The 144179-nt window shown below is 38.7% G+C and overlaps 2 long non-coding RNA genes across 4 annotated transcripts; both read left to right on the forward strand.

Moving 5' to 3' along the window:
- The first annotated feature begins 25388 nt into the window (after positions 1-25388).
- LOC138849189 (uncharacterized) lies at positions 25389-39003 on the forward strand. 3 transcript variants are annotated; one of them, XR_011387621.2, is made up of 3 exons: positions 25389-25556; positions 25896-26041; positions 38434-39003. It is a non-coding gene; the product is annotated as an uncharacterized LOC138849189 (long non-coding RNA). The 3 variants fall into 3 exon arrangements; XR_016231250.1 differs by lacking the exon at positions 38434-39003 and adding an exon at positions 30449-30761; XR_016231251.1 differs by lacking the exon at positions 38434-39003 and adding an exon at positions 30449-30761 and having other exon boundaries at positions 25900-26041.
- Positions 39004-55766: 16763 nt separating this feature from the next.
- Positions 55767-87931, forward strand: LOC149127495 (uncharacterized). The gene is made up of 4 exons (XR_016231252.1): positions 55767-55930; positions 83739-83901; positions 85716-85861; positions 87378-87931. It is a non-coding gene; the product is annotated as an uncharacterized LOC149127495 (long non-coding RNA).
- Positions 87932-144179: the final 56248 nt, after the last annotated feature.

A 144179-nucleotide genomic window follows, 5' to 3' on the forward strand; every position in this document is an offset into this window, starting at 1 on the left:
AGCGCGATGCGGCCGGCGCACTGCACCGATCTGATGGCAGGAGCCAGGTACTTATCCTGGTCTCCCATGGGGTGCAGGGCCCAAGCACTTGGGCCATCCTCCACTGCACTCCTGGGTCACAGCAGAGAGCTGGCCTGGAAGAGGGGCAACCGGGACAGAATCCGGCGCCCCGACCAGGACTAGAACCCGGTGTGCCAGTGCCGCAAGGCGGAGGATTAGCCTAATGAGCAGCGGCGCGGGCCAATAAAAAGTTTTAAAAAGAGTGAAAAGTTAACCCATACAATTATGTTTTCAAATTATGCATATGAAAAATGATGACTTTTCAGAATATTTGAATAATTAAGACTCACTGACGACCAAAATAATAACAGAAAAACTCAATTAAAATGAGCAAAGTGCTTGATCAGGTATTTTTCAAAAGAAGCTATATCGCTCTCCAATAATAAACACATGCAAAGGTACTAAATATCATTATTTATTAAGTAGAGACATAGGAAAACTACAGTGAGATGCACTTCACACTCATTAGGATGGTTAGTGTAAAAGCAAATAGACAAAGCAAAAACTGAGGGTGTAGAGAAACCGAAATTCTCATGCACTGCTAACGAGATTATAAAATGATGTAACTGCCATACGCCTTTTCTTAACCAAAAGGCTGAGAATTGATGCAACTGTCATAAAATTGAAAAAAAGTGACTAAAACAGATAATCACGTACTAGTGTTCATAGCAGATTACAGTAGCCAAGAGGTGCAAATAATCAAGTGCCATTCAATATATAAGTCAATAAGCAAATGCAGTATGTACATTCAATGGAAACTTATGCAGCAGTGAAAATGAATGTGATTCCAATGTGTGCTTCAGCAGAGAGACCTTGAAAACAATATACCAAGGGAAATAAGTCAGATAGGAAAGGATACACAGTGCTCAAGTCCACATATATTTATTATAATGGGCAGACACACTTATAGAAATAGAGTACAGAGCCGGTGCCGTGGCTCAATAGGCTAATCCTCCACCTTGCGGCGCTGGCACACCGGGTTCTAGTCCCGGTCGGGGCGCCGGATTCTGTCCCGGTTGCCCCTCTTCCAGGCCAGCTCTCTGCTATGGCCAGGGAGTGCAGTGGAGGATGGCCCAGGTGCTTGGGCCCTGCACCCCATGGGAGACCAGGAAAAGCACCTGGATCCTGGCTCCTGCCATCGGATCAGCGCGGTGCGCCGGCTGCAGCGGCGGCCATTGGAGGGTGAACCAACGGCAAAGGAAGACCTTTCTCTCTGTCTCTCTCTCTCACTGTCCACTCTGCCTGTCAAAAAAAAAAAAAAAAGAAATAGAGTACAGAATAGAGGTGACTAGGGACCAGATGAGGGAAAATGATTCACTTGCTTAATGGGTAGAGTGTTGGTTCGGATGATGAAAAATTTTATTAATATATAGTGAGAATGATAACATAAAATTGTGAATATTCTTGATGCCACTAAACCATAAAAGAATTAAAATGATAAATTTTATGTAAATTTTTCCATCATTTAAGAAGAAACAGGAAAAAGTAGAATTGCTAAACTGATATGGAAGCCTTCTAGAATTTCTTGCAGAATGTATTAATAAAACGAAGGTCTACGTGTTTCAGCTCAGAGCCTTAATTGTAAACTGCTCAGACTGTCCCTCTGCATATGAGGCTCTTTCCCCTGTCTGCAGTGAAACCCTACTTCCCCCAGCCTCAAAGTTCAGCTAAATGTCATGACTTCCATTAATTCCTAACCAACCCTTCAAAGAAAAACTCAACTGATTTTCTTGTACAGATCCATAGGCATCTCAGTACATCTGAGTTATCCATTCATTTGTGTAATAAACAACAATATCACATGCCTGTTTTCTAAGCACTTAGTAACTTCAGGCACCTATTAAGTCTTCTCATTGAAGAAGCTAAGGCTATGCTAACTCTAAATATGTCTAATTGGTATATTGATTATTTCAAGTGGAAATAAATTTGAGGGACTATAACTGTAGAGAAAAACCATTTGGCCTGTCTTTTCCTACATTCACCAAGCTGTAAAGATTGTTTGGGAACGAAGTCTTCTTCAAACCAAGGCATGAAAATAGTCCCAGTCATCTGAGTGTGAACTGGGCTGTAATGAACTTGAAAAAAAAAAATTTGCGATATCTGTTATCTTGCAACTGGCTTTTGTACCCTTTATCTACATCTCTTTTGATGACAACTTTGGAATTTATTAAGGTGGTCCAGAGATTCATTTGTACTGTTTCCTTTACAAATGTATTGTTTTGTCTAAGAAGTAAAAAAGCATCATGGTTTTGCCATTTTTGTGGACTTCACTGTCTTGTGAAAATTCCCATGTACAGGTACATTTCATACATTGCATATGCTTTTGTTTAGTTTTGATTCTGTTCCTAGATCTTATTGAAGAGGACACATATCATTTAAACAATGGAGGGCAGGGAAGGAGGCACTGGGGCACAGCAACTTAAACCACAGCTTGGGACACGTGCATTTCGTACTGGTGTGCCTGGTTTGATTCCTGCTACTCTACATTTTCAATTCAGCTTCCTGCTACTGTGTCTGGGAGGCATCAGATGATAGCCCACGTATCTGGGTGCCTGCCACTCATGTGGGGGACCATGATGGTCTTCCAGGCTCTTGACTTCTGCCTGTCCTAGCCCTGGATCTAAGAGGCATTTGAAGAAATGAAATAGTTAATGGAAGGTCTCTTTCACTCTCAGTCTCTCCCTCACTTTATGTCACTCTGTCTTCAAATAAATAAATATACCTTAACAACAACACAACAGCAGCACTATAGGGGATATATCTGCTTACCCACAACAGAAGAATCTCTGTTCTTTAAAATTTGCATCCTTACTTGAGTAGGGATGTACTATTTCGCTTTTGTATTTTCATCAGCACTAGTATAATACCGGAACTTCTTGTGAATTGTGAAAGAGGGGAATGAAAAGCAAACAAAATCTATAAATTAGTAAGTCTTGGTTGGTCAAGATGCTGATAACAAAACACTAAAAAAAATCAGGTATAATTTTTTTTCTGGTTTTAGGAAACAGAAAAACCCCCAATGTTGAATTGCCAGATGCTCATATTACCTGAAGATATTTGAGTGTAAATATTTAAATTATTTATGAGTACTGGTAAAGACTAATTTGCAATGTAGAGCATTGAGGCCAATGTGCTGAGTCAATGGATCAATATATGTGTGCGAGCACGCGCGCACACACACACACACACACAGGAAGGTGAGTACAAAGATGAAATTCATCATGCTTTTAGATGAAAAGTCTGAGATAGTAGTACCAAGACCCAGAAATTGAGGTTAAAGCCCTTCTCTACAGAAGAGCTAAAAATCAAATTCAGGATTAAAGGTAATGAAAAGTAAGACCTGGGATTTTAATTAGAATGTCTTTTGTATGCAACCCACTAAAATGTGTGAGAGAAGGTCAAATTACAGACTCTAGTGGTGGCTAGAATAACGAACGTCCAAATACTCAAGAGAAAAAGTTGGATGCAGAGTCCCAGGTCTTTGAATATGCAAACCAAGTCATGGAGGCATGGTCATGCTCAGTCTACTCAATTATTTTGCTGAATTCTACCTGATTTTAAAGAAGTAGTAGAGCAGCTCAGAGGAGTGGTTCTGCATATTTGGAGCCAGAATAACTGAAATGACACCTGTCTCTCTTTTTATGTGTGTAATCTTGTTACATTACTTAGTTCCCCTGCCCTGAAATCCCCTGTGAATCTGGGTCTAACATTCCACTTTTATAGTAGGCTTTTTGTGAAGATTAGTTAAGAAAATAGAAGCGATGGGGGCCAGTGCTGTGGCACAGAGGGTTAACTCCCAGGCCTGAAGCGCCAGCATCCCATATGGGCACCAGTTAGAGACCCGGATGGTCCACTTCCTAATCAGCTCTCTGCTATGGCCTAGGAAAGCAGTGGAGGATGGCCCCAGTCCTTGGGCCCCTGCACCTGCATGGGAGACCTGTAAGAAGCTCCTGGCTTTGGATTGGGGCAGCTCCGGCCTTTGTGGCCAATTGAGGAGTGAACCATGGATGGAAGACCTCTCTCTCTCTGCCTCTCCTCTCTCTGTGTGACTCTTTCAAATAATTAAATAATAAAAAAAGATAATAGAAGAGAAATCTTCCCAATAGCACCTGAAAGTCTGTGAGATATAAACATTTGTGTGTATTTTTACAATTATTGCATAGCTATGCAAAATACAATATACAAAAACTAAGACTAAAATGCAGGGGTGAGAATACTAGAAACATTAAGAATAAATTTATGCATTGATATTGTGGCCAGCAGGTTAAGCTGCCATTTGGTATGCCCACATTCTGAGTGCCTGGTCCAAATGCCAGCTCTTTTGCACTTCCAATTCAAATTCCTGCTAATGTGCCTGGAGGATGCAGAATATGGCCAAAGTTCTTGGGGTTCTGCTAAACACGTGGGAGACCCAGATGGAGTTCCTTGCTCCTAGCTATAGCCTGGCCCAGCCCTGGTTGTCACAGGCATGTGGAGAGTAAACGAACAGATGGAAAATCTATGTTGCTCCTTCTCTCTAGCACTATGTCTTTCAAATCGATAAATAAATATTTTTAAAAAAAGAGAGAATGTATTTTAAACCACATACCTCTTTTGAGTACTATTATTATCATTATTATTATTATGAATGTCACAGTTTTAAAATTTCCAGACTCCACCTTAACTTTGGTCACATATTTTTTTTTAACTTTTATTTAATGAATATAAATTTCCAAAGTACGACTTATGGATTACAATGGCTTCCCCCCCATACCGTCCCTCCCACCCACAACCCTCCCCTTTCCCACTCCCTCTCCCCTTCCATTCACATCAAGATTCATTTTCAATTATCTTAATATACAAAAGATCAGCTTAGTATACATTAAGTAAGGATTTCAACAGTTTGCTCCCACACAGAAACATAAAGTGAAAAATAATAGATGATTTTTTTTAAATGATGATGAAATCAGATCAGACCTATTGTCATGTTTAATCCCAGTGAGAGTCAAGTTGGGAATTGATAATTTCACATATTTTATTGGAGAATTGAACAGAAATAATATATTCAGTTGGTGAATTGCCACTCGGTGCTTACGAATCACCCATTCACTGGTGAGACAGGCTGTTTCTTCCAAGTTTATTTGCAAAGAGAAGTATCCCTGTTCAATAAAACTGCCCTTAGTGATATCCCCACAAAAGACATAGCAGCCCACTGCAGAGCACAAATCTGAGCATTGGAGGAAAACCTTTTACTCATTTCACACTCAACCAGAGCCCACCTCCAGAGGAGCAAGATTCTCAAACTCACGACCAGTGCTGTAGAAAAGTATTTAAAACCACCACTGAGACTCTGGCATCCCATACGGTCACAAGTTTGAGTCCTCGTTGTTCCACTTCTGATTCAATTCCCTGCTAATGTACCTGAGAAAAGCATCAAAAGATGGCTCAAGTGCTTGAGCCCTAGCCACCCACGTGGTAGACCTGGATGAAGTTCCTGGCTCCTGGCTTTGGCCTTGTGCAGTGCTGGCCCTGTTTCCATCTTGGGAGTGAATCAGCAGATGGAAGATCTTTCTCTGTCCTTTTCTTGTTCTCTCTGTAACTCTGATTTCAAATAAATAAATAAATAAATAAAAATATCTTAAAAAAAGATTCTCAAACATAGCCTTCTGCTTACTCAGCATGATGTGGGCAGTTCAAGGAAAAAAAAATAATGCACTATAGAACTGACCTTGAAATGCCGAGTTTGAAGTGGGGTTTTCTAGCAAAGGAACTCAGTGTTTCACTAGAATTAACCTTTTATTGGAAGATAGTAGGTTTTACCTCAAAACCTATCTTAAACAGAGGGCTTATGTCTTGTATTCCTGAAATACTGATAAGCACCTTCAAGACACCATTGTTTTCACTAAACAGGCTAAATAGAAATCTCTTCATTGTTTCCCTGAGGGTGCCAAGTTGGATGGAGTGAATTGACTTGAAATATCAACATTTTCTTCAAGATAAACTAGATAAAAATCTTTTTATTCAACTATATTCTCTATTGGTATCAAAACATCAGTAGGATTGATAGGATGTTACAGGTTGAAGATTGAATATCTCTATATGTGTTTGAAAATACCAAGAATATTATGTTGAAGAATACAGTTCTTAATTTCACTGCTTCAACTCATACTTTAAGAGTGTCTATTGCACATGCAGAATATTAGAGGATTAGATGCAATTCACTGAATATTTACCCTTAAAGAATTTGCAGAGTCACAATTCAATTGTCATTTTGTACAATTTTTCCTGGATTCCTGTAGTAATGAGAAGTTGCAATTTGTTGATCATGTTTAAACTGCTGACAAAACAGTTTAAAGATACGGATACATTCAGTACAGGAAAACAATTTAAATTAATTACAAGATTTATTGGTTTATGCATTAGTAGAGGGAAATCTATGGCCAGAGGAAATTCTCTGCTTTAACTTATCAGATCCTTAGCATATTTGGACTCTGATGAATATTGATAAGAAGATTGGGGAAATCCTGGCCCCTGCCCAGAGGTATCCATAGCTGACCAGTTCAGAGCAGTGTCTACAGATGGCAGGATATAGAAAAGCTGATATTCAGGGCTAGTGCTGTGGCAGAAGAGGTTAAGCCCCTGCTTATAATACCAACCTCCCATATTGGAGTGTTGCTTTAAGTCCTGGCTGCTCCACTTCTGATCTGCCTAATGCACCTGGGAAGGCAGTCAAAGTTGACCCTAGTACTTGGACCTCTGCTAACCATGTGCAAGACCTGGATGGAGTTCCTGGTTCCTGGCTTTAGCCTGTCCCAGCCCTGACTGTTGAGACCATTTGAGAAGTGAAACAGAAGATGGAAGATCTCTCTCTCTCTCTCTCTCTCTCTCTCTCTCTCTCTTTGTGTGTGTGGTGTGTATGTGTGTGTGGATGGGTGTATTTCTGTCTATCTATATTTCTGTTTATTGCTCTGCCTTTAAAATACATGAATTCATTTTTTAAGAAGTTGACCTAAACTATCCACACATTCTGCATCTACAGGCCAAATCAATGGGAGATAGAAAATATTGGAATGCACACATGTATTGCACACATACAGAATTTTTCATGTCTTTACTCCAACTATACAGTTGACAATAATAGACATAGCATTTATATGTAAATGATTTAAAATGTACAAGAGAGTATGTGTAGCTTTTTCGCAAATATCGTGGCATTTTTCATGTGGGACTTGAATGTATTAGAATTTTGGTATCCATAGGGTGCTCAAATCAATCCCTTTCAAATATTGAAGGATGGCTGTGTTTAGAAATCGCTTAGTATTTCTTACAGAGCCTTCACGTGGTAACTGGCAGGAACATGCAGAACAAGCTTCAGTGACAGAGTAAGATGGAGAAAGCTAGCCCAATTTTCTCACCCACTATCACATTTCTGTCCTTACTGATTGAAAACTGTTTTTTGTGATTCTCTTACGCTCCCCTATCTCCATTCTGTCCTTATTGTCTCTGTCCAATTCTTTCCATGTCTGTCTCCTTTCTACTTTCATTCTACTTCACCTGCTCACTCACTTTCTCCACTAACTGGCATTTCTACAGAATCATATCATTTCATTTCACTTTTGGCAGTATGTTTTTGAAATATCTACCGCACCTAATTTTGTGTTTTCAGCTTATTACATAAGCCAGGAGACTTAAACCTCATTTTTTTTTCTATGTCTCTGAACAACTTACAGCATCTTCCTGATAAATTGAAATCCCAGAGACTTTGACCAGCATCATTCTGACAGTGCCTGTTCTGGGCATTGGGCCTCAGTTTTCCCAATGGCCATGGGAATGTCTGTGAAAATGGTCTCCAAGATTCTGGAAACTCCCAATCCGTTGTCCTGTTGAAATCATTTTAATTGCAAATGCTTTTCCATTTTGAATCTCAAGCTTAAGAGAGAAAAATTCATAATCTATTTTTCTTCATACTAGGTATACAGTGTTAACTCTTGCCATGATTTAGGCTAGAATTACTTAAAATGGGGTTAATGGATTTGTAGCACTGGGGTTTTAGTTGATTATTTTGTATCCCTAATACTCAAGTTGATTTGATGTTAGTGGACCAGCATGTATGTCTCTGAAAGTATAACTAGATTTGTTTAAAAATTTTTTTGAGAGAGGAGAAGGAGAGAGAGAGACTTCCATTTCATTCTGCAATTCCCCAAATGTCCACACTGGAAAGAGGTGGTCAAAGCTAAAATTAGGAGCCCAGAACTTGATCTGGGTCTCCCACGTGTGTGTCAAGGGCCTAAACACTTGAGCCATTAACTAAGTCTGCATTAACAGGAAGCTGGAATTAGGAACTGGAGCTGGTTTACAAACTCATGCACTCCCATTTGGTATGTGGATGTCTTTTTTTTAAGATTTTTTTATTTGACAGGTAGAGTTACAGACAGTGAGAGAAAGAGTCAGAGAGAAAGGTCTTCCTTCTGCTTGTTCACTCCCCAAATGGCTGCAATGGCTGGAGCTGTGCTGATTGGAAGCCAGGAGTCGGGAGCTTCCTCCTGGTCCCCCATGTGGGTGCAGGGGCCCAAGCACTTGGGCCATCTTCTACTGCTTTCCCAGGCCTTAGTAGAAAGCTGGATTGGAAGAGGAGCAACCAGGACTAGAACTAGTGCCCATATGGGATGCCAGCGCCGAAGGCGGAGGATTAACCTAGTGTGCCACAGCACCAGCCCCTGGATGTCTTAATTACTAAGGTGAACAACTGATCCTGGAGATTTTATTTAAACACCTCTGAAATAAAGTTAAGAACTCATAAGTCTGCTGTTTGGACTGAATTGCTCAAAGCACAACACTATTCATGAGGATGCATTATTTTAGATTATATCGTGTTCAAATTTGTAGCATGTTGGAACATTTTTGTATGTTTCTGGTTAATGAAAGACTGAAACTATCTTCTTTCATTTTGTCTTTTTATACATTCATTAAAATAAGATCAGCACCTATGTTATGTGTTTGAATGGACTACTATAAAAGTTAAGATTTCAGCCTTGAGCCACACTCAGCAAGTCATTCATTTCTCCGCATATGTGAATAAATTATCTTTGTTTTCAATTACAAGAAAACAGAGGAGACAAAATTATAGGAGAATGAGTTTTGGATGTACATTTCTATGAACTCCCCATACATATGTCATGGCAGACTATTAAGAAAGTTTGTTATCCAAGTTGTACTACCCTTGTGGGATCATAGACTCTGAAGAGTAGAGTGTTCAAAGAAAGTGCTATAGAATTCAGTACAAAGATAATAATAATGATTTGCTTACTAGAACCCACAATATATCTGCTGCTATTTGAGGAACAGGGACAAAGAGTTGTTGAATGGCCTCAAAAATAACAGTCATTTGCAGACAGAGTTGAGACGTTAATGATAGCACTTTGGGAACTTAATGTCACTAAGGTTAGGAAAATCATACATTTCATTTACTGAAATTTCCTTTCGTAAACTAAATGTGATTTTCCTTTAACTAATATTGGTCAGCCTATTTCGATGCTATTTTACTTGCCCTGATTGTCTGTGTATCTTCATACATACACAGTCATATCCTCATACCAACGTGTTACAAAGCATTTGTGAGAAAACACAGTTGAAAATATTTTTGCACTGGGGAAACAATTGAAATAAATGTGTAGTACTTTCACAATATGCATGTTTCATGAACTTTTTTTATGATCCCATGTGCACATAAACACAGTAAATACTTTGAATAGACCACTCCAATCTCCTCATTGCCAAAAATACAACAAAAAAAGGCCAATAGAGCACTAATAAAAGCCACAAGTATAGAAAGTCTTAGGAATAGTGTTGTGCTCCTGTTTTTAAAATATATTTATAAAAATAACTATATTTGTTGATAGTTCCACACGTAATTTGAAAGGCATTTGCTTTCCTGCATGCAGTAGTTGGCTAAACACTGATAAGTTAACCAAAGTGTATTTTTCACTTATAATAAGCATTAGTCATTAAGATTGACTTGGGGTGTATTCTTAAGAACGACATCTAGGAGCCAATGCTGCGGCATAGCATGTGAAACTGCATCTGCAGTGCCAGGATCCCATATGAGCACTGGTTCAAGTCCCAGCTGCTCCACTTTCAAGCTAGGTCCCTGCTAATGTGCCTGGAAAGCAGCAGAAGATGACACAGGTGTTTAGACCCCCGTGCCCCCATGAGGAACCTAGATGAGGTTCCCGTGTCTTGGCTTTGGCTGGGCCCAGCCCTGACCATTGTGGCCATTTGGGGAATGAACTAGCAGATGGAAGACCTTTCTCTCCCCCTCTCCCTATTCCTCTCTCTCACTATTCCCCTCCCTTTCCCTCTCCCTCTCTCCCTCACCTCTTTTCCCTCTCTTTCTGTAACTCTGCCTTACAAATAATTAACTAAAATCTTATTTTAAAAAATAAGATCAACATCCTACAAAACTTAATGAATATACCTGGGCAAAGAAATAAAATGAATAAGGGATTTGCAACTCAAGATGCTACAGAGACCTGAATACTAGTTGAGCTTTCTTTCTCTGAAGCACTTAGGACTAGAAGTGCTTCAGAATTCAGATTTTTTTAATGCTTTGGAAATATTTACATACACATAATGAGATGTCCTGGGGATGGACTGAAGCCTAAGCACAAAATTCATTTATATTTCATATACTCCTTAGACACATAGCCTGATGGTAATTTGATTCAACATTTTTAGTGCACCTGCACTTTGACTGCAACCTGTCACATGAGGCCAGGTGTGAAATTGTCCACTGGTGAAATTATATTATATCAGCTCTCAAAGTTTCAGGTTTTGGAAAATTTGGGATGTAGAATTTTCTGATAAGTCGTACTCAGCCTATCATATATTTAGAGTGTGTTAAGTAAAGAATAAGCATTTATTAAAAGATTGAAAATTATCCCTGGGAACTGACGCTGTGTCTAATCTACTGCTTGCAACATCAGCATCCCATATGGACTCTGGTTCAAGTCCTGGCTGCTCCTCTTCTTATCCAGCTCTCTGCTATGCTCTGGGAAAGCTGTAGAGGATAGCTCAAGTGCTTGGACCTCTGTACCCCCATGGAAGAAACTCCTTGCCCCTGGCTTCTGATCAGCCCAGCTCTACCTGTTGCATCCTTTTGGGGAGTGAACCAGTGGATGGAAGAGCTTTTTCTGTCTCTCTCATTCACTGTCTGTAACTCTACCTCTCGAATAAAAAAATAAAATCTTAAAAAAAGGAAATTATCCCAATGTCAATGGGCTGGAATTTGGAGTGGATTAGTCAAAAAGATGAAAAGATACAATTAATGTCGTGGCTATTGAGTCTCACATTACCTGCTGCACATATGTAGAGGCAATGAGCAATGTACTGCTTGAAATGTACACAGTCGCTTTTCCAGCAAGTTCCTGGAAAAACTGTGGTTTGCATAGTTTACATTATGGCTTTCACAAAATCTTTTTTTAACTGTAGTTAATTGAGAGTTAGGGAGAGGTGTGTGACTGAGTTGGAGTGGAACGGGAAGTAACTGCATGCACAGGATGGTAGATCCATTCCTTCCCATCCAGATTATTACTGCAGTGATTGGCTTTTACATAAACTCTTATATTATGACTTATTGGCATTGCATGAAAGCATTTCTTCTAACAGAACCTAAATTTACATCTATCTCAAGTAACCTGCATGGAGAAAATGTCCACTTACTGACCTATTCTATGATTATTCATTAATGTAATCATTCACCCACTCACCCACTCAGAGGAAATGCTTTGAGATGTGATTGTATGGATGATACTGAGTGACATTATAGATGAATCTGATGGTCTCTGCCCTCAATTGGTTCACAGTTCCAAAGATAGAGAAACACATGCTGATGAGTACAATGAAGTGTCAAGGACTCTTTCTCACTTATTTTTAAATGTTTATTTATTGATACATATATTTATCTGAAAAACAAAACAATAGAGAAGAACAAACCTCTTCCATACATCCATTCAGTTCCCACAAATGCCTGCAACAGCCTGGGCTGGGCCAGGCCAAAGCCAATATCCTGGAACTCAATAGGGATCTCCCACTGGGTGGGAGTACCTGGGCCACTGCTGCCTCCTACAAGGTCTATTTTCAGGAAGCTGGCATCAGAAGTAGAGTCATTGCTCAAGCCATGCCTCCAATATGGGATGCAGACACTCAAGCAATGTCTTAATCTCCGAGCCAAATGCCCACCTCGAGAAGTCTATGTTAGAAAGTCACACAGTGTAATGTGGAAAGGATAGCTATTTCCCAATGAAATTATACCAAAAGAAACTTCATGGAGATTTTTAGTGGTGATGCAAATCTTGAAGTTTCAGTAAAATTTTACAAAATGGGGAAAAGAATCAATGGTGTTTTGTACAGAAGCAGAATAAATGGCAGCATTCTGGAAACCACTTCTTGGCTCATAAAAGCTATAAATTATTCCATTCCATGGTTTATTATGTTAAAAATGATTCTTAAATGAAGCTCAGGCAATTGGCCCCAAGGGGCATTGCAATCCCTGGGATACCTTTTTGGTTGTCATATGGGTGCAGGTTTGCTTATAGGTTCAGGAATTGCTTGTAAGCAGTAGTTGGAAGTCTGTAATTCTGTCAAGCATCCATCAATGCTTAGTGGTCTTTCCCAAAACCAAGGATTATATGTTACAAATGTTAGTGTTGTGGTGAAGCAATTCTGTTCTAAAGTGCAAAATGTGAGTAAATAATACAGATACAAAATCAGAGATATTGTGGAGGTTGTCATGCAGACAGACTTCACAGATGACTATTTTACAGTGATAAAGAGAGGGGGCAAAAGAGGCAAGGAAGAGCACCAAAAGGTTTTATACCAGTTGCTGTTTATTCTGGTTGAAACATTATCCTTTTTAAAAATAAATACATATTTATTTATTTGAAAGACAGAGTTATGGAGAAGGAGATATAGAGAGAAAGAGATCCATAGTCCATCTGCTGGTTCTCTCTCCAAATGGCTGGAAAAGCTGGCACTGTGTCTGGCCAAATCCTGGAGCCCAGAACTCCATCAACCTCTCCCACATGGGTGACAGGGCCATATTCTACTGCTTTCCTAGATGCTCCAGCAGGGAGCTGAATTGAAAGTGGAACAAGCGTGACTTGAATTTGTGCTCAAATGGGAATGTTGGCAACACAGGTGGAGACTTAACCTGCTGTGCTATAACTGTGGCCCCAACATGTCATTCTGATCTGTAGCAGCCACTTTTAGATTAAAAGACCAAAATCTGGCCGACACCATGGCTCACTTGGCTAATCCTCCACATGCGGCACTGGCACCCCGGGGTTCTAGTCTCGGTTGGGTCTCCAGGTACTAGTCAGTTGCTCCTCTTCCAGTCTAACTCTCTGCTGTGGCCATGGAGGGCAGTGGAGGATGGCCCAAATGCTTGGGTTCCTGCACCCGCATTGGAGACTGGGTCCTGGCTTTGGATCGGCGTAGCACCAGCCATGGTGGCCATTAGGGGAGTGAACCAATGGAAGAAAAGATCTTTGTCTCTGTCTCTCTCTCACTGTCTTTAAGTGTCTCTCTATCTCTCTCTCACTGTCTAACTCTGCTTAGCAAAAAAAAAAAAAAAAAAAAAGGACCTAAATGAAAGATCTCTGCGAGTGATATCCCAGTAAAAAGAACATGCCATCAAAGAAGGAGGTACCTTTCTCTGAAGGGAGGAGAGAACTTCCACTTTGACTATGACCTTGTCTAAATAAGATCGAAGTTGGCAAACCCAAAAGGCTTCCATAGCCTTGGCAACTCATGACTAGAGCCTAGGGAGACTGCTGACTCCATAAACAAGAGTGTCCAATTGTTAAGTCAACAACAGGAGTCACTGTGTACATACTCCTCAAGTAGGATCTCTGTCCTTAATGTGTTGTCCGATGTGAAGTAATGCTATAACTAGTACTGAAACAGTATTTTACACTTTATGTTCTGTGTGGGTGCAAACTGATGAAATCTTTACTTAATATATACTAAATAGACCTTCTGTATATATAGATAATTGAAAATGAATCTTGATGTGAAGATGGAAGAGGGAGCAGGAGATGGGAGGGGTACGGGTAGGAGGGAAGTTATGCGGGGGGAAAGCCGTTGTAATCTATAAACTGTACTTTGGAAATTTATATTTACTAAATAAAAGTTTTTAAAAAAAGGACAAAATCCAGGTAGTCAATGAATATCAACTGAATTCTTATTTCTGTTTTGAAGAGGTTGTGTGACTTTAGTGATACAATTGATGCAGTTTGGGTCCCAATGCCTTTATTTGCAAAGGGGAATATTTGCAATAGATAATCTATTATCCTCCTAAAATTCTAGAACATATACAGGGAAATATGTAGTGTGATGCAGGATTTTTCCATTCTTATACAGATGGCTCCTTGATTATGACAGCTCAGCTCATGATGTTTTGATTTTATGATGCTGCAAAACCAGACAAATTCAGTATAAGCCTTACTTTTCATTCTGATCTTTTTCAGACTTTTACTGTGTAGTCCAATTGTCTCTCACTATGCTAGTCAGCAGCAACAAGTGTGAATGGAGGGAAAACACCCTATACTGTATAATGTCTTTAGGTTTCTGAGCAATGGGATTTGGTGGATTAAGTGTATTAAATGCATTATCCTCTTATGGTATTGATTTAGAACAATCCCAAAATGTGTTAGAGGAGTTTCTATAGAACCACAAACAGAGTCTGCTCACCTGATAGGCAGAAAGCCAATCACTGACATCAAGGTGGAGGAAGAAAGGAAGCTAATATTGCAAGGAGACCAAGGGGCCAGGCAACTATTGCTTAATTCCCAGGCTCCTAAAGGGGCTAGTGATGAAGGCTCTTATGGGCTGAAGTTGGCATGAGAGGTGCACGTTTAGCACGTGTCCAGGTTTCTGGTTAGTTGGTGGTGCTCTTGGCATTTCTTTGATTGGTTAATGATGATGAGAATTTTTATGATACCAAAGTGGCCTTCTGTCAGTATGGGAGCTAAGTGAGGCTGCTAGCTATTTTCTGCTCCAGAACTGGAATCCTCCAAAGGATATTCCTAGAAAGAGAATATTGACCATCATGATGTTATCTATTGGAGAAGCAAATGATCTCACAGGTCTGTCTAGGAATAACTTCACTACTCCCTCAATTAATTGAGTTAGTTTTAGTAAATTATTGGTTTGCTTTCAGTAGGCAGGACAAGAACACTGTAAGCTAAAAGAATGAGGCTAGGAGACTGGGCCTGATAGTATGTACATCTGCATGCAAAGCACTTTTTCAGGGCATGGCTTGAATATCGTCAGTTTATCATGGATTTATTGGGATGCCATCCCTTTGTAACTCAAGGAGCATCTTAGTTAATCTTAGTCATGCCCATGTGCACACACGCACACACATACACACACATGCATAGTCATGTGTCATTTGCCTCTCAACCTCCCTGATAACAAAGGCACAGATTATAATAAAACCTTGCTGTATGTAGGCTGGTGAGGGCTGATGAACACTGATACATTTCCCTTATGAAGTGTTCTCTAACTCATTCATTGGCAGAATTTTCAATTGTCTTACTTAAAATCAATATATAAGAAAATTTATCATCACACATAGAAACTGAAAGAATTTGTGACATTTATTACACTCTCATTCCCTGTGATTAGGATAATTATTTTATAAAATTTTAATGGGTTTTATCATGCTGTTGATGAGTGCCAAATGTTGTACATCACTGAAAGAAGTAACCCTATGTTCTACCGGGGAAAAAAGTTTACTTCTAAGATACTGTAAAATACCTTTTTTAAAGAATTGTGCCAACAGCATGTTATCAAAAGTAGCATATGATAAACAAAATGTTTGTGTGATAAAGATAGGCATGGAATCAAGACTCAGAATGAGCAATAAGACTTCCACATGGTGCTCTACTTCCAGGGAACAATTTCAAATACTCTTTGTCTACAGAAGCAACAGAAGACTAACTCTCATCAGGTTTTTCTGGGGAAGGTGTTCTCGGGTTGCTGAGTTACATAACCTGAGTGTAAGAAGGTACACATAGTTCTAGCAATGCTGCCAGCCACAAGGATCAAAGGATATTTGTGTAAACATTTCTCTCATGAGGGAAGAATTATGAGAACCAAACCTTATCATTGATATTCTTATGACATTGAGAGATTTGCAGAGTGAAGAGTATTAGAAGAAATCATCTTGCATTAAATGTGTGTTGGAGAGAAGAATTAGAAGTACATTATGTAAGTTCTGCAAACTAAGGCTCTAGACAACTTCTTCACATTTTCCAACTGCAGCTACCTATGATTATATCATGAAATTCATGCAGCTTTGTTGTCATCTTCCTTAGCCAACCTGGGGAATGTTGATTTTATGTATGACTTTGAAGGTGGAAATGAAACGCTGAGTTTGGAGGAAATAGCAAAGGAGTTTCAATTACGCTCAGGATGAGCAAGGATGACAGCTGTGGCCTTGGGCACTTTTGAAATTCTTACAAACTCCATCTAATACATTCTTTGGTTAACCCCTAACCACATCCACTCAGTGGCAGCTTTAGTGCAACAACATAGCAAGGGAAAAATCTACCAAAATTTATATAGCCTAGTGACAGAAAAAGCTAGTGAAAGGGCCAATCACTTCATGAAAGACTGAGATCTCAGAGGTAACAAAGGAGGATGGAACAGACACACGGCTCAGTAGTGAGAAAATCATGGGGCTACTGAGTGCATACACTTTCCCAGTCTGAGATGGCTTTATTTTCCAGTTTTCACGGGGAAGATAACTGCTAAGCTAAGCCTGAAGGTACAATGAAAGGAAAAGGGACTACTTGGCTGGTCTAGAGCTGTGGGCGTAGGGGCAGAGATGATTCTACAGTCATCTTTTACTTTTGAAAGTTTTATTTCATTTATTATAAAGAGTTACAGAGAGAGGTAGAGAGAGAGAGAGAGAGAGAGAGAGACAGAGAGGTCTCCCATCCGCTGATTGACTCCCCAGATGGCCACAATGGCTGGAGCTTCGCTGATCTGAAGCCCGGAGCCAGGAGCTTCTTCTGGGTCTACTGCGTGGGTGCAGGGGCCCAAGCACTTGGACCATCTTCTACTGCTTTCCTAGGCCATAGCAGAGAGCTGGATTGGAACTGGAGCAGCCAGGATTAGAACCGGCAACCATATGGGATGCTGGCACTTCAGGCCAGGGCTTTAACTCGCTGTGCCACAGCGCTGGCCCCTACAGTCATTTTTTAACTCAAAATGGCATTAGAGCATCAGAGAAAAACAGACTTGTGTTGGTGGTGCCACTCAGTGGTAACCATATTTCTATAAATCTGTGGACTCACTTCATCACAAGCAAAAAGAAATGAATACAGACCTTCTAAATTTTGGAGGGAAATATATAACAAGCTACAAATATATCAACCTTTGGCATGAATTGAGAAGGGTTGTGACTCACTGTTCTTTCTCATAAGCACTTCACCTTTGGGGGATGGTAAATATATTCTACAGAGGTCAGAATCAATAGGGAATCATTTTCATCTCTATTCAGAAAGCACAGGATGAATTCTGCTCTACACATGATGAAACAGATTCACCTCAACCTCCTCATCTTGCTAACAATAATACACCCTCAAAACAATGAAAGTGGCAACAAAAGGGGCATTCAAAAAGGTAGAAGAGACAAAAATAAAACAAAACAAAACCTGAGAAATCTGGCCTGAGACCAAATGATTAGAGGAACAACATAACAAAGTTGTTTATGACTCTTTGAATAAATGATGTTGATCCAGATATGTTATTTCTCAATCCTCAACCACTTAAATGATGGTGAGCTTGTTTTGCCCCTAGATTAAAGCAACCAATCACATTTCAGTATGGGAGAATACTTCAAAGAACTCATGGAAATGTAATAAATAAATAAGTTTAATTTGGTGCAATTTTTTTCAAATACATTTTTTCAAAATACAAGCTTTTCAAATACTAAAGTATCATTCAAAATTTTCATGAAAAAAATCTATTTTTTGTAAAGCAAGCAGGTGGCACAAGAGTTAAGTCACTGCTCAGGACAGCACATCCCATGTAAGAGGGCCTGGGTTAGAAACTCATCTCCACTTTGTACTCCAGATTCTTCTTAATATACACCCTATGAGGAAGCAGGTAATGACTCAAGTAACTGGGTCTTTGCTACTCATGTTGGATAACTGGACTGAGTATCATGTTACTGACTTCAACTTGGCTGTTGCAGGTATTTGGGGATTCTGTCAGCAGACAGCAGATACAATGGATTCCCCCCACCCATAACCTCCCTCCCACCCACAACCCTCATCTCCCGCTCCCTCTCCCATCCCATTCACATCAAGATTCATTTTCAATTATCTTTATATACAGAAGATAAATTTAGTATAAACTAAGTAAAGATTTCAACAGTTTGCACCCACACAGAAACACAAAGTGTAAAGTACTGTTTGAGTACTAGTTATTCCACTTATTCACATAGCACAACACATTAAGGACAGAGATCTTACGTTGGGAGTAAGTACACAGTGGCTCCTGTTGCTGTAGGAATAAGAGAGGGAGGAGATGTAGAGTTCTTCACATGCTCAATCGGACTTTCCCCAAACGGCAGAGTTAAAAACATGCCAGGGGATTCCAATTCAATTCCATCAAGTTGGCATGTACCAATACCATCTCACTAGTCACAGTGATCAGTTTCAGTTCATAATTGATCATAATGATAGGATTAAGAGACAAAGGGATCACACAAACAAGACTAGACTGGTGTCTGCTAATACTGATAGAATAAAAAGGGGAGAGAATGAGCCAACATGGGAAGCGGGATGCACAGCAGACTCATAGAATGGCAGATGTCCTAAACAGCACTCTGGCCTCAGAACCAGCCCTTAAGACATTTGGATCTGGCTGAAAAGCCCATGAGAGTATTTTAGGCATGGAAAGCCAAGACACTGTGGGGAAAAAAAACCTAAATGAAAGATCTCTGTGAAGTAAGATCCCAGTGGAAAGAACAGTTCATCAAAGGAGGTACCTTTCTCTGAAGGGAGGAGAGAACTTCCACTTTGACTATGACCTTGTCTAAATAAGATCGAAGTCGGCAAACCCAAAAGGCTTCCATAGCCTTGGCAACTCATGACAAGAGCCTCAAGTGTTTACTGACTCCATAAACTAGAGTGTCAATTATTAAATCAACAACAGGGGTCAATGTGCACTTACTCCCCATGTAGGATCTCTGTCTTTAATGTGTTGTACTATGTGAAAACACACTTAATATCCTAATCAACCCAACAGCTTAGATCAGGAACATAACACACTGGGGTCAATTCTGCTATTGGCCATGGTTTTGAAAGAGGATCAAGCCACACATCGACTACCAGAAGAGAAAAGATGAAAATTCAAAATTTGCCAGTTTCTACTGAATGATCATCTCCTTCATACCATTTTAAGACTGCAAATGGTTAAGTGAAACCATTATAATTCATGTACCACCTGAACAAAAAAGAACTCAGATTTGATCACAACTCAAATGTAAAATCAGAAACTATAAAACTCTTAGGAAAAACTTGGAGAGAATCTTAAGAATTGATGACTAGAAACATGTTTAGATTTGACAGGAAAAAATAGTGATCATAAAATCGATAAATTGGGCCTCATCAAAATTAAAAAAAAATTCGCTCTGTGAAAGACCTTGTTAGGAGGATGGAAACTTCAGTTTTATGTTCAGATAAAAATGAAAGCTCATAGCAGCTTTACTCATAATAGCCAGAAACATGAAACAATCCAGATGTTCTTCAATGGGTGAATGGTTAAACAAACTGCACCATACTCGTCCCATGAAATAACGCTCAGAATTAAAAAGGAACTAACTCTATGTATACTGAACATCTTGACTAAATCTCCAGGGAATTATGTTGACTAAAAATAAGTCAATCCCCAAGTATGCAATACCAAAGGAGTCCCTAACATTCTTGAAATTATGAAATCATAGAAAAGGAAGACAGATTAGGGGTTCCCTTGTAGTTAAAAGATCATGGGTAGGGAGAAAGTAGCCCACAGTAGTGAGCTTTCTGAGGTGGGATGTTTCTAAATTGTGATTGCATCAGTGCCAATATCTTAATAATGACATTTGACAGTATTTTACAAGTTGTTACCAATGCCAAGCTGCTTAAAAGGAGTATGCAATCTCTTTGTATTGTTTCTGACAACTGCATGTGAATCTATAATTGTTTCCAAATGAAAAGTATAATAATTATGATAATAAAAACACAGAATGGAGAAGATTGCAGGTCCAAGTCTTTTAATTCTTTCAGTTCTCAGTTAAATGAAAGCAGGATAAACTATTAAATAAATGCGCTTGATGCAGAGGCCTGACTTGTGCTGCAGCAGGTTAAGCCTCCAGTTGCAAAGCCAGCATCCCATGTCAGAGCATAGGTTCCAGTCCTGGTTGCTTCACTTCCAATCCACTTCACTTCTACTGCATCAGGGAAAGCAGCAGAAAATGGCCCATGTGCCATTTCCCAGCCACCCATGTGGAGATACAGATGGGGCTCCAGGCCCCTGTTTTATTTTATGTTTTTTACACTTTATTTATTTATTTGAAAGTCAGAGCTACATAGAGAGAGGAGAGGCATAGAGAGAGAGGTCTTCCATCTGATGATTTACTCCCAAAATGGCCTCAAGGGCCAGAGCTGCGCTGATCCCAAGCCAGAAGCCAGGAGTTTCTTGCGAGTCTCCCACGCAGGTCCAAGGGCCCAAAGGCCATCCTCTATTGCTGTTCCAGGCCTTAGCAGAGAGCTGGATCAGAAGTGGAGCAGTCAGGTCTCTAACCAGCACCCATATGGGATGCTGGTGCTTCAGGCCAGGGCATTAACCCGCTGAGTCACAGCGCTGGCCCCCAGGCTCCTGGTTTTGATTTGACCAGCTCAGGTTGTTGAGGCCAATTGGGAGTGAACTAGTGGATGGAAGATCTCCTTCTCTGCCTCTCTCTGTGTGACTCTACCTTTCAAATAAATAAAATAAACTTCAAAAAAGAGAGACAATTGATGCTTGATGCAAAGAAACTTGAAGTGAGATATATCCTATAATAATAGAACATTCTCTGAACATACCAAGGTATTTTTGGTCCTTTAATCAGTATCATGGAGAGTGCATTGGAGGTGAGGCATGAGTTAGAACTTGGCTTGAGTTCTTTAACTCTTGAGTTGTTTCTTCATGTGGAAATATCCATCCATTCTTCATTTACCTGAGTAACACCAGCCAATATATATGTGTCCCAAACAGCTGTATTTTCCTAGGCATTTAAGATCTTTTTCACCTCCTTATTTTTCTAATGATTAAAAATATATGCCCATTTATAATGTAGCCCTAAGATTTCAGGGCAGCTTGTGACACAGTCTTAGGCAGGTGCTCCAAACATTTGCATTTGGATTCTTTCAATCCATTCTAATGTAGCACTCTCCATATAAAGCCAAGTGTTTATATGAACAGTCAAAAAAAGTGTGTGTTGTCATAAATTTCTACATGTTCATTGAATTTTAACATACTGGGGCTTAACTAAACTTGGAGAATCACTTATCTTAATTTTTAATTTAAATGTGCAGTGACTGACTAAAGTGCAAATTAGAGGCCAATTGACCTGGAATGATAAATATTTAATGGTCAGGGGGATAAATCTAATCCTTCTCTACCAGTCAGGAAAGGCCACCATCTTGTATGTGCAGAATCTGGCACTACCTACTTATATAACCTGGAAAGAGCAGAGAGAGACAGAGAGAGTAGAAAATCATACAACAGTTCTTTAAAATTTCTCCTGTAACTGGCATGCTTCATCATACAGACTCCCTTTTCTTTAGATATAGTAATTGGAAATATTATGCCTAGCCCAAGGGGAGAAATATTTTCATTTCACCATGTTTTCTTTCCTCAATGGATGGTAAAATTTCACTGAATGGAAGTGACAGGAAAGAGTATTTGAGACCCATCTATGGAAGACAAAATATAACAGAGTGAATCAACTCCAATTTACTTTATATCCAATTTATCCTTATATTTAATTAACATTAAATAATTTCATAAGAGTGATTTGCTAAATTATATCCACATAATTATTTTCAGGCTGTCTTTTATCACTGAGAGAATACATCACTTTTTGAAAGTAAACTTCAGTTTCTTTTTTTTTTTCTATTTAAGATCCTTTGCTCTTTTTTAAATTTTTTTAACTTTTATTTAGTAAATATAAATTTCTAAAGTACAGTTTATGGATTACAATGGCTTCCCCCCCCCATAATTTCCCTCCCATTCACACCTCTCCCATCCCTGCTCCCTCTCCTATTCCATTCACATCAAAATTCATTTTCAATTCTCTTTATATACAGAAGATCGATTCAGTATATATTAAGTAAAGATTTCATCAGTTTGAACCCACACAGAACATAAAGTGTAAAATACTGTTTCAGTACTAGTTATAGCATTACTTCACATTGGACAACACATTAAGCACAGATCCCACATGAGAAGTAAGTACACAGTGACTCCTGTTGACTTAACAATTTGACACTCTTGTTTATGTCATCAGTAATCTCCCTAGGCTCTAGTCATGAATTGCCAAAGCTATAGAAGCCTTTTGGGTTTGCCATCTTCGATCTTATTTAGACAAGGTCATAGTCAAAGTGGAAGTTCTCTCCTCCCTTCAGAGAAAGGTACTTCCTTCTTTGATGGCCCCATTCTTTCCACTGGGATCTCACTCGCAGAGGTCTTTCATTTAGGTCTTCTTTTTTTTTTTTTTTCCATACTGTCTTGGCTTTCCATGCCTGAAATACCCTCATGGGCTCTTCAGCTGGATCCGAATGCCTTAAGGGCTGATTCTGAGGCCAGAGTGCTATTTAGGACATCTGCCATTCTATGAGTCTGCTGTGTATCCTGCTTCCCATGTTGGATTGTTCTCTCCCTTTTTGATTCTATCAGTTAGTATTAGCAGACACTAGTCTTGTTTGTGTGATCCCTTTGACTCTTAGACCTATCAGTGTGATCAATTGTGAACTGAAATTGATCACTTTGACTAGTGAGATGGCATTGGTACATGCCACCTTGATGGGATTGCATTGGAATCCCCTGGCACGTTTCTAACTCCACATTTGTGGCAAGCCCGATTGAGCATGTCCCAAATTGTACATCTCCTCCCTCTCTTATTCCCACTCTTATATTTAACACGGATCACTTTTCAGTTAAAATTTAAACACCTAAGAATAATTGTGTGTTAATTACAGAGTTCAACCAATAGCACTAGAACAAAAAAAAATACTAAAGTGGATAAAGTATTACATTGTACATCAACAATCAGGACAAGGGCTGATCAAGTCACTGTTTCTCATAGTGTTCATTTCACTATGGCCTTAACTGCTTTCATTATACAGAGTGAATAGTTCCTGGATTTCCTCAATTGCTTTTGTTATTTATACAAAAATTTTCATACACATTAAAAAGTTGATGGATTATTTATTTTGAACTAGGAAGACATTGCAAGAGACAGATGAGTTCTCACAGCAACAACCCTGTTACTTAACTAATGTTAGCTTCATTTCAAGATATGGAAACTGAGTCTCATAGGTCACATAAACTGAAAACCTTTAGTCCAGGCTGACTGATAACACACATTCTCAACTACTATCATTAAACAAATAATATTTTTAAAAAACTGTGCTTTGTGGATCTGATTTCTATTAAATTAATTTAGGCATAATTGTACATGACTAAAACACAAACAGATGGCCTCCACACTTCAGGATGCAGCAGGTTCTCTACTCCCCACCACACATCAAATTGCCACCTAACAGGGTGGGTTTTTGACTAGCGGTATACACCAGACTAAATATGCCTTATCCTCCTTATAACCTCAGAGTATCTACATTCAATCCTGTCCTTCGCTGTGGGCTCCAGCTTCCTGCTAATGGAGACCCTGGATGGTAGTGAAGAAGACACACATGATTGAGTTTCTGCAACCCACAAGAGAGACCTGGGTTGTATTCAGGGACTTGGGGCTTGAACTAGTGGATAGGAATTCTCTCTCACTCTCTCCTTTTTCTCTTTCTCAAACAAATGAGTAAATGATTTTAAAACTAAAGTAAATAAACAAACCACATTTCCCTGTTGTAATGGGCGCCCTAGGCTCACCAGCCCATTTTGCTCTATTGCACTCTCTTTTCCTCATCCTCCTCTGATGTGATGTTAGCCAGTCCTTAGAAACAAGCAGAAAAAGCACTCTGAAGAACATACTGTGGATATAATCTGAGTCTGTTCTCATCACTGGGGTATGGATCACTACCTTTCTACTTACTATGAGCTGAGAACTGGTAGGCTGCCCATGAGCTGTTTGTGACTCAGGTGTCTTCCTGAGTCACCTGAAACTATAGGAGCACAGGGCAATTGCTCTGCTCTGGGATTATGTGAAGAGGCTAATGCTCCACCAAGACCCTGACCTCTGCATTGCACAAGGATCTCATGTTCTTAAAAAAAAAAAAAAAAGTGTTACTTTAACAAAATCAATATGTTCCTCTGATCTCCACATCAAAACATATTATCTGGTATGGCATGGTCACAAGATACAAAATTGAAATCAGAACTTTCCTGAAAGACTACTTACAGACATAGTTACTATAATTTATGAATGCTTGCTTTAAGGTTGAATTAAGCCAATAAATTCAAAGTAGTTATAAATACAATTGAGGAACCAAAATTTTCTTAAATATCGTTGGCTTATCCTACAGTGATCAGATCCAGCAGAGTTGATTTACTTGGATCACATATTTGACTTGGTTCTCTTGTGACTTGGTTTCTTTTTCTGTTAACAGGGATGCTTGTCCATGCTGCCTGTACCCAGAAATACATGGAGAGTCAATGAGGTAAGAAGAGCCCATGCATTCACTTCTGGAATGCATATTTTTTCTGATTGGGCCAGCTGAGTAATCTCAAATTTCAAGGAATCTCAGTCTGAAGTCATCCAAGACCCACCCAGGGCTGCTAGCGGGTTGCCTTTTGTGTTTCTCCTTCTCTCCCACTCTGTGAAAGGGGCTCTAAGGTCATTCATAGAGGAAAGTTCTGCAGGACACAGATGATGAGCCTTGCTCCCAGGCTCTGGTCTCAGGCTCCTTTCCTCTCCCAGATTCCTCAAGGTCTGCCCCACACCTTGCACCCTACAGCTTCATGCACTTTCCAGTGCCTTGCTTTGGCTGCTTCCAGCACACAGGTGGCAGTAGAGGACTGAGCTGAAGCCAGTGATCTTTGCTATTCCATTTTTACAAGCCTGGCTGTCAGCTTCTGAACAGACGTGGGAGGAGAGGAGTGTCCAGCCGGCAAGCCATGCTGACCCTGGGAGTGGATGTGTGCATGCTAGTCCAGCCTGTGGTAGCACTAAAAGCAAAGAGCTCACTGGGACTCAGTCAGAGGCAATAAGACTGGGTGAACCATTGCCACTGCTGTTGCCTTTGCAAGTATTTACTATTTTCTTCTTTCCTCCCTTCCTTCCTTTTTTCCTTCCTTCCTTCCTTCCTTCCTGCCTTCCTTCCTTCCTCCCTTCCTCCCTTCCTTCCTTCCTTCTTTTCATTATTATTGTTATAAAAATTTTTCTTAAATTTCTCTATATAACTAATTTGTCCATCTACTCCATTTACTTATCTGTGTAGAGTATATTGTAGTCTTTTGAGAGGATCTGCCTGATAGGATCTGATCTGATAGAAAAAAAATAAAGGGAGGAAGGAAGGGAGGAGGGGGAGACAAGGATGGAAGGGACTATCTATTAATTTATTTCTTTATTCTAAACATTTTTTTAGGGAGAAGACATTTGGACTAGTGGTTAAGACAACAGTTGGAATACTTGCATCCCATATGAGAATGCCTGGGTTGTATTCCTGACTCTGACTCCTGATTCCAGGTTTCTGCTGATGCAGATCCTGGGGAGGCAGAGATGATGTCTCAGGTAACTGGTTTCCTGATATCCACGTAGGGGATCTTAATTGAGTTCCCAGCTCCTAACTTTAGCTATTATGGGAATTTGGAGGGTTTAACAGTAGATATGAGATCTCTATCTCTACTTCATATATAAATCAATGATAATTCTATTTCTTTAATTGCTATATAAAAGCACAGGCTAATGGGATCATTCTCATTAAACATTCTCGTTAACTTAAAAGAAAACTGAAATAAACCTTATTGTCTGTTGTTTACAAATTCAGGATTAGGTGCATCTCTGGCTCCATCCTTTCCCATTGATACTGCACTGTCCATCCCATGACATGAAGCATCTGTCCAAGTATCTCGCAAACAGCAGCTTCTGTTTCCACAATGTACTCCTCTGCCTGCAATGCCTAGAAAATAGCTAACCTAAAAAGTCAGCAATACCGTCACCTCCTTTAAAAAATGCTTTACTTGGGAAAATGTTCGTTTTTTCATATCTTCTACATATCTTTTCATACAATGGATAAATACAGACTGTGGTGGATTGAATTTGTCATCTTTATCCATTCCTCCAGTGCAGAAAATCTCTGTTCTCACAGCATCTCATAATAGAATGTGGGTACATCCCAGCCCTTCCTTCCTTGGCATATAACTTGATTTTTCCCATTGAACATCAGTAAGCTCTGACACAAGCAGAGACTTGAACGGTGTTTGTGTGGTTGTGTCTGCTCTGCAGTCACCATGGGCAGACACACTGTGGGAGATGCTGCCTACTCTACCAGGCTTCTGAACCAGGCACATGGAGCAGACAAGCAGTTAAGAGCTGAGTGCTACTGAGTACAGTCAAAATCAGCTAAACTTCATGCTCCCACACTGAAGAGTGAGGGGAAAAATGAGTGCTATGGTGATTATTTGATATTTTGAGGTTATTTTTAGTATCAGCATTATTGTGGCAACCGCTGATTAAATGCTTTTATTGATTTGGAATGTAAGATCAATACCTTATTTACCCATGTCTTAATATGTCTTAATAAAGGTCTGTTGATGGAATAAAGGAAAATAACTGTGTTCTTGTAATAGGCATAAAGGTGACTAGCGTCTGTATTATACCTTCAGGGAGTAATGTATTTAGTTTGGAAGAGTAAGACATGTGGGTCCAACCTTCCTTTCTTTCTTGGATTTTGCAACAACAATTGTACAGACTAGTGTTGTGGCATAGTGAGTAAAGCCACTGCTTGCAACACTGGCAACCCATATGCAAGTTGGGCAGCTGGTTCACTGTGAATCCAAGGCTTCTACTGTACCTTCCGTCTACCTGTGAATAGTAAAGTTGCTCCATTTAGCCTTAGCTTGTTGCTTCAATGCTCCATCCATCAGACTCTTGTAAGTAGTAGAATTTGTAGTTCAAGTTGCAATGAGATGAAATGGCAGCCAGCGCACAGTGAATCTGCTCTCCAGGAACCAGTTCAGTTTTCTGAGAAGCTGAGTTAATGTATTGATTATGTATCAATATAACATAATCTTATGCGTGATACAATATACTGAGCTAAAATTCTGTGTGGAAAGTAGAACAGAAATGCAAGTTCAAATGACAAAGATACACAAAATTTCCAACTGTTAAAGTGTTGGATGTTACAATGGGACAACTAATTAAGCTGAAGCTGAAACATTTTATTTGTGAATTTTAGGTAAGGGAGTATAGTGTTTACAAAAATTTTGGGAGGCAACAGAACAGAAAGGATTGAAGACTGCTTGTAATGGAATGACTTAGAAAGTTTCTCTTGTCTTTGAATTTTGGAAATGTTATGTGAACATAGGCACTTTCCAATATATTGCAATATTAAGTTAGTGGAAGTAAGTGCATTTATCTGATCATGGAATTTCATAAAAATAATTTAGTAATGTCCAGTGGTAGTGTTTTTCTGTGAGATGCAATCTATGGAAATATATTAATAGTGACCAGGTTAAAAATTAGTCTATTGGGCTATTTAAATACGGATGAAGATTAATTTGAGAATAGGAGCAAAAAAAGAAAACCTTCTGACCCCTTTTGGACTTAATAGTTCATTCTAGTGACAGAATATCAGTTGATAAAATTCTGCAACTTTTAAGAGGTTCATTAAGGATGGGGTTTATTAAGTAGAAACAGAGAAACCACATGGTTCAGAGTCCAACATTAAAATTGATTTGATCAAGGAAAGGAATGAAAGAATGAATGATTGGGGCCTGGAGGTGGGAGGAAATTTCTGCAGGAGGTAGACTAAGAAACAGTGATCTGATATAAAAGTGTTTTGGGAGAAACAAATATAAAAATTAAGAATGCCACTTGTTTCCCTATTGCCATCAAATAAGTTATATATTTTCCAAGGTGTTTTGTAATATATTTTAAAAAATTCATACCCTTAATAACTCAAGATTATACTTGCATAATAAAAATATTTTCTAATTAATATATGTAAAATGTAATTTCAGAGTAATTTTTTCTAAAAATGGAAATATAAATCATATGTACATGATTAACTATTTTCTTAAAATACTATTTAATTTATATATTTTTCAAAATAGAACTACAAAAGTATGTATTTGTGGAAAACTGTCATTCAAAAATGGATCAAGATATACAGCTCAAGAGCAATGTCAACATAAAAAAAAAAAAACAAATAAGAAATGGTGAGAGTGACTGAAGGAAGGAGGGGTGAATGGGAATTATCATATGCTCTCTTTTTTTTTAAAGATTTATTTATTTATTTGAAAGTCAGAGTTACACAGAGAGAGGAGAGGGTGGGAGAGAAGTCTTCCATTGGATGGTTCACTCCCCAGTTGGCCACAATGGCCGGAGCTGTGCTGATCTGAAGCCCAGAGACAGGAGCTTTTGCTGGGTCTCCCACGAGAGTTCAGGGGATAAAGGACTTGAGCCATCTCCTTCTGCTTTCCCAGGTGTATTAGCAGAGAGCTGGGTGGAATTGGGGAAGTCGAGTCTCGAACCGGCAACGCTATGGGATGCCGGGGCTTCAGGCCAAGGCATTAATTCACTGTGCCACAGCACCGGTCCTTATCATACGCTTTTTTTTTTTTTTTTTTTTTTTTTTTTTTTTACAGGCAGAGTGGACAGTGAGAGAGAGAGACAAAGAGAAAGGTCTTCCTTTGCCGTTGGTTCACCCTCCAATGGACGCCGCGGTGGCGCACCACGCCTATCCGAAGGCAGGACCTGGTCTCCCATGGGGTGCAGGGCCCAAGGACCTGGGCCATCCTCCACTGCACTCCCTGGCCACAGCAGAGAGCTGGCCTGGAAGAGGGGCAACCGGGACAGAATCTGGCACCCTGATCGGGACTAGAACCCGGTGTGCTGGCGCCGCAAGGTGGAGGATTAGCCTAGTGAGCCATGGCGCCGGCCATCATATGCTCATAAAGCTACATACAAGAGGGGATGGCGCTGTGGCGTAGAGGGTAAATCCGCCGCCTGCAGTGCCGGCATCCCATATGGGCGCCGGTTCAAATACTGCCTGCTCCACTACCGATCCACTCTCTGTTGTGGCCTGGGAAAGCGGTAAAGGATGGCCCAAGCCCTTGGGCCCCTGCACCCACGTGGGAGACCTGGAAGAAGCTCCCAACTCCTGGCTTTGGATTGGCACAGCATCTGACCAATGCAGCCATCTGGGGAGTGAACCAGTGGATGGAAGACCTCTCTCTCTCTCTCTGCCTGCCTCTCTTTCTCTGTGTAACTCTGACTTTCGAGTAAATAAATCTTTAAACAAACAAACAAAAAAACATGGAGTTTGTTCCCTTTTTATAAATTAAACATTAATTAGCTTGAAACAAAAAAAAATTCTCACACATAAAAAAGAATGAATGAAGCTATAGTAAAGCAAATAAATAGCCAATTAGTGTCTTTAAACATATTTAAAAGGACACTATCTACATATGGTAAAACAAAATTTAGGTAAAGAACACAATTTGCTATGAGAAAGTAAGTGAGAATGGAGAAGAGCTTTGGTAATTAGTGATTTTTTATGTTAATATTTGCCTAAGATTTATTCAAATATGAACTCCAGTCTTCTATGAAACTGTTCTTCTGGTTACCACACATCTGTCTAAGCCTCATTCATCCGCCATGGTAACTGCCTCCGCCCACGGCTCCATCCAGTTACATGAAGAAATAGCACAAATTCCCATCACCTCCACAATGGCTTCCTACCTTTCTCTTTGCTGCCGCTATGGTCTCATGAAGTGTCCCCTAAAATCAGTTCACAGAGGAAGAGAGAACATAGGTCTGATTTACAGAGGGTTCTGTAGGATGTATAGGCACCACCTCAAAGGGTTTTGTTTTAATCTAGCGCATCCCAGGAGCACAGTAGTGAAGGAAAATCCTTCCAACAGATAAAACTTCAAGTGGTGCACCTGGTTTTTGCCTTCTTCATTTTTCTGACAGGGGATGCAGCCAGAATTGAGTCTGGTGATGGGAGAGGAGATGAAAAAAAGCAAAGTTACTTCAAACTTCAGGAGGCCCAAACAGGCCCATGCAAGAAGAGGCACAGAGTGGCTATGAGAAGCAAAATTACACAGGGTGTTTAGGAGGGATGTGCAACCTTGATAAACTGTAAAGACCACGGGGAACCTGGGCAGAGTAACAACCACATCTGCATCAAGCAAAATCCTCACTGCATTATTTTTCTGAATAGAACATCATCTACAGGACTCAACCTATTTAAAGGTATGAACTTAGCCTACTGATAAAATATCTCTGCCACTGCCACGTTCTGATGTCTGGATTCAGTTATCTACATGTTTTCACTTGTACCAAGTGACAGACTATTTGAATTGCCACAGGTTTAAAATGTCTGATTGCATCTTATTCTTCTCTTTCAAAATTGTCTTGTCAATTCCTAAGACTTTAATTTATCTTAGGAAGGCACAGATCAGCTTTTCAATTTGCATGGATAGATGCTATTAGGGTTTTAATAGGAATGGCACTGGATTTGTGGACTGCTTGACATCTTTATGTCAATGACCCTTCCTATGCATTCCTATTGCGTACTGCTTCACTTACTGAGGTCTCCTTTTATTTTCCTCAACAAATTGATGGTCCTATTAGAAAATCTTGTTTATATTTCATTATATCACTGTACAGGCTATTTGCTGTTTTGAATGTTACACATTTTTAATAATAGATTTTCTTTTTTCTACTTTTTAAATGGAGATTTTCTATATAACCATACTACCAGATTCTTTAATTCGTTCCAATAATTATAAATTTCACTAATTGTCTACTGTAGATTATATTTCCTGTATGTGATGTAGATTCTTTCTTCACATCTTTGCATCTCTTAATTTTTTTGTTTTATTTTCTTGACTAAAATTTCAAGTTCATCATCCTAGAGAGAAAACAGACATCTTTAATGAGATCATTATTAAATTTTATTAAATTGATATCTGTATTAATAAGTACACTTTTCATAAATTTGAGATTAAATAGATTTAAATTTTTCCAACATATTTCCATTTTGCTAAGGATAAATATTTATTGAGAACAGATGTTGACTTTTGAATTGTTGACTATTGAATTACTTTTAGGCATCTATTGAGGTAATTTATGATTACTCCACATATGTATATTGAAGTGGTTTTACATGAATATATTTTAAAATATTCAAGCAATATATTCAGCTCTTTGATAAGTCATATATTTTCAATCAATTTGCATGATTACTAACTTGCTATTGTGGTTGAAATTAGAGAAAATACAGTTCTGTTCTTATTTTTTAACTAAGCTTATTTGAAACATAAGGATCCTAAATAAAAATGTACACATTATTGCAGTACACATCTCAGCAAAATTACATAAAGAGACCGCACCCCTGTGTATACCACTCAGTTTACGAAATGTCCCCAGAACCCCACAATCTTCATATTTTTTCCCATCCCATTTATTATTTCCTGAAGGAATGACAAAAATTTGAATTATGTCCAGTTGGTTACCATTAGTAGTAAAATGAATATTTCTATTACATTGTCTATTTTTCAACTAAGGTAAAATTTATACAACAAATGGTAGAGATCTTAACTGTGTAATGCAAATAATTTGGACTGTTGTATAACCCAGTAATCAGCACAACAACCCATACACAGAACATTTTCCTCACTCCTGCAAGTGACTATGTATTTTTTTTTTCAATCAGTTCCCCTCCTAAGGGCAGCCACTATTCTAATATCTATCATCATAAGTAAGTTTCAGCTTCATTTCAACCTCAAGCAAATAAGAGATTAGACCCTTGCAACTGACTTCTTTCCTGCACCATAATGTTTTTGAGGTTCTTCCATGTTATTGCCTACACAGTCACCTGTCTTTCTATAGTTAAATAATATTCCATCATTTACATAAATAAACAGCAATTGATGGTCCATATGTTACTTTTGTAGTTGTTAAGACAGAGACAGACCAAAAAGGTCCCCATCACCAGCCCACTCCCCAAAGGTCAACAATGTTTCCAAAGTAGTTGTATGTAATTACTTACTCAGTAAGTAATTTCTGAGACCTTAAGATACTCCACACCTATAGCAGCCTTTGCAAATATCAGTGTTTTGAATACACAGTCTTTGTTTTAGATGTGAAAGCATAATGTACCGTGATTTTAATTTGAATTTTCTTGACTAGTCATGATGTTGAACATATTTTGCATGATCTTCCCATTGTTATAGCTTGTTTTGTGAAATGTCTCTTGCAATTTTTTGACCATGTTTTATAAATATGATTTAAGGATAAGCTCTCTGTCAAATATATGTATTGCACCATTTTTACAATTTTAATAAAATATTTTTATTTTGATAAGGTAAATTTCATCTTTTCTTTTCAATTTGTTTATTTTCTTGCATTGGTTCTAGTAAGTACTTTCCTACCCTAAATTCATAAAGATACTCTGGTATGTTGTATAGTAGAAGGTTTATAAATTTAAATTCTACAGTAATTATAATTTACCTCATATCACCTTTTTTGTGAAATGCATAAATTGGAGGTTAAAATTCATTGTTTTCTTTACATTGATTTGTTAGTTCAATATCATATGTTGTGTATATTTTCTATCATATTTGCCCATGAATTTTAGGAAGCTCTTTGGTAATTGCCATCAAAGTTAAAACCAAAACAAATCAACCACCCAACAAATTCTTATTAAGTGTTGATGAGGATTGCATTCAATACAGGAAGAACTGCATCTTCAAAATGTATTTCTTCATTTATTTGTATCTTCAGTTACTCAAATTCTTTTGTTGTTTTTCATGTAGATTCTTACAAATACTTGATCCATGTATTTTAAGCATCTTACAATTTTGATGTTACTATAAACATGTGCTTTATTTCATTTTCCAGTTTATTGTCTAATAGTGTACAAATATTAAATTGATTTTTAAACATTATTTTAAAATTTATGCAGAAAGTCTTATTGACTTAAGATTTTAATAGATTCATTGATTAATAATTTATATACAGCAAACTGCTCGTGTTGAAAACACATAATTTGATAATTTTTTTGAAGATTTTATTTATTTACTTGAGAGGTAGAGTTACAGACAATGAGAGGGAGAGACAGAGAGAAAGGTCTTCCATCCTCTAGTTCACTCCTCAAATGGCCGCAATGGCTGGAACTGAGCTTATCCGAAGCCAGGAGCCAGGAGCTTCTCCTGGTTCTCCCATGTGGGTTCCACTGCTTTCCCAGGCCATAACAGAAAGCTGAATAGGAAGAGGAGCAGTTGGGACTAGAACCGATGCCCATATGGGATGCCAGCACTGCAGGCAGAAGATTAACCTACCGCACCACAGTGCCAGCTTCCATAATTTGATAAATTTTAACATACATACAGATCTATGAAATAATTGTCAAAATATGTTTTCCCTAAAAATTTCCTCAATTCTCTCCCATTCCCTGCCTCCATTCCCTCCATCTCTAAACTCCACTCACTGTAGATAACCACTAATCTGCTTTCTGTCAATGTACACTAATTATGCTTTTTGATTTCATTTGAATGAAATCCTAATTTAAAGGTACTTTTAAAATATTTCTTCTTTCATCATGATTATCTTGATATTTATATAGGTTATTGAAAGTTAACTGAGACTACATCTTTGTAAAAATTATGAATGAGAATAGGAGAGGGAGGAGGAAGAAGGGTGGGATCATGGGCAGGAGGGGGGGTAGGGTAGGTAGCATCACTATATTCCTGAATCTGTATTTAGGAAATATATGAAGTTTATATATATATATATATATAAAAGAAAATTTAAAATAATAACAATAATAACAGTAATAAATGAATAATTTGTGAATAAAACAGCCCTTTAGCCCTATTTTGTTATGCAGATATACCAAAATTTGTTTTATCATTCATGTTTTGATGAATATTTGCTTCAATTTCATTTTTTGGCTCTAACACAGATAAAGCTACTATGATCGCTCATGTAGAAATCTTTGAATGGACACTTGCTTTAATTTCTCTTGGGTAAATACTGAGAAGTGGAGTAGCTCTATCCCACTGAAGAAATTTGCTTAATGTTTTAAGAAACACCTAAATTGTTTTCCAAAGTGGTTGTAATATTCGACATTCTCACCAGCTGTGAGAGTTCCAGTTGTTCCACCTCTTTACCAACATGAAGCTTAGCTATGCTAACAGATGGCAAGTGGCATCTTATCTGTGGTTTTAATTTGCATCTCCTTAATAGTAATGATTCTGAGCTTTCTTCATGTGCTTATTTGCCATCTGTGTATCTTCTTTGGCATGATGTCTATTCAAATATCCCACTGATTCGTTCTTCTTTTTCCCATTTTTCATTAGGCTCTTTGTTCTTTACATTGGAGAACTTTGCTTAGAAGAACAGATCTAAGTATTTGGTATATGTACTAATATTGACCTGTGGTTGTATGCAAGGCAACAGCAGAGCATGGTTAGGGATATTGGTCCTGCTATGGTTTGAATTCCTCAAAGTTCACAGATTGGATATATGACCTACAAGGTAGAGGTATTGGATATTATTACCCTTGAGAAGTACATAGATCACAAGAGTTCTGCCCTCATAAACCAAAGAGTGTAGTTTTAATGGAGTGGTTTTGTTATCAAAAAGTGAATTTAGTACCCTCTTGCTCTCACTCTTTTTTGCCTTTCTAAAATGGGATATTGCATCAAAAAGGACCTTGCTAATTGATAGTAGCTTAATCTTGGACTCCACATCCTTCAGAATCACAAGGAAATACAATTCTATTCATATAAATTTTTTCATCTAGTATTCTGTTATGGACGCACGAAGCAGACTAAGATTGGCACGCATCACTATACATTCAATCTAATTGTTTGTGTTCTCTATGTGTGTTGAAATCCCTGAGTTCCTAAACATAGCTCCATTTCCAATTCAACTCCACAAGATTTGTTCTAGGTTTTTATTCTGTCTCTTTTCATTTTCTGTATTTTTAAACTCATTGCTCTATACAGGGAAGTCTGGAACACATTATCCTTAGTATATCTGATAATTTGGATTTTTCTTCCAGGTAAGCAACCTACTATTCTATTTGCTGCCCCCACCACCACCGCATGGATACTTTTTTATTTAACCGGTTGTGACATCACAATGCAGGAATGCTAATTCTCCGTAGGCTCTTCTTCACTCCCTCAGAACTTAACACACACTTGACATTTGGATGCTGACTGCTTAGGCTGGGTTGTACGACCTCACCATTGTGGTCACTGGGACCAGCTCTGAAAACTTTCTTTGCACCATCACCCTCTACTCCCTCTTACCTTTCCCATTGTGTATATCTTTCTGGCTTGATATCATCTGATGGCTTTCAGAAAAAAAAATTAAATTTCAGGAAGCATAAATGAAACAGGAAGAGGGAGAAGAAAATGAAAAAGCTAGTGGAAAATGAAGAGGAAGAAATTCCTCTTAAATGATAACTTAAAAAAAGAGTAACACACAATTATATATTTCCTTTAGTCCTTTCCAACAAATGTTATATTAGTTTTATTATCACATAGTACAACGTATTTTCTGATTTTCCTTGTGACTTTCTTTCAACATTCACCTGTGTCAAAAATGTTTAAATTTTAAATAATTTTAACAATTTTTGGGTAATTTAAAGGTTTCTGGCTGTGTTACTGCTCATTGTTGCCAAGTTTATTCTACCATGGTCAAGAACATATTCACATTGTTCTTAAAATTTGAAGTTTACTAAAACTATATGTTCTGGCCGGTGCCATGGCTCAATAGGCTAATCCTCCACCTTGCGGCGCCGCCACACCGGGTTCTAGTCCCGGTCGGGGCGCCGGATTCTGTCCCGGTTGCCCCTCTTCCAGGCCAGCTCTCTGCTATGGCCAGGGAGTGCAGTGGAGGATGGCCCAGGTGCTTGGGCCCTGCACCCCATGGGAGACCAGGAAAAGCACCTGGATCCTGGCTCCTGCCATCGGATCAGCGCGGTGCGCCGGCTGCAGCGGCGGCCATTGGAGAGTGAACCAACGGCAAAGGAAGACCTTTCTCTCTCTGTCTCTCTCTCTCACTGTCCACTCTGCCTGTCAAAAAAAAAAAAAAAAAAAAAAAAAAAAAAAAAAAAAAAAAAACTATATGTTCTACAATGTCCAACATATGTTCTACATTGGTGAAGATTTCATGTGCCCTTGGAAATCATTTCTGCTTTGCTTTCCCTGTTTCATTGCCTGTCATTATACTTAAGTTGTTATTCTGGACTGTAGTCATCTCAAGAAATGACTTAGGAAAGATTTGCCTGTAATGTCACTAACGCGATGGCATAGATTCTGTTCCTTGAAGGCCGTTGGACTTAGAGCTCTATGTCTCACTGGTCATTGGCCAAAGTCCTCCTTCAGTTTCCTTAGCTCTCATCACATGGACCTCTCAAAGATGGGAGCTTGTTCCATCAAAGAGAGAGGGAGTCAAGAAGGCAAAAAGAGAGAGAGAGAGAGGAAGAAATAGAGGAAGAGAGTGCAAGATGGAAGTCACTATCATTTTTACTCCAAGCCTGAAAGAAACACTCCAATACTTTTGCTATAGCATATTAATTAGGAGCAAGTTATTACATCCAGCACACACTTTGAGAAAAGAGATTACACACATACATGAATATCATGAGGTAGTGCCATTCAGAGTCATTTTAGTGATTACCTACAATAGCTTTTATCTTTAACTTGTAATAGGCCTATTTCCTTTATTATCTATATGAGCATGGTTCTGTAGCATGCATAAATTTGATTTAACTTATTTTACTTTCTTAGTGTGATACAACAGAATATTTTAGTGCAGCTCATTTCTTTTTGTACATTTTTGTGTACATGTACAGATCTTTCACTTCAACTCCTTAGCAGTCCTTTAAAATGATTATTTTATTTACTTGAAAAGCAGAGTAATAAAGAGAGGGAGAAATAGAAAGATCTTCCATCTACTGGTTCATTCACCAAATTTCTACAACAGCCAAGGTTAGATCAGGCCAAACAAGGAGGGTAGAATTCTACTCAGTCTCCCCTGTGTGACAGGAATACAAGGTCTTTGGTCATGTTCCACTGCTTTTCCAGGTGCATTAGCAGAGAGCTGGATCATAGGCAGAACTAGTGGGATCCCGACCAATGCTATGATATATAGGATGCCAGTGTCTCAGGCAAGGGGGCTAACCAACTGCACCATAATATTGCCTCTCCCCTCCTTTTTTAGCACTTCTTATTTGGACCTGCTATTAACTGATTATTTCTTAATGTGATCTTAGTTTTTTAGGATATCTCTCCTGAATATACAGTTTCTGTTACTATGAATTTCTTTTTGAAGGATATCTTTACTGAATATACAAGTCTGCAGTGAGTCATTTTCCTATTAACCCTTTGAGATGCTGGTTCATTATTTCTATTACAGTTGAGAAGTCAGCTTTTATTGCTAAAATTGTCTTCTATATATAATATACCTTCATCTCTCTCACAAATTATACATTAATCTTTGACTTGTATTCATAGTCATTTGATTTTAATGTACCAACATGTGATTTTTTTATTTATCTTGTTTAAAATTCAATAAAATTGTACATGCCAAATCATATTTTAATTTAGTTTAAAAGAATTTGACCATTATTACTTACATAATTTTTCAGATCATTATTTAATCCATTATAATAGTAACATATACTATGCAAATTAGTATTCTAAAGATTATTGTGAATTTTTTTCTCATAATTCTGTCTTTTTTCTTATTGGAGTTTTATTGATCCGCTCAAAGTCTACAAACACTTTCCCCTGCAGTCTATTTGATTCTGTTATACATTCTCTGAACTTATTTAAAATGTCTTATACCTTCCATTGATTTAATCTCCATTTTATTTTTCTAATTATTTAAATTTCTTTGATGATGTCTTTTTTTTTTTTTTTTTTTTTTTTGGACAGACAGAGTGGACAGTGAGAGAGAGACAGAGAGAAAAGTCTTCCTTTTGCCATTGGTTCACCCTCCAATGACCGCAGCGGCCAGCGCACCGTGCTGATTTGATGGCAGGAGCCAGGAACTTATCCTGGTCTCCCATGGGGTGCAGGGCCCAAGTACTTGGGCCATCCTCCACTGCACTCCCTGGCCACAGAAGAGAGCTGGCCTGGAAGAGGGGCAACCGGGACAGAATCCAGCGCCCCGACTGGGACTAGAACCTGGTGTGCCGGCGCTGCAAGGCGGAGGATTAACCTAGTGAGCTGCGGCGCCGGCCCTTATATGTTCTATCATTATGTTTCAACATTCTCATAAGTCCTTATTCATATAAGCTTGTGTAAAGTATTTGCGTATTAGTCCTAACATTTCTGTCATTTCATGATCTTTTTGTAAAGATTATATTTTTTCTTGATTGACCATGTTTTTTCATGCCTGTAACTTTTAAGTTATGTTGGGCTTTATGAATAAAAGTAAATCTGAATGTCATTGTTTTCCTTTGTAGATTGCTGTATTTTCATAACTGGAAATAAATAACTTGGTGGAGTACCTTCATCTTTAGTCTTTGTTATATGCTTTATTAGACTACTCGGTTTTAGTTTTTATATTTTGTCCTTGAGCATAACTCTTCCTTTAAGCTATGATCTTTAAATATATGATCCTTTTAGATTTTTGCCCAATGCAGCAAATGCATTACAGTCTCCATATTGGCTTGGCCTAAACTCTGATATTGCTAAGCAATGAAGATCTATGGAGTCTCCATTCTCAACTCCATGGAAGTCATGCTGTGGTCAGACTGGTTAAATTTTGGATAACATATTTGCAGTTGACCTTCAGCCAAGATTATGAGAGGAATCAGCACACCTACATCTGGGTCCTCTTCTATGACTCTCCCTCTAATTCAACACTCTACCTTTGAAATTTAATCTCTGTCAATATAGTTTCAGTTATTGCTATCTATTCAAAAGTACAACGAGACTTCCACTAACTTCTTAGCATCACTTTCTCTTAGTGAGGATTAAGAAATTGCCCTCAGGAAGAGATCTCAGGATAATATGCTACTAATTTGCATGTTCTATTCTCCACAGAATTAGTCTTACACTATTAGTTGGTTTCATTTTTCAAGATTTTATTTATTTGAGAGGTAGAGTTACAGACAGAGAGAGGGAGAGACATAGAGAAAGGTCTTGGATATGTTGGTTCACTCCCCAGTGGCTGCAACAGTTGGAGCTAGGCTAACCTGAAACCAGGAGACGGGAGCTTCTTCTGGGTTTTCCATGTGGGTGCATGGGCCCAAGCACTTGGGGCATCTTCCTCTGCTTTCCTAGGCATTAAAGAGAAAAGTGGATCAGAAGAGGAGCAGCTGGGACATGAACATCTCATGCAGGCTCCATAGGTGGAGGCTTAACCTACTACATCACAGAGACTGCCCTTATGTTGCACTATTTGTTATCTGGTGTCCAAATATTCTAATACCTCTATTTTTGTTTAGTTCTCAATTTTTATGGCAATCAAGTAAATATTGAAATAATTACTTCATCATTAACAGATGAAGGAGTCAATTTGTCAATTTGATCTCATGAGTCAATTTTATCTCATTTGTACATTTGCATTTCTACAAGAAATTTCATGAATAGCTTCCACTTACATTTTATTTTCTGCCATTTAAAAAATATATACATAGTTTTACACACTAAATTTATATAAAAATGACTTTTACTGAATCATTTTATTACTGATTTAGTGTCTATAATGGTTGCTATTTCCATCAGGTTTAATATATATTATTTAAAGCTAAAACTAAAATTATTTAATTATTTTTATATGTTCAGTGCATTTAAATTTTGAAAATTCTAAGCAATTTCTAAAGGATCTTCTATAGGATTTGGAGGCAAAACAGAAAACCACTCGCTGAAATTTTGTCCAAAGATTTTAGTTCATAGTTTAATGTTTATTAAGAATAACATGCATTGAAAAAAATTGGGGTTCCTAGTTTTTTTTTTTTTTTTTTTGACAGGCAGAGTGGACAGTGAGAGAGAGACAAAGAGAAAGGTCTTCCTTTTTTCCATTGGTTCACTACCCAGTGGCCGCTGCGGCTGGCGCACTGTGGCCGGTGCACCGTGCTGATCCGAAGCCAGGAGCCAGGTGCTTCCTCCTGGTCTCCCATGTGGGTGAAGGGCCCAAGGACCTGGGCCATCCTCCACTGCACTCCCGGGCTACAGCAGAGAGCTGGACTGGAAGAGGAGCAATCGGGACAGAATCCGGCGCCCCGACCAGGACTAGGACCTGGGGTGCCAGCTCCACAGGCAGAGGATTAGCCTATTGAGTCATGTCGCTGGTCAAAGGGTTCCTAGTTTTTATAGATGATCCTTTTCCAAACATGACCACAGGCACAGAAGTTCTCTTTGGATGGTCATGTTAAAAACCACTTTTGGGGGGTTTATTTTAATTTGAATGTGGAAAATCCACCAAAGCTTCATCCCTAGGGTGTTGCTGTTGGGAGGTGGTGGAAACTAGTAGGTGAGGCCTGGTGCAAGTTCATTGGGTCAGGATGGTTGTTCTCAGAGGAGAATCATTATGAAAGCCAGGGGTTAGCCTCTCTCCCTCTGACTTCTGGCTCAGTAGGTGATCTTCCCTCTAAACACACTCAATGGTTGTCCTCCTCTGACCCTATCAGAGGCCCAGTCAATGGGATTTCTCAATTTGGTCAGGCTTGAACCTCCAAAATTGTGAGCTAAAAGCACCTTTTATCTTTATAAAGTTGGTATTTTATTGAAGTGTTAAAGATGACTCTTGCGTCACTGAGCTCCCACATTTTCCTTGTTGTTAATCCCCGGGGACACATCCTCTCTCTCTCTCTCTCTCTCTCTCTCACACACACACACACACACACACACACACACACAACATCATGAGGGCGAAAGTTAAGCCAACTGAATTGAGCTGCAATAAACATGGTACTATAGATCACTTTTTAATGAGCTGATTTCATTTATTCTGGGTAAATTTCCAGGAATGGGATGGCTGGGTCATATGGTAGATCTATATTGAGATTTCTGTGGTATTTCCATACTGTCTTTTTTTTTTTTTTCTAAATGACATCTCTTGTTTATTTTTTTTATTTTTTTTAGTTTTAACTTTTTTAACTTTTATTTAATAAATGTAAATTTCCAAAGTACAACTTTTGGATTATAGCGGCTCCCCCCTCCATAACTTCCCTCTCAGCCACAACCCTCCCATCTCCTGCTCCCTCTCCCCTCTTCCATTCCATTCACATCAAGATTCATTTTCAATTAACTTTATATACAGAAGATCAATTTAGTATATATTAAATAAAGAGTTCAACCGTTTGCACTTACACAGAAACACAAAGTGTAAAGTACACATTGTACAACACATTAAGGATAGAGATCCTACATGGGAAGTAAGTGCACAGTGACTCCTGTTGTTTAACAATTGACATTCTGGTTTACAGGGTCAGTCATCACCCTAGGCTCTTGTCATGGGTTGCCAAGGCTATGGAAGCCTTTTGAGTTCGCCAACTCCAATCTTATTTAGACTTTTATAGTGGCTGAACCAGTTTACATTCCCATCAACATGCATTAGGGTCCATTTTTCATCACATCATCCCCAGCATTTGTTGTTTGTTGATTTCTGTGTAAAAGAAATTCTAACGGGGGTGAGGTGAAACCTCATTGTGGTTTTGGTTTGCATTTCCCTGATGCCTAGTGATCCTGAGCATTTTTTTTTCATATGTCTGTTGGCCATTTGGATTTCCTCTTTTGAAAAAATGCTTGTTCAAGTCCTTTACCCATTTCTTAACTGGATTGTTTGTTTTATTGTTGAGTTTCTTGAGCTCTTTATGTATTCTGGATATCAATCTTGATCAGTTGCATAGCTTGCTAATACTTATTCCCATTCTGTTGGTTACCTCTTCACTTTGCTGAGTGTTTCTTTTGCAGCACAGAAGCTTCTCAAATTGCTTTAATGTTATTTATCAGTTTTAGCATTGATTGCCTGTGCTTCTGGGTTCTTTTCCAAGAAGTCTTTGCCTATGACAATGCCTTCTAGTCTTCCCCCAATGTTCTCTAATAATTTGATGGTATCAGGTCATAGATTCAGATCTTTGATCCATCTTGAGTGGATTTTTATGTAGAGTGTAAGGTAGGGGTCTTGCTACATATTTCTGCATGGGGAGATCCAGATTGTCAGCATCTTTAGTTGAAGAGACTGTCCTTGATCCAGGGATTGATTTTAGCTCCTCTGTCAAAGATAAGGTGATTGTAGATGTGTGGATTGATTTCCAGAGATTCTATTCTGTTCCATTGGTCTATCCATCAGTTTTTCTGCCTGTACCAGGCTATTTTGAGAACTGCTATGTATTATGCTCATGAAATCAGGTATTGCGATGCCTCCAGATTTGTTTTTGTTGTGTAAGATTGCTTTAGCTATTTAGAGTCTCTTGTGTTTCTGTATGAAATTTGGCATCCTGATTTTTAGATACCCAAAGAATGCCATTGGTATTTTGCTTGGGGTCACATTGAATGTGTAAATTGCTTTTGGCAGTGTGGATAGTTTGATGATACTGATTCTTCCAATATACGAACATGGAAGATTTTTCCAATTTTTGTGTCTTCTTCTATTCCTTTCTTTGATGTTTTATAATTTTAATTGTAGAGATCTTTGATGTCCTTGTTTAAGTTTATTTCAAGTTATTTAACTTTTTTGTCTATATTACGAATGGAGTTGATCTTAGAAGTTCTTTCTTAGCTATGATATTGTCTGTGTATACAATGACCTTTGATTTTTGTGTATTAATTTTGTATCCTGCCAATTTACTGGAATCTTTTATGAGTTACAATAGTCTTTTATTGGAGTCTTTGTATCCTCCACATATAGATTCATGTCTCTGCAAATGGGAATAATTTGACTTCTTCCTTCCTAATTTGCATACCTTTGGTTTCTTTTTCTTGCCTAATGGCTCTGGCTAAAACTTTCAGGACTATATTTGATACTAATGGTGAGAGTGGATATCTTTGCCTGGTTCTGGATTTTAGTAGGAATGCTTTGAACTTTTCTCCTTTCAATAAGAGGCTTCCTATCATTTGTTGTAAACTGTCTTGATTGTGTTAAGGAAGGTTTCTTCTAAACCCAATTTGCTTAAGGTTTACATCATGAAATATTGTATTTTTTTTGACAGGAAGAGTTAGACAGTGAGAGAGAGAGAGAGACAGAGAGAAAAGTCTTCCTTTTTCCATTGGTTCACCCCCCAAATGGCGGCCATGGCCAGCGCGCTGTGCTGATCCGAAGCCAGAAGCCAGGTGTTTCCTCCTGGTCTCCCATGAGGGTGCAGGGTTCAAGGATATGGGCCATTCTCCACTGCTCTCCCGGGCCACAGCAGAGAGCTGGACTGGAAGAGGAGCAACTGGAACAGAACAGGAGCCCCAACAGGGACTAGAACCTTGGGTGCTGGTGCCACAGGCCGAGGATTAGCCAAGTGAGCTGTGGCGCCAGCCGAAATGATGTATTATTTTACAATGCTTTCTCTTCATCTATTGAGATAATCACGTGGTTACATGGTTTTGTTTTTCAATTTGTTAATGTGGTAACATTTACTGTGTTGTGAAATATTGAACCACCCCTACATTCTAGGAATAAATCCCACTTGGTCTGGGTGAATGATCTTTATTATGTGGTGTTGCATTCACTTGGCTAGAATTTTGTTGAAGACTTTTGCATCTATTAGTGGAGTATTGGTCTACAATCCTGTATCTCTGTAGTATCTTGTTCTTGTTTAGGAATTAAGGTGATGCTGGCAGCATAGAAGGAGTTTGGGATGATTCATTCCCTTTCAATTGCTTTGAATAGCTTGAGAAGAATTAGAGGTAGTTCTTCTTTAAATATCTGGTAGATTTCGGCAGTCTGATTAAGCTTTTTTTTTGTTGTTGTTGTTGGGAGGGTCTTTATTGCTGATTCAAAATATATCTTGGTGATTGGTTGTTTAGGTTACTATGTATTTATGGCTCAATTTGGTAGTTTATGTGTATCCAGGAATCTATTCATTTCTTCTGTGTTTCCCAATTTGTTAGCATACAGCTCTTTGTAGCAATTTCTGATGATTCTTATTTGTGTTGTATCTGTATCCTTTTCATCTCTGACTTTATTGATTTGGATTTTATCCCTCTCTTTTGGTTAGTTGGGCCAGTGGTGTATCAATTTTATTTATTTTTCAAATAACCATTTTTTTTTTTTTTTTTGGGAAGGCAGAGTGGACAGTGAGAGAGAGAGAGACAGAGAGAAAGGTCTTTCTTTTGGCCGTTGGTTCACCCTCCAATGGCCGTCGTGGCTGGTGCATCACGCTGATCCGAAGCCAGGAGCCAGGTGCTTTTCCTGGTCTCCCATGTGGGTGCAGGGCCCAAGGACTTGGGCCATCCTCCACTGCACTCCCTGGTCACAGCAGAGAGCTGGCCTGGAAGAGGGGCAACCAGGACAGAATCCAGTGTCCTGACCGGGACTAGAACCCAGTGTGCTGGCGCCGCAAGGTGGAGGATTAGCCTATTGAGCCACGGTGCCGGCCAAATAACCAGTTATTTATTTCACTGATTTTTTACATTTCTTTTGGTTTCAACTTTGTTTACTTCTTCTATAATTTTAATTATTTCTTTTCTCCTACTAATTTTGGGTTTGGTTTGCTGTATTTCTAGGTCCTTGAGATTCACTGATAGCTCATTTATTTGTTGCCTTTCCAATTTCTTGTTATAAGTACCAATTCCTATAAACTTCCCTATTAACACTGTAAATGTCTATCCCATAATTTTTATATGTTGTATTGTCATCTTAATCCATTTCTAAAAATTTTGATATCTCTTTTGATTTCTTCTGTGATCCACTGTTCATTCTGGAGCATGTTGTTCAGTCTGTATGTGTTTGCATATTGCCTAGAAGTTTTTATATGTTGATTTCCAGCTTCTTTCCATTGTGGTCAAAAAATGCATATGCATGGGATGATTTCATTTTTTTTTAATTTTCTGATACTCTCTTCATAGCATAGCATATGGTCTATCCTACATAACATTCTTCACACTGGTAAGCATAATGTGTCTACTGCAACTGTAGGATGGAAAGTTCTGAAGAATCCATTAGGTCTATTTGTTCTATAGTGTTTATTAACTCTGTTGTTTCCCTGGTGATTGTTTGGTTGATCTATTGCTGAAAGTAGGGTATGGTATTGATGTCCCCCATTATAGTTATATTGAAGTTTATGTCTCCCTTTATATTCAATAACATTTCTTTTAAATAAACAGGTGCCCTGTAAATGGGTGCATATACGATCATTATAGTCACATCTTCTTATTGAACTGATCCTTTAATCATTACATAGTGCCCTTCTTTGTCTCTTCTACTTTTTAAAAATGATCTATTTATTTGAAAGGCAGAGTTACAAAGAGGCAGGGAAGCCCTTCACTTGACCCAGCTTCCAAAGTAACCACTGCGGTCCACAGCATGGCCAAGTAGGGTCAACAACATTGCAGGCAGAACCAGTATGCACATGGGATGCCAGCAGTGCAGGCAGTGGATTCACCAGCTACACCACAGTTCCAGCCCCTTCTTTGTCTCTTTTAACAATTTTTGTGTGAAAGTCTATTTTGTCTGATATCAGGATGGCTACCCTAGCTCCTTTTTGAGTTCAGCAAGCATGAATATCTTTTTCTATCCTTTCACTTTCAGTCTGCATGTATCTTTGCTGATGAGATGTGTTTCTTATGTGCAACAAAAAGTTGGGTATTATTTTTAATAGATTCAGCCATTCTATATATTTTAACTGGGAAATTGAGGTCATTTACATTCAAGGTTACTATTAATTAGTAACAACTTGGTCTTGCCATTTTTCCATAAATATTCCTATTTTATATTATGGATTTCCTTAGTGCTTTTACTGGGAGATTTTCTGCCTTCACATTTTTTCATAGTGATGACCATGTTTCTATGATTCTATGTCTAGCACTTCCTTAAGAATCTTTGGTAAGGCTGGACCTGTGGTGACAAATTCGTTTAAGTTCTGTTTGTTATGGAAAGTATTTATTTCACATTCTTTCATAAATTAGAGCTTTGCAAAGTACAGTATTATGGGTTGATTTTTTTTCATAATTCTTGGTATCTCGCTATACTCTCCTAGCTTGTAAGATTTTTGATGAAACGTCAGCCGTGAGTCTAATTGCAGATCCACTGAAAGTAATCTGGCATTTCTCTCATGCATATTTTAGAATATTTTCTTTATGTTTTACTTTGGAGGGTTTGACTACAATGTACCATGGTGAAGATCTTTTCTGTTCACATCTATTAGGAGTTCCATGAACTTCCTGTACTTGGATGCCTCTTTCTCCAGATTGGAGGAATTTTCTGTAATTGCTTCACTAAAAATTCCTTCTAAGCCATTCTTTTTCTCCATATCTGTATAAACTCCTAAGACCCATATGTTGGGTTGTTTGATAGTATCCCATAAAGCCCAAACACCATTTTAATTTTTTCTAATTTCTTTTTTTTTGAGTCTGACTGTAAAGTTTCCAGAGATTTGTTTTCTAGTTTAGATATTCTTTCTTCTGCTTCAAGTCTGTTGTTAAGGTTTTCCACCACATTTTTTATTTGATCTATTGAATTATTCATTTCTAATATTTCATTTTCATCTGTTTTTAAAATTTCAATTTCATCAGAAATTTTCATTTGTGTCATGTATTTATTTCTTAAATCATTAATTTGCTTCTTACTGCTTTTGAGTAATACTATGATTAGTTTTTTGAATTCGATTTCCAGCATCTCATCCATCTCTTAATCTTCACATTCTAGTATTGAAGTATTTTTGTGTTCCTTTGGGGGCATCATGTTGTCTTCCTTATTCTTGTATGTATATATAAATTGCTTAAACTAGTTGGATATTTATTTGTTTTCACTTTTAAAAGCACACTTAAATGTGGGGAAAGATGTTCCTTGGCAGATTTTAAAAGTCACCATGTGTCCTTCTACTTGCTTCAGGATGATAGCCTCAGTAGGTGACCTCCAACTCATGAAGAAGATGTCTGTTTTTGTCCACATACTTGTCCATGTATCTAGCGATCATCTCTCTCTCTCTCTCTCTCTCTCTCTCTCTCTCTCTCTGAGTTATAGCTAGCCAGTAGTAAGGGCAAAGGACAAAAGAGTACAATTTGGGAATGTGTTACGTTATCATAATTCTCAAACCCATAAGCTGTACTTCCAAAGCTTCCTATTCAGTGTTTGTTCCTAGAATTTTATTTAATCTCTGATTTTTCCCCAGATCTATATTGCTGGCCAGAGGGAATGAGATGGTATGGTTCTTTGAAGATAAGATTTCAGGCATTGCAGTGAAAGTTCACGGCAGATGATTCTGCAGAGAGAAGGCATCACTACAGGAAGTACGGCCCCTGCAGGTGCTAACTGCTATGATTAAACAGGTCAAGAACTAAAGAAGAATCTCCTTTCACATTCAGCAGTGAGTGAATCCAAGTTCCGGTACTGACCAAGCTTCCTGAGCTTCAGGGCCTGTGAAATCAAACTTTTTCAGCTGTAAATTCCAATGCTCTAATGCTCAACCAGGCATTACCCGTCTGCTTCTGATCTGCATTGTGGCCTTGTTAATTGCATTCCCATGGGATTGCTAAATTGTGGGGAGTCTCCTTCCTGCCTGCCTTTCAATATTAACCTTTAGGCTATCAATTGCCTAAATTGCATCCCATAACATGCCCTGAGGTTATCAAATTACCTAAATTATGCAGCATGAAATATAAATAAGCAATCAGATGATACAAACAGTTGCATCTATTGTAAACATGTAGAGAAGGAACTCACAACTAGCCTGCTGCATGTTGTGAAGTTGCTGTGATATATTTCATGTGATTTCTCCTGGAGCTTGACTTTAGACTGCAAAGCAGTAAAGGTTCTTTGACCAATAGCATAGTCTCCACACTCAGGGTGAAGATAGGAAATGCTTTCTATTATCTGCTGGTGATGGGCTGGGCTGTGACTACAGCTGCAGACTGAATTTTTCTGATATTGCTTTTGTTATAAAAGGCCCTGTAACAGATGGAATTATTACCATGCGTACCCAAAAAATTCATATTTAAGTCCTAACACCTAATACAAATCTACAAGATGGTAATCAAGGTCAAATGAGATCATAAGGGCATGGGCCCTAATCTGATAAGGCGGATGTCTTTTTAAGAAGAAAAAAGTCTAGACATCTCTTCAAGAGCATACAGAAAAAATCGCATGGGCATATAGAGAATTCACCTAGCAAGAGGGGCATCCCGTAAATCTACCCCACTTATATGTTTTTATTTAGTTTTTAAAAAATATTTGTTTACTTGAAAGGAAGGGAGGGAGGGAGGGAGGGAGGGAAGGAGAGAGAGAGAGAGAAATCTTCCATCTGCTGGTTTACTCCCCAAATGACTGCAACAGTTAAGGCTTGGCCAAGCCAAAACCAAGATCAGAGAATTGCCTCTGGGTCTCCCAAATGGGTGGCAGGGACCCAAGTACTTGGGCATCTTCCACGGTCTCCCCAAGTGCATTAAGAGGGAGCTGAATCAGAAGTAGAACAGAGGGAACTTGAATAGGGCCTCTGATAAGGGATGGTGGCATTGTAGGCAGCAGCTTAATCCGCTATGCCACGATGCATGCCCTACCTGTGCTTTTGAAATTGCATTTATTTATGGAGTATAGTATGATAATTCAAAATAAGATTCAATGGGCAATGACCAGCTCAAATCAGTTAGCACTTTATTTCTTTAATCGTTTTTATAATTTTTTGAGTAATATGTAATGCTTGTATATATCTATGCTCATTAGCACTTTGAGCTAAGACCCTGGTATTTTGTTATTGCAACATAGCTATCTTCCCTCTTTGAGGGGCTGGAAGATTTAGGGATCATATTCTGGAAAAGTTATACAAAGACACAGAGGGTAACATGAAGGACAGAGGACCAAATGTTTTGGTCATTGCATGAGGCAGCTTCTAGCATTGCTCTTCATGATTCTCATGTCCTATTATTCACACTTTTCAATTACATCCCCACCTAGTGTGTGAATTTGACCCATTCATTGGCTTCTAATGAATAGAGTGTTGCAGAAATCATAGGGTTTTTCTAGCTTAGGTAGGCTGTTTCTAGCTTAGATTTGCCAGATTTAGCAAGCAAAAATTTATAATGTTCTATTAAATTTTAATTTAAGATCTATCCTGTATTTTATCTGGCAACCCACCTAAGCTTGAGCAAATCAGATGTGAAAGAGACAATGGAAGCCACCTGAAAGATTATTTCACAAAAAGTTGGTGGTTTCCATCTGGAGTACCCTGTCGCTCACTTGCTCTGAGTGAAGCCAGGTGCCTGGTTTGAGCTTCCCACGGAGAGGCTGTTGTGGCCAAGAATTCAATAATGTCTTTGCCAACAGATACTAAGACATGGAGGCTTGACATTAGTCATGTGAGTGAGCTTGGAGCATTGAGATATTTTAGCTCTGGCTGACACCTTTATTTTATACCTCCAGAGCCAGAGGAACAGCTGAGCTTTAGCCAAATTCCTAACCCACAGAAAGTATGAGACAATAAATGTTGTGTTGTTTTAAACTGTGAAACTGTGAGCAATGCATCACATAGCAAGAGAACTAACTCAGACACTGATCTCTAAATCAACCAGCTGATGTCTCCTATCCTGGGAGACCATGGCAAGGCCCTGAGAGAGTCAATTGCATTTAATCAAATGCGAGTCTTGAACATGCTGTGTCCCTTTGCCTGGGGCATCCTGTTTCACTCCAGTCCTCTTCTTCATTTGGTTTTGAGTTGATTTTCCCGTGGTCCAATGGTGTAATGTCTTATTACATTTAGTGTTGCACTGTATTGCAATGTTATATTTACTTCTTTTTATTCTCCCATTCTCTCCAATTCTGGGTCTATCACTATGTCTGCTATACAGTAGAGCTGATAAATGAAAATGATTAGAGTAACATTTTTTAAAAAAAGATGCAATTTGATGTGATCCTCTGAGGTTTGTGAAACAGAGATTAAATCCTAATCATGTGTTCTCTGGTTAAAATACAGAGTTTGCATTCATTAGAGAGCATCGTAGGCACAGGTATCTAGGGATTCCTTAATGGCAGGAGAATTGGACGGAGAAAAAGTGGATGAGGAAAATGAAAGTACATTGCCTGCCTTCTGAAAATCCGTACCCGATTCCCAGGAATGGAATGGTGTGGTGCAGAGGGTGAGTTCAGGTGCCATGCTGAAGTCTGAGACTTGTACTGCAGTGGCAAAATAGCCTTGAGAAAATTATTCTCATTGTCTGTACCTAGTTTCCTTAACTGTGACACTGATCATAAAAAGTTGATGCACATTTAGTATTTAACAAAAACCAGAGAGTTGGTTACATAAATATTCCTACTTTAGGAATATTCCTGGGATAGGCATATTGCTATTATAAGCAAATAACATATGGATAAAGTGACAGGAATTAAAGCAGTGGGCTAGACTATGTAGTAATAGTCATGACTACCAAGAGCCTGCTTTACGTGGGGACTCTGTCATAACAGCCCACATATAACTCGGTCCTCATACACACCTCATCAGAGAGGTGTGGTGTATAGATCATCGATTAGATTCACTACACAATTAAGTAATTTTTCCAAAGTCACAGCTGTGGTAATGGCTGTAGCTGGGAGTTGACCCATTTGACAAACATTCAGAACCTGCCCTATTACCCACTATGCTATTCAGTCTTGCGCTGGTGGTCACTTTCTGCTTCCCAGAGATACTCCAGCATCAACTGACTGAGACTTTGCTGGGATGGTAAGTTGTTAGGTGTTGTTTAGGATCACAAACACAATTTTTTAAGGTTTCTATAACTAAGTTCCTTTACCCAACTCATCAGTTTTCTTCTTTATTTGTAAGATTATTTTAACTGTGTACTAGAGTGCTTTGTGTGACATGAAACATTCACTCAGTTTGAATTTGTTCACTTTATGCTCTAAGGCAGAAAGGCAATGCATTTGGGGGACATGTGTCTTTTGGGTTGTACATTGAAAAAAAGTGCAAGTCAATCCTAACTATTGAACTGTATTGCCTAAGAATGGCTGAGGCAGTGGAGTGACATCAAATGTAGCTGTTCCCTTGAAAGGAAGGGCACAGTCACTCTAAGAGAAGATTGAAATAGAAGAAATGAGTTGAGGGAGTCAGCAGACCCTGGACCTGATTTAATGCTGGTGTGCTGAAATTAGTCAATGCTCTTAAACACCTAAACTGCCTATAGCTCCCTAGGTATCTAACCTGGAGTTGGTTTGGACACACTGGCCCCCCTTAAGTGTGAGCAAAGGATTTAAGGTGATTATACTCTCAAGACAAATCAAAACATGTTGGTACATTTGTGCTGTGAACAAGGGGATTGATCACCCTTGTTACACGTGTACTGAACATCTATTATCTGTGAGGCAGAGTGATAAGCAGGAAGTGTATAGATAAAAATGTACCTCAGATACATGATGAGTTCGAGGGGAAGCACATAATTATCCATTCACAAGTGTGATAATGGAATTGTGGACACATGCCAGGGAGGAGACAAAATGTAGTCCCTCTCAGGATGTTTAGAGTGAGTGATTCTTGAGTAAATGTTTCAAAAAAGATTTATGTATTTACTTGAAAGGTAGAATTAGAAAGAGAGAGAAACTTCACCCAGGATTCCCACATGAGTGACAGAAGTCCAAGAAGAGCCACCTTCCTTTGCTTTCCCTGGTGCAATAGCAAGGGGCTAGATTGGAATTGGACCAGCTGGGACACAAACTGGTATCTCTATGGGATGCTGGTGTTGCAGGCCTCAATGTAACCTGCTACATCACAGTGCTTACCCCTTGAATAAACTTTTGAGAAGGGTCTGTCTTGTATATGTGATGGAGGGTTCTTTCCCGGCAAAGGGCACAAGTTATGCAAAGATATTAACATAGAAAGAGAATGACACATCTGGGAAACTGGAGTGGGAGATAAAGAGTAGTTTTGTGGGAAGAGGATGAACAAGACAATAATGGCCAGTTTGAGAAGAGCATTCTGTGTTCATGAATTATGGTAGATAATTTTGAAGCCAATTAAAAACTCTTCATAAGCATTGGCATAGAAAAAATTCCTCCAAGAAATTTCAATTGAGGCACTGTCATTAGAATCAATAAAAATGCCAAGGAAAGAAGCTATTAATATTGTCCTGATTGAGATGATAAAGCCTCTAGCTAAGGAAATAATATCATAATGGGAATATGAAGACAGATTACAGAACTAGGAGGGGTCTTCAGAAAGTCTATAGAAAAGGGGTATTAGGAAAAATCTATGTCTGGCTTTCAAAAAATACACCAAAGCAAATTTACCTTCTAATATAGTTTTCCACAGAAGTTCTTAAGTATTCTCCTGTCTACGCAACAAAGAACGTAACTTCTTGATCAGTTAATTGATGGGCATGTGGGTAGAGAAGACTCATGCTGGTTCTAAATTCCTGGCTGAGATGGCATGAGGTCTGGGAGTGTAAAATCCACAGTGTGTTCAGAAGTCTACTAATTAAGCAGTGCATTCATCTATGAACAAAATCTGAGTGGATTACATCAACAGAAGGGATAGTTTTCCCACACTAACGGCGTCCACAGAAAGGTAAACCCATGGCTAGCATGGTGAATCTCAGAATTCGACAGAACTCTAAGCTTCTCCTCTTTCCACTGGCCATTTTGGGTGACTGCTCCATCTGAAAGGTTATCCTGAAGTTCAGACCTTGCTCAGAAATTCAGATGTTCATGTCAGAGTTCCAGGCTAAAAGAGTAATGAGAAGCAATGAAAAACTGGGCATGCTCTGCCTTCCCTCTTTTTAAAGAACATTCCTGAAAATACTTCATCACTGCCCGGCTATGTATCTTATTCATCAGGCCCTACTTACAGGGCCTCAACAAGATAGAACTGCTTGCTCAGAAAGAACCCTTTATTTTGCTGATAATGTGCAATAGATATGATTTTGAGGCCTGTTCCTAAAGAAGAGACTACAGAGGTAACTATTCATCTCAATAAATCAGCGAATTTACATTTTGGAGAAAAATTATATCACCCAACTTTGTAAACATTGCAAACCCCACAAAAAGTCATATACAAAAAATGGCATTAGCTAATTTTTGAAAATTGGTTTTAGCCATTTTATATATATGGACTTCTCCTTTAACTAGCTTGAGTCTTCCTTGTTTCATAATAACTTTAATTTTAATTAAAGATTTGAAAGGCAGAGTGTTAGAGAGAAAGAATAGACTGAGGAAGAGATGATCTTTCTGCTGATTAACTCTATAAAGGTCCTCAAGGGCCACAACTGGGCCAGACTGAAGCCAAGAGTCTGTAACTCCATCTGGACTCCCATGTGTGTGGCAGGGCCCAAGTACTTCTGCTATCAATGCTGCCTTCCCAGACACATTAGCAGGAAGCTTGACTTGGAAGCAGAGCAGCCAGAGTTTGAACTGTCGCTCCAATTTAGGATGCATGTGTTGCAAAAGGCTGCTTAACGAGGTGTGCCACAACGGTGGCTCCTTTACAATAATTTTAGTAGAATCATAGTTTTACGTAGTTTGAGAAGACCAGAGAATACTACACTTGTTTCTTAACTGCTTTAGGAGTAGAAACTAATCTGAAATGTGTATGTTTGTGTGTGTGTTTGGAGGCAAATAGCTGGAATTATAAGGATGGGGATCAGGGAAAAATACTAAATTATATTGCTTGGTTACATTGATATATCTTTGCTGACCACTACCATACATACACAGCCAATTATAATATTTTTGTTATTGTATTGAGCTAAATCACAATTTTTTAAAAAATTGTAAATATTCTTTAATTTTTCTTGCTATCTTAATTTTTTGGTTTTGTTCTCTTCATTTTTTCCTTTTTTCTTGGGGATGAACTATTAAAATTTTTCATAAAATATTATTGTTGTATTTATGATGGAAACCTTGGTCTACATTCAAAGACATACACAAAGTTGTGTTTCAGAGTTGCCATGTCCTGAGTAGTGGTCACCCAAGGAGCCCAAGGGATGAAGCTGTCAGTGAGCCTTCTGCAGGACATGCCCCAAAGGTATACCAGGAATGAGAGGGGTAGGATGACATTCTCCAGGTGCCTTGGCACTGTTGTAAGTTTGCACAACATGTGCACAGAATTTAGCCCAGCAATCAACAGAACATGAGGAGCTTGTGGTAGCCCTGGGGACATTCTCTGAATCTTGTTGGCCCTCTGCCTCCATGGTAAATAAGAGCCTTATGTGTATGAGAGTCCCATGTGAGGGCGAAGCTACATGATTGGTTAGGGCCAAGGAGTTTGAGTACATGTGACACACATCATTTAGCTGCTAGTGTGAGACCCCAGAGAGAGCTCTCCTATCACTGTGGGAGAAATTCAGACAATAGCATGGAGGATAGTATTTTGCTTTTAATTTAGCAAGAAATGCTGTCTGCTGGTACTTATTTTTTGGACTTTTTACTTTAAAATATGATATAGAAAAGTAAAAAGAAGGGTTCGATGAGCACACATTGATTAAACAATTATAACACTTTTCCATACTAATCATATGTAAAAATTATATAAATACTTTGAAAGCAAGGATGCATACAATAGGAGATAACATGACATATACAAGATATATTAAATAAGGAAAGAAGGGTATATTATTATTTAAGGGGTATAAGTTAGCAAAGATAGCATTTATAAATATCTATGTACCAAATAATATGGAATTCACAATTTTTACTATGTAACCTCTACATGTGAGAGAAAATACGGTGTTTGCCTTTCTTTGTCTTGCTAGCTTTGCTTAGCATAATGATCTCCAGGTTCATTCATTTTGTTGTAAATGTTAGGATAAAATTCCTTAGTGGCTGAATTTATGTTTATATACTAGAGTTTCTTTATCCAGTCATCCACTGATGGCTTTTTATGTTGATTCTATAGTTTGCTGTTGTGAATAGTTCTGAAATAAGCAAAGGAGTACAGATATTTGGTCATATTGAAGTAGGCAGGCATACAGAATAAAATTGATTAGATTTGTGAACTGGAAGACCATGCGTTCTCCAGGCCCCTGTGTGACCTCATGCCCCTACCTTATACCTTCACCACACCCCTGTTTGACCTCATGCCTCTACCTTATACCTTTACCACACCCCTGTGTGACCTCATCTCCTTACCTGGCCACACCTGGGTGCCCACCAGCCAATCAGGTTAATTAACCACTCCCCTTTGGAAGTAGGTTAAAAGCCTGGGACACAGTGTGTCTGCGCTTCTCTTCTTCCCTGACCTCTTGCCAGGAGGGGCCTTGCTGTAGCCCTGTGCCTCCAGGGTGCGTGTCCTTCAGGCCACTTTGCATTGGTTTCCTGGCCTAGATGCTCCTCCACGTGGCTGGTTCCTGGTGCTCGGTATGAATCCAAATTTACCTCTCTCTCTTAACTAAAGCTCTCACTTTCCTATGCACCTTTCTTACTAAATAAAAGCCTAAAACGTACCATGCTGCCTTGTTTATCTGTGCCAGTACTTAGAATTCTTCTGTAAATATTAGGCAAGAACCCTCTTGGGCTTATTAATATTGGGGATTTATTAATAGGCTTATGGTGAAATCATATGGCACCCCAAATTCCGGTAGCCTATGTGGTACCCCAGATGGCACTTCTGGGGAACTCTAATGGGTCACACTTTTGTGTAAATTTTAGGGGGGTCTTGTCCGATTTCAATATGGTAGATTTCTTTTTTTTTTAGATATCTCATACTGTTTTCCATTATAGTATTACTAATATTCATTCCCTACAGCAAAGTTTCCTTTGCTCCACAATCTCACCAGCATTTGTAATTTTTTTGCTTTTATGTAATAAACATCTAAGCTGTCATGAGATGAAACTTCATTGTGTTTTTTATTTGCATTTCCCTAAAGGACGGCAACACTGAGCATTCTTTCATGAGTATGACATATATTTTGTTTCTATTGTGAAAAATATCTATTAATATAATTTGCCCATTTCTTAACTGGATTGCTTGTTTTGTTGTTGAGTATCTTGACATCCTTTTACATTCTGGATATCATTCCTTTATCAGAGGCATAGTTTGCAATGTTTTCTCTCATTTCGTTGATTGTCTCTTCACTCTGTTGATTGCCTCATTTGCTGTGCAAAAGATTCTTATTTTGATACAACACATTTTGTTTTTTTTTTTAATTTTATTATGGCTGTTTTTGAGGGATTGTCAAAAATATTGTACTCTATGCCTAAATCTTGAGTGTTCTCTTATGTTTTACACTAAATGTTTAGCAGTCTCAGGATTTATATTTAGATATTTGTTCCATTTTGAGTTGATTGGAAGAAACAACAGATTCTAGTAGTGAATTTAATTCACTAAATTTGGGAGGATTAGATTTGGGATCTATTGTTTCATGTTGGAATTGCTTGAGTGGAATTCTTATAAACCAGGGACCAGGCTGCTCATTTGGCTTTCAAAACCTTCAATCACTGGTAAGCATCAGACTATCTCAGTTACCCCTCAGAAATCCCATTGTTTCTCTCAGAGGAATAGTTTCATTATTTAGTATAGTGTATGTTAATTGTTACATCCATGCATATATGTGGGCTAATGAATTTACCTTGGTTGAGTTCTCTTCTTCTTTCTTTATGATTAACTCCTGTTGGATTTTCAGTGAAAATGGCAGAGTAAGGAACTCCAACAACTCTTTCCTCCATAAAAGCAAGGAAGAATGGGAAAATTGGAAAAATTAGTCGTCCAAAATTATTTAAAAAATATTTGCAACATTATAGGAAAATGGAAAATATGGGGAAAAAGAATAATTTTGTGGCATTTTAATTTGCTGTCTTTTGATCTCTATTTTTTCAACTCTCCCCAGTGTAGTTTGGCAAACCAACAGCTACAATAATTTAAAAAAAAAGCAGATGCAAGCCCACTAAGTAGGAAGCATGAGATTGAAGTTCCTAATAACCTCATTTCTTGAGAATTGCCATTGTTTTATGTGTCTGGTGGTTTACTGAAAGATAATGCTTCTAAGATCATCTCTATTATAATGGACAGAATGTTACTCCTTGATAACAATTTTTATTATAGAGTGTTCTCCAAATTTTTTAATTTCTTAACTTTACAGATATCTGAGGTATAGGTTAAAAGCTGTGAAAAATAATAAGCAAAACCAAAAGCTTAAAATTGCAAACTGGGAAACTGCTGACATAATCCTTGCGATCTACAATACCACACACCTATAGAGGGCTCTGAGCATGCCCAAAGAGGAACAAAGGTGTTTGTTCTCAACTCTGCCTGAAATTTAGTCTCTGTGCAAATAAGAAGTGAAGACAAAGGCAAAGTCTCAATTGCCTGGATCACTGTTGAAGTTGTATTTCAACATGCAAAGGAAGGGAAAGTTCATGGTTCCAAATATTTAAAATAATCTCTATATCATCATTAGCAGACTACTTAGCCAACCTCAAATAAGAGATTTCAATGATCTCGTGGGACTAAGAATACAAACATTACAAACACATTAAGAAAAATCACTAAACAGGGAAACCACAACATAAACGAGCAATAAATAGTAGCAGCAACAATTCTTGGAGAGAGTGAACACTTGTATTTCTATGTTTACTGAATTATATTATTTGAGATGTCTTGTTACAACAAGAATTATGAAATACGCAAAACAAAACAGTAGAAAGTGCATGTTACACACAAGAAAGAAAACATACAAGTAGGACTATGCATGAGAAAGTCCAGGCATTCACTTTGATAACTTTAAATCAGTTATTTCAATAATATCCATGACTAAAGGAAATCATGTCTAAAGAAATAAAGGACAGCAGAAGAATGAGTGTTAACTATTATAAATTATTAATAAAACATACTAAAATTACAAAACAACAGAAATTCAGGCATTGGTAAATACAATGCTATAACAAAAGAAAAAAATCACTACAGTGACTCAGCAAATTTGAACAGTTAAATGGAAAAAGCAGTGAGTGATCTGGAATATACTTCAACTGAGATTACTTAATATGAAAATAAACACAATAAAGAAAAATGAAGAGATTTTCATAGATGCATTGAACACCATCAAGTATTCCAAATATATATATATATATATATATATATATATGGCTTTCAAGAAGGACAGAGAGAAAGAGACAAAAAGAATACTTGAACAAAGAAATTCACCTAAATTCACAAATTTGAAAATAGGCTTCTATGTATTCTAGAAGCTCAATACACTTCAAGTATTGCAAAGTTAAGAATAGACTTTTGGAAGCCACCAGAAAGAAATGACATATCACATAAAAGTTTAACAGCTATTTTTTCCCCTGGAAATCGTGGAAGCCAGGAACCTGGGATAGCATATTCAAGTACTAAAAGGAAATAGTGTCAACTAAGAATCTTACATCTCTCAAACTAGCTTTCAAATGTAAAGGGGGATTTAAGACATTTCAAGATAAATAACAACTGAAGGAATTTTTCAGCAGTTGGTCTGTCCTAAAAGAAATATCAAAGAGAGTCATTCAGGGTGAAATGAAAGGACACTAGATAATCACCTATGTCACCAGCTATTCAATTATTGTTTACATCCATTGTCTATATTCCCACTAAACTGGACTCTTTTTGCTTTTGACTTGTTAAACCTCTTATTTGGTAAAATATTAAGCCTTTTTACTGTAATGTAAATTTAAAATATGTTTTCTCAAAAATTTAAAAAATTGAGAGAAGGAAGGAGGGAGGGAAGAGGAAAGGAATATCGTTATGTTTTTAGAATCATATCAATGAATCACACTGAAGCTGTTAAAAACTGATAAAAAAAAATAATAAAGTACATGTTGTGTTTTTCTTTCCGAGCAACAAAAGAACACTGGTAAAAGCACTACATACTTCCATAAGATACTGATGTGTAAAAGACAATAAGAATGTCCTTTTGTTTATAATTCTTTCTGTCCCTTCAATTTTAGAAGAAGGTACAGTAGGCTGGTGCCGCAGCTCACTTGGCTAATCCTTCGCCTGCAGCGCCGGCACCCCAGGTTCTAGTCCCGGTTGGGGCGCCAGATTCTGTGCTGGTTGCTCCTCTTCCAGTCTAGCTCTCTGCTGTGGCCCGGGAAGGCATTGGAGGACGGCCCAAGTTTTTGGGCCCTGCACCTGCATGAGAGACCAGGAGGAAGCCCCTGGCTCCTCTCTTCGAACTGGTGCAGCACGCCGGCCATGGTGGCCATTTTGGGGGTGAACCAATGGAAAAGGAAGATCTTTCTCTCTGTCTCTCTCTCTCTAACTGTCTAAATTTGCCTGTCAAAAAAAAAAAAAAGAGGGATAGTGTAATATTAATATGACATTAAATAATGGGAAATATTCGTATGCAATTGAGCTGAAGTTCACATAGATTCACATTAGATTTTTATAAATTGTTAGCTAAGGTCCACAATGGGACATGCAAGAGGTAACGAGAAGTACAGTAAAAGGCATTTGAAAAGAGGAATTAAAATGCAATTCTAGAAAATAGTTTATAAAAACAACACAGAGTACATTTCTCAAGCACTTACTTCTCTCCTGTAACTGCTTACACCTATTTTAAAGCTGACCTATTCTGAACATGGGTTGCTTCCTTGAACTCTTAGAACCACACAACTGTGCAAGCAATCTGATGCAATATGAAGATGCTGAGTGGAGAAGTCTCTATTTAGTTTTTTCACCATCAGAGGTTGCTTAGTTTACTCCTCTGATAGTTTCATCTCAGGGAGTGTTTATCTGGCTGCTTTTCTTCACTAAGAAAGGGAGGTAACACTCTTGACTTGGCATATTTATGGGAGCATTAATTCTGCTCAAGCACATGGCTAGTGTGGCATGGTGTTAACAGGAAGGTCATTCAAAGATTTCAGGGAAAAATTACATTACATTAAAAATAAGTTTATTCTGTTGAATAATGATTTCGGAATCACTATGGGTCTTCAAAAATTGATGGGAAATATATACAATAAAAAGGATGGGTTTCTTTTTTTAACTTTTTTAATATATTATTTATTTGACAGGCAGAGTTACAGACAGAGAGAGGGAGGGACAGAGAGAAAGGTCGTCCATCCACTGATTTACTCTCCAAATGGCTACAACATCTGGAGCTGTGCCAATCCGAAGCCAGGAGTCAGGAGCTTCTTCTGGGTCTCCCATGTGGGTGCAACTGCTTTCTCAGGCCATAGCAAAGATCTGACTCCCAAGTGGACCAGCCAGGAAACAAAACAGAGCCCATAAGGGATACTGGTGCCGCAGGCAGAGGCTTAGCCTACTACTCCACAGTGTCAGCCCCTGCATGGGTTTCATTTAAATTTTTTGGCACCAAAATAAACATATTTTGATTCCATTTCTCTACAAACTTTTTTTTTTTTTTTTTTTTTTTTTTTTTTTTTTTTTTTTTTTTTTTTTTGACAGGCAGAGTGGACAGTGAGAGAGAGAGACAGAGAGAAAGGTCTTCCTTTGCCGTTGGATCACCCTCCAATGGCCGCCGCTGCAGCCGGCGCACCGCGCTGATCCGATGGCAGGAGCCAGGATCCAGGTGCTTTTCCTGGTCTCCCATGGGGTGCAGGGCCCAAGCACCTGGGCCATCCTCCACTGCACTCCCTGGCCATAGCAGAGAGCTGGCCTGGAAGAGGGGCAACCGGGACAGAATCCGGCGCCCCAACCGGGACTAGAACCTGGTGTGCCGGCGCCGCAAGGTGGAGGATTAGCCTATTGAGCCACGGCGCCGGCTCTCTCTACAAACTTCTTAAAGTACTCATACTAATATTATTGTGGTTGGCTTATTATTGTCCAGAACTCTTTTTGACATCATTCCAGTTTTTAAACTTCCATTCTTTTTAGTTCTGCTCATTATCACTGAGAATGCCTTTCACCTCCCAGTGATCCACCTTACCTGTCCATGTTCAGTTCTCCCAGGCAGTCTGGCCCAGCTTGAAGCTCTTTCAGCATACAACTGCAATAAATGTTCAGAACTGAACACTAGAAGGCTGAAGAGAAGAGCGTGCAGTGGTTTCCAAGGTGAAATTTTGCTAAGGATAAAAGTACAAATTAGTCATGTTTCTTGTTTATTTGTATAATCACTTTCTACATTTGGACTTTCATGTATAACACAGAACACTACTCTTTTGAGAATGTGGTGAACAAAAGAATTATGCACATAATTAAAGGTAGCACACCTTACTCATTTTATACTTAATTAACTAGGTAAATCCAGAATCCAATCAAGAGAAGCTATTTAACAATCAGATAACATTAGAAATAAAATGAAGATTTCTCACAACTTTCCAACTTTGTCAAGATTTCACTTGTTACCTGAACCAAAGCCTTAAATCACATGTTCACAAAATATTGAGATTAAAAAAAAAATCTTTCAATTGTATGATATAGAAAAATTCAGAACTTTTAAATGATTGCAGCTAATGCAGAAGACCATTAAAAACTTGGACTATATTCATATTTCCCCAAAGGACATTTAAAAGTAGATGATTTTATTACCCCCAAAATGGGTAAGATAATTAATTATGTATCCTAATGTGATTTATTAATAGGTGCTCAAGATTAAATAGCATCAGCCCTTATCCACAGGGAATTAATTTGTACTCTGAGCAACCAGAAGTGAGGAAGATATGAAACGGATGATGTTTCAGGAGCAAATGAAATGAGCTATAATAACTTTACATAAATAAAACTATTTTTAAGCCTTTCCTTGAGTTGCATTTGTGCCGCCCTGAGGCAGGGTTGCTGTGCAGGGCTCCTGTGGGAGACTAGGGGCAAGAGAATGTTGATTACATTTTCAATAACCTAGAGTGCCTCATATACATCTTATGATACTTTGTAGCTGCGAAGAGAAACTACTCAGGAAAGGCCATCATTTAACACTGCCTTTGCCACAGGAGATGGGTCAGAGCTTCCAGATGCCTTTTCAATAACCAAACTGATCAGAGGCTTTCACTACTACCAGAGAGAGAATGACAGGAAAGTGTAAGGCCTTTGAGAAAATAGCATAGGGATTCTTTTTTAAAAATAATTTTTTCATAATTTATAAAGGTTTTATATATTTTTAACTTACAACAGTTGTAAACATTGTACAGTGTATAGTGTGATCTCATCTCCTTATCATTTCTCCAGTGCCTTAAAGCTCCCTTTTTCTAGTTCGTCACAAGGTAAACAATATATTAATACAAACTAGAGCCACCTCATTGTCCTCTGGAGCATAACTTACTCCTCCATCTGTCTTGCTACCCATTATTCAAACACTCTCTAGTGAAAGGCGTTAGGCAGCCTCAGTTGTAAGTGAAGTGCCAGCTAGATGTTCAGGTATGTCCCAAAAATAGTCTGTTATGAGGGTTCATAATGGGGATTAATTTTTTTCTCAGCTTTGTTTACTTGTATTATTTATTTTCAATTAACTTTATATACAACAGACCAACTCTATACTAAAATTTCAACAATTTGTGCATGCACACACACACAAACCCACAAAATATGAAAAACTGTTTGAGAACAAGTTGATAGTTAATTCCCTTAGTACAACTCATTGAGGACAAAGGTCTTGCATGGGGAGTAAATGCACAGTGACTCCTGTTGTTAAATTAACAATTAACACTCATGCGTGCCATCATTGATCACCCGAGGGTCCTGACACCAGCTGCCAAGGCTTCTGAAGCCTATTTAGTACACAGTCTCCATCAGTATTTAGAGGCAAAGCCATAAGCAAAGTGAAAGTTTTCTCCTCCCTTCAGAGGAAAGTATATACTTTTTTTAATGGCCCCTTCTTTCTACTGATGTCTCACTCAAAGAGATCCTTCTTGTAGGACATTTTTTGCCACAGTGTCTTGGCTTTCCAGGCCTGAAATGCTCTCATGGGCTTTTCAGCCAGACCAGAATGCCTCAAGGGCTGATTCTGAGATTAAAGTGCTATTTACAGGCATTCTATGAGTCTGCTGTGTGAACTGCTTCTCATGTTAGAAGATTCTCTCCTTTTTAATTCTATCTATTGGTATTACCAGACAGTTGATCTTATTTAAATGATCCCTTTAACAATTAATCCTAGCTATATAATCAATTTAACACTTAATATGGTCACTTTAATACTTAAGATGGCATTATTACTACCTAGCTTAATGGGATTTGTAGTCCCATGACAAGCTTTTAGCTGTATCTTTAGTAGTAAGTCAATAGGAATGTATGAAGAACATCCTTGTCTAGTTCCAGATTTCAGTGGTAATACATCAGCCTTCCCAATTCAATAATACACTGGCCTTGGGCTTGTCATAAATTGCCTTGTCTTGAGGAATGTTCCTTCTAAACCAAATTTGCTTGGCGTTTTCATCATGAAAGGGTGTTTGTAGTTTATCAAATGTTTTCTCTACACCTGTTGAGATAAACGTGTTTTTTGTTCTTCAGTTTGTTAATGTCCTGTATCATATTGATTGATTTATGAATGTTGACCCATACCTGCATACCGGGGATAAATTCCACTTGGTCCCCATGAATGTTCTTTCTGATGTGTTGTTGGATTCGATTCACCAGAATTTCGTGGAGGAATTTGGAGTCTATGTTCATCAGGGAAATTGGTCTGTAGTTCTCTTTCTCTCTTGCATCTTTTCAAGTTTAGGAATTAAGGTGATGCTGGCTTCATAGAAATAATTTGGTAGTATTACCTCTCTTTCAAATGTTTTTAATAACTTAAAAAGAATTGGAGCTAGTTATTCTTTAAATGTCTGCTAGAATTCAGTGGTGAAGCCATCTGGTTCTGGGCATTTCTTTGTTGGGAGGGTCTTTATTACTGATTCAATTTCTGTTTTGGTAATGGGTCCGTTTAGGTTTTCTGTGTCTTCATGGCTCAATTTAGGTAGGTTTCATGTGTTCAAGTGAAGTAAAACCTTCACAGAAGGGACTGCATTTTGGAGCACCTGAGACTCCAGCTTGAGAAAGCACCCTTGCGCCACCCCCCAGCATGAGACTCTGGTCTGAAACTATGATTTAAAACACTCGGATAATAGCAGTCCTCTATATCACACCTGGCAACCTGCATCACACTTGGTATAGCATCGAAAAACCCTAGCAAGATTGCTCAAGCTTGGAAGTGGATAAGCTGAACCTGGGTTAATGATAAAAATATTATTTGTCTATGTCCTACATATGATTTAAGCCAATACTTGGATTAATGCCAAGATTATAACTGAAATTGTTAAGATTATAACTGGCATTGTTAAGATTATAATTGACATAAATTTCGCATAGGTTTTAGATTAACTTGACCCCGGTTACCATATATTCCCTCCTGATCCTATCAACCATGTATTCCCCTCCCAATTTTGTGGTTTTAGCCTTTATAAACCCTGTTGCTTTGGTCTTTTGGGTAGAGAGTTCTTTAGGGCATGAGCCCACACTCCACCACTGGCAATAAAGGACCATCACATTTTATGAATGTGTGGTACACCTTTGTTTGCACTCACTCAGATACAACACAGGAATCTATCCATTGCTTCTGTATTTCCCAGTTTGTTGGCATATAGCTGTTTGCAGTAGTTTCTGATGATTTTATTTCTGTGGTGTCTGTTGTTACATTTCCTTTTTCAACACTCATTTTATTGATTTGGGTCTTCTCTCTTTTCGCTCTCTCTTTTTTTTTTTTTTTTTTGTTAGTTGGGCCAATGGTGTATCAATTTTGCTTATTTTTTCAAAAAATCCCAGCTCTTTGCTGATTTTTTAAATTGCTTTTTTTTGTTTCAATTTTGTTGATTAGTCTCTAATTTTAATTATTTCTTTTCTCCTATTACTTTTGAGTTTGACTAGATCCTTGAGGTATATTGATACTTAATTTTTTTGGTGCCTTTCCAATTTCTTGATGTAGGCACCTATTGCTATAAACTTTCCTCTTAACACTGCTTTTGCTATAGCCCATAAGTTTTGATATGTTATATTGTCTTCTTTATTTGTTTTAAGAAATTTGTTGATTTCTCTTTTGATTTCTTCTATGACCCACTGTTCATTCAGGAGTATGTTGTTCAGTCTCCATTGTTTGTGTATATTCTGGAGATTCCTGAGTTGTTGCGTTCCAGTTTCACTGCCCTGTGGTCTGAGAAGATACATGGTATGATTTTGACCTTTTTGAATTTTCTGAGAATTGTTGTATGGCCAAGTATGTGGTCAATCCTAGAGAAAGTTCAATGCAGTGATGAGAAAAATGTGTATTCTGTGACTGTAGGATGGAAGGCTCTGTAGATATCTCCTAGGTCTAGGTATATTTGGTCTATAATGTTTATAAATGTTCGTTTCCTTGTTGATTTTCTGTCAGGTTGATCTGTCCACTGCTGACAGTGCATTACTGGAGTCCCCCATTACTATTTTATTTATTTAAATCCACTAACATATCTTTTAGATAATCAAGGACCCAGTAATTAGATGGATATATATTTATAATAGTCACATATTTCTGTTGAATTGATTCTTTAATCATTATATAGTGCCCCTCCTGGTCTCTTTTAAAAGTTTTCATGTTAAAGTCTGTTTTTTCTGATATTAGGATGGCTACATCAGCTCTTTTGGTTTCTGTTAGCACATATTATCTTTTTCCATCCTTTCACTTTCAGTCTGTGTGCATCTATGTTGGTCAGATGTGTTTTTTGTCAGCAGCAGATAGATTGGTTTTGTTTTTTAATCCATTCAGCCAGTCAGTGTCTTTAAATGGGGAGGTTTTTTTTTTTTCTTTTTTTTAGATTTATTTATTTATTTATTTATTTTTAAACATTTATTTAATGAATATAAATTTCCAAAGTACAGCTTATGGACTACAATGGCTTCCCCCCCATAACGTCCCTCTCACCCGCAACCCTCCCCTTTCCCACTCTCTCTCCCCTCCATTCACATCAAGATTCATTTTCATTTCTCTTTATATACAGAAAATCAGTTTAGCATACATTAAGTAAAGATTTCAACAGTTTGCTCCCACACAGAAATGTAAAGTGAAAAATACTGTTTGAGTACCAGTTATAGCATTAAATCTCAATGTACAGCACACTAAGGACAAAGATCCTACATGAGGAGTAAGTGCACAGTGACTCCTGTTGTTGACTTAACAAATTGACACTCTTGTTTATGGCATCAGTAATCACCCTAGGCTCTTGTCATGAGCTGCCAAGGCTATGGAAGCCCCCTGAGTTCACTGACTCTGATAATTTTTAGACAAGGCCATGGTCAAAGTAGAAGTTCTCTCCTCCCTTCAGAGAAAGGTACCTCCTTCTTTGATGACCCGTTCGTCCCACTGGGATCTCACTTGCAGAGATCTTTCATTTAGGTTTGTTTTTGTTTATGTTTTTTTTTTCCCCAGAGTATCTTCGCTTTCCATGCCTGAAATACTCTCATGGGCTTTTCAGCTGGATACGCATGCCTTAAGGGCTGATTCTGAGGCCAGAGTGCTGTTTAGGACATCTGCCATTCTATGGGTCTGCTGTGTATCTCACTTCCCATGTTGGATCATTCTCTCCCTTTTTTATTCTATCAGCTAGTATTTGCAGACACTATTCTTGTTTATATGATCCCTTTGGTTCTTAGTCCTATCATTATGATCAATTGCGAACAGAAATTGATCCGTGGGACTAGTGAGATGGCATTGGTACATGCCACCTTGATGGGATTGAATTGGAATCCCCTGGTATGTTTCTAACTCTACCATTTGAGGTAAGTCAGCTTGAGCATGTCCTAAATTGCACATCTCTTCCCTCTCTTATTCCCACTCTTATATTTAACAGCAATCACTTTTCAGTTAAGTTTCAGCACTTAAGAAGAATTGTGTATTAATTACAGTATTCAACCAAAAGTATTAAGTAGAACAAACAAAAAAAAAAAAACTAAGAGGGATAACATATCAAGTTGCTCATCAACAGTCAGGGTGAGGGCTGATCAAGTCACACAGTGTTCATTTCACTTTAACAGGTTTCCTTTTTGGTGCTCAGTTAGTTGTCACCTATCAAGGAGAACATATGGTATTTGTCCCTTTGGGATTGGCTTATTTCACTCAGCATATTGTTTTCAAAATTCCTAACAGGGATCACTTTTCAGTTAAAATTTAAACACCTAATTATAATTGTGTGTTAATTACATAGTTCAACCAATGGTACTAGAACAAAAAAGATACTAAAATGGATAAATTATTACATTGTACATCAACCGTCAGGACAAGAGCTGATCAAGTCACTGTTTCTCTTAGTGTCCATTTCACTTCAACAAGTTTCCCCTTTGGTGCTCAGTTAGTTGTCACCGATCAGGGAGAACATATGATATTTGTCCCTTTGGGACTGGTTTAATTCACTCAGCATGATGTTTTCCAAATTCCTCCATCTTGTTGCAAATGACCGGGTTTCGTTGTTTTTGACTGCTGTACAGTATTCTATAGAGTACATGTCCCATAATTTCTTTATCCAGTCTACTGTTGATGGGCATTTGGGTTGGTTCCAGGTCTTAGCTATTGTGAATTGAGCTGCAATAAGCATTAATGTGCAGACAGCTTTTTGTTTGCTAATTTAATTTCCTTTGTGTGAATTCCAAGTAGTGGGATGGCTGGGTTGAATGGTAGGGTTATATTCATGTTTCTGAGGAATCTCCAAACTGACTTCCATAGTGGCTTAACCAATTTGTATTCCCACCAACAGTGGGTTAGTGTCCCTATTCCCCCACATCCTCTCCAGCATCTGATGTTGGTAGATTTCTGAATGTGAGCCATTCTAACTGGGGTGAGGTGAAACCTCATTGTGGTTTTGATTTGCATTTCCCTGATTGCTAGTGATCTTGAACATTTTTTCATGTGTCTGTTGGCCATTTGGATTTCCTCTTTTGAAAAATGTCTATTGAGGTCCTTGGCCCATCTCTTAAGTGGGTTGGTGGTTTTGTTTTTTTGGAGTTTCTTGATTTCTTTGTAGATTCTGGTTATCAAGCCTTTATCTGCTGCATAGTTTGCAAATATTTTTTCCCATTCTGTCAGTTGTTTCTTCACTTTCCTGACTGTTTCTTTTGCAGTACAGAAACTTCTCAATCTGATGCAATCCCAAATGTTAATTTGGGGTTTGACTGCCTGTGCTTTGGGGTGTTTTCCAAGAAGTCATTGCCGGTACCTATATCTTGCAGGGTTTTTCCAATGATCTCTAATAATTTGATGGTGTCAGATCATAGATTTCAGTCTTTAATCCATGTTGAGTGAATTCTTGTGTAAGGTGTAAGGTAGGGGTCTTGCTTCATGATTCTGCATGTGGAAATCCAATTTTCCCAGCACCATTTATTGAATAGACTGTCCTTGCTCCAGGGATTGGTTTTGGATCCTAGATCAAATATGTGTTGGCTGTAGATGTTTGAATTGATTTCTGGTGTTTCAATTCTGTTCCATTGGTCTATCCATCTGTTTCTGTACCAGTACCATGCTTTTTTGATTACAACTGCCCTGTAGTATGTCCTGAAATCTGGCATTGTGATGCCTCCAGCTTTGTTTTTGTTGTACAAGATTGCTTTTGCTATTCGAGGTCTCCTGTGTCTCCATATGAATTTCAGCATCATTTTTTCCAGATCTGAGAAGAAGGTCTTCGGTGTCTTGATTGGTATTTCATTGAATGTGTAAATTGCTTTTGGGAGAATGGACATTTTGATGATATTGATTCTTCCAATCCATGAGCATGGAAGATTTTTCCATTTCTTGGTATCCTCTTCTATTTCTTTCTTTAAGGTTTTGTAATTTTCATTGTAGAGATCTTGAATGTCCTTGGTTAAGTTTATTCCAAAGTATTTGATTGTTTTTGTAACTATTGTGAATGGGATTGATCTTAGAAGTTCTTCCGCAGCTGTGGCATTGCCTGTGTATACAAAGGCTGTTGATTTTTGTGCATTGATTTTATACCCTGCTACTTTGCCAAAATCTTCTATGAGTTCCAATAGTTTCTTAGTAGAGTTCTTTGGGTCCCCTAAATAAAGAATCATGTCATCTGCAAAGAGGGATAGTTTGAGTTCTTCCTTCCCAATTTGTATCCCTTTAATTTCTTTTTCTTGCCTAATAGCTCTGGCTAAAACTTCCAGAACTATATTGAATAGCAGCGGTGAGAGTGGGCATCCCTGTCTGGTAACAGATCTCAGTGGAAATGCTTCCAACTTTTCCCCATTCAATAGGATGCTAGCTGTGGGTTTTTCATAGATTGCTTTGATTGTATTGAGGAATGTTCCTTCCAAACCCAGTTTGCTTAGAGTTTTCATCATGAACGGGTGTTGTATTTTATCAAATGCTTTCTCGGCGTCTATTGAGATAATCATATGGTTTTTCTTCTGCAGTCTGTTAATGTGGTGTATCACATTGATTGTTTTGCGCACATTAAACCATCCCTGCATACCAGGGATAAATCCCACTTGGTCTGGGTGGATGATCGTTCTGATGTGTTGTTGCATTCTATTGGCGAGAATTTTATTGAGGATTTTTGCATCTATGTTCATCAGGGATATGGTCTGTAATTCTCTTTCAATGCTGCATCTATTTCAGACTTAGGAATTAAGGTGATGCTGGCTTCATAGAAAGAATTTGGGAGGACTCTCTCTTTTTCGATTATTCTGAATAGTTTGAGAAGAATTGGAGTCAGTTCTTCTTTAAATGTCTGGTAGAATTCAGCAGTGAATCCATCTGGTCCTGGGCTTTTCTTTGTTGGGAGGGCTTTTATTACTGTTTCAATTTCTGTCTCAGTTATGGGATCTGTTTAGGTTTTCGATGTCTTCCTGGTTCAATTTAGGTAGGTTGCATGTGTCCAGGAATCTATCCATTTCTGATAGGTTTCCCTGTTTGCTGGCATACAAGTTCTTGTAGTAATTTCTGATGATTCTTTTTATTTCTGTGGTGTCTGTTGTTACATTTCCTTTTTCATCTCTGATTTTATTGATTTGGGTCTTTTCTCTTCTTTTTTTAGTTAGTTGGGCCAATGAGGTGTCAATTTTGTTTATTTTTTCAAAAAACCAGCTCCTCGTTTGGCTGATTTTTTGTAATGTTTTTCTTGATTCAATCCTGTTGATTTCTTCTCTGATTTTAATTATTTCTCTTCTCCTACTAGATTTGGGTCTGGTTTGCTGTAGGTTTTCTAGATCCTTGAGGTGAATTGAAAGCTCATCTATTTGGTGCCTTTCCAATTTCTTGATGTAGGCACCTATTGATATAAACTTTCCTCTTAACACTGCTTTTGCTGCGTCCCATAAGTTTTGGTATGTTGTGCTGTTATCCTCATTTACTTCCAGAAAAATTTTGATTTCTCTTTTAATTTCTTCTATGACCCATTGTTCATTCAGGAGCATGTTGTTCAATCTCCATGTGTTTGTGTATGCTCTAGGGATTCCTGAGTTACTAATTTCCAACTTCATTCCTTTATGGTCTGAGAAGCTGCATGGTATGATTCTAATTCTTTTGAATTTGCTGAGACTTGCTTTATGGCCTAGTATGTGGTCAATCCTAGAGAAGGTTCCATGTACTGCTGAGAAGAATGTAAAGTCTTTAGCTGTAGGATTGAAAGTTCTGTATATATCTGTTAGATCCATTTGGGCTATAGTGTCATTTAAATCTTCTGTATCCTTGTTGATCTTCTGTCCTGTTGATCTATTTCTGAGAGTGGAGTATTGAAGTCCCCCAGTACTATTGTATTGGGGTCTAAGTCTCCCTTTAAGTCCCTTAGCAAATCTTTTAGATAAACTGGTGCCCTATAGTTAGGTGCATATCTAGTAGCTGGTTCCCTCCAAAGTTTCCCTCAGGATAGCTGGCGCTCTCGCAACCCCGCAGTTTTAGCCGGTAAAGCGAATGATTAGAGGTCTTGGGGCCGAAACGATCTCAACATATTCTCAAACTTTAAATGGGTAAGAAGCCCAGCTCACTGGCGTGGAGCCAGGCGTGGAATGCGAGTGCCTAGTGGGCCACTTTTGGTAAGCAGAACTGGCACTGTGGGATGAACGGATGAACCGAATGCCGGGTTAAGGCACCCGATGCCGACACTCATCAGACCCAAGAAAAGGTGTTGGTTGATATAGACAGCAGGACGGTGGCCATGGAAGTCAGAATCCGCTAAGGAATGTGTAACAACTCACCTGCCAAATCAACTAGCCCTGAAAATGGATGGCGCTGGAGCGTCGGGCCCATACCCGGCTGTCGCTGGCAGTTGGCTTGCTGCTTACAAGAAACACATCTTTCCAACAAAGATCCATACAGACTGAAAGTGAAAGGCTGGAAAAAGATATACCATGCCATCAGAAATGAAAAAAGAGCGGGCATAGCCATCTTAATATCAGACAACATAAACTTTACCACAAAAACTGTTAAGAGAGACAAAGAGGGACACTATATAATGATTAAGGGATCAATTCAACAGGAAGATATAACAATTATCAATGTAAATGGGGAGTTGAGGCCATTTACATTCAGGGTGACTATTTATAAGTACTGATTTTGCACTACCATGTTCCCATAAATAGTCCTAATTTTGTATTTAGGACTTCCTTTGTCCTTTTACTGGGTCATTTTCTGTGTTCATCTTCTTTCATAGTGATGTTCCTGTTTCTGTGTGCAGCATGTCCAAGAGCTTCTTTTGTAGGGATGGGCAAATAGTTACATATTCTTTCAATTTCTTTGGAAGATCTTTATTTCTCCTTCATTCATAAATGAACGTTGTAGGATACAGTATTCTGGTTTGACAGGTTTTTTTTTTTTAATTTCTTAATACTTGGAAGACATCTCACCATTCTCTCCTTGCCTTTAGGTTTTCCAATGAAAAGCCTAGAGTGAGTCTAATTCAGAGTCCGGATTCCTCTGAATGTGATTTTGTGTTTCTCTTGTGCCTATCTTAAGGGAGGGTTGTGGGTGGGAAGGACGGTATGGGGGGGGGAAGCCATTGTAATCCATAAGTCGTACTTTGGAAATTTATATTCATTAAATAAAAGTTTAAAAAAAAAAAGATCTTTTCTTTATGTTTTACTGTAGGGAGTTTTACTATAATGTGTCATAGTGAAGATCTTTTCTGTTCATGTCTGTTGGGAGTTCTGTGTATTTCCTGTACTTGGATGTTGCTTTCTTTCTCCAGATTGGGACAATTGTTTGTTATTGCTTCATTAAGAAGACTAGAACATCCCTTCTCTCTTTCCACACCTTCCAGAACTCCCTAGGATCCATATGTTGGGTATTTGATAGTATCTTTTTTATCTCCAACTGTGTTTTAGTTTTCTAATTTCTTCTTCTTTTTTTTTTTTTTTTTGGTGTGATATTTTCACAAATTTGTCTTCTAGTTCTGATATTCTTTTCTCTGTCTTACATATTCTATTTTTAAGGTTTTTCCATCACATTTTTATTTGATTTATTGAATTCTTCATTTCTAGTATTTCATTCTGACTTCTCTTTAATATCTCAGTTTCTTGGGAGCACTTTTGATTTAGATCATGAATTTGCATCTCACGGCTTCTAAGTAATCTGATGATTAATTTTCTGAATTCCATTTCTGGCATATCCTCGATCTCTTCATTTTCACATTCTATTATTGAAGAGTTGTAGTGGTCCTTTGGCGGGGGGCTCATAGTGTTCTCCTTATTTAGTTTTTCCTCTGTTTTTCAGCATTTCTGTATTTTTTCTTTTTTTCCCCCTATGGAGAATCTCTTGTGGTGGGGTTTCCCTCTGTTACAAGCTGCTATGTGTGCACTGCAAGTGGAAGCACAGAGTGCCAACTACTTGAGCACTGCTCACTTAAGAATCATGGTGGAGGTGGTACAAGCTCCTGTGCACGTAGCATTGCCTATTGGGGCCTGACTTGCTTCTCAATGGTGGGTGGAATGCCTTGAAATTTCAATATTCAGGACATCTCTTTGTAGTACTGCTTGTGTGATAGGGAATACATTCTGCTGAAATCTTGTGGTTCTCATTCCTGGGTGGGGGGGTTGTGGTGAGGTAGACCCCACAATTGAAGGGCATGTGCACAAGAGCCAAAGGCAGCAGTCACCTCCTTATCTTCAAAAACGTAAACAATCAAGATGGCTTTTTGCAGCTGGCCTCAGGTCTGGGGAAGATGGAGAAGGGGGCGGGGGTGCCCAACCTCTCTGTTTGTTCTTCTATACCTTCTCTTTTTTTCCCATGTGGAACTTCAAAAGCAGTTTGCCAAGCTCCCCATCCCACTGCTTGTCACAGTTCTGTGGACATGATATTTCCCATCTAACCTGGTCTGCTGGGGTTTGGTGCCAGCTGCCCAAGTCTGCACCTTTGCTGCACCTCCACTGCTTCCCTTTCTTATTTGCTCTTTCAGCATGGACTTGTCCGGTCTCTGTTGGCCTCATGAATTTCCCATGGATATATCTCCATTGTGTTTTTGCTTTCCTTTTTGAGTACCTATTTTACCCTGTGTGACATTGTCCTGTTGCTATACTGCCATCTTGGGGTGCACCCAGATTTGTTTCATCATGGGGATTTAAATCCCCACGTTCTAGTCCAGCCATTGCCACAGTTATAATGAAGAAAATAAGTTTTAATTGTCACATTTTTATCTCTTTTTATACCCTCTCCCTCTCCACAATTCTCAAGTTTGTATACCTTTCCTTATTGATAATTATTGTTACTTTAAGCAGCTATTCTTTTTCCCAGTTGGTGTCAACTCTTACTTGGAAGTGAATTTGTTGACAAAGTGATAGTTGTGAACTGAGGGTTGCCTAATACATTGGACATAAACTTCATTTGCCCACATTAAATGTAAGGGGTGCTGTGGTGTAGCGGGTAAACTGCTGCCTGCAGTGCTGCCATCCCATATGGGTGCTGGTTTGAGTCCTGACTGCTCCACTTCCAATCCAGCTCTAAGCTATTGCCTGGGAAAGCAGTAGAAGATGGCCCAAGTCATTGAGTCCCTTCACTACACGGGAGACCTGGAAGTAGCTCCTGGCTCCTGGTTGACGCAGCTCCGGCCATTGCAGCCAATTGGAGAGTGAACCAGCAGGTGGAAGACCTGTCTCTCTCTCTCTCTCTCTCTCTCTCTCTCTCTCTCTCTCCTTCTATTTCTCTCACTGTGTAACTCTGATATCAAATAAATAAATCAATAAATCTTTAAAAAATAAAAATAAATAAATGTAAGGTTTGATTCCTACTTACAGGTTCTGCTTTTGAAATTAGAGACAATGAAGTCTACCAATTAGCAACACAGATTTTTCAATGAGAAGGGCTATGGTCTGAATATTAGTCCCATTATTTACAAATTATGTCCTAGTAAGGTGACTTCATTCGCCTATTTTTAATAATTCCTAAATTTGTGGAGGAGTTGTTATGTGGCACCAGTGGTGATAAGAACTTCATAGTCATTTTTCCAACCTTCATAACAACCTAGTGAGTAGATACTGATAATTATTTCGAGTGAAGTGAAGCTTAGATATATTGAAAATCATTTATATAGCCATGCCACTAATGGTGATAGAACTTCAAAAATCTAGCCATCTCAGTTCTATTCTTTATTTTATAGAAAAATGGGGGATATTAGTGCTTCGCTGAAAATTCTTTTGTGAGTTTCACATTAGTTATGTTTTAAAGATTCTGGGACAGTTTGAGAACATAGTGGATGACTATTTATATGATCTAGAATGGCCAACATCTTTCAGATTCTACAGAATCAGAATGAGTTAATATAATAAAATAGAAGAATGACAGAGGTTAAAATTATACTTGAAGGGAGCAAGAGCCATGCAAATGTGTTAGATTACAAAAAATATTTATGCTTCTTTTAGGTAAAATATTTTTATCCTTAACCTACAGTTGGGAAAGGTATACATTCACCTTCAATATGTATTAGGAATTATGGTAGACTCTGAAAAAGCTAAAGTAAATCTCCAGTTTTCACATCCAAAGACCTAAAAATCCCATGGATTAAAGAGCTAAAGTGTACTTTCGGGGCACTGTGATAGGTACCACTGTTGTGTGTAAGCATTAGGAGTTATAATAATACAATAGATATATACTTAACACAACCTTAGGAAGTCAACAGGACTTCTATGAGGAGATGGTCAATCATTAGTCTTTGAAGCAGAAACAGAGAATATCTGCATGGAAGGAAAGCCAAGTACAAATGCACTCAAATGTAAGAGGTCACATCTCAGGAATTTGTGACTAGACAGATGGTTTCCTGAGAATCGATCGTAGGCTATAATCTCAGTGAGCTCAAATTTGGTTAAAAACTGAAGACCATTACATAATCTAATCACATTTCCAGGGAAAGAACTCCTGTCTATCTATTGAATTTACTTTACAAGTATCTGACACTTAATTTCTAGTAACATATTCCCACTTTTTTTTTTTTAAGAGACCTCTATTCAAATGCAATAAATGTATGGGGACCTCTAGTGTTAGGGGTTGCTATGTGACCATCCTACCCCAAAAATGTAGCTCCTTCTTTTGGCCACAGCAGGCAAGTCAGAAAAGAGCATCAGCATCACCTAGAGCAGTGAGCTTCAATCAAGGAGTTGTGAACCTATCTTAGGTAACCTTATCTTGTATTGCACTTATTATGCAGATGTGAAGTTGTTGGTGTGTATTTGACTATAAAACAGAGATTCTGTCTCAGAATTGGCCATTCAGAAAATTAAACACACACACACACATAACATACACACACACACTAAGAGAGGGCAGGGGAGTGAGACCTGGGGGACATTGAGAGGATGAAATTTTCTATTTACTTGAGAGTTCCTGCTGTCACAATCAGTAAATATAGAGAAGTTGATATAAGTTGAATTTTGCAGTCACTGCACCCACAAGTTTTCTAATTCATACAAGTAAGTACTTTCAGTTTCCACTGTTTAAGAAGTTGTCATTAATTCATGGAATGAACTGCTGATGGGTTTATATTTCATACAGATGAGGTGAAGAACTCTCTAATGAGAATTCTCCCCAAAATACAGCCACACCTAAATCACAAGGGAAGTATTTGTAAAATATGCATGGTCTTTATCCTTCTGAGGATCTGTTCACCTCTTTTTATTTGATAAATTATACATCTCAGTAAGAAGAAGTGTCTTGACCTGCAATTGTCCTCCCATGCTTCATCTCTTCACAAGGTGACCCCTGCAAAATATGATTTTCACCATCTACAATTTGAGTGTCTACTAAATGCTCTCTGTTTGGTCCCATTTTTCTTTTGGGTTGGCAGTTTCTTTCTTTTTTTTAACTTTTATTTAATGAATATAAATTTCCAAAGTACGGCTTATGGATTACAATGGCTTCCCCCACATAATGTCCCTCCCACCCGCAACCCTCCCCTCTCCACTCCCTCTCCCCTTCCACTCACATGAGGATTCATTTTCAATTCTCTTTATATACAGAAGATCAGTTTAGCATATTAAGTAAAGATTTCAACAGTTTGCTCCCACACAGAAACATAAAGTGAAAAATAATAGATGATTTTTTAAATGATGATGAAATCAGATCAGACCTATTGTCATGTTTAATCCCAGTGAGAGTCAAGTTGGGAACTGATAATTTCTTCTTCTTTTTTTTTTTTCAGAAGATCAGTTTAGTATACATTAAGTAAAGATTTCAACAGTTTGCCCCCCCATAGAAACACAAAGTGAAATATACTGTTTGAGTACTCGTTATAGCATTAAATCTCAATGCACAGCACATTAAGGACAGAGATCCTACATGAGGAGTAAGTGCACAGTGACTCCTGTTGTTGACTTTACAAATTGACACTCCTGTTTATGGCATCAGTAATCTCCCTATGCACCAGTCATGAGTTTCCAAGGCTGCGAAAGCCCCTTGAGTTCTCTGACTCTTATCTTGTTTAGACAAGGTCATAGTCAAAGTGGAAGTTCTCTCCTCCCTTCAGAGAAAGGTACCTCCTTCTTTGAAGACCTGTTCTTTCCACTGGGATCTCACTCACAGAGATCTTTCATTTAGGGTTTGTTTTTTTTTTTTTTTGGTTTTTTTTTTTTTTTTGGTTTTTTTTTTTTTTTTTTTTTTTTTTTTTGCCAGAGTGTCTTGGCTTTCCATGCCTGAAATACTCTCATGGGCTTTTCAGCCAGATCCGAATGCCTTTAGGGCTGATTCTGAGGCCAGAGTGCTGTTTAGGACATCCACCATTCTATGAGTCTGTTGAGTATCTCGCTTCCCATGTTGGATCACTCTCCCCTTTATTCATTTTATCGGTTAGTATTAGCAGGTACTAGACTTGTTTATGTGCTCCCTTTGACTCTTAGTCCTTTCATTATGATCAATTGTGAACTGAAATTGATCACTTGGACTAGTGAGATGGCATTGATACATGCCACCTTGATGGGATTGAATTGGAATCCCCTGGTATGGTTCTAACTCTACCATTTGGGGCAAGTCAGCTTGAGCATGTCCCAAATTGTACATCTCCTCCCTCTCTTATTCCCACTCTTATGTTTAACAGGGATCACATTTCAGTTAAATTTCAACACTTAAGAATAACTGTGTATTAATTACAGAATTAAACCAGTCATATTAAATAGAACAGACATTTTTCAGCAGTTGTTGAATTCGAACTTCTGTGATAGCTTGGGCTTCCAAGGAAAGATTCTACCCTCTCTAAGATAATAAACACTGGATATAACATTTCCATTTGAAATATATTGTGTCAGTTCATCAGCATTACCTAATTTTTAACAAAATACGTACATTACATCTACCTCTGTTAAATCCCTTCTCTCGAAATTACCAGGATATGACAAATATAACTTCAGATTTGTTTCATCTGCTCAGCTGTGAAGAACAACACAGTGAGTAATTAGATAAATAAATAAAAATTAGATAAATAAATAAAAAGAAGTAACTATATTTTTAAAGAGTCAAGGAGAAAGTGTTTGCTGGAAGTGTTAAGATACCAGCTTGGATATCTACAGCCCATATCTGATATTCATAAGTTTGAGGCCCAGCTCTTGTTTCTTTTTTTCCAAAGATTTACTAATTTATTTGAAAGGCAAAAAGTGTGTGTGTGTGTGTGTGTGTGTGTGTGTGTGAGAGAGAGAGAGAGAGAGAGAGAGAGAATTTTCCATTGGCTCATTTATCTCCAAAACCACAGGAGCCACAGCTGGGCCATACCACAGCATGAAGCCTGGAATTTCATCTGGATCTCCCACATGGGGAGCAGGGACCCAAGTTCTTAGGCCATCAGCAGAGGTCATCTGTGGTGCATTTGCAGGAAGCTGGATCAGAAGCAGAGCAGCTTGAACTCAAACCTGCACTGTGATATGGGAATTCTGCACTGTGATATGGGAATGCAGATTCCATGTAGTGGTTTGACCCACTGAATCAAAATGTTGGACTCCCCTTACCCTCAACTTAGATCTTTATTCCAGATTCCTATTGCACATCATGGGAGGCAAAACGTGATAACTCAAATGGCTGAGTTCCTGCCACCCATATGGGAAACTGATTTGCCAGTTCCTGGTTTATACTTGGTCAAGCCCTGGTTGCTGTGGGCATTTGGGAAATGAATTGGTGAGTGGGAAATCACTCACTCTCTCTCCTCTTGCCTCTTTCTGCCTTTCAAATGTATATCACTGGGGCCAGCACAGTGTCATAGCAGATTAAGTGGGCAACCCATGTGGCACTGTTTTGAGTCCCAGCTGCTTCACTTCTGATTCAGCTCCCTGCTAATGTGCCTGGGAAACTGAAGTTCTTGAGCCCCTGCACCCACATGAGAGACCCACATGAAGCTCAGGCTCCTGGCATCTGCATGGCTTAGCCCTAGTCACTGCAGTCATTTGTGGAGTGAAGCAGTAGATGGAATATCTCGTCCCCACTCTTCTCTCTGTAACACTGCCTTTCAAATAAATAGTCTTAAAAACTACAGCTAACTTGTGAAAAAAGTGGAGGAAATATAGTGAGTATAATGAGAGATGAGTGGATATAATATGATAATTCTATGCTTAACTTCTTGAAGAACCACTGAATTGTTTTCCAGAGTAGGTGAGCCATGTTACATTCTGCACAGCCATATATGAGACTTCTCTTTTCTCCCTTCTTATTTTTATCACAGTAGTAATTCTAGTACAAAATACTATTTCATTCTGGCTTTGACTTGCCTTTTCCTTAAATATCAGAGACAGTCATCAGTTTTTCATGTGTTTATTAATTATTTATATATCTATTTAGATAAATGTGTATTAAAGTGCGTTGCCCATTTTTAAAGACAGAATACATTTTATATGATGGCTTTGAAAGTTAATTTGGATGCATCTACCAAACTTATACATAGGAATTACCTATGATATGGCAATTCTATTTTTAGATATGTAAGCAAAAGAACATGTCGACTGAAAGATAAGGGTGCTTATGGTAGTGCTATTCATTTTAGCCCAAAATTAGCAACAATGAAAATATCTGTCGATAGTAGAATGATTAAATACATTGTAACACTGAGTACTTGGAATTTAATACAATGTTAAAATGAATGCATTCAATGATTAAAAAAATCATGAGGGTGATTATTGCAACATTATCTGGAGCATAAAAAGTCAGAAACCAAACAATATAAGCTGTGGTTTTCATTTATATGATTTTCAACAAAAGAATTAGCCTTGAGTATTAGAAGTGAGGATAAAGGTTAACATTGGCAAAGTAGGAGCATACTGATTGAAAGGGAACATCAGTAGGACTTTTTGCAAGGAACTCACATTGTAGGTAGTGATTTTTACTACGTTGATCTCATGATAATCCATAGGTCCCCATGCTTAATGGAATGGTCAATTCTCTGAGAATATTTCAATTAAATAGTTCATTTTAAATGTTAATTATCAATAAACACATTAGAATGTCATTAGTGTAGATAGTATTAAGTAAACATATACTCACCTTTTCCTGAAATGAATGTAAATAAATATATAAAGGTCACAGTAGTCTGAAGGTATTTAAAGATCAGATAGATAGTGTAAACTGTGTCATCTGATTTTAGTTTGATTTACATTCAACATCAGTTTTTTTACCAATAAAATTATTGGAATAAATACTTACATTGTTTGAGTATTTTGACTCTGTTCTAGCTGCTTTGTATTTTCCTATTCAGCTGTTCTTGATTTATAATTAAGCCTAAAAATTATTTTTAAAAATGTTATATAACTTACTTAGAGGCAGAGGGAGAGAGAGAAAACTCCCATCTGCTTCTTCACTCCCAAAATGCTTGCAATGGCTGGAGCTGGCCAAGAACATAGCTGATCATAAGGAACTCAATCCTGGTCTCCCTCATGAGAGTTATCTGTGTGAAATAGCTAATTCTTACATCACAGGATTCTTACACCACTGGATTCTATTCTTGTGTTATGTTAAAGATAGAATATTTCAATACCTAGATTCCATAATGTTTGGACTTTCACTCAATTTGAGATCAAATTAATATCTATAATGAATTTGATGACCAGCGTTTAATTAAGAGGCTAGAAATTGTAAATGAGGGATTTTTTTAAAGATTTACTTATTTATTTGAAAGGCAGAGTTACACAGAGAGAAGGAGAGACAGAGAAAGAGAGAGAAAAAGAGAGAGGTCTTCCATCTGCTGGCTCACACCCCAGTTGGCCACAAAGGCTGAAGCCAGGAGCTACTTCTGGGTCTCCCATGTGGTTCAGGGGCCCAAGGACTTGGGCCATCGTCTACAGCTTTCCCAGGCCATAGCAGAGAGCAGGATTGGAAGTGGAGCACCTGGGACTTGGACCGGCACCCATATGGGATACTGACACTGCAGGCAGTGGCTTAACATGTTATGCCGCAGCACTGGCCCCTAAATGAGGGAAATTATAGGAGTGTCAAAGAACTTGTTTTCTTACATTTGGCTTGTAAAATCATATTGTGTTATTGTAATTATATTGGCTTGTAAAATCATTTCATTATGTTAAACCATGGATTTTTAAAGGAGACTTATTTATATGAATGACACAGAGAGAGGGAAGGAGAAACACACACAGAGAGAGGGAGAGAGAGAGAGAGAATCTTCCATCTGCTGATTAGTCCCCAAATGATAGCAATGGCCAAGATTGAGCCAGGCAGAAGCTAGGATCCTGGAAGTCCATCTTGGTCTCCTCCAAAAAATAACAAAAAATATAGCTCCTAGAGTCTGCTTTAAGGGATTTTGAAAAATACCTTCCCCAACCCATGCACACACACCTGGAAATACGCCAGGATACTTTAAAAGTCCATAGAAGGAGCCGGTGCTGTGGCTTAGTGGGTAAAGCTGCCACCTGTAGTCTCGGCATCCCGTATGGGTGCCGGTTCAAATCCCGGTTGTTCCCCTTCTGATCCAGTTCTCTGCTATGGCCTGAGAAAGAAGTGGAAGATAGCCCAAGTCTTTGGGGCCCTGCACTCATGTGGGAGACCCAGAGGAGGCTCCTCTTCAGATCGGTGCAGCTCCAGCAGTTGCAGCCATTTGGGAAGTGAACCAGCGGATGGAAGGTCTCTCTCTCTCTCTCTCTCTCTCTCTCTCTCTCTCTCTGCTTTTCTGTAACTTTGCATTTCAAATAAATAAATAAATCTTTAAAAAAGTCCCTGGAAAATGAAATTAACTTATCAAATAGAGTTATATGGAAAAAATAAGTACTTAGTGTTACACAGCACAGGGAGTCACATAAATGCATCCTGTGCCTTATGAATCAATTGAAGTGAGGAATTCAAAAGCTTCAAACATAAATGACAAAGAGAAGGAGAAGGTGATTGTTATGATTCAATCAGCACATGTTGTGCACATGGTTTGAAGTATCATATTTAACCTCATCAATATTTACAAATATCATATTAATAAAAATTTTAAAAAAAGTTCAAGGAGCAGGAAATGCTTACTAATATGATTTGATCTTCATATACTGAGCATATGTATCCAATTATCACACTCTGTCCCACACATATGCACAAGAAAAATCAAAATAAATGTTCACATCCTCTGAACAAAAAAAAAAGTTTATTTTGGTTCAAAAATTTGAAGACTATGCATATGACTGGTTCATCAAAAAGTTCATGAAAACTCATAGAATGAAAGCATTGTGCATTTATTTAAAAATATTTTGCATCAAAATAAGCATATTTTAATTCTCTCTTTTAGGCCAACTTTTAAAAATATCTTTAGTGTGGGGAGAGTCCCACTATAGTTGTGAGAGACAGAGACAGAGTCATCAATAAAATCAAGATATTGACTTTCCCTCATCATTCTGGAGAACACTCTCAGGTCTGCTTAAGGAAGAACTTCCCTCTCAGTTCCTGTAACAGGCAGTCACAAATCATTGCTGCTACTGCAGTTGTGACTTTTTTTAGACTTGAATGTAAACAGCATTATGCATTATGAATTATTTGTAACTGACCTTTTTTTCAACAAAATGCTTTTGAGATCCATCTACACCATTACATGAATCAGTAGTTGGTTATGATTTTTTGCTGAATAGTTTTTCATTGATGGGCATTCTTAAGCTTACTCACCACATACTGACAAGTATGTGGGCTGCTTTAAATTTCAGGCTACAATTAGTAAAGCTGATATAATAATACTCATACACAATCTTCTAGTAGGCTTTCTCTTCTGTAGGGGAGGTGCTGAGGTATGATATGGGAATATTATGAGTAGCTTTATAAGAAACTGCTAAAGTATTTTCCAAAGCGATAATATAATTGTATCTCTCCAATAGCAATGTATAATGGTTTCATTTTTTCTACATCCTTTCAACAGGAAAGGATGCTATTATTTCCAGTCTTTTGAGTCATAGATGTTTTGGCAAGTGTAGAGTCGAAGCTCACTGTGACAATAGTTTGCATTTAAAACTATTGGTTTTAAACAATTTTGATACCCTTAAGTGCTTATATGTTTGCCCTTGCTACATATATGTATAATTTCTCTGCTTTTTAAAAAACTTGTTTTTATTTTAATTTGGCACATAATTGTGTACACTTATGGGATAAAAGGTGAAGTTTTGATCCATGTAGACATTGTAGATTCAATCAAGCAAATGATCACATCCATCAAATTATCAACCATCTTCTGTGATGAGAGCATTAAAAATGTATGCCTTTAGTAACCTAAATTACCTGATACATTATTATACCTATAGTCCCCACTAATTTTTTTAGCACAAAGTTTTGTTGTAAGTTTTGAAGAATGCAGAATGTAATTGTTTACATAAAGTAACCCACTATTCCTGTATTGAATCTTGTCTCTAATTGAATCTTGTCTCTTTTTTTTGCAGGCAATTTCACATATTGTTCGCTTAATGCTCAAAGAAATTTGACAGACTTATAGAAAACCAGCATCCATGGAGCCACTACTCACTACCCAAGAGCCACTAACCAAGCTTTCAAAACACCCATATGTACTTTGAGATTCTAATGCAGTTCCTCAGTTAGCAACAGGTAAAGCTGTTACACATATGTAGAGTAACACTTTCTTAATTACATACACTGGCAAACAGAGCCCCAGCACTGATTTTGATTTTTTATTAAACAGTACATTTTTTAAGAGATTCATTTGTTTATTTATTTTATTTGAAAGTCAGAGTTACAGAGACAGGGAGAGAGAGAGTAAGCAAGCGAGAGAGAGAGGTCTTCCATCTGCTGATTCACTCCCCAAATGGCCACAACAGCCAAGGCTGAGCCAAACCAAAGCGAGGAGCTTCATCATGGTGTCTCATGTGGATACAGGAGTCCAAATACTTGGGCCATCTTATGCTGCTTTCTTTGGTGCATAAGCAAGGTGTTGGGTTGGAAGTGGAGCAGTCAAGACTCATATGGAATACCATTGCTGCACAGGGCAATTTAACCAACTGTACCACAATGCTGGTCCAAAATAGCACATTTTTTATTGTCCTTTGTGTTCATAATGTCACCAAAGAAGAGTATATTGAAGCCGAGTTATTACACATTGATTATCATAATTTGTCTTAAGTAAAATATGCATATTGAAGCAACTCTCTTGGTGATTCTGATATACTTTTGTTATTGTTATATCTTTGGGTTTGTATTTTTAATTTAAATATGCATTTAACTGGCAAATAACAATTGCTTTTATTTATTTATTTGACAGAGTTTACAGACAGTGAGAGAGAGAGAGACAGAGAGAAAGGTCTTCCTTCCATTGGCTCACTCTCCAAATGGCCAAAATGGTCGGAGATACGCTGATCCGAAGCCAGGAGCCAGGACTTTCTTCCTGATCTCTGCAGATGCATGGGCCCAAAGACTTGGGCTATCTTCCACTGCTATCCTAAGCTACAGCAGAGAGCTGGACTGGAGGAGGAGCAACCGGGACTAGAACCTGGTGCCCAAATGGGATGCAGGTGCTGCAGGATTAACCTAGTGCACCACAGTGCTGGCCCCTACAGTTGCATATATTTATAAGGCACAATATATTACTCATTTCAAAATTTCCAGAGCCTGCTAGCATCATGGCACAACATGTTAAATGGCCACATGTAAATCCGGCATACTTTGGAGAAATATAGGTTGGAGTTCTGATCTAGCTCCCTGTTAATATGCCTGGGAAAGAAGCAGAGGACAACTCAAGTTCTGGGCCCCTGCCACCCATGTGGGAGGCCTGGAAAGATTTCTGGGCTCCTTCTGGCTTTGGCCTGGCTTAGTCCCAACTATTGTCATTGGGGTAGTGAACCAGCAGATGAAGATCTCTTCAGCTCACTCTCTCTGATATTTAAATACAATAAATAAATAAATATTTTATAAATTGCCAAAGAGAAGATTCTAAATGTTTCACAAATAAATGAGTAGTATGTGAAGTGATGAATATGTTAACCAAGCTGACTTGCTCATCTTCCAATGTGCGCATCATGGAAACATTACACTGTATCCCAATATTGGCTCTTGCACAGGTCATATCTAAGACAAAATCTTTAACACAATCCTTTGTTTGGATTCTGCATCTATAACATAATAGTAATTCCCAGAGTTCTTTATCCAGGTCTGGACACAATTTCCTCATCAGGTAAAGTGGCTGCATATCGCATATCTATTCTCCTATCCATGGGTGGCTTGTCTCAAGATTTTATAAAGATTTATTTATGGATTTGAAAGGCAGAGAAGGAGAAGAAAGAAAAGAGAATCTTCCATCTCCTGGTTCATTCCCTAAATAGCTACAGAAAAGCCAGGAGTTTTATTTGGGTCTCCCATATGGATGCAGGGAGGCCAGGGATTTGGGCCATCCTTCAATGCTTTCCCAGGGACGTTGGCAAAGTGCTGAAGATGAAGTGGAGCCTGCAGGAATTGAACTGGTGCCTATGTGGAATGCCAGAGACAGAGCCAGTGATTTCACCTGCAATTCCACAACATCAGCTCTTGTCTTTCAACATTTTAATGACAATTTCTGGTAAGTAGAAATCTTAATTTTGCAGTTCTTATATTTATTTATTTATTTATTGACAGGCAGAGTGGACAGTGAGAGAGAGAGACAGAGAGAGAAAGGTCTTCCTTCTGTTGGTTCACCCCCCAAATGGCCGCTCCGGCTGGCGCACTGCACTAATCCGAAGCCAGGAGCCAGGTGCTTCTCCTGGTCTCCCATGTAGGTGCAGGGCTCAAGGACCTGGACCATCCTCCACTGCCCTCCCGTGCAACAGCAGAGAGCTGGACTGGAAGAAGTGCAACCAGGACAGAACTGGCTTCCCGACCAGGACTAGAACCCGGGGTGCTGGCGCCGCAAGCGGAGGATTAGCCTATTGAGCTGTGGCGCCGGCCGCAGTTCTTATTTTTACAACTTTTTCTTTATTGGTGTTCTGTTAAAAATATCTCTGATTGCCTAATTTAGTATCATAAAGGAATCTTATGCTTATATTAAGAAGTTTGTTTCCGCCGGCGCCACGGCTCAGTAGGCTAATCCTCTGCCTTGCGGCGCCAGCACACGGGGTTCTAATCCCGGTTGGGGCACCGGATTCTGTCCCGGTTGCCCCTCTTCCAGGCCAGCTCTCTGCTGTGGCCAGGGAGTGCAGTGGAGGATGGCCCAAGTACTTGGGCCCTGCACCCCATGGGAGACCAGGAGAAGCACCTGGCTCCTGCCATCAGATCAGCGTGGTATGCCGGCCGCGGCGGCCATTGGAGGGTGAACCAACGGCAAAAGGAAGACCTTTCTCTCTGTCTCTCTCTCTCACTGTCCACTCTGCCTGTCAAAAAAAAAAAAAAAAGTTTGTTTCCAGGTTTTATATTTAAGACTAAAATCCATTTTAATTTAAACTTTGTGTAATGCTGGAGATACATAACTAGGCAGTTTATTATTATTATTATTATTATAATATATGGGTATGCAATTGTTCTCATTGCCAGAAAATTTTTTCTGTCTCTGTTGCATTGCTTTTGCATGTTTTAAGGAACAGCTGACTACATTTGTGTAGGTTTATTTCTAAATTTTCTATCCTGTTTCATGTTTCTGTCTATAATTTCTTGATAAATTTCATTCTATTACTCATTTGTCCATCTTTTCAGATTAACAGCTTTTAGAGGCTAGTTCTCCTACACTGACCTTTTCTTTTCTAAAACATGTTGTAAGACTCTTTAGTTTTGTGAGAAACTGCAAAAATGTTTTCTCAGAGTGTATTTACCAGTTTGCATTCCCACCAGCAATGAAAATGTCTATTCCTTCACATCCTGGCTAACATTGTCAATTGTCAGGATTTTGACCATGTTATAAGGTGAGCGATGCTATGTCATTGCTTTTTAGTTTGTAATTTTCTACCAACATAAGATGTTGAGTACCTACTCATATGCTTATTGGTCACCTGTGTACTTTCCTTGCTGAGGTCTTTCGTCCGGTTTCAATCAGGCTTTTCACTTTGCTATTGTTGAGTTTTAAGAATTATTTATATCTTTTGGATGAAACTGTTGATATTTTCCAGGCTTCCTTCGATCTGTTCTCAAAGACTTTGAAACGCATGAGGCCAAGTTTGAAGGTCTGGAGACCCGTGGAAGGGCTTCACTTTCTTCTCCTGCATGTTCCTTCTTCAGGGATTGAAACACTGAAATGCCTTGGGGGTTACCTTAGATCTCCTACCCCATCTTCAGTTTTCTACAGGTGAAAGTAAAAATGCCTCTGGCGGTTTTCTCCTTCACTGCCCTCCTCCTTACCAGGCATTCTCCAACAGGAGAGGTTCTGCATACTGCAGGGCTGCTGGCTTGCAACTCCTCTCTGTAACCCACCTGTGTGTGTATGTGTGTGTGTGTGGTGTGTGACTACTGCTGTCACAGTACTCACTGAGGCCAGCTGTTGAGTGCAAACTGGATCTCAGGGTGGGACTTCTCAAGGTTCTACTCTGTCAAAGCAGCTCACATACAGTGGTTAAGTGTTTGTTAAAATTAAGGTCTGTGGTGTTGTTTTACTTCTACTCATTCATCCATCCATCTAGCCTACTCTTCTTGAGTGTCTTCCATTTGCCTCAGTGTAACCCTGGTAATATAGCACTATGGCCTCTTCAGGCTTTAAGAAGATTGAAGGGGAATGATTTTCTTTCTTTTTTTCATATTTTTAAAGATTTATTTATTTATTTGAAAGACAGAGTTACAGAGAGACAGAGACGTAGAGAGATGTCTTCCATCCGCTGGTTCACTCCCCAAATATCTGCAATGGCCTGACTTGGGCCACTCAAAGGTCAGGAGCCAGGAGCTTATTCCAGGTCTCTCACACGGGTGCAGGGTCCCAAGGACTTGGGCTATCTTCGACTGCTTTCCCAGGTCATAGCAGAGAGCTGGATCAGAAGTGGAGCAGTCGGGACACGAACCGGCACCTATATCTGATGCCAGCACTGTAGGTGGCAGCTTTATCCACCACACCACAGCGCTGGCCTGGGGAAGAATGACTTTCGATTTAGCAGTTTTTCATGACACCTTTCAAGGATTAGTGGAACAAGGTAGAAAAAATTTTCTTGAAATCCCGTGTAAATGGCAGTGTCTGGAACAAGTTGTTTCAAGAAACAGGCAACAAATAAGCATTCACAGGTTGGTTCTAGCTATATATTCCTACAGTGAATACTTGAAGCATCATATTTTCATGTGTGAATCAATATCCAATTTACATTGTTTTTATTTACTCTTGAGGATCTCTGTGTTACACTCTCATAGCATAATATTTATGTTCCTTTGCTTTTGAAAATTAACAAGATTTAATGTGGGACAAGACTTTCTTGGCATGCATCATGACCACTCACTCACCTGTCAGAAATGGCCTCTGGTAATTGAGGTGGCTTGCCAAGGTTCGCTCTGCCATTTTTCCTCACTGGCAGTTTTCTTCCCAAATTCTCTGAAGTGTTACAATGTGTCCTTAATGAGCTGTGGATAGATAACAGTGTATAACATGAAATAATGCCCCCCAATGGTTCGAGGTTTCTTAAGAAGTCGAAAGCATAATGCACTTGCTAAATCATAGCAATAGCAGTGGTGAAAAAAAGCTGCATAAAGTGGTGGTTATGTACTTCGTAAATCATAACTGCAGTGCCTGGAGGGATGTCGGCAAATGGCAGAGTAGGCAGCTCCTGCCCTCTCATCCCATCCAACAGAAACCCCAAAACAAGCCAGAAGTGCCAAAAGTAACTTTATTGGGTCTCTGAAAAGAAGTCAGTGGTTTATAGTAAACCAGCAAGTGCTACTCCAAGATAAAGGCAACTTGGAAATGGAAAGAACCTTTGTGACGTTTTCACTTGCTCATGCTCCACTTGTCTGAAGCCCAGCAGCTCTCTTCAACCACTGGCAGTCCGTGTTTCTGTGTGGAAGCTTGATCACGTGCAAAGGAGGCAGAGCAGGCCTTATTCACAAAGTATCATTGTAGCATTCATTTAGGTTTTACCTGATTAGAAGCTGCTAAATACACATGTGCATTTGTATATGTATATATGTGTCTATACAAAAAATAGTACCTTCTTATCCACAAGAGGTATGTTCCCAGGCTCGCAGAGGATGGGATACTTGAAATCATAGATAATGCTATGTATGAAAACTATTATGCTTACTGATGTACATACATAGAGCAGAGTTTCTTTTTCAGTTCAGCACAGTATTAACAACACTTATTTTTGGCTAGGACATACAATGAGCCTTAATTCATTTCAAAAGATCAAAATCCTATACTGTCAATTCTTTGTTAATAACAGAAGTAAATGATAAGATAATAAAAATATGGTATCTAGAAAATATTCAGACCTCAGGGAGTTGAACAGCACACTTCTAAATAAGCTATTGGAAAAAAAAAAAAAACACAGAAATCCTAAAGGAAATTAGAAAATATTTAAAAGTGAATGACAATTAGAATAAATGATATCAGTTTTGGAGATGCAACCAAAAGCAATGATCAGTGGAAAATGTATAACTTTACACACTTGTATTCAGAATAAAAAAATTGAAAGCAAGTGTCAAAGTTTCAATTTTAAAAAGCTTAAGAAGAAAACTAAATTAAATCACTAATAAAAGGAAGGAAATAATGATGAGAAAAAAGCAGTGAAATAGAAAATAAGCACACATTTCAAGGCTAAACTTTGATTCAGTTAATAAATAAAATTTAAAAAAACCTAGGATAATAGGGGAAAAGTTTAAGTAATGGATGCCACAACAAATTAGACAGAACAAACTAGTCTTGGTATTCCATAGCATGGTGACCTGACCACATCATATATAACATTATATAGTTTACAAAAGAACAATAATAACCAATAATAAAAATAAAGCTATATAATAATACATAAAAATCAAATTGATGTGACTATGTTTTCTTCTCTCAAAAGTATATTCTACAGTACCATATATATATATGCAGGCAGCATATACAGAGTATACACACTGGGAAAAGAGATAATTCATAACATAAATAAGAGTGAATAAGACAGCATCAAATTGCATCACACTACTAGAAACAAAAGGTAAAACTTTTTTATTTATGGAATTTTCCATTTATTATTGTTGGACTATGCTTGACTTTATCTGAAACTGCGAAAAACAGAACAACAGATAAAAGGGAACCACTGAGTTAATGGAATGTGCAAACACACGCACATACACACCACAATGAAAAAAATAAAGAAATGAGTCAGATGTTTGTCTTAGGAAACACATCAGCTGCTCTAGGAAGTTTGCCTGAGTGCATTTGCTGAAGGAGGTTTCAGTAAAGCCACCAGGTTCATATCTGTGACTTATGTAATTTCATCCGTTCATTCATTCGTCAACTACCTCTATTTTGCTAAGGATATCTCCAGATCCTGGCCCGAATGGTGTAATCAACAGAGATCTCATCCTCAAGGCACTTTCAGTTGCTGTGGGAAGACAGACAAATATGCCGACTCTTATCATGAGACATCCTACGTGTCATGACAGAGGCCACGGTGAGAAAATAATTCACAGCGTGGCACAGTACTGACCATCAGATGAGCATCAGCTGCATCAGGGTAGCAAGGCCATGTGGGCCTTATTTAGTTTCTGCATTTGAGGGAGATGAGGCATATCATGAGCCATGGCTAGGGAGCCCTGGGTGGTCACACAGGGGCACTGGCAGAACTTGGCACAACAGGGAGCAATCAACGGCACAGCATTTTTTTAAAGGTTAATATATTTTTCCAATGTCACTGATCTAATAGCAGACCTAGAGAAAACCAAGCAAGGGTTCTCAAGGTAGATTTTGGAGGTCAGTAGCTTTGATCATGAATATCACAATACAGCTAAGTGCTAAGACATGGATTAGAATCATTTCTATGGGAAATGAAAGCAAGGGCGTCCAAATTCAATGGGTTCACGGTGTACAAATCTAAGATGCTTTAGAGACTTGTAATGTTCAGAGTAGCTAGAGAAGAGAACAATATGTTTTGAAGACAATAGGAAGGAAGTCATTAGGAAATCACTATAAAGCTCTTGTACCTAATGTCAATTATAATTTTTAGGGAATCAGTATATATGCAATAATTGCACAAAGAACTGATACACACACACACACACATATATATATATAATTTGCCTCTCAAAATTGTCCCTCTTAAAGTCATGTAGAGGATATTGTGGAAGAGAGGGGGCACTAATTTAAGCAAGGAATCTGTTATGAAAGACTAAGAAAGGATGAGGACCAAAATTAAGATTCGAAGTGAAAAAAGACAGAACAGATATTATGACTATCAGAGGAATGACAAAATGTTATTTACCTAAGTCAATGATTTTGACCCAAAAACTTATTTGTTCCCCCATTGATGATATAAAATATGATTTATCTTCATGCCATTTTTATTACTTACATAACTGTCTGATTGATTCTCTTATATTCCCTTTGTAAGCAGTGTTGTCTGAGCTCTGATAAGATGCCACACTATAGCACACCCTTTCATCAGTAAGTGCACAGAGCTTCATGAAGGTGAGAACTCATTTGTATTCATGAGATCAAAGTTGCAGGCCTATTGCATCTCTTTAGGTGGGCTACAGACTTACAAATCTAGAAAATAAGAAGAGTTTATGAAAAGTAGGTATATGAACGTTTATCCAATGTGCTAGACCATCTGTGGGAAGCAGGGCCCAAAGAGGGATACACAACAAAATTAAAATAAACAATGTGGCCAGGAATATATTCTAACAACTTTCGAAGGAGTAAGAACATTGCTGAGCAGATTTTGAAATATAATATGTAAACTTAGTGATTACAAGCAACTGACTAGCTCTACCTATGTGCCTTTGTTAAATTAGTTGTGTAAACTTGCATAGGTTACTGAATTTCTGTTATTCTTAGCACGTTTGCAAAGTGGATAAGTTAGTATCCATTATGCTTCATTGTTAGAAAGATGAAATAAGATCCTTTCTAGCTAATGACTTCCAACTGCTTTTGTATCAACTTACTGAAATGTCTCATAGAGAATAGTAGACTCTTAGTAAGTTAGTACAATATTCACCATCACATTGTACATAGCACAAGGAAACTGCAAGGACATTAGCTGAGATAATAGTTTGAATTTGTAATAAGAATGACTTTGCATTTGATGATTTTGATCCATCCCTTTCTATGTTAGCCCCCTGCTTCTTAAGACCTGAAAAGGCTTATATTATTCCCTCCTCCTTGTGCATCCTCTGTGTTGTTCCTTCTTAGTGTCTTCAAAATGCATTTATGAACTTCACAATATAAATTCACAACACCACAGGCTCCTCTATAGCCATGATTTCACATGGCAGACTTAAGGGTCCATGGGAGAAGCACATCAGTGATAAAATCTGGGAGATATTCTAATCTCCTGTACTGCTTCTTTACAATTAATCAGTTATTTTAGTGTATTATGAATAGTAAGGCAAGTCACAACCTAATACAAAGGTTGATTTAAAAGTTCATAAAAATGGAATTAAAGGAGAATGGGCACTTTCCACGAACTTTTTTTAAAGATTTATTAATTTGAAAGGCCAAATGATGGTGATGGGGAAGAGTGAAAGAGAGAAAGAGAGAGAGAGAGAGAGTTCACTCCCCAAATGGCCACAACAGCATAGACTGGGCCAGGCTAATGTCAGGAGCCAGAAACTCTATCTGAATCTCCCACAGAGACCCAAGTACATGTGGCATCATCTGCTGCCTTCCCAGGTGCATTGGCAGGGAGCTGGATTAGAAATGGAGCAGCTGGGACTCACCACTAACACTCCAATTTGTGATGCCGCTGTAGCAGGTGGTGAGTAGCCCCCACCTCGCCACAATGCTGACCCTTATATGAACATTTTGAAGACTCCTCACATGAGGGGTGTAAAGACTTGAACTTTGATCTCTGTAATTGAAAATCTAACAGACAGATCATATCTGTCACTAAACTGCATCTGTTCAAGCTATAAACTTGCTTGATTTCTAAGACGTGATCATTAGAAAACCACAAAGTGTTTTTTTTCTTTGAGTTCCTAGTAAAGTTACAAAAAACATAAATAAATAAAATAAACAAACAAAAAAAACTAAAAGTGAGTGTAAAGTAAACTGAAAATGGATCTCTGTAAAAATTAAGAGTGGAAATAGGAGAGGGAGGAGGAAGTATTAGAACCTGGGTGGGATGGAGAACAGGGTGGGAAGTATCACTATGCTCCTCAATCTGTTAATATGAAGATCGTATACCTTAAATAAAATTTTCTAAAATAAGAGTGACTTTTTTTTATTTGACAGGTAGAGTTAGACAGTGAGAGAGAGAGACAGAGAAAAAGGTTTTCCTTCCGTTATCTCACTCCCCAAATGGCCGCCACAGCTGGCGCTGCGCTGATCCAAAGCCAGGAGCCAGGTGCTTCCTCCTGGTCTCCCATTCGGTTACAGGGGCCCAAGCACTTGGGCCATCCTCCACTGCCTTCCCGGGCCACAGCAGAGAGCTGGACTGGAAGAGGAGCAACCGGGACTAGTACCCGGCAACCATTTGGGATGCCGGCATTGCAGGCGGAGGATTAACCAAGTGAGCCACAGCACCGGCCCCAAAATAAGAGTGACTTTTATTATATCTTTGCAGCCAGTCCTCAAAGATATGATCCATGAATTATCAGAATAGAACAGTAAATATAAACCTTAAAAAGAGGTTTACACTCTAATTTAAATAGATACCCTTACTCATAATTTCTGTAGGTGTATATACTTCCAAACTTGTATATCTACACTCCAACACTTATTAAATATTTATTCCCCTAACATATGTGATAATCTATGTTCCTAAGCTTATAAAAATACTATAACTTCGATTTATAAAAAACATTTACACCCTCAGTTAAATAGCTATTGATACCTCTTAACTTATGTATCTACCAACATGACTAATTTATCTACACCCTTCAGATTACATAGATTTATAATCTTACATTGTAATAAAAACCTATACCTCTAATTTGTATAGCTATCTATCCCTCCTGATATTATATTAATATTATTCCAAAAGAAATTATCAATCTTAGCCACTGTAAAATTGGGAATAATTTAAGTGGTAAGAATTGGGTTATCTTCTGTACTGCGCTTATATGCGAAGGAAGATTTCATCATTGATGAGTGTTATGCTGTCATTTAAGAAAAAGAAGGTTTTTTTTTTTCCAAAACCCATAACTTCCATCTGTATAACTTTAATCCGATTTGACCATCTGGTGGGTCCAGACGGAATTTGTTGCTCTTATACCACCATCTGTGTTAGAAATTGACTGATATTACTTGGACTAATAATTAGATGAAGATATATAAGGGAATTTGAAAAATCACCTTGTAGATATGACAGCTTTGTTTGGGATAAGTTTTGATTTGTGACCTAATTAAATACAGCAGAGGCTGTCTGTGAAATTTGAATAATTACTTATCAGAGAAGGAAGCAGAGAGAAATAGGCCTGGGTCCCCTGAAAAGGAGGGAGGAAACTCAAGAGATGATTCTGGCCACACATAGTCCTCCCTCCACCCAGAACAGAACAACATAAAAAATAGTTGAGAGACAAGTGGCCTCCTTAGTCTTAAGCACCACCACCTACAGAGCTAAGCCTGACTGTGTTGTCACTGACAGCCCCAGAGTATGAACTGAAAACTGAGTTGGGTCGGACATTAATATGAATCCATATAACAACATGGAGCAGCAATCAGCTAACTGCTGCTAGAGCCCTTTTGTGAACTTAATAAAGGTTCTCAAATTCATTCTCCCAGAACTGGCTCAGCAACTGATGCCCAAACTAGATGTCTCACGTCCATAAGGCGGTGGCTGGGGCTCCCTGTTCCAAATCTCCTAATCAAACCTTTGCCCGAGAGAAGGTCCGGCATATACTTCATAAAGGAGCAACACCCCTTTGCACAGAGGTTAAGCAGATGCATCTTTATTTGCTTGACCACAATCGGTTACATGCTTGCTCTTAAGCTTGTTAGAACTGATAGGATTGGCCTAGACCAAACATGATTCATCCCAAAGCTGGGCACAGCCACACCAAACTGAAAGCAGCATTTTTTTTTAGAACTTTGAAAATGAGAGGAAGGGGGTGAAAAAATAGTTTATTCAAGACAATACAACTGGTACATAGAAAAGCACTTATTGAAACTCTATTTTTCTTTGTACGAAGCTCATTCTTACTGGGTTCCATGACACTCCCCTCTAATCTATAGCATCATCAGAGAGCTGAAAATTGGATTGCCTGTTCTAGGTCATGAACCGTGTGTCTGAGCAGCAGGAAAATAAAACCTTAGAAGAGGTCAAAGTGATTCTTCTTAAAAAATTAATTTCTTAGAGTTGGTGGGGAGAGAAATGAAAAGAGAAAGAAAAAGAAGAAGAGAAAGAGAAGAGATATCTCAATGAATGATTCTTTCCCCAAAAACAACAGATAGAGCTGGATCAGGCAGAAGACAGCAGCCAGGAACTCAACCTAAGTTTCCCAAATGGGTGTCAACTGCTCAACTGCTTGAGCCATCACTGCTGCTTCCCCAAATGTGCCTTAGCAGAAGTGGGGTTTGAATTGAGGCACTCGGATATGTTATGTTCAAAGCAGTGTCTTAACCATACACCCAGCTCCTGCCACTGGAAATGATTTGCAATGCATAGGGCATAAAACATTGGAAACCTCTGAAGGAGCCCTTTTGTTAGGTAGCAAATGCAATAACCTTGTTAGGTGGCCTCCAGACCTCCACCTGGGGGTTACTCAGGCAAACTCCCACTGCCTGACACGAAGGGGGAGCCATGAGGTCAGGTATCACTGGGCTGATGGAGATCAGGAAGGAATTCCAGGAAGCCCTCCACCCAGCAATGCCCCATAAGTGTAGGAGGAGGAGAATGGAGTGTTCACGCCCAAATTCGTAAAATCTCCACTCTGAATACACACTGGGTTCTCGGTTCTTTCTTGAATCCTCCACCCCTTCACCCCAGCCTCATCTACTTTGCTTCCTTAAATTTTTCCATTGCTTACCATTACTCCTTGTCTCAAGTCTGAATACTGTCTTGTGCAAAGACAAGAACCCCCAACACCATTTCCAGTGACACGTTGAACTTGGATCTCTGATCTGCCCAGAGAGAATAGAACACTTCTGTGATAACCATATTGCTATGGACTAAAGGTTTGGATGATACCCCCCAATCCCATTCATATATTGAGAATGTAAATGTTGATGTGGTTGTAATGCTTAATGTTATGGGTCAATGAAGCTGGGCTACAGGATGCAGATGGCTCATAAAACATTATTTCTGAGCATGTCTGTGAGAACATTGCAGAGGAGAGTGCTTCACCCCCTGCTCTCAGGTCCTGAAGCTAATGACTCCCAGGCCTTTGGACTCCATAGTGCACCCTATCCCAATCCTCTTCTCAGACTTTTGCTCTTGGACAGAATCACATTACTGGACTTCTTGGCTCTACAGCTTGCAGACAAAATGTGGGATTTTCAGTCTCTGTAATCATATGAGCTAATTCCATTAAATATGATCTTATATATCTATCTCTTGGTCTATCCATCTGCCCATCTGTCTATCCCATTACTTCTGTTTCTCTGGAAAATCTCAATGCAGTTATGCTATTTTGTGGCGGCTTTAGGTGGTAAGTAAATCATGTGACCAGATCCCTCTCTCTCTCCCTCTGTCTCTCCCTCTCTCTTTCTCTCCAGCTCTACTTGTGAGGATACAAGATGGAGGCATCTGTCTGTAAAACAGAAAGCAGGTCCTTACAAGGGAAAGAGTTCGTGAGCACATTACTCTTGAACTTCCAGCCTTTCCAGCTGTGAGAAATCAATGTCTTTGTGTAGCCACCCAGTCTGTGATAGTTTGTTAGGGCAGCCCAAGTTGTTAGACACATGCTCAGAGGCATCACTTCCAGGGCTACAGAAGTGCCTGTGTGACTGACCCTAAATTCGAATCCGGCCTTTTGGTTTCCACTAATCAATTGTTGAAGGTCAATGAGAACTGAATCTGTTTGTCTCTTGTTTCGAGATTAGATTTCAAAAACTGAAGCTGCTGTTGCAACAGTGAAGTCTGTATCAGGCAGAAACATTTAGATAAATACTGGACCCTAGATAACAACAAATGAAAAACTTTAATTTTTTGTTGGATTTTTGAGTTTTTAAGAAAATGACTTTTTTCCCCCAGGAGCCAATGTTTATGTGTCTGTGTCTCTGTGTGTGTGTGTGTGTGTGTGTGCGTATATATATATATATATGTTTATATATTATATACATATGGAAAAAGTAGAAAAATCTGTTTCTTTGACAACATTTTGTCTTCACATATTAATATGGGTTTATTGGCCAGTGCCGCGGCTCAATAGGCTAATCCTCCGCCTGTGGCGCCGGCACACCAGGTTCTAGTCCCAGTTGGGGCGCCAGATTCCGTCCCGGTTGCCCTCTTCCAGTCCAGCTCTCTGCTGTGGTCTGGAAGTGCAGTGGAGGATGGCCCAAGTGCTTGGGCCCTGCACCCCATGGGAGACCAGAAGCACCTGGCTCCTGGCTTCAGATCAGCGTGGTACGCCAGCCGCAACGCACCGGCCACAGTGGCCACTGGGGGGTGAACCAACGGAAAAAGGAAGATCTTTCTCTCTGTCTCTCTCTCTCACTGTCCACTCTGCTTGCCAAAAAAAAAAAAAAAAAAAAAAAAAAGAAATTAATATGGGTTTATAAAGTACAAATATATGAACATTTTATTACTACCTATATTTTCAGATATCCCTGTATAAAATAAATAAACATAGTGTTGAAAACTCCTGTAAAGTCAGAACTAAATAATTACTAGCTTGAGATATTTGTTCTTTTTTATTATTAAAGCACAACTTAGGGAAATTTTCATGTGTTGGTTGCAAATCTGAGAACTCCATGGCAAAGTGAGTATTTCATGCCAACAATACATTACTTGGACAACTGGACTTTCAGTATGCATTTCAATGTCCTTTCACTTATTATGATTGCTTCAAGGAGAAAGCTTCAATTAGTCACTAATGATATTTAAAAGGCTATTTAACATCTGGTATTCAAATTTTAAAAATATTTTAGATGCAGAGTTAGAGAGAGAAAGAGAGAGAGACACACACACAAAGAGAGAGAGAGAGAACCCATGTACTGAATCAGAGAGATAGCCTTGGCTGGGCTGAAGGCAGGGGCTGGGAATTTAACCCACATGGGTGACAGAAACCCAATTATTTGAGCCATTATCACTGCCTCCAAAGGTCCACATTAACAGAAAACTGGAGTCAGGAGTCTATCCCAAGGACTCTGATGTGGGATGTAGGTATCTTAACCACTAGACTAAACACCAGCCCTGGTAATCTTCTAAAGGCAGAAGGTACATCAAATAAAGGCAGGCAAAGATATGCAGAGATGAGGAAGGAGGTAAAAGGTGGTGTTAAAGTAACACCACAAAATGAATTTATTAAACCATCACACTTGATCTGTATGGAAGAATATATGAAAATGCTTGTGGATGACTTATTTGCTTGCTTTTAGAATTAGAAGATATATGAGACTTGAAGTCCTTAATTTTCCCTCCATGCTATAAATCAATAAAGTGAAGCACACATTACTTGGATGACTTTAAAAACCAACAAGTATTTCTGATATAATTGAGTGTAGAACTTTGAGCACTAACTCAGCAAGCTTTCTGCAGTATTATATTAGATCTGAAAAATGTGACCCATTAAATATATTTAATCCCTTCCCTGTAAGCACATTGTGCACCACTTGTGTATTCCTATCTGTTGCCCCAAGTCCACCCATATAAAACAACATTAGCCATTTAAGGAAAGTTACAATTTCTAACTTACCTGTTCCCTAAGTTAAGTAATTCCTACAATTCATTGTCACATGCAATAGCTGTATTCCTTCCTTTCCCTCCCTCTCTGTGAAAACCCTGTTATTCTGTTATTTTATAAGATCCACAGATAGTTATCCCCTTTTGAACAATGCAATTGGAATCCCATAAAGGTAGATTACAATTTACTCACAAATGATTCGGTTATGACTTATTTGTACTCTTATCTGTTTTCCATAATCCAAATTAAGAAAATAACCCCAATTTCATCCACTTAAGTATGGGTAGGGTTAAAAGATTCACCCACATGTGGTTGTCTCCTCTTGTTGGGCCAAGGAAATATTGTATCTCCTCTCTTCCTTGGACTCGGGCATGACTCTGGTGAATTCCAGCTTAGGCGGGATGAGTGGGCATGTTACCTTGTACTCAAATCTTCCATAGATCATAGGAGACCCTATTTGCAACCTGTTTTTTGTCATGTCAAATTAGGAGAACATAATTCTAGAGTGAGGCTGCATAGTGATGGAGTTACCATCTGCCTGGATCACCAAGAAGAATCTTGACCTGGGCAGCTCTTACAGAATATACAGCATATTGCATATTATTTAGAAGCATAGCATTAAGATTTGGAGAGGTTGGCATTGTGGCACAGTAGGTTAAGTTGCTGCCTGCAATGCCAGCATTCCTTATAAATGTAGGTTTGAGTTGAAGATATTCTACTTCTAATCCGGCTCTCTGCAAATGCACTCAGGAAAGCAGCAGATGGCCCAACTTCCTGGGCCCTGCCACCAATGTGGGAGAACAAGACGGAGGTCCTGGCTCCTGGCTTAGGCCTGCCCCAGTCATGGCTCATGCAACCATCTGGGGAGTTAAACAGCAGATGGAAGATCTTTTGTCTCCCTACCTCTCCCTCTCTGTCTGTAACATTGTCTTTCAAAGGCAAGGGGATTGGGGGGTAGCAGGAGAATGAGGGAAATGTGGTTATATTCTTGGAACTATACCTTTGGAATGCATAAAATCATTTTTCTTTATATTAATAAAAAATTTAAGGAATAAAATAAAATCAATCTTTAAAATGTATTAAAAATATAATTTTTTTTCTGTAGCATTATTATATCTATCCTGATAAATAGGGAATAGACCACATTATCTTTTCCTAGGATTTTTAAAATTTAAGCTTCAAAGAGTCAAGTTCATGGATCATGGATTCATATACCCCGTTACTTATTTATGATATATATTTGGTTCTAGCAGTTTGCTAAGCACTGAACACCCTAACATGAGCAGAACTCAGCTGTTGACCTGTAGTGCTTCACAATCCATTACGTTAAGAAGCAAACAGAAGTTTAATAGAGATAGATACTAAGAAAGAGGAACCCTGGAGAATCAAGACAAAAGGGATTAATTTGCTAGGAAGTCATGATGGCTATATGTGCTATGATATGGCTATAGGGGACATGAATATTATTTCACTTCTGAACTCATGCAGAAATCTAAACCCACAACTCCTAAAGTGCTAAGAGAACAGAAACATGATCCCATCGTGTTGTTGGAAGTGAGGACTTTAGAAAGTGATTCAGATTGGATTCAGTCATTAGGCTAGTGTACCCATTACTGAATCCTGGCCTCTTCATAAATATAGAGTGTGAAACCGTAGATGAATAGATCAATAGAGACATGTATGCTCCCACTGTATGTAATGTGAACATTGGAATTTGCAACTTCTCCCTCCAGAATCATGAACCAAAATCTACCTGTTTATAAATTTAGCCTTCTTCAAGCACTTCATTCTAATAAAAAAGTTGATTAGGTTAGAGCAGTAGACACTGCCCAGATGAAGCAGGTCTTATATGCAATGTTACAGGTTTTAATTGACTTTTTTTTAGGTTTGAGTTACTTAGTAGGCTGTTCTGTGGTTGCCCCTAAAATGGATTAGCAATGGATGTCTGAGATGTTGGGCTACATTGGATTCTGACCATATTTTCACTTTATTTGTGAAGTTCACCATGTCATGATTAAATCTTTCAGTGAATTAGCATCAATCCAGGACACAAGGCAGTGTTCACTCATTGACAACTTCAGCATATATTTAAGGTTTCTGTCTTTTCTCATTAACACACACACACACACACACACAGAGAGAGAAAGAGAGAGAGAGAGAGAGAGAAGCACAGAGTTCTGCAATTATTTAATGAGAGAATGTGATGCAATTATGCTCTCAAATCAGCTGATAAAATAAATCTTTTAAAGAAGCAAATGAAAAGAATAGAGTCTCTGAAGGATCTTGTATGATTTTTTCTCTTTTCTTTTTAGTTTTTCAAAGAGAAATTTATTAATTAAAAACAATAACCAGTTGAGAAATGCATGAAGTTTGCATACCTTAAATAAAAGGATTCTGGGAAAAATAACAGTAACCAGAAGAAAATTAATTGGGGGGCCCTCATGCCAGAAAACACCCATGTGTGCACACAAATGACACAGTGAGAGGTGAATAGTGGAGAGTGGATATACTTCAAATGAAAGCTTATAAGTGTGTGATTCTACTCTTGGGGGAGAACACTGTGGTATAGTCAGTAAAGCCACAGGACGTGACACTGGCCACCCATATGGGTGCCGGTTTGAGACCCAGCCACTCCACTTCTGATTCAGTGCCCTGCTAGTGTGCCTGGAAAAGCAGCAGAAGATGGTCCATGTCTTGGGCCCTGCATACATGTGGGAGACCCAGAAGAAGCTCCTGGCTCCTGGTTTTTGACTGGCCTAGCTGCAGCCATCGTGGATATTTGGGAAGTGAACCAGTGAATGGAAAGATCTCTCTCTCTCTCTCTCTCTCTCTCTCAATTCTATCTTAAAAATAAATCAATGTAATAAAAGAAACTCAAATCTTAGCTAATGTCTATGTGTTTTCTTGGCAGAGACACTGTTCTTTGGAAAGTTCCTCTATGGAAGAATTATGTGACTAGGATGGATCCAGTGTACAGAATCAGAAACTGATCGTGTGGGGTTTGCTTGTAGTTCATTTTCTTGCAGCACACAAAGGCAACAATATAGAGACATAAGGTATCATGTTTTCTTGCTTGTGGTGACTGTCTGGTACAGATCTTGGATAAACCCATTGACTTGAGATTTATCTCTACAGATCAGGAATTTATCTGTTGAAAGCAAAGAAACATTTGTCTAGGGCAATCATTCCCCATTCAATAGTCTTCTAAACCCTCAAAAGCCAAATTGTAATATCCTTGCATGTGTTTCCATGTAAAAAAGAATAAATAACTTATCAATGTTGAATCTAAAGCAGAACATCTGGATTGCATTAGCAGATCACTGTTTAGTGATTAGTGATTTAGAATCGCATAATGATAGATTTCCCTGAATTCTAGAATTATTTGAGATATGATTGTTGTTATTGTCTCCAAAAAAAAATTTGACTGAGTTCACAACCTGAACTTGTTAAATATCAGAGGTTTCCAAATTATCTTATTGAATTTGCAAATCTGAGAGAAACCCAAAAGCATTCCTTGTTTCAAAAAGCAACAATGTTTCAGGTACACCTCAATAGTTAATAAACTCAAAAATGGTTGCTCTTGTACTAAAATCCCTACTACAAAAATGTCTCCTTCCAAAACACTACAACATTTGAACCAAAAAGGAAATTAAATTTTTAGAGTTCTCAAAATAAAATATATTTAATTGATAAAATTTCCAAACAATCAGGAACTGACAGTCATGACTTACTGTAGAGTTTCCTATAACTCTTAAGAAGATTGCAGTGGCATTACATACAGCATAACGATGTTGTGAAGTTATTACCCATTTAAAGTAGAAAAAATGAAGTTCATGTAGACTTTTAAAATGGGTATACTAACATTGTAAAGATTGTCAGAGGAAGAGAAGAGCAAAAAGGAGAAAGTATCATGATGAATAAGCATTGATCACAGCTTTTGTGTATTCCTCAATAAATGTGGGGGAAATATCCCAAGCCATTGGTGTAGGTGACAACTTTTTGGATAAAACTCCTGAAGCAAAGGCAGCAAAAGCAAAGCTAAACCCTTGGGATTATATAAAACTCAGAAGCTTCTTCATAACAGAGGAAATTATCAATAGAGTGAAATGACATCCAACAGAATAGGAAAAAATATTTGTGAGCTACCTATCCAACAAATGATTAATATCTAAAATATATCAGCAACTTTAAAAACTCAACAACAAAAAAAACCAGGCCTGTTAAGAAATGAACAAAGAACCTCAACAGACAGTTCTCTAAGGAATAAATGCAAATAGCCAATGAATAAATGAAAAAAATGTTAACATCACTTGCTGTCAGGGAAATGCAAATCAAAACCACAATGAGATATCACCTTACCCCTGGTAAGGATATGGAGAAAGGGTAACACTTATAAACTGTTGGTGGGAATGTAAATTAGTGCAACCACTGTGGAAAAGAATATGCAGATTTCTTTTTAAAAATTAGAAATAGACTTGCCATATGATCCAGCAACCCGAATACTGGGTATATACCCAAAAGACATGACCACATTGAGCCAAAGCATTACCTACACCACCATGTTTATAGCAACACTGTTCACAGTAGCCAAAATATGGAATCCATTAAGGTGTCAATCATCAGATGAATTCATAAAGAAAATGACATATATACACACAATGGAATATTATTCAGGTATCAAAGGAAATGAAATTCTCACATTTGCAGCAAAATGGATACAACTGAAGAATGTGATCTTGAGTGAAATAAGCCAGACCTAGAAAGACAAATACTGCATGTTCTCCCTTATATGGGGGAGCTAAAATTAAAAATGGAAAAAATCAAAAACAAAAACCAAAAGAGAAATGCTTGTGTGTATCAATACTGCAGTAAATATATTTTTTAAAAACTTTTATACCTTTGTTTAACCAATGGTTAAGAAGGTTATACTAACACAGTTTCATAATTTGTGATTACTATAAAATTGGCTGTAAATGAGTGAAATCGTCATCTTTCCATTTGATTATTGTTTATTGACTTTGCTTATATTTGCACTAAACTAGAGTCTTTGACTTTTACTTATTAAATTCTTTATTTTTCTAAAGATTTATTTATTTATTTGAGAGGCAAAGTTACATAGAAAGAAGGAGCACAAACATACAAAGGGGAGAGAGAGAGAGAGAGAGAGAGAGAGAGAGAGTACTTCCATCCACTGGTTTACTCCCAAATGGCTACAATGACTGGGGCTGGGACAGGCCAAAGCCAAGAACTTAGAGCATCTTCCGGATCTCCCAGCTGGGAGCAAGGGCCCAGGGACTTTGATCTTCATCTGCTACTTTCCCAGTCACATTAATGGGGAGCTGGATTGAAAGCAGAGCAGCCAGGACTCAAACCAGCATCCATAGGAGATGGTGGTCCTCAAGGAGTTGGCTTAACCCATTAAACCGCAGTGCTGGCCCATGTTGAACTCTTTACTAAGTGAAGCATTAAGCTCTTGACTGTAATGTAACTTAAAAATGTTATCTCAAAAAATTAAAGACAGAAAGAAAAAAAGAAAGAGAGACAAAAAAGAGGGAGGGAGGGGTGGAAGGAAGGAGAAAGGTGGAGTATAAGGGGAGAGAGGGAGGAAGGAAATATTATATTCTTAAAATTGTATCTATGGACTATATTGAACTGGTTAAAAACTAAAATCTGTTGAAAATTTTAAAAGAGTTAAAAATAAAGCATATCCAAATTCATAAATACATAAAGAGGCAGTCTAAGAAGGTACAATCAAAGATTGCTTTGCATTTGCACATGGTATCTTCCTTAAGATAATAACTCTGTATTACTTTAGGGGCTATCCACTAACAAATAAGGATGGGTACTCTATACCGGATTTAACCAGTGAACACACACACACACACACACATACGCATCATAGACTTCTTGACATAGATTTATTGTTGCTAGCAACTCTTCTGGTCCACAATATGAAACGAATTTACCTTTCTATTGCAACCTGTGTAAATATATGTCTGGTGAGAAATATTTTATCTGATGGGCATCTCAATGAAAAAATTTATTTCTAAGTTGGGAGGAACTTAAAGTGGTCAAAGAAATATAGCTGTAATAAAATATATATTCTAGGGGAATGTGGATGATAGCAGTAGCTGCAGAGAGAAAAATCTAGAATAGAATAAATTATGTTAATAAATAAAAGACATGAGAAGAGTCCTAATAGATTTGTTTATGTGGAAAGTGTAAATGCCAAGACAGTTTTTTTGTCTGTGGATAGAAATATTAGCCATAATGGGATAAATCACAGAGGCAAAGAAAATCCATAGAAATGGGTCTGTAAACAGTGTAACTTCATAAATTCATATAAATCTCACAGTAAAAATTCAGAAGTGTACATGCTGAGCTAAAAAAAAATGATTAATTTAACCTTAGTTTGACTGTCTTCAAATTGATAGATAGGATGACAGAAAAAGGAAACACCATAGCAGAGACAAGATATAAAACCACAGCCGACCTAGTGCCTAATCCTTAATGCAGATGACTGTGAAAATCACTCTTCAGAATCACTACTCACTGGAGTGCATTTAATTTTGAGATGTAGCTCCACCTAGCCATGTGGGTTCAGGTCCAGGTCCTGCAAAGCCAAATTCCCCATTCAAAGGAAACTTCAAAGTTACAAAAGCAATGCTCCTAAAGCAAGAAAGGAATTGGGCAGACACTCAGGGGATAAACTAAATAACCGAGTTCTAATAGGTTTCTGCCGGTTCAGCTTAACTGTGTGCCACTGAGGTGCCTAATGATTTCTCACAGAACTACAAGGCACCCAACTCTTCTAGCTGCTGGCATCAGATGACACTGACAATGAAGATGATGCTGGGGATAAGAATTAGTGTGAAACAGCTAAGAAATTTGCATTTCAATAGAATTGTTTGTATTTAAGAAAAATTTAAATGTATGGTTTTATTTCATTTTATGACAGCTCTATTTGGAAGATTTGGAGAAGTCAAAAACACATTACTCTAATTTGTTCAAGGAAAGCTTGTTTAGTAAACACATATATTCAAGTCTTCGAAAAACTAGATGATGAAGAACCAGCGGATGATGTTATAGCTTGTTGAAATGGTTCTTATTACAGTTAAAATGAGCAAGACTTATCAATTTTATTTATTTATTTATTTTAATAAACAATTTGCTTTCTGCTTTCTTCTTATTTTTTACATTTTTTTTCTCAGAAAGTACTGATAAAGGTAAAGGACAGGAATCAGAAGGTGTTTGCTCATTACTAGATAGCTTAATGATAAACACATGTGTGGGATTTTTGCATGTTATTACTATGTATTTTAACGGTTATATAAGTTTGAATCTCCTGGAGAATGCTGCTGACATCAATCAGAGTACAACAGAGCTATTGGTGCAAATGAAAGAAGAGGAAGCCCAATAGGTCAGTCTGCGTTCAACATCAGAGCCAGCATTGTAGCACAGGGCTGCCTGAGATACTGTCCCCAGCTGCTCCACTTCCAATCCAGCTCACTGTTACTGCTCCTGGGAAAGCAGCAGAAGATAGCCAGAGTGCTTGTGCCCCAGCAACCCACATAGGATACCTGGATCCTGGCTTAAGTCTGGCCCACCCCTGGCCGTTCAGCCACATGGGGGAAGTGAACCAATGGATGAAAGGTTCTCTCACTCACTCTCTCGCTCGCTCGCATGCTCACTTTCCAATTGCTGCCTTTCAAACAAATAAATAAATATTTTTTAAGAGAAAGACTCTAGAGTCGATTTGATGTCCTGGAAAGTAAGGAGAGTAGGGAAGGATGTCAAAAGGAGGACCTCATGGTGGAGAAGAGTCCTATTAGACAGGAATGGCCAGACCTACTGCCTTCTTGCCATTGTTCAAGTGCTCCCTAAGGCCTTGGCCTCAGATTGAAGGCTGAGGCATCTCCTTGCCAAGGAACATCAGATCCTTCCTCCAGGGAGATGTGAACACAGTATCCTCTTGACTGCCACTCCACCCAGACCCTGAATGTTCAAGAGGCTTTTCCTCCTAAGGAGGAAAATCCTAAGGAGGATTTTGAAGGGAAAGTTGAGTGGAATGAATGACATTTCCAACTTTACAGGTGGTCCCAGTGCACTCATCCATGACCCTCGGCCTTCCTCCCTGCACCCAATGCTACATTCTCCTTGCCCTCACTTTTTGTCTGTGTTGCCCAAGAGCCTTGCCTGTTTTTGTGACCCCGTATCATTAGTGCTGGGGAGCCTGAGTCCCTGGTAACCATGGCTTTCCCAGGCCTGGGTTTCAGCACTTGTTGAGTTCATAGTTGTGTACCATAGTAACAAGAAGTCCATCATTCTGTCTGAGTCCCACACATACTTTTTACAGTTCCATTGTGTAACAGCAGCCTTACACGCTACAGCTAATTGTAGTCAATTGCCCTGTCATGGTGGTGATGCTTCTTCTTGTATGCTGGTCTGTGAACACCAAAATTGCAAGCTGGCTTGTCATCTGTCTTTAGAAACCTGCTTGTGTCAACTGGCATGTGGGCTCTCCATTTGTGGCCTACAGCCTTTGATTCTGCCGAGCCTACAGCATGGAGACGGAAAGCAGACATTCCTTAGTATGCCATTGTGAGTAGTGGTAAATGGTGCTTCTATCCAGCAGGTTCCTAGACACTTACATTCTTCCCATTGGAGCACAGTGCCATATAGGTTTCTGATTTGTTGAGTATACCTCATTCTTGAGAACCACCACACTGTTACTGAGTATTGTCTTTGAATTGTCCGCCCATCCATGATATCAAGGCCATTTCACACTCTATTGGGCTGTTTTGTAGTGATGCATGATGAAATGCAACCAGTGGAGCCTGTGGTGATAGGCCTATTCTGGCAGCTCCTTCATCACAAACTGAATGCCCTTGTCACAAGATATGTTGTATGGGGTTTAATGCCTGTCGATCAGTGACTTTGTAAGCCACAGATAATAAAATTCAATGAGGATGTACTACTTGTGAAGGCAAACTATACTGAGATTCAGTACGTATTCCTGGGAAAATAAACCCAAGATTGGAGAGATCCACTGAAGTAGATTTATCTAGGGCCCATTTGGTCTCCCCAAGGAACTGTAGCATACTGGAAATTCAGTATTGAAGCTGATTACTTTCCATCCAGAAGTGACAGGAAACAGAAGAGGCTCAGTAAGAGGCAATTCATGCTGTGGAGCCTATGTAGACATCACATATTCACCACTGTAGCCACTCAGTTCCTGTGCCTGGTGTGCCATTTGCACAGAGCTTCTGATCAAGTCTGCCTAATATCAACTGACCTGGTCATCTTGTTTTCTCTGTTCTGGATATACCAGAAGGAGGTTTATTTATTTTTATTCATCTTTTCAGCTAACCAGTAGTTGTCTTATTGGTGTTGTTTATTGTATTTCTATTTTCAATTACACTTCCCTCTAAGCACTGCTTTAAATGTTGAAATCTTAGTATAGAGTTGATTTTCTGTACATAAAGATAATTGAAAATGAATCTTAATGAAGAATGGGGTGGGAAAGGGAGTAGAAGGTGGAACGGGAGAGAGGGTGGAAGGGAGGGTACGGGGGTGGGGAAGAACCGCTATATTCCAAAAGTTGTACCTATGAAATATATATTTATTAAATAAAAGCTTCCTAAAATCAATAAATAAATATATATATATATTACACAATTTTTTGAGAATTGGCATTTTACTTTTATTTAGCAATGGGTATTGTTTGAATTTCTCCTGAGACTCTTCCTTGACTGTTGGGCTGTTTAAAACATGTTACTTGGGGCCGGTTCTGTGGCACAGAGGGTTAATGCCCTGGCCTGAAGCACCGGCATACCATATGGGAGCCGATTCTAGTCCTACCTGCTCCTCTTCCAATCCAACTCTCTGCTATGGCCTGGGAAAGCAGTAGAAGATGGCCCAAATCCTTGGGCCCCTGAACCCATGTAAGAGACCCAGAAGAAGCTCCTGGCTCCTGACTTTGGCTCTGGCCATTGCGGCCATCTGGGGAGTGAACCAGCAGATGGAAGACCTCTCTCTCTGGCTCTACCTCTTTCTGTAACTCTGTCTTTCAAATAAATAAAATAAATCTTAAAAAAAATGTTACTCAATTTGGATTTTTCCAGCTCTTGCAGATTCCTATTTTAATTCCATTGTGGCCTGAGAATGTATTATTTCCATTATCTTACATTTGTTTATGTGTGTTTTGTGGCCCAGAATGTCATCCATCTTTTTTTAAAGATTTATTTATTTACTTTAAAGTCAGAGTTACACAGAAAAAAGAAGAGGCAGAGAGAAAGAGAGAGCGAGGTCTTCAATCTGCTGGCTCACTCCCCAAGTGGCCGCAACAGCCAGAGCAGCGCTGACCCAAAGCCAGGAGCCAGGAGCTTCTTCTGGATCTCCCACGTGCATGCAGGGGCCCAAGGACTTGGGCCACCTTCCATTGCTTTCCCAGGCCATAGCAGAGAGCTGGATGGGAAAAGGAGCAGCCAGGTCTCGAACCAGCACCCATATGGGATGCCAGCACTGCAGGCAGCAGCTTTACCCACCATGCCATAGTGTCAGTGCCATAGAATGTCATCCATCTTAGTGAATGTTTCATATGAACTTGAGAGTAATGTGTAGCCCTCTGGTTTTAGATGAGCTGTTCTATAGATGCCAATTATATCTCGGTGATTTACATGCTGCTCAGATCATTTATATCCTTACCGACTTTCTTCCCACTTGATCTGTCAGCTACTGACAGAGAAGTGTTGGTGTCTATCACTCAAAATGTAGATTTGTCTAATCCTTTCAATTCCATAGGATTTTGTCTCATGAATTTGACATTATCCTTGGAAAATTGTGCAGTGTTTAAGGTTTTATGACTTTTTGAAGAATTAATTTCTTTATCATTACATATTTCCCCTCTTTATCCCTACTAATTTCCTATGTTCTGAAGCCTTTTTTGCATGTAATTAATATAACTATTTCAGCTTTCTTTTTATTGCTGTTAACATGGTATATCATTCTCATTTTACCTTTTGATATTTTTGAAAGATTTATTTATTTATTTGAAAGGCAATTACAGTGAGAGAGAGAGGGAGTCAGAGAGAGAGAGAGAGAGACAGAGAGAGAGAAAGAGAGAGGGAGAGAGAGATCTTCCATCCAGGAACATTAGCAAGGAGCTAGATTTGAAGCAGAGCAGCCAGGACATGAACCAGCACCCATATGGGACATTGGCACTGCAGGTGGCGGCTTAACTTTCTACACCACAGCACAGGCCCTACCATTTGATACTTTTATTATGCAAACCACATGCGGGCACACACAACGTAGAACTCAGTGTCCCAATAATTTTCCAAGGGCTCAGTACAGTGTTGTCAGCCATATGCTTGTTGCAGTATAGCAAATCCCTGGAGCCCCATTCTGCATGACCTCTACATGCATGGAACTACTATCTCCTCTTCCTCTGCAATCAATTTTCTAGTTTCTGTTTCTATGAGTTTGATTATGTTAGATGCCTCATAAAAAGTAAAATCATACATTATTTGTGTGGGTGTATGTGTGAGCATGCATATATAAAATTGGATTATTTGATCAATTCAATTCAATTCAATTCAATTGTTTGAGGAAGAGAGCATATGCACTTTCTTTGCCTGGTTCATTTTCCAAATGTATTCAATGACTAGAGATAGTGCACACTGAAATCAGGAGCTGAGAACAGGTCTTCCACAGGTATGTCAGAAACCCAAATGCTTGAGCCATCATCAGTGTCTCCCAGGGTGCACTTTAACAGGAAGATAAGATGGGGAACAGAGTCAGTTCTCAAACCCAGGTACTTTGGTATGTAATGTGGGCCTCACAACCAGCAGCTTAATTGTTATATCAAACCTTCCACAATTTTGTTTTTAGTTTTAACTTGTCAGTCTGTATTGAGAGTGGTAAAAGTTTTACAGACATGCTTATTGTCCATTTTAATAGGTGCTAGCAATCTCTACCTTTTCATTGGTATGTTTAGAGAATTGGCAATTATAGTGATTATTAATATTGATGGACTAATTTCTAGAGTCTTTGAAATTGTTTGCTGTTTGATGCATTTGTCCTACCTGAAATTGTTTAAAATTATACTTGAGGACCAAAATCTTGGTCAATTTCTCTTGATGGGAATGGCATACTGCTTTTATACTCTTGTCTTTATCCTGTGCTGTCATAACTGATGTTTTGCAACGCTCTCTCTTCTACTTGTCTTGGAGCATCATAATGGTAGTGTGCCTGAATTATTAAATACGAGTGACACTTATCTGAGTACATGTCAATTAGCAAGTCCTTAATAAGCATTTGCAGGGTGAGATGGAATATGAACAAGTGAGTACTTGGGGACAGGGTGAAACAAGTAAAAAAAACTGAAGACAAAAATGAGAGACAGTATGAGCAACCATAATAGTTTTAAAAATATAATTCTTATTATATATTTCACACTAAGTGGTCTTCATGTATTACTATTTAGTCATCACAAAAAAGCTTTCATAAAAATGTACAGCTGAGGAATGTAAGTTTTTTGAAGATTTATTTATTTGAAAGGCAGAGTTAGAGAGGGAGAGATAGAGAAAAATGAGAAAGTGAGAGAGGGAGAGGAGAGGGGGAAGGGTAGAGAGGGAGATCTTCTATCTGATGATTCATTCCCCAAATGGCCACAATGGCCAGGGCTGGAACAGGCCAAAGCCAAGACCTGGAAATCCATCTGGGTTTCCCATGTGAGTAAAGGGGTCCAAATAGTTGGGTGATCTTCCAATGCTTTCCCAAGCACATGAACAAGGAGGTGGATCTGAAGTGGAGCAACCAGGACTTGATCTGACACTCATATGGGTGTCATCATGAGCGGTGGGTTAATCTACTGTGCCATAATGCCAGTCCCAGGGTGCAGTTTTTGTTTAAAGATTCATTTATTTAAAAGGCAGTTACACACAGAAAGAGACCTTCCATCTGCTGGTTCACTTCCCAAATGGCTGCAACAATCAAGGCTGGGCCAAGCTAAAGCCAGGAGCCAGGAATTTCACCCAGGACTCTCACATAGGTGCAGGGGCCCAAACACTTGAGCCGTCTTCCACTGCTTTCCCAGGTGCATTAGCTAGGAGCTGGATCAGAGACGGAGCAGCCAAGACAGGAAACTGGGCCCATATGGGATGCTGCATAACCAATGACAATTTAACTCACTGTGCCACGACACCAGCCCCCAAAATGTGGATTTGAAAGTAATAAATAAAAGACTCATGGATTGTAACTTTCAGTGCTAGGCCACCACCACATGGTTTTGAGAACTCCAAAGATAAAAATGCATTACCACCAAATACATGCTTCCTTGATGTAAAATTGTTCCTCATGAGGGTTTAATTAATCAGAAATCAGTCATTAAACCTATTATTGAATAACAAATATAAATACACAGATCTTATAAGGATGCCACAGATAGTAAAGAATGTGCTTCATCTGCTAAGAAAACTTATCTCGCAGTTACTGGCAGTTTTGTTTTTTGAGGTTTTTCTTTCCTTTGTAACCAGAAACTTGTTTTGTCCCAAGAGGAGTGACATAATGCCCCAAAGTATATATTACAGAACATGAATTCACTCCTCTGATGCTATTTGAAATATACATATATTGTGCCTGGCAGAACATATTTGCTCAGATAGCCAAGTGAATAAAATATTTATTTCTGGAGGGGAAGAAGAGAAGGCAGAAGGAAGACACACAGCAGCAATAAAATGTGCCTCCCAGGAAAGGCTTCATTCACATCAGCATAAATGTTGCCAGAAACAGAATAAATTTTGTATAGAAATAAGTAGAAGGAGAAATGTGTTAATATATTTATCTGAGAACAGTGCATGACAGCAAAGTGCTGCTAACTTCTGTTCATCACCTGATTTTGACTTTCAGTGGGACAACTTCTAGAGGTGCACTAGTGAAAGACAGAAGATAAGAGGGGACAGTGCTGGCCATTCTCTCAGAATCACATCTGTGGGATGAGTAGACTCAAGCTCAGGTAAAAGTGCTGGAGCTAGAAAATCATCCACACTTACTTGCTGTTGATCCAAAGAATCATGTAGGACAAGTGCTCAATGATGCAAGGTCCTCAGGATAATAATCAACAACAACTGTGTAGTGTTATGGTGGAACACACTGTATTCTCAATCTCCCATTCAACTGTCCTGTCCTTTCAGGTATTCATTATGTAACCTGTAATGTTACAAAGACAAAATCTAGATGACCGGCCAAATCCCCACCTCCTGGTATAAATGCCCTGTGCAGTCCTTTTCTTTAGAGTATGTGCTGTATACCATGTAACTCTCATCTCATAAATGGAACACAGTAAAAAAAAAAAAAAGCAATGCCACATTCACTATTAGTTAATAAAGACTCTGATTTCCATCTTGCTTATTTTGTCTGAATTATGTTGCTGGCTGCTTATTAGGGAGGCCAACTACCACGTTAAGGATAGCTCTACTGTGAGATCCTAATGGCAATGAATTGGGAGAAGCCTCCAGTTAGCATCCATTCAGGACCCAGGGCCTCACTCCAATAGCATAAGAGGAGCTGAATTCTGCAAGAACCAAGTGAACTGGCCAGCAGAGGCTCTTTTCTAGCACTGAGCTCTAGGATGACTGTGGTCTTGGCTAACATCTGCATTACAACCTTGTGAGAGAACCTGAGAAATATGCATTCAACCATGATGTGTTCAGATTCCCAACATACAGAATGAGTGAAATAATAAATGCATGTTGCCTTTAAGCTATTAAATTTTGGAGTGATTTCTTGAATAGCAATAGAAACTGATATGACTTTTCTAGGGACCAAGAGAACTTGAAGACAGTAATTAAACCAATACTTGTAAATATGCTCAAATATCAATCATGACTATAAATGTTGATAGGATGCATTTTACACAGATATGTTCAGCATCCTCAAGTCCTGAAATGCAAAGGTCTTCAAAAAGATCATGAAAAAGTTATATTATGAAAAGTGACACACACAAAAATTATCTTTTAATTCCATTTTCCCCAATGTTTTAAGTGCTTTCAGGCTATGAGATTGATGAAACATTACTACTCTTGATATGAGCAAGGTTGGGGTAATGATAGCAGAAAAAAAAACAGACCCATTTTCTTTTCTATTTTTTGTGGTCTAAATATTGAGAGGGGCTATTCAATATTTTCAACCAAAATGAAATGAAGCATGAATGGTAGTTAAGTGATATGATAATTGTTTTGACCAATTTGATTGTGGTAATAATCTAGCTATATATTCATATCAAAGCACTACACTGTGCCCCTTAAGCCACACAACTTTGTTAATTAAAACTCAATAAAGGGTGGGGGCAGCAATGTGCAGCAGTAGGTTAAGCCTCTGCCTGCAGTGCCAGCTTCCCATTTGGGCACCGGTTTGTGTCCAGGCTGCTCTTCTTCTGATCTAGCTCTCTACTTGTGGTCTGGGAAAGCAAATGAAGATGGCCCAGGTGCTTTGGCTCCTGCACCCACGTGGGAGACCTGGAAGAAGATCCTGGCTCCTGGCTTTGGATCAGTTCAGCTCCAGTCATTGAGGTCATTTGGGAAGTGAACCAGCAGATGGAAGACATCACTCTCTGTCTCTCCCTCTGTCTGTAACCCTACTCTCAAATAAATAAATCTTAAAAAAAAAAAAAAAAAAAAAGGCTGGCATCGCGGCTCACTAGGCTAATCCTCCGCCTTGTGGTGCCAGCACACCGGGTTCTAGTCCCGGTCGGGGCGCCGGATTCTGTCCCGGTTGCCCCTCTTCCAGGCCAGCTCTCTGCTGTGGCCAGGGAGTGCAGTGGAGGATGGCCCAAGTGCTTGGGCCCTGCACCCCGTGGGAGACCAGGATAAGTACCTGGCTCCTGCCATCGGATCAGCATGGTGTTCCGGCCGCAGCGCGTCAGCTGCGGCGGCCATTGGAGGGTGAACCAATGGCAAAAAGAAGACCTTTCTCTCTGTCTCTCTCTCACTGTCCACTCTGCCTGTCAAAGAAAAAAAAAAAAAAAAAGGAGCCAGCACTGTAGCATAGAAAGTTAAGCCACCACCTGCAACTTTGGCATCCCATATGGGCATCAATTCAAGTTCTGACCACTCCACTTCTGATCTAGCTCTATGTTGTGCCTGGGAAGGCAACAGATGATGACCCAAGAGCTTGGGCCCCATACCCATTTGGGGGACCTGGATGAGGGTCCTGGCTCTTGGCTTCAGCCTGGCCCAACCTTGGCCATTGTGGTCATTTGGGTAGTGAAATAGCAAATGGAAGATCTTCTTTCTCTCTTTCTGTCTGTCCCTCTTTCTGTGTAATTCTGACTTTAAATAAATAAATAAGTCTTTGAGAAAATAAAAAATACAATAAAACTGATAAATAAAAACTGAGAATAATTAAAATTAAGTAAAAGTTCCTATTGATGGAAATCTAAAGGATAAATATTTTTACACATGATAATAATAATGCCCTCTTATTATATTGTTATAGAATATTCTAGTCCTAGTAATATTTTTGATCATACTTGTCACTTTAAATTATAATATCTCAGTGTTTATGTGGTAAAAATCAAAATTATTTCTTATGAAACATAATCAAACTAAGGAAATTTGCAGATAATTAAAGAGTTTCATTGACAAGAAAAAATTGCCCCTAAAATCTTTTATTTTAGGGCACAATAATATCACCATTTAAAGAGATTATTTTGGATCATTTATCTGGTTATTTCCATACTTTTCCATATAGTCTTCCCACTCACTTTTCCACCTTTAAAAGATAAAAAAGATATAAATATTTTATCTCTATATTAATACTTTGTGATTTTTTGTGTCCTGTTTACTTAATATTTGGTAAGATCCATCCATATTGTTGCAAACAGCTACAGTTCATTCAGTTTCTATATATATGATTTTATTGTATGCATATAGAAAAATCATCAATGCTGTTTTTAAAGGATGCAAAGATAAGTTGTTTCAAGCTCAGGAAACAATGCTGTTAAAAGAATTCTTGTGTATAGATCCTAATGTGCAAGGTCGTGAGTTTCTTTAGGATATTACCCAGCAATTCAATTATGGGCTTACAGGGCAAATGGGTATTCAGTCATTTATAGAATGTCAAAATGTGATCCACATGCTGAAACAGTTTATCCTCTCATCAGAACAGCATAGGAATATCTGTTGTTGTAAATCTTCTTCAACAATTTAATATTATCAATATTCATTTTATGTTTTTGTTTATGAAATGTATTTAGCTTATCTAAAGGCACTGATGTTGTCTTACAGGTTTAATTCTTTCTTTTATAATCATTAGAAGTGGAATTTTTTTCCATAAGGCTATTGTCTATAGTAAGGGAATCATAAAGGAAATTGTCCTTTAGCAAATGCCTACTGATAAGTTTTAAAATCTTTTATCAAGGCCGGCGCCGTGGCTCACTAGGCTAATCCTCCACCTGCAGCACCGGCACCCCGGATTCTAGTCCCGGTTGCTCCTCTTCCAGTCCAGCTTTTTGCTGTGGCCCGGGAAGGCAGTGGAGGATGGCCAAAGTGCTTGGGCCCTGCACCCCATGGGAGACCAGGAGAAGCACCTGGCTCCTGGCTTCGGATCAGCACAGTGCACTGGCCATAGTGGCCATTGGAGGGTGAACCAAGGGAAAAGGAAGACCTTTCTCTCTGTCTCTCTCTCTCACTGTCCACTCTGCCTGTCCAAAAAAAAAAAAAAAAAAAAAATCTTTTATCAATCTCTCTCTCTCTCTCTCTGCTTTCCTCTTCTCTTCACTTTGTGCCCTTTGTATGAAGTAAATTCCTAATTTTAATATACTCTAATTTATCAGCCATTTCCTTTGGGTAAGTGATTTTCTGAATCTTTCTTAATATACCCTTCTCCAGCCCAAGATCATGCAGGCATTCCTTGATTACTTTCTTATAGAGTCATAATTGCTTTTCTCATACTTGAGTCTATGATACACCTGCAGTTGACTTTTGAACATGGTAAGAATAAGGGATCCAATGTCATTTTATTAATAAATAGAGACCTTGATAGTGCTAATACTACTTGTTGGAAAAATATAAAATCAACTAGTCTCATGTGCTATTAAAAATTTCCTCTTCTGCCGTATTTGTGTTTCAAGAGCTTATAGGCACTGTCTGTTCAACTGTTCCATTTATTTATTCCTGTGCCAATATCACTTTCTCTTTCTTGCTATGGCTTTGGTCTGAGTGTTACTACTCACAAAAGAAATTTTTTTTCATTTTTTTTTCTTTTCAAGAATTTTTTTAGTATTTTATTTCAGTTATAGAAGTTTCATATAATTCATATACACAGATTCAGGAACACTGTGGTACCCCCTCAACTCTACCTCCCTCCTGCCCACTCTCCAACCCTTCCTCCTCCCTCTCCTATTCTCACTCTTAATTTTTACGAAGATCTATTTTCAATGTACTTAATACTCATGAGGATAACCATACACTAAGTAAAGACTTCAACAAATAGTATGAAAAAAATACACTGTACCGCAACAGAAAAGACAAAGATGTAAATAATTGAATCTCAAAATGTCCATTTCAATCCAGTTCATTACATTTTGTTCTTCACTTTTGTGCACAAATAATAGAATCTGCTCTACTGACATAAACACCCATGGGAAAAAATCCTTATTTCTTTCTTTTGGAATTGATTTTATAACATAGAAATAATCATCTTTTGTGCAATAAGGATTGATGCAACTGTTAACAGTTTGATCTCATTTATACAGGTACTATTTAGAGTTTGGTATTGATGGGTATCTTATGTCCCTCAGTAGTACTGTTGCTTTATTGAGATAGAATTCTAGGTATCTAGCATTTTATATTATTAAAGTGATTTCAAATACAAATACACACACATATATGCATTTAGCATTTTATTACCTAATGTATAAGAGACTGTCTATAATCTAAAATTAATTTCACCATTCCACTTTTATCCATCAAATCTATCTGTTGAACACTTATTAATCTTAAGAATAATATCATTATTCCTTCAACTTCATATTCTAAATCACATTGTCTGTGAATATTGATAATTTCTGCCTCCTCAATGTTTACCTTTTCCTTCCTCTTTTTCATTCCCTTGGCTTTAGTATTCAAAATAAGTCCCTAGTAATAATAAGATGTTTAATAGCAGTGGCTTGGTGATGTGATATATTTGTATACACTAAAATAGTATTTTTTTAGAAATCCCAATTATGCCTATATTGAATTTTTCATTGCCAGGATTATTTTAAATGCTTCTTTGCGAATAAGCTGTCAAAACAAATAGAGAACGTAAGTGTACAATCTAATATTTGAGGACATGTACTTAAATAAAAAATTTTCAAGAACTATGAGAAAAATGTACATCATAACAAAACTATGTGTGGAATTCCATTTTTCCATGAACTTTCATACATAGAACATATACATATTACCTAATTTTTAAACTTGTCATTTTAATGTATTTTTTCCTTTTTTTTTCTTTTTACTTTTTTCATTTCTGTCTTTTAACTCCCCTCTTATATCTGATTTGGCTGAGGCATTAAGATGCCAGTTAGGATACCATTGAACCAGTTGCCTGGGTTCAATGTTTGTTTCTTTCTGCTAATTCCAGCTCCCATCTAATGCAAGAATCTGGGAGTCAGCAGTGACGGATCAAATAATTGGGGTCCTGCCACCTAGGTGAAAGACCTGAATTGAATTCCCAGTTCCTGATCATTGAAGGTATTTGAAAACTGAATCAAAAAGTGGAAAGTTTCTGTCTTTCAAATGAATACATATTTTTAAAATTTTCAGAAATGTCTACAAATATAGACTGTCTTATGAATCTCCATTTTAATCTTCTTTTCTGTGACATATTTTCCTTCTACTCTTGCCCTTTCTTTGTTTTATTCCCAGTTACTTCCTGTAAGAATATCTTTTATTTTTAATTAATTAATGAAAGAGTGACAGGAAAAAAAGAGGCAAAGACAGAGTGATCGTCTATCTGCTGATTCATTCCCAAACAGCTATTCTGGACCAAGGTAAAGCCAGAAACCAGGGACTCCATCTGTTACCAGGTAACAGGACTCCAAGCATTTGCATCATCCTCCATTGCTTCTCTAGTCACATGAGCAGAAAGCTGCATCCAAAATGGAGTAGTTAGGATTCAACAGACACTCAGATACAGGATGCCAGCATCACCAGCTGTGGCTTAACCTGCCATGCCACAGTGATGGATCCCATAAGGGCGTATTTCTTCTGCCTCAGAAACAGACAGCACATTGCTCTTTATGGTGAGAAATTCTCCGTGAGATTGCTGGGGACTCTGGTCTTCTCAAGCTGTGTTCTGGGCAGTTCTGCCAGCAGATTTGTACTCACCACTTCCATCTCTGACCACTCCAAATGAGAGGAACAGCCAAAGCACTTCAAGAAAACCCTGCACCCTCAGCAAGAGTACATTTGCTGAAACTTTCTGGTAGCTGATGCTTGGTCTTGTGTCCCCTAGACCTTCTCAACACGGTACTTTCATTCTGCTCCATCTTTAAATGCACTCACTGTCATTTTTCTCTTTGATTTCAGTGTGGTTCATTGCAACCACTTTTCCAATTGTTTAGATATGAGCCTCAGATGTCATATTTTATTGAGAGACCCACTTTCAGGATTTTCATGGTGGGTCCTGTCAATAATGGATCCCCTAAGCTTTTTCTAATCCTCTTCCCAAGTGACTTCTGCCTAGCTTGAGCATTTATGTTACTTTTAAGTCTTGATTTTTCCACTGAAAAAAGGATGGAGGGGTGGGTGGTCATTTGAGGCACCTGTATCCTATATCAGAATGCCTGGGGCCGGCGCTGCGGCTCACTAGGCTAATGCTCTGCCTTGCGGCGCCACCACACCGGGTTCTAGTCCCGGTCGGGGCGCCGGATTCTGTCCCGGTTGCCCCTCTTCCAGGCCAGCTCTCTGCTGTGGCCAGGGAGTGCAGTGGAGGATGGCCCAGGTGCTTGGGCCCTGACCCCATGGGAGACCAGGATGGGTACCTGGCTCCTGCCATTGGATCAGTGCGATGCGCCGGCCGCAGCGCGCCAGCCGCGGCAGCCATTGGAGGGTGAACCAACGGCAAAGGAAGACCTTTCTCTCTGTCTCTCTCTCTCTCTCACTGTCCACTCTGCCTGTCAAAAGAAAATAAAAAAAAAAAGAATGCCTGGGTTTAAGTCATGGATCTGCTTCATATTCTAGTTCCCTTATAATAAAATCTCCAGGAGACAGCAGAAATGGCTCCAGCTCCTTAGTCATGGCTATCCCAGTGAAATGGATTGTGTTCTAGTCTAATGGTTTCATTCTGACCTAGCCCCCTCTTTTTGGGAGGTGAACCGGCAGATGAAAGATTTCTCCATGTCTGATTAATCGCTCTTGCTCTCGCTCTCACTCTTGCTCTCATTCGCACTCTCACTCTTTCTATCAAATTAAAAAGAAATAATAAAAATATTTTTGAAGATAGTACCTGAGACATATTTTATCTATCTACCTGCCTCTGTCTTTCTACTCACTCATTTTTCTTTTTTTTTCTTTTTTTTAACTTTTATTTAATGAATATAAATTTTCAAAGTACAGCTTATGGATTACAATGGCTCCCCCTCCCCCGTAACTTCCGTCCCACCTGCAACCCTCCCCTTTCCCGCTCCCTCTCCTCTTCCATTCACATCGATTCATTTTCAATTCTCTTTATATACAGAAGATCAGTTTAGTATATATTAAGTAAAGATTTCAACAGTTTGCACCCACATAGAAACACAAAGTGAAAAATATTGTTTGAGTACTAGTTATAGCATTAAATCACAATGTACAGCATATTAAGGATAGAGATCCTACATGAGGAGTAAGTGTACAGTGACTCCTGTTGTTGACTTAACAAATTGACACTCTTGTTTATGGCATCAGTAATCACCCTAGGCTCTTGTCATGAGTTGCCAAGGCTATGGAAGCCTTTTGAGTTCACCGACTCTGATCATATTTAAACAAGGTCATAGTCCAAGTGGAAGTTCTCTCCTCCCTTCAGAGAAAGGTACCTCCTTCTTTGATGACCTGTTCTTTCCACTGGGATCTCACTGGTGGAGATCTTTCATTTAGGTCAATTTTTTTTTTTGACAGAGTAATCACTCATTTTCTATCTAACTATCTATCTTATCACCATTTTTTTCACATTCCTAGAAGGAGAAAGAGGGTATACAAAGACAGTACTGCTGAGATGTATGCAACCCTGCATATGATTTTTTAAGGTTTATTTTATTTATTCAAAAGACAGAATTACAGAGAGAGGTAGTCACACACACACACACCACACACACACACACACACACACAGAGAGAGAGAGAGAGAGAGAGATCTTCCATCTGCTTGTTTACTCTCCAAATAGTGGCAGTCTCTGGAGTTGAATCTATCCAAAGCCAGGAGCCAAGAGTTTCCTCTGGGTGCAGGGGACCAAGGACTTGGTCCATCCTCTGCTGCTTTCCCAGGCACAGTTGCAGAGAGCTGGATCAGAAGTGGAGCAGCTAAGACTCCAACCAGCACCCATATGGGATCCTGGCACTGTAGGCTGGGGCTTTAATCCTCTGTTACAGTGCCCCCCACCGCATGTGGATTTTAATAGCAAAAAAACCTATGTTTGTAGTTACATTTGGAATTTGATATTTTAGTATGGCCCTAAGTCATTTATATATCACAACTTTTTTAAAGTAATCTTAAAAAGGGCTGGCGCTGTGGCTCACTTGGTTAATCCTCCACCTGTGGCACCAGCATCCCATATGAGCGCCAGGTTCCAGTCCCAGTTGCTCCTCTCCCAGTCCAGCTCTCTGCTGTGGCATGGGAAGGCAGTGGAGGATGGCCCAAGTGCCTGGGCCCCTGCACCCACATGGAAGACCAGGAGGAAGCACCTGGCTCCTGGCTTTGATAGGCACAATTCCAACCATTGCGGCCATTTGGGGGGCGAACCAACAGAGGGAAGACCTTTCTCTCTGTATCTCTCTCTCACTGTCTATAACTCTACCTACCAAATAAGTAAATAAATAATTTTAAAAAATCATATTGTAGATTCTCATATGTGGTTTTGTCTTGCTTCTCCAATCTTTTCAATGTTTACAGTGTCCAGAGTAATTATTTATCATGCCTCATAATCTTCTGTTATGTTTTTTCCTCTCTGATACTTCTCACACTTGCCATGTGCTTCTACTCATGTCTTACGCTCTTTACCATGCACTTCTGCTCCCTAAAGCTCCCTTCCTGCAAATTCAATATTTTCCTAGAAGAGAATTGAGTGATGAGATGCTTAATTCTGTATAGTAAATATATTAGAACAGTCATATTTGACCAATTTCTTCTATTTTGCAGTCTATGATTTAGGAGCCAGACAGTGCTTTATGAGTTGATCAAGGTCAATCATTAAGGAAATTTCTGGATACTTGTTCATTCTTGCCTCATTAATTAAATTAATGGAAGTATTCTGGAGGAAGTGTGGACATTTCAAAATGAATTTAATAAGTAGATTAAAGGTAACAACTTGTTTTTACTATTGGAAGTCATCTTCAGTGTGATGGGTTGGTAACTGAGACAGCCTTATCCACTGACAGTATATTTAGAAGACAGCACGTGCATCCCTGATGCATATCCCTTCTGGAAAAGACATAGGACTCAGACAAATTTTACTAAGGGGAATCTAATCACAAATCCAAAGTCACAGGAGCTTCCATTCCTATTTTCCTTTGCCTTCTTGACTCTTTTTAACACCATCTCTCAGGAATACAATCCCCTTGGCAGATTTTCGTGACCATTTCACACTCTGCCTTTTTACCTCTCCAACTTTCAAATCCTTTCTACAAAAGTGTCACCTTTTCTACAAGTGCTCAAGTGCTTGGCTGAGTCAACTTCCTGTAATTTAAGGAGTAGAATACTCCTTTTTTTACCTTGCTGTGAATTCTGCTCATTTTTCAGTTCCGTTTGTCTATCAAGGCACATTTCAAAACTTATCAAATCCAGAGAAACTTTCTTAGCTTGCAAAACTCATTATTCTTAATTCCATGGATTTTGCTCACCATCATCTTATCTAAATCTAAAACAATATGATTTCTTTTTTTTATCTTTTTTAAACTTTTATTTAGTAAATATAAATTTCTAAAGTACAGTTTATGGATTACAATGGCTTCCCCCCCTAAACTTCCCTCCCACCCGCAACCATCCCATCTCCCACTCCCTCTCCCATTCCATTCACATCAAGATTCATTTTCAATTATCTTTATATACAGAAGCTCAATTTAGTATATATTAAGTAAAGATTTTATCAGTTTGTACGCACACAGAACATAAAGTGTAAAATACTGTTTGAGTACTAGTTATAGCATTAATTCACATTGGACAACACATTAAGGACAGAGATCCTACATGAGGAGTAAGTGCACAGTGACTCCTCCTGTTAACTTAACAAATTGAAACTCTTGTTTATGGCGTCAGTAATCTCCCTAGGCTCTAGTCAAGAGTTGCCAAGGCTATGGAAGCCTTTTGAGTTTGCTGACTTCAATCTTATTTAGACAAGGCCATAGTCAAAGTGGAAGTTCTCTCCTCTCTCCTCCCTTCAGAGAAAGGTACCTCCTTCTTTGACAGCCCGTTCTCTCTACTGGGATCTCACTTGCAGAGATCTTTCTTTTAGTTTTTAGTTGTTGTTGTTGTTGTGTTTTTTTTTTGTTTGTTTGTTTGTTTGTTTTTTGCCAGAGTGTCTCGGCTTTCCACGCCTAAAATACTCTCATGGGCTCTTCCTCCAGATCCAAATACCTTTAAGGCTAATTCTGAGGCCAGAGTGCTGTTTAGGACATCTGCCATTCTATGAGTCTGCTGTGTACCCCACTTCCCATGTTGGATCATTCTCTCCCTTTTTGATTCTATCAGTTAGTATTAGCAGACACTAGTCTTATTTGTGTGATCCCTTTGACTCTTAGACCTATCAGTGTGATCAATTGTGAACTGAAATTGATCACTTGAACTAATGAGATTGCATTGGTACACGCCATCTTGATGGGATTTTATTGGAATCCCCTGGCACATTTCTAACTCCACCATTTGAGGCAAGTCAGCTTGAGCATGTCCCAAATTGTGCATCTCTTCACTCTCTTATTCCCACTCTTATACTTAACAGAGATCACTTTTCAATTAAATTTAAATGCCTAAGAATAATTGTGTGTTAATTACAGAGTTCAACCAATAGTATTAAGTAGAACAACAACAAAATACTAAAAGGGATAAAGTATTAAATTGTACATCAACAGTCGGGACAAGGGCTGATCAAGTCACTGTTTCTCATAGTGTCCATTTCACTTCAACAGGTTTCCTTTTTGGTGCTCGGTTACTTGTCACTGATCAGGGAGAACATATGATATTTGTCCTTTTGGGACTGGCTTAATTCCAAAATCTAAAACAATATGATTTCTAGCAGTGTGAGTCTCTGTTGATGCTTGCTTACATTCTCAGGACAAGTCTATCTAGGTGTATCCGTTTATCATTGCAATTAGATTGAGAGTACCTTAATGTTGGCAACCATATCTTATATTTCTATTCCCTAAATAGTTCACAATTGGGCACAGAAGGAGTTCAGTAACCATTTAATGCATTTGCTAATGTCCCCGTTGCTCACTGTTAGAACAATTAAATAGGTAAACTGATACTATACAGAAGTGTCAACACAGGAAGCAGCCTTTATTACGATTTTTTTACCAATGTGGCCACTTCGTGGGTTAGTGGAAGAGTATGAATTCTTGAGGAGCATTTATTGATAATGCTCAAACTTTCAGCAATGAGGACATTGCTATCAAAAGATTAAATATTTAATCTCTAAATGGATGGAATATGCCAAATTTTTCATCTATCTGCCAGTTAGTTTCACAGTTCCTCACATTTAAGTGACTCTCTTTTCAATCATCTAAATAAAGTCTTGAATAGATGGGGATTCCAAGCTGATAACTGCATATAGGTTCCATTAGCACATCAAAATGTGTCAGTCTGAATCCAGTAGACTCTCTTTATTTGCTCTAGTTTTCAGAATACTTTCTAAGTACTGGGCTGAATACTCTTGGCTTATGAAAAATAACATGGAAATTCCCTTTCTTGTGAAAATACATAGAAAAAGAGAGTTCCAAGAATCTGTGTCATTACTGTTTGGGTATTTCAAAATTCTTTACTCCCATTGTCTTGAGCATGAAACTAAAATAGGATAAAGAAAAAAACCAGTGTTCATTAAGGTCCTATCATCTGCCAAGCCCTATAATTTAATTTGTGAAATTTTAGATTTAATATCCTCAGACATGGATAATTTGTCCGCCAATCTAAATAAAATTTTTGCACTAGATATTCTTTGTGAAAAATTTCATTTTTTCACTTGTTTACTGTAATAATTAAGAAAGAAAAAAACTGATGCAAAAAATAATAGTGAATGCATTCACAATTACCATTATTTTGTGTCCCTAGATGATAATTTCTAAAATTTGGTGTTAGTGACTATGAATAATTACTAAATTTACCATTTTAGTAAATAATAGAACATTTACATAATAAACATTAGTATATAATACATAATTTTATCATTCTTGTCTTTAGCATCAAATCATCTGCAATATTCTATACAAAATGATTATTTTGCAGAGCACCCCAGACTAGTTGGAGTTGCCATTATAGAATCCCCAAACCTGAGTCTGCTAGCTGAACATGCAAAAAGCCAATCACTGACAACAGGGTGGTGGAAGAAAGTAGCTGTTTATTTCTAAATGCAGAACAAGGAACTTAGCAACTATGGTTTCATTTCTAGGCTCCCCAAGGAAGTGTGGGTGAAGGTTCTTTTAGATTGAGATTGAAACAAAAAGTGTGTGTTCAGCTGTTCAGTGTCCAAATTCCTGGTTTGTTAGTGGTGTTTGTAACTTTCCTTTGATGGGTCAGTATTGCTGTGGTCATTAGAGAACTTATGGTGGCCAGGTGTGCTTCGGTTTGTCTGGGGGTCACATGTAGGTGTCATTAACTTCTGCCCCAGACCTGGAATTTCCCTGTCTGGTCCTAGAATTCTCCTAAACATACCTCTGAGGACAGGTGCTGTGGTGCAGTGGCGCAGTGGGTTAACGCTCTGGCCTGAAGCGCAGGAATCCCATATGGGCGCCGGTTCTAGTCCCGGCTGCTACTCTTCCAATCCAGCTCTCTGCTATGGCCTGGGAAAACAATAGAAGAATGGCCCAAGTCCTTGGGCCCCGGCGCTCATGTGGGAGACCCACAAGAAGCTCCTGGCTCCTGGCTCTGCATTGGTGCAGCTCCGGCTGTTGCGGCCATCTGGGGAGTGAACCATCGGACGGAAGACTTCTCTCTCTCTGCCTCTCCTCTCTCTGTGTAATTCTTTCAAATAAATAAATAAATCCAAAAAAAAAAAAAAAAAAAACAAAAAACAAAAAACTCTGGAAAATATTGGCCATTGAGCTTTTAGCCATTGGAGAAGCAAATGACTTATAGAGCCAGTTGTACCATTCTCAGTTCAATTCAGTGAATCCCCCTTGATAAAGGAGAGATAAGGACACCGTGCACTCAGGAAGACAGACAACAGGCTGGGTCCTGCCCCTATAGGGGTTCAGTCTCAGTCTTAACCGTATGTATGCAATAGCATCATTCTGTGAGCTGATGCCAACTCTTTGTTACCAGTTGTTATCTAGTTGAAACTTGAAATATCATTTATCCTCTATCTTAATAACATGAAGCTGAGGGAAAAGATCATAATTATTTGCTGGTTGGGCTAATTCTAATTTATATAGGTAGGAATATTGTCAAACAAATCTGTTTGCTTGAGTGGGCCAGATGGACTATGGATCTGAGTAGGAAGCTATAACAGAGAAACCAGAGAACAGAATGGATACTCAGAGCCACAGCCCAAAGGCAGCTTCTAGAAAACATTTTCTAAACCAATATGTAACCATTCATAACTTAACAAAAAATGAAATCTAACAATTAAATACCCTGTTCTTTTGATGCCTGAGCTTTTCTTTCGGATGCATACGATGAATGACTATTTTAAAAGTATGCAAGCGGCTGGCACTGCGGCTCACTAGCCTAATTCTCCGCCTGCGGTGCTGGAACCCCAGGTTCTACTCCCGGTTGGGGTGCCGGATTCTGTCCCGGTTGCTCCTTTTCCAGTCCAGCTCTCTGCTGTGGCCCGGGAAGGCAGTGGAGGATGGCCCAAGTTCTTGGGCCCTGCACCTGCATGGGAGACCAGGAGGAAGCACCTGGCTCCTGGCTTCGGATCAGCGCAGCGTGCTGGCTGTAGCTGCCATTTTGGGGGTGAACCAACGAAAGGAAGACCTTTCTCTCTGTCTCTCTCTCACTGTCTAACTCTGCCTGTCAAAAGAAAAAAAGTATGCAAGCAACACGTGTTCGTGTGGGAAAACAAAAATGTGAGAACTTTCAAATAACTTTGCGGTTGGGGGTGATTAAATATTCTCTTATCAGTTATGCAAATATCAGAAGACCTTTTACTACATTTTTCATTTTTTTCTAATAAAGTGTTCATATTATCACTAATTAATTTCTTTGCTGTTTAAAATTTTTCTGGAATGGCATAATTTATAAATAATGTAGTATATGAAAAAAGAAGTATTAACAGATACTCAGCAAAGAATTCCTATCTGTTTACCTCTTGACTCAGAATCATTTCTGCTTGATTTCAACTTTACCACTGCCATGTTTCTAGCAGGAATGGGAAACCCTTGTTCTGCCAAAGGCCATTTGGATATTTATAGCATCATCCTCTCAACACACAAAATTATCAACTTAAAATTTGGCCTGCTATAGATTTATTTAATTGAAGTCCCACCTGTGGATAATTTGGCATGGCTAAATCAAATGATTTTCCAGGCTTTATCTGGCCTGCATGCTGGACCCCTACCCCCTGTTGGATTCTTGTCTCTACATCTGGGCTGTGATCTCTGCTTTGTTTTTCTGGATTTGTGCTAAGGGGACAGACAAGAGCTTGACACACAAGGCCATCCTGACCTTCACAAGAGACTTTGGCAGTGCACATGGAGTTTGCATTTTCCCCATCTTTTTGCCTCCTTTCATCCAGTGGATGTTGCTCTGTGAGTATCAGGTGCCCTGGGATCCTGGCTTTGTGCTGGCCATCATACCTCCTTTGCAAAAGATTCGTGAGAAACATAATGAATTCCCCATGTGATCAATCCGAACAGTACTTCTCCCCACTCTTTACCGGCAGCTGGTGCAGCTCTATTCTTTTTTTCTGCAATTATACATAAGGTCACGTGAAATCATACATCAGCAACTCATTGCCTTGCACAGATTGTAATGCTGTGGCTTGCCAAATATAATCCTCCAAAGTACAATTTTCCAGCTGAAATGTATCTACTAATCCCCTTATTGATTAATTAAGACTTTCACCTCAGTCCCTGGTGCCCCCATGGAATTTTGATTCTATACTATGGAACACTTTCAATATGGCTCACGCTGAGTACTTTTTTTCTTTTTTAATCTCACCATTATGACCTTAATGACAAAGTAACATTGCAAAAGGTAGGTCACTTTGGAGTTCCTCTAAAATCTGACAAACTGGATCTTCTCCAACATCCTCCATTACTTAGCCTAGTCCAGGGGAAGCTCAAGGCAGATATGACACATCATCTCACCTGGGTATGTTGCAATAATGAAAATTACCAATACCCTTGTCTGGACACTTGAGAGTAAGAGGCTCCAGAAGGTGACTCATCTCTAACAGGTATTTTCATTTTTGCAGATGCTGTGGGACTTGAAATCGTAGCATCTGGTCCTTGAAGCATTTCTATTGCCTGCCAGTTTTGCTTCAGATCCCCATCAAAATGTGTTGGGATGGCTCTAACCATACAATTCTTTCAACTTTGAGGGTTGGGAATTCAAAGTAGTGTTTATATTCTGAAAAAAGTAATCATTAAAAATGTCACAAGACACACACGAACACATACAAATACACACTCACATATTTTGTGGGCTTCCTTATTAACCTTAGTGTCTTGGCCCTTTTCCAAGACAATTGAGCAATTGCATTCTGCTATGTCCATACTCCCCACACATTTTTTTAATTGAGGATTTATCCTTGCTTCCCTTCTTAAATTCTATCACAATTTATGCAGGTTAGCAAGATGGACATACCAGGGCTGTCCCAAAGCTTCCTCATCTCTGATTGTTGAGAAAGTTGGCATTCTGAGAATGTAAGCTCTTCCTTAAGGGTCTGTAATGGCTTGAGAAGCGATTCTACAAAATAATTTTCCCTTAGAACAACCTCTGAAACTAGTTGGCAGAATTGGTGTAGAACCTCCATAATGGATTCACTTGCCAGATACACGAAAAGTCCGTCACCAACATCTAGGGGGTGGGATGGAAGAAATCAGGCTTTTTTGCTAATCCTAGCAAAGGGAACCTTTGAGTCCCAGTACTACAGCACCCAAACTCCACACACTTCTGTGCCATTCCAACATAGGTGCATTCTTGGCACGCAAGTTCCCCATCATGCACCTGAGTCTCACTCCCCTCCATGCATGAGACACCAAAATGACCAGGTATACCTGAAGAATCACATGGAAAAGCCATGAACTTCAGAAATTCACAAAATAAGAGGGACAAGAAAATGAGCAGTACTCAAGCCTCACCCAAATACTTCACCATTTGAACATTCTTTTAGGTCATGCCCCACTCTATGAAGGGACAATTCCACCATTGGTGGGGACAGCTACCCTTATTTCCTTATGAAAAAAGGTTGCCTGCAGTCACACCTAAGTGTGCACTATCCCTTTAAGTAAATCCTACTTTTTGCACAACTTTATATCTCCTAGAATTCTTTCATACTCAGAGACAAGAACTTGAATCAAACCCAGCCGTGGCGGGTGATGGTATGGTGCTCTTGCTCACAGCACTAGATCAAAATTTTGGAATGTATCTATTTTACTTCCATACCAGTGGTTATTACTACCCTGTTTGTTGATTCCATTTTTTACCAAGAAATATGGTCAGACCTTGCCATAACTAAATAAACCAACAGAAAAGGAGCCAAAACAATCCATTATCTGACCATGATACATTAGACGGCTAGCATCAGGATAGAATGCTTGGTTATATATACTGCAGAGCCTTTTGAAAAGTGTCATAAGTATAAAAACTAAAATTTGGTGTATTTTTAAAAGATTTATTTACTTATTTGAAAGTCAGAGTTACACAGAGAGAGAAGGAGAGGCAGAGATAGAGAGAGAGAGAGAGAGAGAGAGAGAGGTCTTCTGTCCACTGCTGCACTCACCAGTTGGCTACAATGGCCAGAGCTGAGCTGATTCGAAGCCAGGAGCCAGGAGCTTCCTCCAGGTCTCCCATGCGGGTTCAGGGGCCCAAGGACTTGGGCCATCTTGTACTGCTTTCCCAAGCCATAGCAGAGAGCTGGAGCGGAAGTGGAGCAGCTGAGACACCAACCAGCGCCCATATGGGATGCCGGCACTGCAGGTGGTGGCTTTACTCTCTATGCCACAGCACCCGCCCCAAATCTGGTGTAGTAATCATTATTATTTATAAAATTCCAGATGTTTTTGTGACTATTTTTATATGGCCGCAACATATATGGTAGTCATATAGGACCATTAATTGAAGTCAAGGTTGTCAGTTACTAACTATATCTAATTTGATGTAAAGGGAACAGAAATGCAAGAAGATGGTCACATTAAGAGAAATATGCAACTCAATTCCCTAGTCTTAAAGAAAAGAATTATAAGGCAGCAATGAATATGTGAATTTTATCTTCCTTTGGACTTTGCAATTAATAAGATGAGTATTTGATTCTCTGTTAGAAAGAATCTCTGAATTCATTACCTTCATGTAATGTCAAGATCTGTCACAAAGTAAAACTGAAGGAGTAGGCATTGTGACACAGCTGAATAAGCTTGTCCTTTGTGATGTTGGCCTCCCATATTAGAATGCTATTTTGAGGCCAATTACACTGCTTCCCATCCAGCTCCTTGATAATGTGCCTAAGATGCACCAAATGATGGTTCAAGCTTGAATTTCTGCCATTTATGTGGAAAACTCAGGTGGAATTTATGAATGCCAAGTTTAGCCTGGTCAAAATTTGGGTATAGTGACCATGAGGAATGAGCCAGCGAGTTAAGATTAGTCTCTCTCTCTCTCTCTCTCTCTCTCTCTCTCTCTCTCTCTCTCTTTCTCTCCCTCCCTCCCTCTCTCCCCCCTCTCCCTCTCTCCCCCTCTCTCTCCCTCTCTCTCTCTCTCTCCCTCTCTATGTCTCCATTTCTCTGTCACTCTACCTTTCAAATAGGTAAATAAACTTTAATATATATTATATATATATATATGTATATAGGTAAAGATCATGCACAAATAGGACAAGCCCAACTTCTTAAGTCTTTAAGGCAGCAACTCTCTAGTTTTGATATTTTTGATCAACAACACCCTATCAACAGATGATCACTGTAATGACTGAAGCCTTTAAGGTGGAATACCAAAACCCTGAAAAGGAAGAGTCCAGATGACCATGGAGAAAATCTGGCTTCCTAACCAGCGCTCTCCCCATTAGACCATATCCACTTCCTCAGAAAGACTTGTTGTGTTCCCAAATCAGCTTCTTGGTGTCACCCATGGACTTTGGCTATAGTCATCTGGTGAACAGCACATCTTTATACACCTGGCATGCATTAGGTTCTGGATTAATGGTTCATACCAATTTCACTTTCTTGATAACTATGAACATTTGTGACTAGTGTTATCATTGATAGAAAAGAAACTTGAACTCCTGCAAGGTTAAATTATCTGTCCAAGGTAGCACATCACAAGATGCACTCTGCAATGTTATCTCTATCTAGCCACAAAGCTGTACAACAAATTGATGTTATTTTACTTAACAGTGTGAGTAAGCAGTGTTGGTCAAGCATTGCCTATGTATTAAAATTATACTAGAGGCCGGCGCCGCGGCTCACTAGGCTAATCCTCCGCCTTGCGGCGCCGGCACACCGGGTTCTAGTCCCGGTCGGTGCGCCGGATTCTGTCCCGGTTGCCCCTCTTCCAGGCCAGCTCTCTGCTGTGGCCAGGGAGTGCAGTGGAGGATGGCCCAGGTGCTTGGGCCCTGACCCCATGGGAGACCAGGATGGGTACCTGGCTCCTGCCATCGGATCAGTGCGATGTGCCGGCCGCAGCGCGCCAGCCGCGGCAGCCATTGGAGGGTGAACCAACGGCAAAGGAAGACCTTTCTCTCTGTCTCTCTCTCTCACTGTCCACTCTGCCTGTCAAAAAAAAAAAAAAAAAAAAATTGAACTGCCTAAAAGCACAACCTAGCTTCTGAGTGTCAGAAAAAGATTTGTACCAACTCTGGCATATCTGCAAAGCCTGTGCTCATTCTACCATCTTCCCAAAGGAAGTCACTTTTTATAAGTTTGTAAATGTCCCTTTATAGTCCTATGTAATGCCCCTTATTGTCTTCAAAGGAACACATTCCATTGACCATGTTGATAATCCACAGCAGCAGAATTTCTCTTTGAATAAAATGCAATTATCTTCCTCCTAGGTTGTTGCCATAGAAGATGCTCTAAAGGAGGAAGCACAAAGCAATTGTGTTAATTTGCTTCTGCAATTGCAAAGTAATAATGAGATTTAACTGTTCATCAAGTTCAGAATGGTCCCAGGTAGAAAAACGTCCTGATATCTCACTTCAATATACTGGGTTTCATGTATCTCTCAGCTCCTCAGATTGTTACTGTTATGAGAAAAGGGAATGAAAAGCTTTACTCTTAATTTTCCAACTTCACTCACATAGTGTTCAATCTACAAAACTTTCCATATTTCCTAAAGCTAAAGCAGAAAATACCATCAAGGTTGGGATTCTGCAAATGAGTGATGTGTGCTGACATAAGTTCTTTCAGATCTGGAAAAGCACAGGGCAAGAAGGTACCACCACACTGCGTTAACAGTTTTTATTTTTCCTACTTATACTCTGCCTGTGGCTGTGAGGGACTTCACAAATATTTACTGAGCAGTATCTCTTTCAAATACTGTGATATCTGTTGGGAAGCAGAATAAGGTGCTGCCCTGTTCTAAAGACATTTATTCCTGCTGGAAGATAGCTCTGTATCACTCCTCACAGGCCTGGAATAGCACATAGACGCCCACAGAGGCATGAGGGCTTCCTATGATCGCCCTAGAGGAGCACTCTGTTTTTGCAATGTCCACACAGAGCCCTGATCTTCCAGGGACAGATTTAATTTTTCAACTAGATCCTTAAATTTATGAAGCTATGGTAAAGTCCATTTATGCATCTCTTATTCTCTGGAACTCACCATTTCTGGGTGTGTCGTGTCTTAAAACATGACTACAAGGAGTAGTGGAAGATGGTGGATTTAAGAGAATGAGTTTGAATTCCAGCCCTGTACTTAAAAATCAAGCAATTGCAAAGCCAACTCTCTCAACTTGGGAGTTCTCATGTGGGAAACCTATTGAAACCATTTACCTCAAAAATCATGAGAATACTGAAAAATGCAGGAACAGTGTGCATGAAGAAAATGGATTTATTAGTTGACAGCTTCAGTCTAAGAAAAAGATTTTATTTCAAAAGTATTTATTTGAAACGCAGAGTTATGGGATGGGAGTGGGGAGTTAGCTTCTGTTTGCTGGTATACTCCCCAAATCTCTGCAATGGCCAGGGACGGGCCAGGCCCAGGTCACAAGCCAGGAACTCTTTGCAGGTCATCCTGTGGGTGACAGGGGCCCATGCACTTGGGCTGTCATCTGCTGCTTTCCCAAGTGCATTACCAGGGAGCTGGAAGGGAAGTGGAAGAGCCAGAACTCAAAGAGGCACCCATACTGGATGCAGGTGTTGCAGATGTTGGCTTAACCAGCTATGTCACAATACAGGCCCCATAAAAAGGCCTCTAAATGAGTAAGAGTGTAACCTGGAATATCTCAGCCCCTTTTTAAATCTGAGATCCCATAGTGAGGAAAACATAAGCTTTCCTGGAACTTTGCATCAACTGGAATATACATATATGGAATATACATATAAGCATATACAATAAAACCTGATTTCCCCTCTTTCTGTTTGAGGTAAAATGGATGTCCTTTCCACATTTACATATTGATCTAGGTTCAAAATAAAATTAAATTGGATCAGGAGTTGTGGTACAGCATAGAGCTTCTGTCTGCATCTCTGGCATCCCATATAGGTGCCGGTTTGTGTCATGGCTATTCCACTTCCATCCAGCTCCTAGCTAATGGCTTGGGAAACAGCAGAAGATGACCCAAGTATTTGGGACCTTAATGGGAGTTCTAAGATCTTGGTCTGGCCAGTCTTGGCCATTTGACCATCTGGGGAGTGAAGCAGAGGATGGAAAGCTCTCTCTCTCTCTCTCTCTCCCCCTCTCTGTCTGCCTTGCCATCTCTCCTTCTCCCTGTATATGTAACTCTAACATTCAAATAAATAAATAAATCTTAGAAACCAAGAACCAATTCTTTATTTCATCAGAAGGCCATTCAAATACCTAAATACAGTTTTGCATTGACTCATTGACACACTCCATCATAGAAAATATGACTTTGTTCCTATGTAATGTAATAACACTTCTGACCAGCTTCCTGGAGCCTGCAATGAAACTTAATATTCATAATTAAAATCATTCGTCTTAAGACAAAATTTTTGATATTTTTATTGATACATAGAAAATGAAGTATACAGTTTTGAAGAGAACAAAAATGGCTTGTGCTCACACTACTGGTTGCTGGTAGCTTAAACTGGGAGAATGGGGAAACTCTGTGCACTAGAAAAAAGCAGGATGAAGATGAGTGCCTGAATCTCAGAGGCTGAAGATGGGATGGGAGGTAGATGGAGCTAAATTTCCTCTAATGAAAAACCTAGCTATCTTGACAGGTCACCAAAGGCTAGTCCTGGTAGCCAAGATATTACAAACTAGCACCTACTGTGCAGCCAAGAAATTGAAACTGTTTCAAAGCAAGACTCTGAGGATCACTCTGACAAGTGAGCTCCAAGTTCAGCTGAGAATTTGAACCCCCTGAGGAATCTTTTGAAAATGCATGTTCCTGAGTTCTGTGCTAAAGCTTCCTGAGCTATGCCCAAGAAATCTTCTATGTTAGCCAATGATATCAACTCAGGCTGACTTTAGCAATAAAGGAATGCATTGAAAGGATAATGGGAAGTTCCCAGATTTTTTTTTAAGATTTATGTATTTATTGGAAAATCACAGTTACAGAGAGAGAGAGAGAGAGAGAATCTTCCATCTGCTGGTTCACTCCCCAGATGGCTGCAACAACTGGGGTTGAGACGGCCATAACTAGGAGCCAGGAGCTTCTTCCAGGTCTCTCACATAGGTAGTAGGGGCCCAAGCATTTGGCCATCTTCTGCTGCATTTCCCATACCATTAGTGTGGACCTGGATGGGAAGTGGGACAGCCAGGACACAAACCAGTTTCTAAATGGGATGCCAGCATTGCAGGGGGGAGCTTTCTCGCTATGCCACAATGTTGGCCCCAGTTCTTAGATTTTTGAGAAATGATAAAGAATCAAACTCGAGAAACTTCTAGTGACATAGAGTGATAGGCAACCAGATCTGGTGGAATCCACGTCAGAGCAAGCCAAGAAGATACCGCATCCTGGAGTAGAATAAAGCCAGGTAGAAGACTGGAGGACAGACAATGCACAACATTTGCCAGTGTTAGGAGTCACTTGAGCACAGTGGGAACACTAAAAACCTGAGCACGCAATAAACACTCAAGCTCCAACATGCTGACAGCTTCTCTACAGCCAGGAGTTCCCTGTTGTTTGGCACACTGACTTTTGCAAGCACAGACATAACTTATCCTTGTTTACCATGATAGACAATGTTATGTGTGGGGACCCAACATATTCAAAGGGTGTGCAAAAGTATTAACATAAATATTAAATTAGTTTCTGATTTCTTTTTTGATATTTATTTAATAATTATTTTGTTTATTTAAAAGGAGAGAGAGAGAGAGAGAGAGAGAGAGAGAGAGAGAGAGAGAATGAATCATCTTTCATCTGCTGGTTCGCTCTCCAAATGCCCCAAATACCTAGAACTGAGCCTACTCCAAAGCTAGGAGCCAGGAACTCAGTTTGGGTCTCCCATGTGGGTGGAAGTGACCAAGCACTTCAACCATCACAGCTGTCACCCATGGTCTGCCTTATCAGGAAGCTAGAGTCAGAAGTAGAACTGAGTATCAGACCCAGGCACTCCAAAATGGGACCTGGACATATTAATTGGCATTGCAACCACTAGGTCAAATGCCCATATCCACAATTACCTTATGTTTTTGAAATAGGACTATTCATAACAATTTTCAAAGACTTTGAAAACACCTATATTTAAGAACAACAGTGTGAAAGAGTGGGACTTGGTAGGGGGTTGACTGTGACAAACATGTAAAAATATGAGGGATTGACTTGACTGTGAAGGAAAAGCAAATAGATTATGCCTTCCCAAAGTCATAAAGGTGATAGTCTTGCCTGTCACCTCTCATGTTTCTCCCACTTTGCTTTTCCAGCACTGTTCTCCCCGCCTCTATGACATCACTCCTAGTTATTTCTCTTTTCTTTCTCAGTCAAGAGCAGAGAACCAGGTGCTAACATTTTGTTAGCACTTTCTTGTGCTTTGCTGTTGTGTAATGGTTTTTCTCTGTGAACATCCCCATCACTCCATGAATATGACTGAGATGAAGGCAGAGTGCTTCATGATCTAAAAATTAACTGACACCCATAGAAGGTCCACTTTCTAGATTCTGATTCCTGTTGCTGAGAGACACGGTAAAAAGCAACAAAGGAATCAGGCTGCAGAAATACCTGGGCAGGTTGTTTAAATCCCAACCCAGAATCATTGACTGACTCTGGATTAAGAATGGAAGGGGAATTTCACTTTGTATCAAAGGCTATAAGTGATTCTAGATATGGAAACATGAAAGCATCACTTAGGAAGAGCAGTCCCTTTACACAGATTGTATGTGATTTTTTTTTTCATTTTTAGGCTGAATCACAAAAGAAAAATACACATTGGAACCTAAAGCAAGAGATTTCTAAAACTTCTACTAAGGGATTCTAAAAAATTTTGTAATATCCTGCCATATTTTTCTCTTCAAGATGTGTATATATGAGCCAAGTAACACCCCAGAAAAACATTTTTGTCCTAAAAATATAGAATGAGAATTCTTCCAGAGATCTCCTGTGTATATCTACCAGAACTTCTTGAAGGGGTGGAATTGGTAGATGTCATCTTCAAGCATATTAGATATTGTAAAGATGATAATCCACTGTGTCAGAAACACTTGCAATCGTAATGCTGAGTTGTATTTTCATTTGTTCAGACTTTACCGGACTTAATTTTGCCAGCATGATATGTATAAAATAGCATAACCACATTGTGGTTTTTATTTGCACTTACCCAATTAACATTTGAACATTTTTTAACGGGTCATGGTGATTTAACTTCCTATTTGTGAACAAACTGTTATAATCTTAACCTTTGTTTCTTTTCTATTATCAGATAAATAATAGAAGAGCTCATTGGCTAGGGATGCCCATATTTCATATCAGAGCACCAGTTTGGGTCCTGGCACCTCCACTACTAAGCTGACTTTCTGTTAATGCATATTGGGAGGCAGCAGATAATAGCCCTAGCGATTACTTCCCTGTCAACCACATGGTATACCTGCATGGCATTCTTTACTATGGCTTCAGTCTGTCCCATGCCCGCCTTTTGTGTGCAATTGCAGAGTGAACCAGGAAATATTTTCTCTTTCTCTCTCTCTCTCTCTCTCTCTCTCTCTCTCTCTCTCTCATTCTGCCTTTCAAGTAGATGAAAATAAAAGATGAAAATAAGCATTTAATACTTACACAATTAATATTAATTTATTATCTAGATGCTTTACAACTTTATTATCTTTAAAATTTAATGCACTCAATTTCTCAAATCCTTTTCTTTTAGATATTATTCATGGATTGTTTTTGTAACTTTTCACGATGCCGAAAACATCAACATTTAATTCCCTCCTTTTTCAGAATCTGAAAATCATTTCTTGTGTAGATTTTTAATCTGCCCAGAATTGGTTATTTATTATAGCATGGCTCATATTTTGTTATATTTATAGCGAACCATCCCAAACAATCTCTTGAATTATTACTACTCTCAACAACTATTTTATCTGCAATGCTAGCTCAGTAGCACTGTACTATCCCCTTAGCCTAGAGAGATACATTGAAGATTGCCAGTAGAGACCTGGAACCACTGATGGTATCCAAAACCCTATAAATACTAGGTATTTTTCTATGCATATGAATATATTCCTAAGATATAAATTTAAATATTATGCCTACTAAAAGATGAACAGCAGTAACCCATAACAAAACAAAGCAGTTATAACAATATAGTCTAATAGAAGTTATGAAAATGTGGTCTTTGGCGCTTTAAGGATCAAGACAAACATTAACATGTTTAGAGTGCAGTTGACTATGGCTAACTAAAACTTTGGGAAATGAAACTACAATGAAAGGGTATATCCCTCCCTATCAATTTCTCACATGTCAATGAGACTAATTTTGAGCTCTCTTCTAACCCTATATTTTCACTTTGCTCCAGCATCTGCTGAACATAACTTTAATAGCTATAAATTCTAAAGAAATCCTCATAATCTCACTGAGTCACACTCCCCTGCCTTCTGCCTTCTGAAAACATCCTAGCAATTTCTGACCCATGTGAACTTCAGAATCACCATACCAAGTTCTGTAATCAAATCCTCTGGATTTGGGTTTGTGTTGTATGAGGTTCATGGGATATTTAGAAGAAAACTGTTCTTTATAATATTGTTTCTTCATAGTTATGACATATGGCACATATATTCAGATATTTTTCATTACTTTGAAGAACGTATAATATTTTTCTCTGTCATGATCTTTGCTAATTTTTTTATAAAGAGTTTCACAGAGAGAGAAAAGGTAGAGAGACAGAGAGACAGAGAGAGAGTGGTCTTCCATCTGATGGTTCACTCCCCAATTGGCCACAATAGCCAGAGCTGCGCCGATCCGAAGCCAGGAGGCAGGAGCTTTTTTTTGGGTCTCTCACATGGTGCAGGGGCCCAGTGACTTGGGCCATCTTCTACTGCTTTCCCAGGCCATGGCAGAGAGCTGGATCAGAAGAGGAGAAGCGGAGACAAACCGGCACCCATATGGGATGCCAGATCTTCAGGCCAGGGCGTTAACCCACTGTGCCACAGTGCCATTCCCATTGGCTAATCTTTTACTAAATTTAATTATAGGGCCCTTACTGATAGAGTGGCAATAAAATACACCTTAACTGGTCAAGTTTTGGAGCTGCTTTGATGGAAGATCAGACAGAAATGTTACCTAACCTTCACATATGTTTGTGTGGTCAATGAGATGTGTCCGTTTATTAAATTTTGAAGTTCTTTTTAAGGATGTATGAAAATGCTATTAATTTTTAGATGCATGTCATAAATAAAATTACTATTATTTTAATAGTTTGTAGCCATTTATGTAGAAAATAACATGCTGGTTTTTTTTCAGTCCTAACCATTGTGTGCCTCTCTATGCATTTCTTAATGGCTTGTTTCAATTCATTATAATACCAACTAGAAACATAGACAGGAGGTGATTATGTTGTCCTTGCTACTAAGTTATTAGAAAATGTTTTTCAAATCTGCTCATATAATTGGTAGTTGCTGACAAATTGTAAGCATTTTTAGTTCAATTAAGGAAATTTCATTCTACTACCACTTCCTAAGACTTTATAAAATATCATAAATATTAAATAATATTGTTAAATATATTTCAGCAACTATGGTTATAAACCTGTTTTATTTTTAATTTGTTTAATATTGACAGATTATAATTTATTAGATTTTATTTTTAATTTTTCTTGTTTTTAAGATGTATTTCATTTATCTATTTGAAAGGCAGACCAACAAAGAGGTGGGGGTGGGATTTTCTATCTGCTAGTTCATTCCCAAAGTGGCCAAACAGCTAGGAGCCAAGAACTCCATTGTGGTCTCTAACATGATAACAGGGACCCATATATTTGTACTATCATATATTACCTTCTCAGACACATTACCAAAAAGCTGGATCGCAGGCATAATATCTGCAGAATATCTAGGACTCAACATGACACTCCAATATTGTGTATTTGAAACAGGGGTTGAACTGGCTGTGTCACAAAGCCAGTCTCTGATTTATTTTGTACACAATAACTTCATTTATATAAAAATATACAAAATTTAAATAATTTTATATAGCATTTTCTTATTATCTATAATATTTCTGTGGAAATTTTTGTTACACCAATAGTAAATATTTGTTCCTTTTTTTCATCAACATTGATAGAAATGTACTTATTTCAGTATTCATTTAGATTTTGGGCAAAGTTCTTCTTTTATAAACAAACATGAAGATGTATTGAATAGCTATTAAGCCAAATTTTCCTATTTATTAGATTCTAGAAATGTATATGATTACTCAACTCTTCTAACATATTTGAATACAATTTTCACTCTGTGATCTTTAATGTTTGTTTTTTTCATTGCATGTATTCAAAGATAAATTCCCACAACTACATTTTTTCATTTTTAATTAACTGTATAAACAGAAAATCAACTCTAGTAAAGACTGCAACAATTTGCACTCACACACACACACAAAATATAAAAAAAAAAAACAAAACTGAGAACACGTTTCACAAGTTAACTCTCATAGTACAACACATTAAGAACAGAGGTCCTGCATGGAGTGTAAGCACACAGCAATTCCAATTTTTCATTTGTTTGTTTGTTTATTTATTTATTTATTTATTTTTGACAGGCAGTGTTAGACAGTGAGAGAGGGAGACAGAGAGAAAGGTCTTCCTTCCATTGGTTCACCTCCCAAATGGCCACCATGGCTGGCGCGCTCTGCCGATCTGAAGCCAGGAGCCAGGTCTCCTGGTCTCCCATGAGGGTGCAGCACCCAAGCACTTGGGCCATCCTCCACTGCCCTCCTGGGTCACAGCAGAGAGCTGGACTGGAAGAGGAGCAACCGGGACTAGAGCCCAGTGCTCATATGGGATGCCAGTGCCACAGGTGGAGGATTAACCAAGTGAGCCACGGCACCAGCCCCCCTCCCAATTTTTCTCCAAAGAAAAATTGAGGTAAAATGTAATTACCTTGGTAATTAACTTCAGTTGTCTAAATAAACATATTGATTACCATTTCTGGGCCCCCCCTTCAGATATTGAATAATTACGTCTGGAGCAAGCATTTGCCCTAGGCTTTAACACATCTATGAAAATGCCCAGATATTGGTTCTTGGTTCCACTCCCAACTCTGGTTCCTGAATCTAGTTTTTCTGGTAAGGCAGAGCCTGGGAAGCAGTAGTTGTGTCTTCTGTGTGGGATACTTGGATTGAATTCATGCTTTGGTTTGGCCTTCCCCTCATCTCCCTACTCCCAGTCATTGCAGAAATTGGGAGATGAACCAGCAAAGAGTTCACTCACTCATTCACTCTCTCCCTGACTCTCAACATTACACACTCAGCAAATTATAGCTTTTGACATATGTTTAGAACATGAGGATGAAGTCCCTCATATTTATTTCTATTGTACCCTCCTCATTAAAATACAGTTCCTGTACCCTTAATATTTCAATTTACTTTCATTATGATTAAATGAGTTAATAAACTACTGTATGACCAAATGTATGATATAATTTTTATTCACCTGGAATCAATTACAGGTGTTATTTTAGTTTACTTCATTTTTTAACTTTTATTTAATGAATATAAATTTCCAAAGTACAGCTTATGGATTACAATGGCTTCCCCGCCTCCCATAACTTCCCTCCCACCCGCAACCCTCCCCTCTCCTGCTTCCTCTCCCCTTCCATTCACATCAAGATTCATTTTCAATTATCTCTATATACATAAGATCAATTTAGCATATATTAAGTAAAGCTTTCAACAGTTTGCACCCACACAGAAACACAAAGTGTAAAATTCTCACCAATAGAATATAATGACACATCAGGAAAAATCATCTACCCAGACCAAGAGGGATTTATCCCTGGTATGCAGGGATTGTTCAATGTTCGCATCTTGATCAATGTGATACACCACATTAATAAACTGCAGAAGAAAAACCATATGATTATCTCAATAGATGTAGAGAAAGCATTCGATAAAATTCAACACCCGTTCATGATGAAAACTCTAAGCAAATTGTGTATAAAAGGAACGTTCCTCAATACAATCAAAGCAATCTATGAAAAACCCACGGCCAACATCCTATTGAATGGGGAAAAGTTGGAAGCATTTCCACTGAGATCTGGTACCAGACAGGGATGCCCACTCTCACCACTGCTATTCAATATAGTTCTGGAAGTTTTAGCCAGAGCCTTCAGGCAAGAAAAAGAAATTAAAGGGATACAAATTGGGAAGGAAGAACTCAAACTATCCCTCTTTGGAGATGATATGATTCTTTATTAGGGGACCCAAAGAACTCTACTAAGAGATTATTGGAACTCATAGAAGAGTTTGGCAAAGTAGCAGGGTATAAAATCAATGCACAAAAATCAACAGCCTTTGTATACACAGGCAATGCCACAGCTGAGAAAGTACTGCTAAGATCAATCCCATTCACAATAGCCACAAAAACAACCAAATACCTTGGAATAAATTTAACCAAGGACGTTAACGATCTCTATGATGAGAATTACAAAATCTTAAAGAAATAGAAGAGGATACCAAGAAATGGAAAAAATCTTCCGTGCTCATGGATTGGAAGAATCAACATCATCAAAATGTCCATTCTCCCAAAAGCAATTTATAGATTCAATGCGATACCAATCAAAATACCAAAGACATTCTTCTCAGATCTGGAAAAAATTTTGCTGAAATTCATATGGAGACACAGGAGACCTCAAATAGCTAAAGCAATCTTACACAACAAAAACAAAGCTGGAGGCATCACAATACCAGATTTCAGGACATAATACAGGGAAGTTGTAATCAGAACAGCATGGTAATGGTACAGAAACAGATGGATAGACCAGTGAACAGAATAGAAACACCAGAAATCAATCCAAACATCTATAGCCAACTTATATTTGATCAAGGATCTAAAACCAATTCCTGGAGCAAGGACAGTCTATTCAATAAATGGTGCTGGGAAAACTGAATTTCCATGTGCAGAAACATGAAGCAAGACCCTCACCTTACACCTTACACAAAAATCCACTCAACATGGATTAAAGACCTAAGTCTGGTTTACTTCATTTTTAATATACTCATCACTAATATACTCCCAAAGACAAAATTTTCCTTGGGATATGTTGAATATACTGGAAAATCTTGGGGGTATCCCTGCTTTCCATCTTAGCAGAACTATTCTGATCTCAAATCTTTGGTTTATAGATCTTAGGGCCGGCACTGTAGCACAGTGTGTTAATGCCCTGGCCTGAAGCGCTGGCATCCCCTATGGGCGCCAGTTCAAGATCCAGCTGCCTTTTTTTTTTTTTTTTTTTTTTTTTTGACAGGCAGAGTGGATAGTGTGAGAGAGAGAGAGACAGGGAGAAAGGTCTTCCTATGCCGTTGGTTCACCCTCCAATGGCTGCTGCGGCCGGCACGCTGTGGCCGGGGCACCGCGCTGATCCAATGGCAGGAGCCAGGTACTTATCCTGGTCTCCCATGGAGTGCAGGGTCCAAGCACTTGGGCCATCCTCCACTGCACTCCCTGGCCACAGCAGAGAGCTGGCCTGGAAGAGGAGCAACCGGGACAGAATCCGGTGCCCGGATCGGGACTAGAACCCGGTGTGCTGGCGCCACAAGGCAGAGGATTAGCCTAGTGAGCCGCAGCGCCGGCTCGGCTGCTCCTCTTCCAACCCAGCTCTCTGCTATGTCCTGGGAAAGCAGTAGAAGATGGCCCAA

The sequence above is a fragment of the Oryctolagus cuniculus genome, chromosome 3, assembly GCF_051225735.1.
Source record: "Oryctolagus cuniculus isolate XC-2025 breed Fujian yellow rabbit chromosome 3, ASM5122573v1, whole genome shotgun sequence".
Classification (NCBI taxonomy): domain Eukaryota; kingdom Metazoa; phylum Chordata; class Mammalia; order Lagomorpha; family Leporidae; genus Oryctolagus; species Oryctolagus cuniculus.